This window comes from Podarcis muralis, chromosome 6 (assembly GCF_964188315.1).
Source record: "Podarcis muralis chromosome 6, rPodMur119.hap1.1, whole genome shotgun sequence".
In the NCBI taxonomy this organism is placed as follows: Eukaryota; Metazoa; Chordata; class Lepidosauria; order Squamata; family Lacertidae; genus Podarcis; species Podarcis muralis.
Genome location: NC_135660.1, coordinates 48,603,129 through 48,747,307, shown reverse-complemented (window position 1 = coordinate 48,747,307; position 144,179 = coordinate 48,603,129). Strand labels below are relative to the sequence as shown.

Genomic DNA, 144,179 nt, shown 5'->3' with positions numbered 1-144,179 from the left:
GCAAATTTCCATTTGAACAGTAAGCTAACTGAAACAGGCAGGTGATCTAAAATTAACAACTGAAGTATGGAAGTTTATCGAGTAATGCAGAAAAAAACATGAACTGACTGAAATTTCTAAATGAGGCTATAGGTCGATATGCTTTGGAAAACAGATTTAATTAGCAAGGTGTCCAACACAGGGCATTGTCTTGCTTTGACCAGATATCTCAGAGTGGTCCCATAGCTTATTTCTTCTGCAATGCCAGTAAGAAGGAGCAGAGTAGGCTGAAAAAGATTGTATTTGCTTTGCTGTATGGTGTCAAATCTGGATACCACACTTCCCAACATTCCTTTGCTTTAGATGAGAGAATTGAGACATGAGAATCTGGTGGCCTTCTATGGGATATGTCCTGAAGTTCCAAACATGTGCATTGTGATGCATTACTGTAAGAAAGGTAGCCTAAAGGTGAGTATTGTACATCAAAGTTTAGAACAATTATTACATTAAAGTAGATCATACTTAATTGCCCTAGAAAGGATTACTAAAGCAGTGTGTTGCCAAGTCATATATGCTATTTTTTGGCTCTCTTCAGTATTATATCTCTATCTATCTATCATCTATCTATCATCTATCTCTATCATCTCACAAGACAGCCAATGGAGGTGCCCTCCAGATATGCTCCTGATCAGTGGTAGCCAACATGGTTAATGTTCAGGAATAATGGGATGTGGTCCAGCACATCTGGAAGGCACATGGGGGGGGGAGGGGGGAGTCCTCTTGCAGAAGCGGCAATACTTGCTCTAATGGGATGCAGTAGTTGAATACCACCCCAGCTGAATGTGTGGTTTGCCCCATGAATGTCATGTGCACCTCAGTAATGTTTCCACAATACTTAAAGTTTTGCCTTTTCAGTCATTTCAAAGAGTTTTGTCTTCTTTCCATCAGTATAATAATAATAATAATAATAATAATAATAATAATAATAATAATAATTTTTTATTTATATCCCGCCCTCCCCAGCCGAAGCCGGGCTCAGGGCGGCTAACAACAATAAAATAATGCAACATTCTAAAAACATTTCATTATAAAAATTAATTAAAATCAAATTGATAGCAACCATTAAGCAAAATTTCTGTGCAGATTGACGAAGGAGGGAGTCAGGTATAAGCTAAGCATGGCTCCAGGCAGCTGATATATATTTATATGCCTACTTTGAGTGGAGTCAGGCAGCAAGTGCAATTGTATCTCAAAAGAAATATTTCTTCATGTTCATTTTCTAGGATGTTTTGATGCATTCTGATATCGAACTGGACTGGATATTCAAAATCTCCTTTGCCTATGACATAGTCAACGTAAGTATGGAGTAATGGAATTGCTGTCAGCTACTAGGACAGTCATAAAAAAATGCTGTTATTGTAGTGACTGACTGCTGAAAAGAAGCCAGAAAGATCCATATCCATCACAAGCATCTGTTGTTTTTGTAGCTAAAGCATTGGTGTTTATCAGAGAGAGAGAGAGTGTAAACTGCACGAAGTTTTGCAACCCAATTCTAAGAGCACTGGGATCTTCAGATGGTGCCGAAACATTATCTGATGAAGTGGATTGTTTGGAGCATATCACACCAGTGTTTCAATATCAGAAGCGGCACTTTGAAAAGTGTTGTTTTTAGTCTTTGCATGTTACATGATCTAATAGCCCACACTTTTGATTATTCCATTTCTGTACCATGTTTATACATCAGTGGCAAGTGAAGAGGCTTTTCCATGGTTAGCATCAGTTGTGGAATGAACTTCCCTTGTACCAGGGCTGCCAACTCGCCCTCAGTATTGTGGGTGCTTGCCACTGCAATGCAGATGTGTTAACACGCACACGCTCCTCCTCTCCAAAGCCAGTGAGGCACCATTTTCCATGTCCGAGTTCCCTCTGACTGATAAAGGGTGCCTTGCTCACTGACTGCAGAGGGTGGAACTGAACTGCTTCTCTCTCAGAGGCAGCACTGCTGCCTGCCAGCTTTTCTCATTGACTTTGTGGGTGCCTGGCCTCCCACAATTATATTATTGTGGGTTCCCAAGAAGCACAGCTCCCTGGAGTCGGCTCCTATGCCTTGTATACTCCCTCTGGACTTGCATTTTGTGCTAGGCTTTCAGTAGATGAAGTGTTCTGTTTTTCTTATTTTTATTTGGACGTATGTGTGTGTATATTTTTTAACCGTGACCTCTCCCAAAGTAGAACGTATAAGATGAGTTTATGACCTCCAGAAAAGGCACAGGTGGCAACAACTAGGAAACTCTGATCTAGAGACAAAAGCCTCAATCCAGAACATTGAAGTAAAAATTTAAAAGTGTTACCTATGCAACCTGCTAAAATAAATCTATGCAATGAATGAAATACAATCCAAAGCTAAAAAGTTCTTGTTTGTGGAAACTGCAGAATCCCAAGCTAACTTGCTTTGTTTGGTACATGTATTTCATGCCTTTGTCTACACTGTGCGTTTGAATTTTAGGGTATGGTGTTCATTCACAACAGCCCCCTGAATTCTCATGGAAACTTAAAGCCCACCAACTGCCTGGTAGACAGTCGCATGCAGGTGAAGCTGTGTGGCTTTGGGTTGTGGGAATTTAAATATGGAAGGAAATCTCAGGTAATGACAGAAGAAAGCAATTATGCAGGTAAGAACATTAAGTACTTTCCATTCCAAGAAAAAAAGCACCACCCACCAGAGCATTTTGCATGCAAATGTTTTAGTAGGGGTTTATCTTTATCTTTATTTATTAAATTTATATACCACCCTTTATCCAAAGATCACAGGGTGGTTGACAGAATAAAGATACAAAATGAAAACACAAAATACAAAAACAAACAAACCAATAACTCCCCCCCCCCCCACAAACACATTTAAAAGACCGTAGATTATTTAATCAGCCAAAAGCCTAGTGATAGAGGAATGCTTTTGCCTGGTGCCAAAAGATATGTAATGAAGGCACCAGGTGAATCTCCCTAGGGAAAGCATTCCACAAATGGGGAGCCACAGCAGAAAATGCCCGTTCTAGTGTTGCCACATTCAGACCTCTCATGGTGGAGCTATGTGAAGAAGGGCCTCAGATGATGATCACAGGGTTGGGTTCAGTTTGTATGGGTTCAGTTCGTAAATGGCTCTTGTGGTCCTGAGCCATTTAAGGCTTTATAGGTCAAAAACAGCACTTTGTAATGAGCCAAGAAACTGGCTGGCAGCCAGTGCAGTCAGGCCAGGATTGGTGTATGCTCAAACCTTCTTCTCCCAGTATGTAAACTGGATGCTGAATTCGGCACCAGCTGAGGTTTCCAAGCCATCTTCAGAGGCAGCCCCACGTAAAATGTGTTGCAGTAAGCTAATGTTTAACATTGCTTAAAGGCATGTTCATTGTGCTAAGGTCCTATCTTCGGGCTGAATGGTGGGTTGTACATTTAATACAAGGAGAAGGGGACGACAGAGGGCGAGATGGTTGGACAGTGTTCACGAAGCTACAAACATGAGTCTGAACAAACTGCGGGAGGCAGTGGAAGACAGAAGTGCCTGGCGTACTCTGGTCCATGGGGTCACGAAGAGTCGGACACGACTAAATGACTAAACAACAACAACAACATTTATTAAGAATACCCAGTCAGCAGATACCTGCATTTCACCTTGCAGAATACCGGAAAAACAAAATCTTGTCATTACATGGTTCTCTACCCAGCTGTTTAATGTATGTAATACAAGAGTCTCCACTCATGCTAGAAGGACTGGAAAACAGGAAAGAAAACAATTTGAAAATGCAACTGATTTGAATAGCGTTCAGATATTCTGAAATATCAGGGGGTGGGTGCAGAGAGAATATCTCTGAGAATGCTGAATGCTGTGATTGCGAAGTTATGACTTTCCCACAGCAAGGTTGTGTCTTTCCATGTTGCAATTACCGTATTTTTCAGTGTATACGACAAGGTTTTTTTTATTATAAAAAGTGTCAAAAATTGGGGGTCGTCTTATACACGGATAGTGCAGACGAGAGAAGGACAATTGGTGTCAGTCATGAGCAGGAGATTGTCAGCGACGATTTGGCGGGTGATTGGTGGCTGCTGGCGCCAAACAGATTGATGATTGGTGGCTTCGGTGAGGTGTGCGATTGTTAGCAGTGGTCAGGTGGGTGAGCAATTGTTGGTAATCCCCCCCCCCAAAAAAGCTCAGCAACTCTGGGCAACCTCCCACCCCAAAAGCTTACAACTGTGGGAAATTTTCCCCATTTCCTTAATTTGGTGTCCCAAAAAATAGGGGTCATCTCATACACACGGAGAGCCAGTGTGGTGTAGTGGTTAAGAGTAGTAGTCTCGTAATCTGGTGAACCGGGTTCGCGTCTCCGCTCCTCCACATGAAGCTGACTTTGGGCTAGTCACACTTCCTTGAGGTCTCTCAGCCTTACTCGCCTCACAGAGTGTTTGCTGTGGGGGAGGAAGGGAAAGGAGAATGTTAGCCGCTTTGAGACTCCTTAGGGTAGTGATAAAGCAGGATATCAAATTCAAACTCTTCTTCTTCTTTATGGGAGCGGGTTATACACAGAAAAATACGGTATGTCTCCAACTGGCAAAGTCTCCTGGCAAGAAAGCAAATTGGGCAGGATGTTAGTTAGTGAGGTTTTGAGGGGTGGTGTAGCAGTTGGTAACATAAACAGTCGTTATTAATTACAGATGGGTTATGAAATAATAATTAATTGTGGTTGTTTGCTGGTTCACAGAGCAAGATTCCATGGAAACCCCAGAGGGCAAAACTAGGATTGACAAATACAGAAACCTCCTGGTGCTTGTTTTCATACATTGCATCATGCACATGATAAAAGATGGCACCTTCACGCCTTGGTGCTGGCTCTGGGGAGTGGGTGCAGGGCAATTTCCTGTGTCCTCAAGTTGTTAGCAGTGCCCACAAGAAGCGGTCTGCATAATGGTGGGGTCAAGGCTGGCAACTACCTATTAGCAGGTGGGCAGGGCCTGGCCATCCCAAATTCTAATATACAGTCATACCTTGGTTCTTGAACGGCTTAGTTGTCAAACAAATCAGCTCCCGAACGCCACAAACCCAGAAGTAAGTGTTCCGCTTAGGGAATGTTTTTCAAAAGCCGAACGTCTGACGTGGCTTCTGCTTGAGTGCAGGAAGCTCCTCCAGCCAATCGGAAGCCGTGCTTTTGAGAACCAAGGTACCACTGTATACTATTACCAACAAAGCTGTGGTATTCATTGCTGCCAGCAACATACCTGGATGTGTCTGGGGCACAACTATCTACATGGACTTCCCTGTAATTTAGCATATGCTATGGCCTAAACGGAGGCGAATAAGCACCTGTAGAGAATGCAAAAAGGAAACAGGGATAGTTGAGGATTTCTGCCTTTGTGAATTTCTGTGTGAAATTATCTGTTCTGCACTTCTTGGAGTAAAGATTGTAGCGACACAGTTTGTTGGCATTTTGAATGAGTAAAGATTCATAATGAATAGCTATTTATTTATTTTTAAAATACAAATTAATGTGGAACAGAATGAAATGATAGGTTAATTTGTGCAAAAATGACACAGACCAGAAATGGATAGCTTTGTCCCCCTTTGGGAATGGGCAAAACTCATAATTACTCACCAATTACACCTGGGGTAAAACTACTTCATGGCAGCAATTTTAACAGACTGTTGAGCCTTTTAAATAAATAAATGTTTTATCATTCCAATATTTTCTCTCTTCTTGTTTTAGAGCTTTACTGGACAGCACCTGAATTGCTAAGAATGGCAGAATATCCATTCCATGGCACACAGAAGGGGGATGTGTACAGCTTTGCTATTATTATGAGAGAACTGATATACAATCATGAAGATGGTCCATTCCATGATCTAAGCCAGAATGCAGAAGGTTGTTTCTTTGAGATCTGACCTTGAGCTTTATTTTTTCTTCCAGATGTGTAGGAAAAGCAACAAAATCTTCTGTGTGTGTTTGTACATCTAACATGTCCTCCTCCTCAAAATTATGCAGTCCATTAACAGAGGAAACAATACAAACAATATATAATTATGGAGCAATTATAATTATAAAGGTAAAGGTACCCCTGCCCTTACGGGCCAGTCGTGTCCAACTCTAGGGTTGTGCGCTCATCTCACTTAGAGGCCGGGAGCCAGCGCTGTCCGGAGACACTTCCGGGTCACGTGGCCAGCGTGACGAAGCTACTCTGGCGAGCCGGCACCAGTGCAGCACACGGAAACGCCGTTTACCTTCCCACTATAAAGCGGTACCTATTTATCTACTTGCACCTAAGGGTGCTTTCGAACTGCTAGGTGGGCAGGAGCTGGGACTGAAAGACAGGAGCTCACCCCGCCGTGGGGATTCGAACTGCCGACCATGCGAGCCCTAGGCGCTGAGGTTTTACCCACAGCGCCACCCGCGTCCCTTTAATTATAATTATAGAGCAAGGGAAAGAAAGGAAGATGAGATCAAAACATATTAGGAAATTCTATGCCTGTGAATGTGGTTTGTTTCTTCAAACAGTAGTAACCCTGAAATTAAAACTGCTACTAAAGAAAACATATGCATTATGCAACTCCCTTTGAAAAGCAATTCATCTAATAAATGATTCTCAAACTCTTGTTAGTAGAAAGACTGGGCCTGATTCAGTTTTTTCCTTAACGAGTCACACATGTTTTCTATCAATAGCAAACTGTATTCCATAAAATTTCTAGATATTAGCAATTTTCATACAGTTGCTAATATGCTAGAGCCTTCCTTTCTCTCTTTTTCTATTTTTTTAAATTCCATTTTTAAATTGTTTCTCAAGAAATATCTCAAAGTCATTTCACAGTAAAAGCATCAACAATATGAACAATTAATGACAGGTAGTAATACTAATATTTTCATAGAAATTGCAAAGTTTAAAATAGTGCTCGTGATCAACAAGGTGTAAGTGTTCCAAAACAGGGTGCATATCTAAAAAGTTACTGAGCTTTGCTCAGAATACAAATTTAAATAACTATTTACTGCAAATACAGGATATGGAAATTCATCCTATATTTAGCAAGTTTCATAAGTTAATTGGCTAACTCAGGGTCCTAAATAATGTCTACAAGATTAAGTTGCACAGTCCCAAAACCAATATTCCCATACTTAATGCCTAGTAAACCAAATATACTCCATACTTATTCAAATAAATTACTGTATTATATTGCAGATCTATTTCCAACTGGTTATGGCTGCAAGCAATATGCATTTAGATTACTATGACATATCTCAGTCTAGCTCATGTTTGAAAGGAACTGGCTGAAAAGAACATATATTGCCATTTCTTTAACAACTACATGGTTTGCTGGCCCATTTCTGGGTAAAATTCGAAGCCCTACAGTGCTTGGGAAGTTGTCCGTGAAGTTGTCCACACACAAAGACTCCATGGGCCTTCTCCTCATCTCTGCTTTTGAGCAAGGTTGTGAAGTGACTTCCAGAGACAGGAAAAATGACTTTTGGGCTTTCCCCCCTTCTCTTGGGGAGAGTGGCTGTGCACACCAGGGGTTCCAAGAGTTATTTGAGGAATGGGGTTCACCACCTGTATTGTGACATTTAGGAAGCTGCTTTATACTGAGGCAGACCATGGTCCATTCCTACTGACCAGCAGCAGCTGCTCTCCAGGTTATCAGACAAGGTTCTCTCCCAACCCTTGCTGGAGAGGCCAGAGATTGAACCTCAGACATTCTGCATGCAAAGCAGATTCTCTACCACTGAATTATGGTTCTTCCTCAAATGTTGAAAGCATATAAAATTAAAGGAACTGAAAGCAAAAGAAAAAGAAAAGAAAAGAATTAATATTCTGAAATCTGACTCATACTGTTTGTTTGGTTTTTTGTTCCAGAGATAATAAAAAGAATCCAGGACCCTAATTCTCCTGTTCCACTGCGCCCTTCCATTTCAACACAGAAATGTAATGAAAGGATCGTTGCACTTTTGAAGGCATGTTGGGATGAATATCCAGAGAGGAGGCCAACATTCCTCAACATCAAGAGAGCACTGAAAGATGCCAGTCCAGAAGGGTGATTATTTTCCTACCCGTGAAACCAAGTATGTGTGGTTATTATTCAGGACGGAAAGCTAACCTTCATGTTGGTTTCTGTTCCTGAAGATTAAAAAAAATCAACCGCACCTCAATTGTGTGGTTCCCAAATCTCAGTATTCTCACCTCTTTACCTCCATTTGCTAAACCAGAAAACAGTGAATGGGATAGGAAGAATTTCTAGGTGAGGCCAAATGCAGCCCGCCCCCCGCCCCTCTATCTGAACCTTGGGACTCTTCCTAGGCCATGACTCTTCACTAGCTCTACTCTGCAACTCTGTCAAGTATTTTTGCCTATCTGGAATGTGTCCTTCAGCTGTGATCATGCCTCTTGCTTGTCTGGAAAGGTGTGTGTATAGAAACCTCTGTTTTTTGTATGGCTGGAATGTAGCCTCCTGGACCCAAGGTAAGGGTCACGTCCGTTGCTCTGCCTATTTATTTTTTTGCCTCTTACCGTGCTCACTGCTGGCATGTGGCCCCTGAAAGGTTGCCCATGCGGGAGTGTGAAAAGATTCTCTACACATGCATCAAAACAGTTCCAGAGACAATAATGCAGTATCTTACAAACAATGGAAAGAAATTTGGTAGAAACGGATACGCACCAGTTCCTTAAAATTTATTTATTTTATTTTATTTTTGGAACATTTCCAGAAGTCACTTCGGTATCTTGGACAACATGGTGAATAAACTGGAAAAATACGCAAATCATCTGGAGGAAGTGGTTGAGTCAAGGACAACTCAGCTGATGGCAGAGAAGAAGAAGACAGAAAAGCTTTTATCAGCTATGCTACCTGGGTAACAGAAACCCTTTACTGCTTCTAAGCCATTCTTCAGTAGAAGATGCCTTGAAACACTTTCACCTTTAGAACAAGTCCTGTCCAAGAATGAGTTGGCAGTTATGAGCATTAGGCCTTTGCTTGAACCCCAGTTTTCTTATATTTCATCTAGCTTAAAAAAGAAATAACAAGTCTCTACTGAACATAGTTATGGATATAGGTTTGGAAATATTAAAATATGATTACTTAAATTGAATTGGGCCACCACACACACACACACACACGCACACACACACACACACGAGGTGGGAAACCAAACAATATATACAAAAGATTCGTATATTAGTAGATATATGTATAACATGCAGTATATTAGAGGAGGTTGCTTCAAAAAATTGCTTCAGAAATGTGTACCGGTATATTTAAAAAATAAATAATTCCCAGATTGCTGCAGAAATGTGAACTGAATTTAAAACAGAAAAATGAGAAACCGAAACAAATGGATTCCTTCATCTCTGCCCTTTACCTGTATTCTTGTTCCAGTTTCATTGGAGAACAACTTGTTGCTGGGAAATCAGTGGAACCCGAGAGCTTTGATTCAGTCTCCATCTTCTTCTCAGACATTGTTGGCTTCACCAAGCTATGCTCTCTCAGCTCTCCATTGCAGGTTGTGAATCTCCTCAATGACCTGTACAGTCTGTTTGATAACATCATTAAAAACTACGATGTCTACAAGGTAGGCAGACAGCATTCCCTGGAATTGAGTGGGTTGATTGAAAGGGCATTCTGCTATTTTGATGTTAATCTCTGATTAGTTCTGGCCACATACACTTACAGTGGTGCCTCGCAAGACGAAATTAATTCGTTCCGCAAGTCTCTTCGTCTTGCGAGTTTTCCGTCTTGCGATGCACGGTTTCCCATAGGAATGCATTGAAAATCAATTAATGCGTTCCTAGGGAAACCGCCTTCAGCCAGGTCCGGGGACAGTCTGTCCCCCGACCTCTTCTGAAGGCTGGGGGGGGGGGAGACAAGGGCTTTTCTTCCCACCCCCAGCATTTTAAAAAACCCCGGGACAGCGGAGTACGTCTCCGCTGTCCGGGGCGATCTTAAAATGCTGACGAGCGGCATTTTAAAATCGCCCGGGACAGCGGAGGACTTCTCCACTGTCCGGGGCGATTTAAAAGCCCCTGGGAAGGCAGGCAGGGGGAACAAAGACTTTCGCCCCCGCCAGTCTTCAGAAGAGGTCCTGGACCTCTTCTGAAGGCTGGCGGGGGGCGAAAGTCTTTGCTCCCCCCACCTGCCTTCAAAAGCTGTCCGGCCCAGGCTTCGCGGACCTCTCCGCAAGCAGCAGCAGCGCTGCCGCTGCTTGCGGACAGGTGCCAGCATGCCGAAGCCTGCGCGCGCTGAGATCAGCGCGCCCAGGCTTCCCCCCCCCCGCCGCCCGGGATCGGGGCATCGTCCCTATGGCGGGCGGCGGGGGGAGGCGTTCCCGCCCCGCCGCCCGGGATCGGGGCATCGTCCCGATGGCGGGCAGCGGCGGAGGCGTTCCCCCCCCCGCCGCCCAGGATCGGGGCATCGTCCCGATGGCGGGCGGCGGGGGGAGGCGTTCCCGCCTCGCCGCCCGGCATCGGGGCATCGTTCCGAAGCCCGGCGGCGGCGGGAGGAGGTGTCCCCGCCCCGCCGCCAGGCTTCGGAGGAGGTCCAAGGACAGCGGGGAAGACGCGCTGCGCTTCCCCGCTGTCCCGGAGATTTCCCTATGGGCTGTCGTCTTGCGAGGCAAGCCCATAGGGAAATTCGTTTTGCGAAGCGCCTCCAAAACGGAAAACCCTTTCGTCTAGCGGGTTTTCCGTCTTGCGAGGCGTTCGTCTTGCGAGGTACCACTGTACTTGGCTCCCTTTTACCCAAAGGAAAAAACTACCCATTGGGAGGAAGCCAGGCTAGCATGGATACATCACTGTGAGATACTAAAAGTGGGATGAGCTCACTCCAAAACTTAAATTTTTAAAATAAAACAATGAAGTTCCCCTCAGGGAAGGGCATGCCAAGTCATTCCTCTTGGTACTAATGAGGGCACATCAGTAATGGACCATGTTTTGACACTTGTCATCAGTAGAGTACAGTAGTGCCCCGCAAGACGAATGCCTCGCAAGACGAAAAACTCGCTAGACGAAAGGGTTTTCCGTTTTTTGAGTCGTTCCGCAAGACGAATTTCCCTATGGGCTTGCTTTGCAAGATGAAACGTCTTGCGAGTTCTTGCGAGTTTGTTTCCTTTTTCTTAAAGCCGCTAAGCCGTTAATAGCCGCTAAGCCACTAAGCCGTTAATAGCCGCTAAGCCACTAATAGCCGCTAATAGCCGCTAAGCCGCTAAGCCGCTAATAGCCGTGCTTCGCAAGACGAAAAAACCGCAAGACGAAGAGACTCGCGGAACGGATTAATTTTGTCTTGCGAGGCACCACTGTATCTCTGAAGATAATAACGAGAAATGAATGAGGGGTTCCTTTCATCTACCGTATTTTCCGGCGTATTAGGTGACTGGGCCTATAAGACAACTCCCCAACTTTTGCTGTAAAATTATAGCGTTTGGCTGCCCGCCAAGTGCCGCCAGGGGCAGAGCACGCACCCCTCTGCTGCCTCTGCCATCACAGCAGCAGCAGCCCAAGGCGAGGCATTTGGTGGGTGAAACAAAACCAAAACCCGCCACCCGGAGGAAGGGAGGCCCAGCCCGGCTCCCTCCCTCCCTCTGGGAAAAGGCCGCGAGCGGCCGCCTCAGCCTCCACCGCCCTCACCTGTGGGGATGCCCAGCTCCTTGGAGCCCCGGCCAAAGCCGTGCACCACCTCGCCATGGCAGGCTCTTCATGGCACCCACAAGCCGAGTGAAGCCCCACATGGCCACGACGGAGGCCGGATCCGGCTCCCACGACGGCAGCAGCAGACAGGCGGGCAGGTGAGCGCCGCGCTCGGAAGGACTTCCCACAGTGAGGACAGAGCGGTGGCCAACAAACATGCACTGTGCCAGTATGGCAGAGGCGGGGCCTTGCGCTGTGTCACAGGAGGCTGTGTCGCCTTCCGTGGGGAGGGTGGAGGAGCGATGGCAGAAGGGGTGCCTTTGCTCACCGGCTCCCTCTCCTCCTTCCCAACAGGTGGCTCTGCGTATACCCGGCGTATAAGACGACCCACGACTTTTGGGGTGATTTTTTGGGGTTAAAAAGTCATTTTGTACGCCTGAACATACGGTAGCTATTTTTGTGTGTGTGTGTGTGTGTGTGTGTGTGTGTGTGTGTGTGTGTGTGTCATATGTGGGTTCTGAATTGGGCATAATGTTTCTAAGGAACTCTTAAGGCTTCCTTCATTTTCCCATTTCTCACTTTCAGTGGCGTAGCGTGGGTTGTCAGCACCCGGGGCAAGGCAAGTAATTTGCGCCCCCTAACCCGTGGATTTGCCCTAACCCCAGATGTTGCGCCCGGTGCGGCCGGCCCCCCCTGCACCCCCCACGCTACGCCACTGCTCACTTTTCAATTTAAAAAGCGCTAATGATTCCTTTGATTGCTTACAGGTTGAAACTATTGGAGACGCCTATATGGTTGCTAGCGGCCTCCCCATTCGCAACGGGAAGAAACATGTTGAGGAAATTGCTACCATGTCTTTGCACTTTCTCAATGCAATCATTTCCTTCAAGATTAGGCACATGCCGAAGGAGAAACTGAGCCTGCGTATTGGTATTCATACAGGTGAAAGGCAGTGGTTTGTTCTCAGCGTGATTTTAAAGCTTTTGCTACGTTGTTTGTTAAGTAAGGGTTCTGAGAGTTGCTGTGAGACCCCTGCCCCCCCTCAGAGAACTACAAGTCCCAGAGTTCCTTGGAAAGAGGAATTGATTGTTAAACCACTCTGGGAATTGCAGCAGTGTGAGAGAATAGGAATATTCTAACAAGTCTCCTCACCCTTAACAAACTGCGGGTCGCAGGATTCTTTGGGGGAAGCCACAACCAAGACGACTTTAAATGTATGGTTCAGTAGAATGCCACTCACAACTATGTTCCAGATTTTGACTGAGGGATAGTTAAAGGTAAAGGTACCCCTGCCCGTACGGGCCAGTCTTGACAGACTCTAGGGTTGTGCGCCCATCTCACTTAAGAGGCCGAGGGCCAGTGCTGTCCGGAGACACTTCCGGGTCATGTGGCCAGCGTGAAAAAGCTGCATCTGGCGAGCCAGCGCAGCACACGGAAACGCCGTTTACCTTCCCGCCAGTAAGTGGTCCCTATTTATCTACTTGCACCCAAGGGTGCTTTCGAACTGCTAGGTTGGCAGGCGCTGGGACCGAGCAACGGGAGCGCACCCCGCGGCGGGGATTCGAACCGCCGACCTTTTGATCGGCAAGCCCTAAGCGCTGAGGCTTTAACCCACAGCGCCACAATTGAGACTCGTAGCTGCAAGTAAGATTGCAGTGAAATTACAGGGTCAAATCCTGTGAGTGTGCCAATTAAATACTATAACGAAGGGACTATTCATATTCAACTTCAGTTTGTGTGCAGCTCTGTTCCAAGGACTTTGCTCTGTTCCAAGGACTTTGGGGGAGGTAGTGACACATTTTAAAAGCAAATACAAACACGTTGAGACATACGGTAAATCATCTTGTCACGTGATATTGCAAACACAAGTGTATATCTTTGATGCTGAAATATCAAGTATGGCTACAGATTGATGAACCAGAAAAATAGGGATGTGCTGAGATAGTTTCTATTATAGTCCTTTGCTCTAATACCAAGTTACAGCAATAAAGCAACATAATTTGTATCTCTCTCTCTCTCTCTCTCTCTCTCTCTGTGTGTGTGTGTGTGTGTGTGTGTGTGAGAGAGAGAGAGAGAGAGATCCATTAGGCTTCCTGGAAATGCCTTTAGTCTCGCCAAATGTGGAGATGTAGTAATAATAAGAATGTGGCTGATGGTTCCCTATCATGTGATGATGAAATATAGACAATATGTTCTGAGATATAATTAATTTAAAGGGAATCTGGCACAAGGAGTAAAATTTTCTCGGCATCATTTAAGATTTGATTCACAAGTGTATTTTTGAGGTGATTTAAGTCTGGTCACATTCTCATTTGTGTGTATCTATGTAGAAAATGGCTGCAGAAATGTCTGACGTTAGTACTTCAGGGTAACTCAGTCTACTTGACTACATAAAGGTAAAGGTAAAGGGACCCCTAACCATTAGGTTCAGTTGCAGACGACTCTGGGGTTGTGGCGCTCATCTCTCTTTATTGGCTGAGGGAGCCGGTGTACAGCTTCTGGGTCATGTGGCCAGCATGGCTAACCCACTTCTGGAGAACCAGAGCAGCGCACGGAAACACCGTTTACCTTCCTGCCGGAGCGGTTCCTATTTATCTACTTGCACTTTGACGTGCTTTCGAACTGCTAGGTTGGCAGGAGCAGGGACCGAGCAACGGGAGCTCACCCCGTTGCGGGGATTTGAACCGCCGACCTTCTGATTGGCAAGTCCTAGGTTCTGTGGTTTAACCCACAGCACCACCCGTGTCCCCACTTGACTACATATCCCCCCCAAAAAAACCCCAAAACATGACTGCTCTGTGGGAAGCAGTAAAGACAATTGGTAAATGGGATTGCTGTAAAATCCAAACATTAATTCATAACTCTCAAAAGCATCATTGCATATGAGATTCTGCCTTTCTTTTCTCTGTGGCTGATGCCTTTCCTGGTGTTTGTTCTTCTAGGCCCTGTTGTTGCAGGTGTGGTGGGGATCACAAGGCCACGTTACTGCTTGTTTGGAGACACAGTGAATGTGGCTTCAAGGATGGAAAGTACCAGCTTACGTACGTTGCATGTATTTGTTATGAAGGTATCAGAAAGGTTGGTGTAAACTCCAAAAGGCAAGTGAACATGTTGTGCTTCAAAAGCCAATGAATGAAAGCTTAGAGCAGGGAGAGAAGCAGAACTTTCAGCAATGTATAATCATGAAGGGATGTCCTCAGGCCAGTTGCTGGGAAGCAACAAGAGAATTACATAACTATTATGCCCTCCTTGTGTGCTTCCCCAAGGCAGGTGGTTGCTCACTATTGGCAATAGGTTAATGGACTATACAGACCTTTGTTCAGACTGAGTAGGAATTTTCTTCCTCTTTTTTTAGAGTATTACAAAGGGAAGAAAAATGAAAAGTTGGTGGTCACATTTCATGTCAAGAACTGTTATCATTCCCATACACCACACTTGTCTCTGAATTGGCAATTGAGACAGTGGTACTCAACACTGGGAGTTGGATTTAGCTTAGGATCTGCCCCCCCTGTTCTACTGCTTTTTAAGCACTATGTCCCCTATGTTCCATAGTGGGTGGTCCTTAACAACCAGCTTCAAACCGATGCTCAGCTGTAAGGCCACTTGAGTTGTTAGTTGAAATCAGCTGCCGTTTCCTTGTGCCCACCTATTTCTCTTACCTCATAGCCAGGTCCTAACACTGAAAGTGTTAGTTGGTACAAATATAAGCAACTGTCCATATTTGTTTTTACTAGAACATTTTTAGAGCTTTTCTTTCCAATATAGGCAATCAATATGCAATATGGTAAATTTCTCTCTCTCTCTCTCTCTCTTTTTTCCCCCCTCTAGCTCTCCAAATCCATGTCTCTATGATCACAGCAAATGTTCTCCAGATGATTGGAGGTTATGATTTGCAGGAAAGAGGGACCATAAGAATAAAGGTATAGTTCTCATGGAAATAGGGGTTCCTAGAGCTGGGAAGAACCCAGTGGTGATCTAATCCAAGCTTCTGCACAAACTTGAGGCCACCAGCTTCTAGCCATATGAATTTTAAAAATTCAAAGTCAGACAACAGTCCTCCACCGCAAGCGAGGAGCAGATGCACTGGAGAAAGGTATACCTTGTGAAGACATCTGCCCATAGCTTAATATCATGTGAAGTTGTACATGTGGAGTTTTCAGTGTCATGGGGCCTTGGCCTCAGAATTAGGTGATGGATTGTTAGGCACTTTGACTAGTAACAAATTTAGGTCAATCACTGAACTATTGGGGGGGTGTCATTTTAAGATGTTGGACAATACTATTTATTTTTAATATGTCCGTAAGCAGCCATTCCTGTGGGTTGGGTTCTAATATACATACAGTGTTCTGGGCCCAGAAAATCCTGTTGCACCCCATGGTTCTGAGTAAGTCTTGACAGCAAGAGCCAGAGCTCCCCAGTCAGTCTAAATATGCATCTATACATATATATTAAGAAATGGAAATCTATGTCATGGACCTGTGCCCTGAGTCTAAATACCTAGCAATCTCCCTGATGTGGATACTGGGAGAAAGGATGGAAAATTCCAAGAATCCATCTTCCCTGTTTTTTTCACACCACCTTTACCTTTTACCTTTTCACACCACCTTTACCTTTACCTTTTTCAAAGCACCAACTATTCCTAAGGTGTGTGCAATCATTTAGAGGATTGGTTTTGTTGTGCTTATGTGAGGCAACTTTGCTTTCATGTTATTTCTCTTGGCTGCCAGGGCAAAGGACAGCAAAGAACGTTTTGGCTGAAAGGAAAGGTTGGATTCCATCTGCCCCTACCAGAGTTTGGCAGTGATGTAGAAAGCCGCCCAAAGGGAAATGCTGAGGTAGCTATTAGACCTGGCAAGCAATAACATACATTGGACAATATTAGATAACTCATATGTGATAAGTGCATCGTTTGCATGGAGAAGGATTAGCGCTTGGGTGTGGGCTGAGCACACCCACCCCAAGGGGCACAAATGGGTGGTAGTTGAATTCATTACTGGTAAAGCACTCCACTGCAGAATCTCTCAGGGTACACTGCTCCCACTACATAGCTAGCTAGGCATTTACTCCCTAGCCTTGTGCCTTGAATGTTGGAGCAACAACATGACCATGTCTCTTCCTGAATGCAAATCCCCTCACTTGACAGGGCACGCGCAAGCAGCCTGCAACTTTCCCTGAACCTGGTGCTTTAAGCCCCTCTTTGTCCTTGGAGACAGAGGAGGAGGGGATGGAAGAGACCCTAACGACCCAAGTCTTCTAAGGACTGTCTCTTCCTCCCAATCCTTCCTGCAACTCCTCCTGCACCTAGGACAGCCCCATCGCTTCCTCTTCCCTCAGCCCCAACTCCTGCCTTGCAGGTAGCACAGAACCCCACAAGTCACTGGTCCCTTCTCTTAGATCCTCCTCCAGCTCCCTTGCCTCCTCCACACGCCTTTTGGAATCCTGCCAGCCACTGACATCTACCATTGGGGGAAATAGAGCCATACGAAAGACTGAAATTGCTTTGGTAATTTTTAATTGATTTAACAGCTGGGTATCTTCACAATTTATCCTGTCACAATAAGTCCTCTTCTTATCCTCATCTGCCAGTGGGTATGCAAGTATTCCATTGGTTCTGGCTTTGCCAGCCTGGTGCCCCCACACCCGATGATTTGGGCTACAACTCCCATTAGTCATGTTAACATGAGTGTTTTGGCTAGGGCCAATGAGAACTGTAGGCCCAAACTTTTGGAGTTTGCTAAATCTTCTTTAGTCTAACCATCCTTTAGCTCGGCTTTTCTGGGGCCTTATGCTCTGTGAGTTTAGCCTTAACTTTCATAGTTCCTCCTGCTCCTCCCCCCTCCCCTCCTCCCTGGTTCTGGAGATAGAAAAGGTGTGTGTGGGGGGAATCAAATCCCTTAAGCTAGGTTAGCCAATATTGTGTCCCATCAGCTCCAGGCAGCATGTCAAGAACAGATTGTGTGTTTGTGTGTGTGCAGGGGGTGCAGAGCAGGGAGGAGAGAGGGCAAGGCCTGTTGAGTAAGCAGAAATGCTTGTGCCAATGGGACCCTAACTGAGTGCTGAACCGGATACAACCCATATTCTCAGTTTGTGCAAGTACTTAGTTGTGTCAGTTATAGCACTGTAGTATTTTAGAAACTATTTCCAAATAGTTCCTCAGGATACCTAGCCCAAGGCCCAAATACAAATTAAGACTTATTTATGGTCATAGTCAACCATCAACAAGATCTTAATTCAGAGTAGTGTAGCGCAATGTCAGAGCTGTTACAATGACTAATGGACTGCCTTCTGCACTTTCAAATGGAGTGTGGGAGCTGACAAATGCATTTCAGTCCTGGGGACAAGTGTTTGTAAGAATATTGTTTCTCTACAGTGATAGCCACAGTGAGAATAACAAATGGGATTAATGAACAAACTCTCAAACAGCCCCCCTTTCAATATTATTTATTAAATTAAAATTCCCATTAATTATTTCCACTATACAGGGCTGCCTTCAATTGGCTCAGGAGTTGGATGACTCCATATCCTCCAACACTTCTCAGAGGAAAATAAGGATGTCCTAAGGAAAAGCAGGACATTCCGGTATCAAATCATAAACTGAGACAGCGGGACTGTCCCTGGAAAACAGGGACACTTGGAGGGTCTGCAAAGGTGTAGCTAGTTGGCTATTATGTTTCCCAAAGTTATCAGACACTTTGTTTTATGAACCTGGCCTAGATGTATAGCCTAGATCAACAACTTTGGGGTAAAATTGTAAAAAAAAGCTCAGCAACTTCAATCCTAAGACAACTGAGTAAAAATTAGTTAAAACAGTTGAATCAAAAAGTTTCAGCGTAACAGAGTTTAACTTCCCCCTATTCATTTTCTCCATATTCCATAAAAGTGTGTGTAGCGTGTATGTTCAAGGGAGAAAAATCAAGTTCTGAAGTGAAGAGGAACCTGTATTAAAACATATAATTACTTCTTCTACCATGTGCTTTCTCTCTCATGAACAATACTATCCAATAAAGACAGGCTGTGGTCCGACTATATCCGGGGTGCCTAATCTGTGGCCTTCCAGACATTACTGGACTCCAACTCCCATCAGCCCCAATCAGTATGGCTAATGGTCAGGGATGATGGGAGCTATAGCTCAACAAGATCTGGAGTGTCACAAGTTACCCACCTTTCTACTTCATCAGCCTGCTGGGAGCCTGAGGGTTCCTGCCTCTCTCCACCTGGCCCAGGGCGAGGCCTGACAGGCTTCATAAGAACTGCTGCTGCTCAGCAAGGACTGGGGTATTTGGGGGGAAGTTTTGTTGGGAGTTTTTGCTGTTATTGATATTATTTTTTTGTATATTTATTTGTATGTGGAAATGGTTCGGTTAGGTGATGTAGTTTTTGATGTGTTTTATTTATTTTTATGACTACTTTGCTATGTTTGTGATTATGTAAATCCTTTCATATTGTAAGCCGCCTTGAGCATTGTATTAACTGTGGAAAGGTGGCATACAAATTATGATGATGATGTTAGTCTAAGGGACATCTGTTACACAGTGAGAACAGGTGCCAAGGGATCCTCTGATGCTATGTCACAACACAGACGTCAGCTGTAATTCAAATACTTTCTTGGGTTGTGGCTCTCACAGGCTGACAACCTTTAGCCTTCAAGGACATACAGCCATAGCTTGGCATGCAACACCCCCCACACTCATTCACTAAACATGATGCATTCTGCGGCTGCTCCCAAACTGTATGCAATACAGGCATTCATCATGTGGGTGGATGTTGCGCTTATTCACCTGCAGCAATCTTTGCTAGCCATTGTGAGTTCCTTGATTCTGAAAAATAGATATCCAGTTCCAGTACATGGAATCAGAACCGCAGCTCACTTAAGCAGTAAGCAACAGCACACACAGTCTTCCCGCTAACAGATGCTGAGACCTAATTCACGTGACTTTCATTCAAGCAAATTCTCCATTGTTTATGCTTGATGTAACATATTCTTGTGCTAAGCCACCATATGGAAAACTGCATACTGGAATTGCTATGGTATCAAAGAAGTGCTCTAGGGAAAAGAACTGCCCATTGACCAAATAGTGCTGCATTGTTTTTGAGTTTGGTGGCGGTGGAATGCATGCCTGAGCTCCCTTCTAATTCCTGGATCCAGCACAGATTCAATTCCTGGAGTAGCCAGGCTAGCTTCTCAGTGAGGTAATGGCCCTCTAAGCATAGGCCATTAAGGTAACAAAGGAAGTGGCTCTGTGCCTGACGACAAATGGTTGGGAGTCCCTTAAGTTGCTGGTAGTTAGAAAGAGAAAGGCCAGAGATGAGAGTTGGTGTGTGAGGTAGAAGCTTGAAGCAAGGCTGCAGAGACAGAGCCATGCCTGATTATTTCTAGAATCCAAGCCTATGGCTATGGGCGAAACAAGACCCTCTTGGCGTGTTAATGCTGTGAGCCCCTCCTAGGCTCAAGTTGTATTTATGTGCAAATAAACCATATATCATAAAGACACCGCAGTCTCCACTGGCCTTTCTTCTGAAGGAAACCAAACTCTGAAACCCCTGGAATTCACACCACTCAGAGCCTGGGGTGGTGTGTAACAGTATTGTACTTTTTAAAAACGTCACCACCATGAGAGTGAAGCCAGCAGTCTTCCGCTAAGAGTGTTCCCAGAATCCCAAGAATGATTTAGCTCCTTAATGCAGACAGCCAGGAAGTGAGGACTGCCTTGTCTTTCGACTAACACTTTGAAGCAAACAGTGGACTTCCCTCTAGCGCTCTCAAACTTCGTTTGAGATACACTTATTTGAACAATGTGCACACAGCTGGTAAAAATCACCATTGGTATTCTCAGCTGCCACAGAAACCAAATGTAAGCCAGGTGAAATTTATTTGTCATGTAAAACAAGGCAGCAGGCAAAGCAAGCATCTCTTCGTAGCAGTAAAGCACCATGGGGGTGATCAGCAGCAGCTGATGTTGGGTTGAGTATTATAAAAGAACTGCGCGAATTCCAAGAAAGAGGAGTAAATGGCAAAGGATAGCTGCAAAGAAGAGAGAAATAGGAAGAATGTGAGTAATAATAATAATAATAATAATAATAATAATAATAATAATAATTTATTATTTGTACCCCGCCCATCTGGCTGCGTTTCCCTGGCCACTCTGGGCGGCTTCCATAGAAACCAAAAATACACTAAAATATCACACATTAAAAACTTCCCTGAACAGGGCTGCCTTAAGATGTCTTCTGAATGTCAGGTAGTTGTTTATCGCTTTGACATCTGATGGGAGGGCGTTCCACAGGGCGGGCGCTACTACCAAGAAGGCCCTCTGCCTGGTTCCCTGTAGCTTTGCTTCTCGCAATGAGGGAACCACCAGAAAGCCCTCGGCGCTGGACCTCAGCGTCTGGGCAGAACGATGGGGGAGGAGACGCTCCTTCAGATATACTGGACCAAGGCCGTTTAGGGCTTTAAAGGTCAGCACCAACACTTTGAATTGTGCTCGGAAACGTACTGGGAGCCAATGTAGGTCTTTCAAGACCGGTGTTATGTGGTCTCTGCGGCTGCTCCCAGTCACCAGTCTAGCTGCCGCGTTCTGGATTAGTTGTAGTTTCCGGGTCACCTTCAAAGGTAGCCCCACGTAGAGCGCATTGCAGTAATCCAAGCAGGAGATAACCAGAGCATGCACCACTGGTAAACAGCTGCCCTGGACACAGATTTGACCTGTGCCTCCATGGACAGCTGTGAGTCCAAAATGACTCCCAGGCTGCGCACCTGGTCCTTCAGGGGCACAGTTACCCCATTTAGGACCAGGGAATCCTCCACACCTGCCCGCCTCCTGTCCCCCAAAAACGGTACTTCTGTCTTGTCAGGATTCAACCTCAATCTGTTAGCCGCCATCCAACCTCCAACCGCCTCCAGGCACTCACACAGGACCTTCACTGCCTTCACTGGTTCTGATTTGAAAGAGAGGTAGAGCTGGGTATCATCCGCATACTGATGAACACCCAGCCCAAATCCCCTGATGATCTCTCCCAGCGGCTTCATGTAGATGTTGAAAAGCATGGGGGAGAGGACACAACCCTGAGGCACCCCACAAGTGAGAGCCCAGGGGTCTGAACACTCATCCCCCACCACTACTTTCTGAACACGGCCCAGGAGGAAGGAGCAGTACCACTGTATGACAGTGCCCCCAGCTCCCAGCCCCTCAAGACAGTCCAGAAGGATGTTATGGTTGATGGTATCAAACGCCGCTGAGAGATCCAGCAGAACTAGGAAACAGCTCTCACCTTTGTCCCTAGCCCGCCAGAGATCATCAACCAGTGCGACCAAGGCAGTTTCAGTCCCATGATGAGGCCTGAATCCCGACTGGAAGGGATCCAAATGGTCCGCTTCTTCCAGGCATGCCTGGAGTTGTTCAGCAACCACTCGCTCAATCAACTTGCCCAAGAATGGTAGTCTCTGTTACATTGAATTTCTGTTACATTGCCCTGTTTGAGATTTTATATAGCCACAGTTTTGACACCATTTAAAAAGGCCCAACCCATATTTATCATTTCATCTTTCCATGGGGATTAAGTTATATGCTGAGTTCAGTTTTATACAGAGCCTTGTGGTGGATATATGCATTGTGGTGGAACTGTTCCAGATGAGGAACATCCTGGAATCTGCCTGGGTTGGCCATCTGCCATGATCAGGAATGTTTTAGTTAGGATGCAGGCTGTGCTGTGCAGTTGTATAGCCCATTCCCCACACAATGCCGGTAAGACCACAAGTGGAGCTGGATGCCCATTAATTTCGATGGGTTTGCTGTGTGTAAAACTCAGTTGAATACCACCCTGTATGTATTAAGCCAAAAAGTTAGTGATTCTGGGTGAATTTGGAACTTTTATTACTTCATATTTTTCTTGCTGTCACCTTTTTTTACCTCAAGGGCCGCAGTCCCATGGGAGAGGGGAGGAGCACATTTCAGGGGCTTTGCGCCGGTGATGAGTGGAGCCAAAACCAAAAGCAGGCGGAGCAATGGATGTGATTCATTGTCTAGCAGGCTACATTCCAGTCATGCAAAAATTAGACACCTATCTCCATCCTCCAGACAGGCAAGCAAGAAAGAGGCATTATCCATACCCTCCAACATGTTGAGACTGAAAACTGGGGTGTGCATGTTCCCTGATATGCTTCTGTGTGAGTCTTGTGACATGTGTGAGAGCGCGGAGGCAAAAAACCTGAGAACTTTGGGGTTCCGTGCTTTCACGTGAGGTCCCAATCTCACATTTTTTGGGACTCTGTGATCTTGTGAGAGAGCATGGCACCCCAAAATGGGATGTCCCAATTAAATTGGGGCAGTTGAGAGGTATGCATTATCACAGTTCAAGGACACATTCCAGTTAGGGAAAAACACTTGCAAAGGATGTGCAGCAGGGCCAGGGGGTTGTGGCCTTCGGACAGTTTTAAGGGCCAGATAAGGCTGCGGGAGGCAGTGGAGGACAGGAGTTCCTGGCGTGCTCTGGTCCATGGGGTCACGAAGAGTCGGACACGACTAAACGACTAAACAACAACAAAGGCTGCCTAGTAGTGGCCCGTGAAATATGTGGCTTGGTGAGGGGAAAGGGCCTATGAAGAGTCCCAATTATCAAATAAGGGGCCGGGGGGGCTGCATTTGGCCCCCAGGCCTAAGGTCCCCCACCACTGTTGGAATTGATTGTTTTTATATTAGCTTTTTCTACATTTATGATGTTTACATTTATGGTGTTTATAAGCTACCTTGATTTATCTTTTTATAATTTTATTTCTGAATTTCAAAAGTTTAGAAATTGATACATACTTTCCCGATTCATATTCATTTCACATTCTACTTCCCCACCAGCCCTCTATGGTATCATAATTTCTGATATTGATTTACATTGATTTCCTTGTTTATCATAAACAAGAACATGGCAGCAAATTCTGTCCAGGAAAGCAATTAATCTAATACTATTATAGTTCTGACATCCTTCAACTATGATAAAGTTTATTATACGGCATTTTCATTAATGCTGATAAATTTCCATTGACTAACATGTTAGATAGTTAGATAGTTTAATATTTGTAATTTTTACCTGAAAAGTTGTAATTCCTGGTTAATCCTCTATCTGTGAGAAATAAGAAAAGTTAGAATGCTCACAGGAAATGACTTATAAGTAAAAAGATAAATCAATGAAATAATGTGATTGACATTACACTGCCACTAACTACATGCTAAAGTAATGATCCATTCAGCAAGGTGGAATAGCTTGATTTTATTACTTCCTTATGTCCTTTAAAACGTTTATATCTTGCATTATCCTTTAATCTACAGTGGTACCTCGGGTTAAGTACTTAATTCGTTCCGGAGGTCCGTTCTTAACCTAAAACTGTTCTTAACCTGAAGCAGCACTTTAGCTAATGGGGCCTCCTGCTGCCGCTGCGCCGCCAGAACACAAATTCTTTTCTCATCCTGAAGCAAAGTTCTTAACCTGAGGTACTATTTCTGGGTTGGTGGAGTCTGTAACCTGAAGCGTATGTAACCTGAAGCATATGTAACCTGAGGTACCACTGTATCGGTGTCTGAAAGTGGGCCCTCCAAACAGGCCCCTTATCTGAGGACGTGTTCTCCTATTTCTATGTTAAAATAATAAAGTGATCTGGAATAGGGTCTAAACTCAAGGCCATTTCAGCTCAACAAAACACTGGGCAATGCAAGACTATAAATAGAAAGTGTGCCCTGCAACATGTGTAGGTTCCCTCCAAACTTGGAGGCTACAAAGTCTTGAGGCACACCAGGAGTTACGGAAATCTCAGAGTTAGCCTCCACCCCTACTGTTGCTGAAAGGACCACAGCTCAGAGGTAAAGCATCTGTTTGGAATGCCGAAGGTCCCATGTCCAGTCCCCAGCATCTCCAAGTAGACCTGCTGTCAGTTACTGCAGACAGTTCTGAGTTAGATGGGCCAGTGCTCTGACACAGGTATAAGGCCAGTGCTCTGACACAGGTATAAGGCCAGTGCTCTGACACAGGTATAAGGAGCTACTGTACCTATATGTTCCGTGCACCTCATATGGCTGCTTTGGAACACCCTTCTTTGTAAATGAGTCTACTGAATTTCTTCTGGACTGATTAATGAGACAAAGAAAGCTACAAATCCCCAGTCATCCTTGGCCACAATTTCTCGCATAATCCCTGGTTGGTTTCTTGCATAATCCCTGGTTGGAAAGAACATACCAGAACATGCCCAGAAGTATCGTTTCCAACTAAGGATAAAACCTGCAAGGTATCGCCTGGTTTAGTAACACCTCTCCTCCTACTTTTGCAAGTTTAATACGGTGTCGGATTTAGGGTGGTTCAGGCAGCTCCCCCTTACAGGGCGCTGAGCTGAGAGGGCCCAAAATTGAGAAGATCCATCACTGAGAAGATTCATTTGGGGGCACCAGATTTTGGCCTTGTTCAGGGTGCCATTCTACCAAAGATTACCAAAGTCCGTCCCTGATTAATATATATTTACTTTTGCCTTGGCAAGGGAGTAATGTTTAGTGGAAGGGGACAAAATTCATTTAGAGCAGGACTCCTAAGAGTTCTGGGTCCAACCAGTGGCGTAGCAAAGTCAGATGGTACCCGGCGCGGAAAATGTCACACTCACACCCACATTGAAATCTAGTCGGACTCCCAAGAGACTGCGATCTACTCACAGTATAAAAAGACTGGCTGTGATCTACCCATTGTCATTGCCAGGAGTTGTTCGGCTTTTTTAAGGGAAGGATTGAGCAAAGTTGTCGAGCTTTTTCTAGGGGAGGATTGGCCAAAGTTGTTGAACATCTTTTGGGGAGGGTTGACAAAAGTTGTTGAGCTTTCTGTGGGGTTACAGGGTTTGGGTCCTGAGTTGAGGGAGCTTCTATCCTTCCCTCCAACCTCCGCTTGTTTGCTCCTTCCTATCCTCTCCCTGCCTGCCTGCCTGCCTCTTCCAACAGCCCAGGAGCGCAGGGCTCTCAAAACAGCAATGCGGTGCAGCTCTCCTTCCCCCGACAGCTCGCGGTAGGCGGGAGTCACGGGTGGGCAACGTGTAGAATGTCACCCCCCCTCAGTGATGACACCCGGGGCGAGGCGGACCGCCCCCACCTTGCTCCACCCCAGGTCCAACTTAAAAAGTGTTGATATTTCATCCCAATATTTGAAGAATTTCCCTAGTAATAGATATACCGTAATCAGAGATTAGGAGGATATTGGAAACCAGCCCACACCAGTTAATCTGAAACACCTGCATCAGAAATCAAACCCAGTAAGTTATTGCATTCTTTCCTACTGAAGAGGTTGATTAATTATCCTACCTTTTCATCAAAGGGCAGCATTAATCCTCCCCTTTGCAGGTAGAGAATAAACTGTTTCGCAATGTAGCACCCAAATTATAAATCAAAATATCCTTCTGCACTTACTGTTCACAGTGAGTTCGGCCATTAACACACCACCTGTTGGCTCCATTCGTTGTCTCCGATTTGTGCATAACTTAAAAGGAACAAAGAAAACGATTTGCTCGATCAATATTTATTTCTAAAATATTTCATTTATATCCTGCCTTTCATCAAATCGATCCTGGGGCATAAATAAAATAGTCATTGAAATCACAACCTCAAACTCAGTTAAAATATAAATTATAAAAATATAAAAATAAAATAAAATATAAAACCCACCATTACAAAATGCAACAGCAGACTACACCCAGATATGTTAGTCCCAAAGAATAAAAGGTAGACAATGTGTATGTCCATAGAACTGAACACATACTTAACAAAGGAACATTTTTTCTTCCTCTAAACCTAATAAACCTTATCAGTGTGTTAGCATCTTTATGACTCTCTAGGCATAGGGGAACGGTAACCCTAGGCTTATTTATTCAGAAGTAACAGAGCAATCCTAACTCCAGTGAGGCAGCAGTGGGGTGGGGTGGAGCAGCATGGCCAGGGCTGCATCCAAAGTCCTGCTGCCCATATCAGCAAGGCTGGAAAGTACAGAGAGTTGCAAAACCCAGCTCTGTGCTCCATGTTATGCAGCCTGAACCATGCCCAATGTCTTCAAATGAAGACATCAGGGGTGGCCTGGGGTCCAAGGGATCATGGGCCAGCTTATTTTCCACTCCCAAACCTATTTGCAGCTTTTTGTAGGCTATTGCCAATGGGAGTCCCACAGATGGTACTTCCACCTGCCTACACTTTCAGTAGATGGAACTGGGAGTTCCATGCCAGCAAGATGTCGGTATCATACCATGGGCTGAGGCCGGTAAAGCTGTTTTGGGCAGGATGGAGGAAGACCTCTCAACCAGCCTCTTGTTAATGCAGCAGATCAGGGGGTTGGAATTGCGGTCCAAGCCCCATGGTGTTCCATACAGCTCACTTCCAGGAAAATGTACAGAGGTTTTCAGCCTAAATCACAAGTTCTTGGAGACAGAAGCAAGAGTCACCACAGGGCTAAGGGTGGGATCTCCAGACCAGTAGTCTCATTTGCCTCATTTCATTTCAGTTTTGTCAAAAAAGATGAAAGGTAAGTGGTCAAAACAGGGTTTAAATGTGCAGCGCTGAAGGGGACATATGATTCAAGTTCAAGGTAAATAGTTCCTAAGAACAAAGCACTGCAGGGTACTTAATGGAACATCAGAGGATTTCTCCCTGCATGGTTTATTCAAATTCACTGTAATCAAATAAAATAGCATCCAATTATATTTTCTGGCCTGAGATAAACTGGTGATTTCTGGGCAATGTGTGGTGTTTTCATTCAGTTTCCACAGTGGTTTAACACTGAAGGCAGCCCTGTTTAGGGAAGTTTTTAATGTTTGATGTTTTATCACCCAGCCACATGGGCGGGGTATAAATAATAAGTTGTTATTATTATTACATGTTTCATGCTCTAAATTCTCCCAAAGATGTGCTGCAACATGATACCTCCATCCATCACTTTTCCAGCAGGTTAGCCAGCTGCCAGATGACAGCGATAGCAATCAGACAAGATTTGGATGTTCTGCTTTTGTGTCAAGTTGACCCAAAACCAAGAATCAAAGAAAACTGTTGGCAGTTACAGAAGTTTCTTTCAGCTACCCAAAATCAAAAAGGTGTGTGCTGATTATCTGCTATTTAGCTACATGTATCCATGGGTATATGGAGGAATGAAGTTGCATATGCAGATATCGTAATGGCCAGGTATCAGTGGTGCCCCCGCACAACACCAGTGTTTGCCACCTCCCGCCTTTTGCCTTCCACTCTACATCATAGTTGCAGTGCCCAGTGTTACTGAACTGGTCGTGCTCCCCTAAATCCACCTCTGAGAGGAGCCCTGGGTAGGTCTGGAATCTAGAAACAATTTATCCACAAACATTGTCCCGTGTGTTGCTCTAGCTCCTCCTAGTGAGAAGAACCATAGTTTTCTAATTTCCATTTATTGCAGTTGTCTTCCTCTAAAGGCAGAGGTATAGAACTTATGGACGTCCAGATATTGCTAGACTGTAATTCCCATAATCCCTGAGTACTGGCAATACTGGCTGGGGCCGACGGGAGCTGGATGACCATAGGGTTGGATTCAACGAAACTGATGTGCTAGCAGGACAATGAATCCTCTCTTTGGGAAGAACCCCAGAAGAGCATTGCACTGGGCAAACAAAAATGCTTGTGCTAATAGAATGATCATAGTAGTGCAATGTTGAATTCCTCCCAAAGGTGCTAAACCCCTGCCCTAAGGAGATCGGGGAAGCATGGTGACGTCTACTCTATATTACCTTTCCAAATAACACTGTGAAGTGGGCTAGGCTGAGAGACAGTGACTGTTTGGCCCAAGGACCTTTAAGGCAGAGCAGGGGTTGGAACCATGGGATTGCGCCAAAATTTGCAGTCTACCCAATCCAGCAAAGTCTTAAGTTGTTTCTTGTAACAAAATGAGAAATGTCTTCTTTTTCTTTTGCAAAAGGTTCAATCAAAATTCCTTATCACCACTTTAATAGGCCCCCGGGAACGTGCAGGTTTGTGTTTTTTGCAGGCTAGACTTCATTCTTAATTGCTATACACAAAAAACTTACCACAGGGCACGATAACTTCTCACTGTCACATACATGCGTCTCACAGTGCAGCCACACCTTGGAGAGTTTGGGAATATTCCGGAACCGAAATGCATTAAACTGGAAGGTCGCTCGGCTGTCTTTCCCATTTTCATGCACTATGATGGTGTCATCTGTGGGGCACCTGAGACACATGATAATAGGCACTCTTAGAATGAGAAGAACAATAAGGCACTCCTTTTCTTCTCTTATCTCTAATACTATCACTGTATTTATTGCGGCTATTGCAAGAACATAGCATGGTTTCTGTGACAAACTGAGTACCTCTGAATGTTAGATTCAGTTGTGTAAAAAGAAGCTGTGATTGGACAAAAATGAGAGAGTGAAATGTCTGTCCTATATATTTCTGGTCCATTGAAAACAGTAGTAATGTTGCAGAGAACAGGGTAGCCAAAATAGTGTCCTTGTCCTATAAATGTTGTGGGTCTGCAACTCCCATCATCTTTGAACAATGTCTGTGTTGGCTGGAGCTGATGGGAATGGTAGTCCAACATCTGGAGAGCATCAACTTGGCCACCACTTGGTGTAAAAAAATCACCACTACATTAAGTGAAACCTTGGATCAAAACCCCTAATGATTTGCTCAGACCACATCATATACTGATCACACTATATCACATCTACTATTATTTATTTATTACCTGCCCTTCACCCTAAGGTCCAAGGGTGGGTTACAACATTAAAGCACAATATTATTATTATTTTTAAAACAACCTACAATGATAACAATAAGGTGGGTCCTAAAAACATGCATCTCAAATGTCAAAAGTCAGAGGTATGTCTTCAGCATTCTCCAGAAACTGGATAATAAAGCTGCCAGCTGTGCCTCTGTGAGGAAGAAGTTCCACAACTTAGGGGCCACCACAGACAATGCCCTCTCCCGGGCTGCCATCCCCCAACCCTCTGAGGACAGAGAAACTACCAAGAGAACTTCTGATTTCAGCACCCAAGAGTGAAGGAGGCGGTCTTTCATATATTTGGGGCCTGAGTTGTATAATATTACTAGAAAAGTACTTCATTTGACATTAAAGGTAAAGGTAAAGGGACACCTGACCATTAGGTCCAGTCATGACCGATTTTGGGGTTGCAGCACTCATCTCACTTTATTGGCCGAGGGTTATGCCTAGCCTAAATTTTATTCTATTAACTTCAGGATGGCATTGGTTCATTGGTTTCTTAAGATATGCTTACCCACAACAGTTCCATTTCATGTGAGTAATGTTTATGTTGACCTTCTCACAAATTTACCTACCCCTTAGTTATCAGAGGCCACTGGACTGGAAAGAAATATTCTGATGAGGGGGTTGCCCAACAGTTAGTCAGAACTACTTTAAATCTGAGGAGACAAAGAGATGTGAGTACCAGACGAGTGAAAATTTCAATGACAATTTCACATTGTTGATTGATGAAAAGTTGCACCTGCTACTTAAGCCCTTTGCTTCTACGCCAGCAAATATGTCTGAACCAATTTCTGAAGTTTCAACTACGAAGGGGGCTTCCTTCTTGACTGTAAACTTGGCATTCTGAGAGGGAAAATGGAGGAATGGGTTAGTAATGCAAAGGAGGATCAGCAAAAGCTTAACAATTAGATATAATGTCAGCAAAGATGCTCTGTCACCAGCAATTTCCACTTCGTTTCCCCTTATGCCATTTTTGTATCTGTGTTTCATTTGTTTTTCTTAAAATTCGTATGATGTTTCCCCTAAATTTGCTCAACAACAGGATGCCTTGAAGTCGAGTGTGTAATGCTTCAATGAAAGCTCAAGAAATGTGGCTTAGAAGGAACTATTCCATGCAAATCACTGAACAGCCACATATAAAGGACAGCAACAAGCTTATCAGTATCAGAGGGGGGGGGAAACCATTTATAGGCAACATCCAACTACCAGTTTGCCATAGCCAGCCATGCAGTGCTGAATGAGGAAAGCCACACATTTCTCTGGTGAGCAAGGCACAAGATTAACTGTCCATGAAGCATCAAATCACACAACATTTTCTCAAATTCCAATGCTAAAACTGCTGGGTGAAATGACTCAAGTACAAAATTGATTCAGGGATATATATCACATAACACACACCCAACCTGGCTGGTGCATGCTATGCAAGACATTTGTGATGTGGAAAATTGTCAGAAAGAAAGATAGTGAAATGACTTTGCAACTGAATCCATCCCCCCTAGGCTTTCTCTCATGATGATTACATTGAATTAGGAATAGAAGAAGCTGCCTTATACCAAGTTGGACCATTTAGCTCAGTAGGGTGGGTGGTTTGCAGGCAAAGTATGTGTTCTGACCCTGAGCTACGTTAGTTATTTCAGTGCTCAAAAAGGCTCAATTGGTCAGTGTCAAACCACTTGTTGGATTCCAGCCTATTCTTAATAGTATAACAGAAGAGCAGTAAGAACTCGGGCACAACAAATTTTATTCTGAAAAAAGAAGTTGATAAATAACCAAGACACACAAGCTGGTGAAATATACATAAATACATAAGAAAACAAAGTAAACCTGGCTAATCAGGCTAATGGCCCATCTAGTCCAGCAGTGGCCAGGCACATGCCTGCAGGAAATACAACAGCATTCTCCTCTCCTCTTTAGCACAATTCATCCCCAAGCCACAGCTAGCTAAGTAACTGTTATAGACAATTTTCCAACAGTCTTTTATTCTAGGTGTGCTGAAACAAGGAATATAAACACCAACACAGTGCAGTTTCAGTGACATTCTATTACTTTAGGGTCATGGGAAAACGTCAGTCACCTGACCCCATGGAGAGAATCTCTGCTAGAGTATCTTGAGGTCTGGCCTCTTCAGTTATTCATGGCAAAATCTGGGCCACCCTCTGTCTGAAATTTGACAGAAAGAGATTTGGAGTTGATTTCTATTCAAGCACTGAGTGTGCTCACACATACTGTACCAAAATACTGAAAGGGGGTTAGAACTTTCAGTTAAAAGCCTTATAACCTGGAACAAACACGAGAAACCAAACACAAAGCGGAATAAAGATCCCAAGAGAACAATAAGCATCTTCTCGATTCAGAGGATAGCTAGGCAAATTTCAGAGGGAATGAAAGGAACTTCTATGCGTAGCGAGACCTAAAAGACAAGATAGTCATTGCCCTTTGTTTGTGGCTTTTGGGAGGGTTTAACGGCGTCAGTTACAGCACTAGTGCAGAATGCTGAGAGTACAGTGCTTGGACCGCAGTTTGGAACTGCAAATATATAAAGATGGTGTAGAAAGCAGTCTGCATAGTACATTGTTACATGATCAGTTCAATAAACAATCAGATCCTAAGGGCATGTTTGGTGTCATGTAGGGAAGAATCTCAATGCTGGGTTCATTTGCTACAAAATTTGAATTAACATAATTCAAGACCATAGAATACCAGACCAGCCTATAATACAGCAGATGTTTACATAAGTAATTAACTGTTCTGCTGCAACTGTTCTGCTCACCATGCCAGCCAAGGGGCCCATAAATTAAAAATCTTAAAATCTACATGGTTACAGTCAAATTGTGGCTCTGGCATCTGGTGCAAAAACTAAGTGAGTTAATACATGCATGCCCATTATCACACAGTGACTACAGCATCTAGTGATGATTTATATAAGTGAAACTTCTTGTCACACAATGAATAGTACAGATCCCACGCCACACTACTAGAAACACAATGCGGAGCTGCCATTCTGTGAATGGGAGAAATTCTTCCATTTGCAGAATGAGTTTGGATCTACGTGAAGCTCCAATGACTGGAAGTGGAGAAGAGGTGAGTTTCACCATTTCTCCCTACATCCCCCAGGCCATCTCTTACACATTCTAAAGGGACTCCAAACTGCCAAGGCCTGAAATCATGCCATTCCACAAGCAGAACTCCATTGAATTCTTGGTTTAACCCAAATATTTTTGAATGCAAGCTGTTTATAATATTGAATAAGAAATGCTTAAGTGATGACTGCACATGCACATATCTTATTATACAGACTAATAGGAAACCCTTATGCATACTAATAGTAAAATACATTTTTTGAATGCCACATAGCCGAAACAGCATTAACCACACACCAGTGAGAAGGTATCCACAGGCTTGGAGGAAGCACAAGAAATAATAATACAGTGGTGCCTCGCAAGACGAAATTAATCCGTTCTGTGAGTCTCTTCGTCTTGCGGTTTTTTCGTCTTGCGAAGCACGGCTATTAGCGGCTTAGCGGCTATTAACAGCTTAGCGGCTATTAACGGCTTAGCGACTTAGCGGCTATTAACGGCTTAGCGGCTTTAAGAAAAAGGAAACAAACTCGCAAGAACTTGCAAGACGTTTCATCTTGCGAAGCAAGCCCATAGGGAAATTCGTCTTGCGGAACGACTCAAAAAACGGAAAACCCTTTCGTCTAGCGAGTTTTTCATCTTGCGAGGCATTCGTCTTGCGGGGCACCACTGTAATGGTTTAGGGGGAAACTAAGGGATGGGAAGTCCAGTGAGGATGAGCATGTTTAAGGCCATGGAATGCTGGAGAGGGTAAAAAAAGGGGGGGATGTGGGAGGAAGGGGAATGGAATGGAAGAATGCATGGCTGGATTGATGGCAAAATTTTGCCGCAATCTCACTTGTTTGAAACCTAAAAACCACTGTTACGGCTTGCTAGTTTGTGTAGCCTATGGTACCCCCAAAGAGTAACAGAATGTCTACAATCAAATTTTTCATTTACATTTGGTAAAATGGGGGCAGTCTCCTATGCATTTGCATATTTTTGGCCTCTTCATTTCACCATTGCACCATCGAAAAATTTACAGTGGAAATCAGCAGACAGACACAGAGGGTACTTACAGTATAGAAGTTGAGGGACAGCTGGCTTTCAAATGAACCGGAGCTGCCATTCTTCACATGAATAGTTGCCACTCTAAAAGAGGCAGGAAATGTCACATGACTGAATCATACACTGTTGAATGCAGAGTGAGGCATATGCTAGAAGACGAAGGCCAATTGAATCGAGGCAGAGTTACCTTTGGTCAAAGGCAGCGTGGTTCACCAGATAGTTTGCATGGTATGTGCATGTAAATGAGTAGTTTACAGGCTGGCTCTTCACAATCACAGAGGTGTCATTGGAAACGATGGAGTTATAGAAATGATAGATGGGGCTTTTGAACTGCAACCATGAAAAGATCAAGAGGTAAACGGTGACACTGCATATGCCATTTTTGTTTTACACGGTCACGTCAAGAGTTCACTTCTACATTATCTCAAATTTCTGAAAGAGTAAACACACACGAGAGAACATGCAGGAAGCACACTGTGACTGATCTGGTGAAATAGACTTTTGCCAGCAAAAAGTCATGGCCTGTAAATAAGTTGGTTATTAAAGTCCGTGGGTTGTTGTTTTTTTTGCTCAAAACTTCATATTTTTAGATTACACCTCGGTAATCTAGAGTCCCTCAGCAACTGTGAAATAGATTTGCAGTGCTTTATTTTATTTCTTAAAATGTCTTGTAGTCATTAGATGGATTAGACATAAACATACACCCAAACCTCCATTCAGATCTTCCCCACATGTACAAGGGAATGTGTGAAGTAGGAGCTGATCTGCAGTGTTAGCCCTAGGTATACACATATTTAGTACAGGGTCTGCATAGGGTGTGTGGCATGGTACCCATGATTGCACATGTGCCGCAACTGTGAAAATCTCCCTAGTGCACAGAGCTGTACAGATGTCATTTTAAATGCCTGTACATTTGCATGGATAGGGCCAGCAGTGTGTGTTCCATCAGGGTGAAGCTATCAGGGATCAAATATAAATTTTAACAATGGATCTATATAAAACAATGTTGAAAAGGTATAAGAGATATTGTGAATCTATTGTTTTACAAATTATAAATAAAAAAGTTGTTGTAAAACTGGGAAAGGCATGAACAGCTTCAGACATTTATTGGACACAGTCACCATCCAACTTGGGAAAGGAAGCATTTATACTTTGGCTACTTACATCAGATTGAGTTCCACAGTATGACTTATTTTTGGGTGACAAATCTGGGATTGTAAACTGGTAATACCCCGACTCATGGACCCCATTGTAGCAAATTCCTCCAAGAGCCAGTTGATTAACTTCCCATCCATAAGGACATTCGGGGATTCTTGCAATTATGGTTTTAGGATAACAGTACACCAAAATGGCATCTAGAAGTAAAACAAAACAAGGGGGGGGGAGGAAAGCACTACTAGAGCATGGTTAAGTGATTGGGCGGCATATTAGTGTATTTTTGGTCTTTGTGGAAGCCACCCAGAGTGGCTGGGGAAACTCAGCCAGATGGGCAGGGTACAAATAATATATTATTATTATTATTATTATTATTATTATTATTATTATTACAAAATGCACCTCTATCATTATTTTGCAAATGCCAGTGAAAACACAAGTTCCAAGGCTTAGCTCTGGTAAGCCTGGACTCAGATCAAGTTTTCAGCTTGGCAACTAGTTGTTTCTCCAGACGTTCAAACTACATTCAATAAATGCACATGGTAGGAGGCAGCAGCCTACAACCCAATGTACACATGTTCATTAGGATGCCTGCAGGCTATGTCCATGCCGCATCATGTTAAGATGGATGAATCTGTCACTTTCAGTTTCTCATTTCCCGTCTTCAGTTTTCCACATTTACACATCAGTTTGCAATTAAAACAGTGCTTTTTTCTTCTTCTAAAAAGATGTTTAGGGGTACTGTCATTTCCCCACTCATATTGAAATACTGCCCCTCCATGAGGCCAAATGTTTAGGGGTATGCGTCCCCCTGTGTCCCCCCAGGGAAAAAAAAGCACTGAATTAAAGAGTGAGAAAATAATCAGCTGCTAACATTTCAGACTCCCTGGAGACTCCCTGGAGAAGACACTGATGCTGGGAAAGATGGAGGGCACAAGGAGAAGGGGGCGACAGAGGACGAGATGGTTGGATAGTGTTTTCGAGGTTACCAGCATGAGTTTGACCAAACTGCGGGAGGTAGTGGAGGACAGAGGTGCCTGGCGTGCTCTGGTCCATGGGGTCACAAAGAGTCGGACACGACTAAACGACTAAACAACAACAAACATTTCAGTTTAATTACAGGTACCCTGAACAGGGGTAGGGGCAGTGATTCAGATAAGTTCTTTCCTTTATCTAGACAAAGGTACTATTGCAGGTGCTATTATGTGTGTGTGACACACTCCAAAGAAGCCGGCAGAGATATCGGACTATTTCAGCTATTTCCCCGCAATCTCCGAATTACACTTCCAAAGCAAGAACAGGGATACTGTCTCACATTAATCCACCATTTATGAAAGCAACAGGCCCTTAATTTGTGTTCCAGTACTGAGTTTCAGTGATGAGGTGTCCAGTGCCGATGGAAAAGCCAAAGGATACATGGTCCAAACAATCTAATCACAATCTCGTGAGATCTCACAGACATTCTCGTCTTGCCTCAAGTGGTGAAACAAGGCTTACTGCCTCTGTGTTGTACCACCTGTTGCATGGCAATTTTTCACTAGGATCCTTGTGCTGGATTTCATACTGCACAACCAATATTATGCTAGTGCAACAGTCCTTGCACTGGCAGTCAGAGAACATTCAATCCAAGCCCATATATACATTGTCACAAACAGGTTGTAATGAATATCTGTGGATCTCTTGATAAATAAAACTAAGCAGTCTGAAGCGCATTTAATTGCAAGAGGTTAACATAGCTGGAATAGTATGCAGCTATTTTACCTGCTTTGTTTGGACTGCAACGTGCCACGATGCCTCGAGCCAAGATGACCCACAGGAGAAAAGCCACCATCATCATCTTTCCAAAGATATGTAAATACTAAGAAAACCAGGACTTGATTTTCTGAAATGCTGCTGGATGCCGAGAAGGATTCACATGTATCAAACTTCTTTGAATTTCCTATGAATTACCAGAAGTGAGAAATGTAAACTCTTCTATCCAAAATGAGTTAAGTGCAATTCCCAACACAAACTATTAAAATCTACTGGATTTTGAATCGTTCCCTTCCATGTTCTTACAGCACAACCTTATCCCTATCAACTCAATAGACAGATCATATTGAGACCAATGAGTTTGAGGCTATTGGATTGCAACCTTTATCTTCTATCTAAGATGAGATCTGTATCATAAGAAATTAATTACTAATGGCTTCTTTCATTTTATTTTTTTTAAACAAACGTTGTTTTTTTAAAAAAGAGGTAAAATGGCATCTGGAGGAGAAATACTAAATCTGACAGTGAATGGGATTGGAGAGAAAGTATACACTGGATAAAAGAAAAGATCTCATTAGAAGGCAAGAGAAAAGTCAAAGTAACAAAAATATTTTACACATTCATTGATTTGGCAGTTGTAATTTCTATTGCTAACTGGAAGATTTTGTATCCAAACATTCTTTCACATGAGTGTAGTTACTGCTATTCTACCTCACAAATTATAATTATAATCTAAAACAATGTATTCTGAAGCTTAATATTTCTGTGAGATCACCTGTTATAAAGCCACCCATAATACATTACTGTACTCATAATGCTATTTATTTCAAATTAAAAAAAAATAGGTCACTGATATTACACAAATCATACCCTGGACACTGAAAGCCATTTTAGCACTACTATTTTATATTTTAACATTGTAATCCGTCTAGGTATCTATCTGATGTTTTCAATCTCTCTCATAATTTATTTCAAAATATATTACACAATATTTTAAAACACACATTTTAGTATTAGTACTAGTATTACTTTTCTGTTTCAATCACCTAATTATGTCCAGGAAAATGTTTAGAGCATCATACGTACAGCATTGGAACAAGGTTGTAGATCAAGCTGTTCATTATCTCTGTTTAAAATGAAAGAGGGTAAATTTGCTTTTCCCAAGGTGTTCTTTCAAACAGCACCAGCTGGCATTATCTTTGCTTTATATAGGCCATCTTGTAAAAGGAGCCCCTGCGTATTCAGCCTTGATTAGCCCTTGTGGGGAAACAGGGTTGGATGGATAACAGGTTAGATCACTCTCTTTTCCAATACAAGCAGTCCAGGTTTTTCAGTATTCAGTATTTTACTGTCAAGTTGTGTCATATACAGGACTCTTTACCAAAAGTATGACTCATTTTTAAATGACTAAATAGAAATCTGATTATTGCAACTGACATGGTTTTACAAAAATGTGTATATTTTTTCAGGCAGTGTTTAAAGAAAATTGCAACTAGCACAGATCCAGTTTTATCAACTGAGCTATTAACATGTGTGTTTTATACTATAAGCACCTGGTTGGTCCAGACCTATAAAAGACTTTAAAACAATCTGAAAGTCTTCTGTAGTCATGTCCAACTAAGTCTTCAGAGTAAACCCACAGAAATCAAATTAAGTCAATTGGTTTAAATGGCTCTACTCTAAGTATCTTAGTTGGATATCGCCCCTAATGTTTGTGGTAAGTCTAAGTGTTTTTCTTTTTTAAGAGATGCCTGAAATCTCACCAAGAGATAATCTTGACAGAGCAGTTTTTAAATCAAAATGCACCACTTTCTTTGAGATAATAAACTACTTTGATTTTATAATTGTCAGAGGAAATAAAATTCCCAAAGTTTCATTACAAGTAAGTAGTTTTTAAGTACACAATCCCCTCTTAGGCAAAAGGCACTAACCAGAGCAATTTCTGCTACACTGAAGAGTTGTCTGTAGATGTTTTTATTTGCATAAGAAACAAGAACTGCACAAAACTTACTTAGGTGAAACAACATTTGATATCTGCACTGATAAAAGGTGAGGGCTCGGGGGAGGTTTGTATTTCTGTGAGTAGTTGCAAATAAAAAAAAGAGAGCATTCACTAAATAGCAAATTATACTGTGGATGCTAATTACCCGCCCCAAGAGCCCCCTTTAGATTAAGCAGATTGCAAAAACCTTAACTATTTGAGTATCTCTAGAATGATCTACAAAAAGCGAATAAATGGCTTCTTGTGATCTTCGCTTCAAAATTCTGTTTAAGAAATAGCTTTTCAATTTCTCTTTGTTGTCTCGGCTGTTACTTAGAAGGTTTGCTGTTCACCTGTTGTAAGGTGGAGACCTGTTCATGCAAAAAGTGGCACTTTGCGAGATAATATAATCAGTGTTTTACAACAAGAAAACGGCTCTTCTCACAGAAAACACACTCGTGTTGGAGCAACAAAGCAACAAAATATCTTACAGTGTTGTTCTAATGACTTTACACTATTTTTTCTAGTAATTTTGAAGCTCTGTTTATATTTTGCGGAAACCAAGATAGGGTTGCAGGTTGCTGAAGCAGTTAAATGGGCAATGGGTTGCAACGTGGATCTACCTATAATACTGTAGTCCCCATATGAACTGCAGTGTGCACATTGTTTCAAGCAGTTTCCACTAGGTGGCCGCATCATTGCTTATCTGTTTGTTTATTAATATGCACAGTTCTTTTCAGAGCAGAAGAGGACAGCGAATGGCTTATGTCACAGTGGTGTCGAAACTTTTTTTCAAAGAGGGCCAAATTTGATGAAGTGAAAATTGTTGAGCTTTCCTTAAGATTGAAGTTGTTGAGGTATTTTTTAGGATTTTACCCCAGGAAATTAACTGCCACAGGGGCCAGATTAAACTGACTGACGGGCCGATTTAGGCTCTCAAAACAAACTTTGGACATGCCTGGCTTATGATTACCACTTCACTAAATGGCGATCAGGTGAAAAAGGTTGTCTGATGTGGGTCAACAAATGAGTCTTTCCCACTTATCCCAGATGTACACGAAGGCTGGTTCTGGTTACTCACAGGTGAGGAGGAAATGTACTTTGTACTTTGCACATGCTCAGTGTCTCTTTCATCTTATATTTATTTCTTCTCATATCTCAGGGAAGAGATCTGATCTTCCAGGGTGATGCCATATTCCAATATTCCAGTTGTTGTTGTTGTCCCCCCCCCCCCCAAATCTACACAAACCAAGTGGCTGGCTCTTAGTATTTTCAGTTATGCTCTGTACTGTGGTCTTGTATTCTCAACATGGCACAGCATTTCTTTACTTAAAAGCCATGGAACAGAGACAATTTGGCTGGCTTTGAGTTGCCAGAATAAAGAGAGGCTGTTATGAAGCTGCTGCCATTGCCATATCTGTGGCAGCCTTCCAGTGCTACTGGGACCATGTCCAGCAACGAAATACACCCAGAACAATGGCTTTGATACAAGGGCTGACTGCCAATCTTAGGCAATCTGACAGACTAATGAATGGCACAAAGGACCCATTTTCCCTTCTTTTCTCCTTTACTAAAAAAAAGGAGGGGGGAATCTTTTTCACTGGTGGAAGAAAGAGAAAAATGCAGAGAAAGTATAGCAGGAATGAAACCGCTCATAAGTGTCTGAGCATTAAGATGGAGCTAGCTGGTGGCAAGGACGCGGGTGGTGCTGTGGTCTAAATCATTGAGCCTAGGACTTGCCGATCAGAAGGTCAGCGGTTCAAATCCCCATGACGGGGTGAGCTCCCGTTGTTTGGTCCCTGCTCCTGCCCACCTAGCAGTTTGAAAGCATGTCAAAGTGCAAGTAGATAAATAGGTACAGCTCTGGTGGGAAGGTAAACGGCGTTTCCTTGCGCTGCTCTGGTTCACCAGAAGCGGCTTAGTCATGCTGGCCACATGACCTGGAAGCTGTACGCCGGCTCCCTCGGCCAATAAAGTGAGATGAGCGCCACAACCCCAGAGTCTGCCACGACTGGACCTAACAGTCAGGGGTGCCTTTACCTTTACCTAGCTGGTGGCAATGTTTGGTATACCTGACAAATACCACTTCATGATACAGACATCTTGAGCCTGATGTCATCCTGTTTATTGTTGTTGTTGTTTAGTCATTTAGTCATGTCCGACTCTTTGTGACCCCATGGACCAGAGCATGCCAGGCACTTCTGTCTTCCACTGCCTCCCGCAGTTTGGTCAAACTCATGTTGGTAGCTTCAAGAACACTTTCCAACCATCTTGTCCTCTGTCGTCCCCTTCTCCTTGTGCCCTCCATCTTTCCCAGCATCAGGGTCTTTTCCAGGGAGTCTTCTCTTCTCATGAGGTGGCCAAAGTATTGGAGCCTCAGCTTCACAATCTGTCCTTCCAGTGAGGACTCAGGGCTGATTTCCTTCAGAATGGATAGGTTTGAGCTTCTTGCAGTCCATTGGACTCTCAAGAGTCTCTTCCAGCACCATAATTCAAAAGCATCAATTCCTTGGCAATCAGCCTTCTTTATGGTCCAGCTCTCACTTACATACATCACTACTGGGAAAACCATAGCTTTAATTATACAGACCTTTGTTGGCAAGGTGATGTATCTGCCTTTAAAGATGCTGTCTAGGATTGTCATTGCTTTTCTCCCAAGAAGCAGGCGTCTTTTAATTTTGTGACTGCTGTCACCATCTGCAGTGATCATGAAGCCCAAGAAAGTAAAATCTCTCACTGCCTCCATTTCTTCCCCCTATTTGCTAGGAGGTGATGGGACCAGTGGCCATTATCTTAGTTTTTTTTATGCCGAGCTTCAGGCCATATTTTGCACTCTCCTCTTTCACCCTCAATAAAAGGTTCTTTAATTGCTCCTCACTTTCTGCCATCAAGGTTATCCTGTTTAGGGCAGAACTATTTCAAGATGGTCACTTACTTCCCCACTAACAACAACAACAAAAACTTTTTTATTTACACCCTACCCATCTGGCTGGGTTTCCCCAGCCACTTTGGGCAGCTTCCAACAAAAGATTAACAATACATTAAAACACCAGTCATAAAAAACTTCCCTAAACAGGGCTGCCTTCAGATGTCTTCTAAACGTCAGATAGTTGTTTATTTCCTTGACATCTGGTGGGAGGGTGTTCCACAGGGTGGGTGCCACTACCGAGAAGGCCCTCTGCCTGGTTCCCTGTAACTTGGCTTCTCACAGTGAGGGAACCGCCAGAAGGCCCTTGGTGCTGGAACTTAGGGTTCGGGCAGAACGATGTGGGTAGAGACGCTCCTTCAGGTATACTGGGCCGAGTCCATTTAGGGCTTTAAAGGTCAGCACCAACACTTTGAATTTTGCTCGGAAACGTACTGGGAGCCAATGTAGGTCTTTCAAGACTGGTGTTTTGTGGTCTCGGCGGTCGCTCAAAGTCACCAGTCTAGCTGCCGCTAATACCCAGAAAGTCTTTGAATATACTGGGTAGCCCATGCTGGGAGTGCCATTCTGGGAAAAAGTCGTTTCTGATATATGGGATGATCAAGCGTATGTCAAGGGAACTGGAACAACCTTAAAAAAACAAAACAAAACTAACCCTAATCCATAATAGGAAAAGAAATGTTACCCCCCCCCCTCTGTGAGAATGGGCTCTAAATAGGCAAATCGGGATTATCTCAACATAATTAAAAGAGATTTTTCAGCTTTCCCAGGTCCCTTGGCTGCTCCTGTTACAATATAACTTTTATTAGAAACTTATAAGAGCAGCACATGTTAGGAGGTACGACAACCAATGTAGCTGGATATGCTTTGGACTCAGGAATAGATTAGAGGTCAGATTTATTAGGGAATCAGAACAGGACACAGTGCTATGTGCAAGGCAGGTCTCCTCCTCCTCCCCATCCGACAGCCGTAGTGCATCCAAACCACACCCAAGATTGATTAGCCTTTCCTGGAAAAGCAGGTTGTGCCAGCAAAATGGGCACAAATCCCAAGGAAGTTACTCTTTCACAAGGGCAGCCTAGTTGTCTTTATAAGGTCCTTCTGCTCAACACTGGGAGGCAGCAGCAGCTCAGGAGCTTGCTGAGGGAGAAGCAGTAAGAAGAACAAAGAGCTTAAGTTCATTAGAAGTCGGTAGCGTGTGGCTTCCCTTTTTCCATACTCTTCCTGGAGGTCAACAGTAATCTTTCAGGCAGGATTGAATCCCAGCCTGTAACCCCCCTGGACTAAGCTGAGCTGTTGACATAGGTACAGAACTGATGTAATCTAACAGCTCTCTCTTTCACTTAACTAACTCTAGAAGATGGGAGGAGACTTGGCTTGGTTTTTAGCAAATCAAAGAAAACAATCACATTTCTAGTTCGTTCTATGTCCAGGTAACAATCTACATATATGTGTATTTTGGTTTTCCCCCTTTTCTTGCTTTGAGATCTGTGGAATAGTGAGCAGCCTATACCTAGAGTGAAATAAATAAAACTCCAATTACAGATTTTTAAATAAAATAAAATAAAATGAACTTGAGGACTGGCAGAAGAATGATGGGGTTTGTGTGAAACTGTACTGAGAACACCACCAGCAGCAATTGAAGATAGTGCCATGGGGGGTGGGTTAGGTTCCCCTCTTCCCATCTTTATGGTGTATCTGCTGTACTTTTCCACACTGTGCTAGAGTGATACAGCGGCCCTTAAGGGGTGGAAAATACAGCTTGGAGTCTTCAAGTAACTTCCCAAAATTCCAAATATCAAGTGGATTTGTTCATGCTTACAAAGTGGAATTCAGAATAAAGAAGAATCCAGCAGACATTATAATGCTTCCCTCAGTCATTTTAAATATCATAGTTATTCAGTGCTTTGGAAATGACATTTCCTCTGCCTCCACAAACTTCCATCTTCTGTTAGTTTTTCTATGAAATATGAACATCAATATTCACACTCGTTCCAAGAATGGCTACAGATGAGAAAAAAGGTGTCTAGTTTTCCCAAGTCACAAAATTCTACTGAATATTTCTCTCTACTTTCATTGGCACACTAGAATCATGATCCTTCTCTTGCCCCAGGTTTTGTGTGTGTGCGTGCGTGTGTGTGTGTGTGATTTTCAGCTTGTTGATAACAGAATGGGACAGTTCCTCATTGTATGGTCGCCTTCTTTCATGAAATTACACAAAGTAGGGTTTGTTTTGTTTGCTTTTCACTTTTCCCTCCCTTTTTAGTAGCTCTTACCTTTCGAAAAGGGTATATTTTCATGTTGTTGTAGTTGTTTCTGAGAGAGGAAGCACTTAGACTGTGAACCTATACACCAAGGCTGGGAAACCCTTTTTTTTCCAGCTTGAAGACCACTTCTCATGAATAACTTGCCAGGGGCTTCCCTCCTGTGATGAGCAGAGCCAGAGGCGGAAGTGGGTGGAGCAACAGGTGTGATTCTTACCTTTGTACAGGAGGCTACATTCCAGCCACACAAAAGCCAGAGGTTTCCACATACAAATATCTTTCCATCCGCCATCCATCCAAGTAAACAAGAGGCATTACTACAGTTCAATGATACAATCCAGAAATGTAAAAGCACTCAAGGAGATAATGGAGCAGGGCCACTTAGTAGCAGCAACGTGCGGCCGAGGTTGGGGTAAGACCTGGGAAGAGTAGATGGAGAGGCTTGGCAGACTGTACTTGACCTCCAGGCCTGAGGATCTTGATTCTGCTATATATGCCTACCTGGGAACAAGTCCCATTGAAAGCAACACAGTTTTCTTTTGGGTAGACATGGAATGCATTAGTCAGAGTCTTTATTTCATGGGTTCTTCATTCTCAGACAGAACTTTAGATTTATTTAATAAATTACTGCTTATTTCAAACACGCTTTAAAAGAGATGTTACCAACCTAATTGTACCCTTTAGCTTTTTTCTAACAGACATGGCCATTTAAAATAAATTTATCCTTTTGAAATTCAAGTAAATTGACCTACACATATACCAAACGTATTTAATGATAGTCATGATTGGGAAAACCATAGATTTCAGATTGAATCGCAACATTTAATGATGTTATATCTGCCTTCTTTTTGTTATGAATTTGCTTTGAAGAATTATGCTTTCCATTAGAATTCCTATATGACACAAGATATAAAATGTTTTAGGGTTTGTTTCTGTAACTTGAAATGAAACACAAGTCATATTCTTGTAAACAAAGACTCAGAGTCATAATTTAACAGTATCTAAAATGAGAATCTGAATTTAAGGTTGAACTGGGATCCAGTCTAACAGGGTGAATGTGAAATGAACAGCATGGGGTAATGCAATTTAGTAAATTTGAAGGGATAGAAAAATGAATAGGTGGAGCTAATAATTAGATATCTACATTTGAGCTGCTTGTGCTGTTAAGATCCAAACAATGCCAAGATATTTTCTTTTTTCCCTTTGCTAAATTGAAATGACTGTAGTAATGTTTTCAAGAAGCTTAGCAGATTCAGAGGATTAATCAATTTGATTGTTCCCTCCAGTGTCATTTAAATCTGTGCCTGAACAAGCATTAAAAGCAATTAATTGAGTGCTATGAAATCAGTGCCAGAAGCATTCCAAGTGTCATGGAGATAATCACATGCATTCTGTTGCCTGGTTTAGAGAAGCACCATCAATGTTGTGTGTGACAGAAAAGCGAAAATATATAGAAAATAAAACTCAACTCAATATTGTCTGTGAAAACATTGGCTGTATAAGGTTATATCATGGATGTAGCAGTGGCAAGGGAAGGGTGTAAAAAGCAATTTTAGTTAGTTTAGGTGGTTACAAAGAATAGCAATATATATTATATGTGTATGCAGGGCGTTTTTCTGCTAGAACTCAGTTCTGGCACCTTTCAGGTGGGTACCATTGTCATTATAAGAGAACAAGGGAGGTGTTTATGTTGAGTTGCGGCAACTCTTTTTCTAGAACAATAGCACTGGGAAAAGGATAATATATTCTCAAAATAAAAATAATAAAATGAACATCTGTAACCATGTACATGTCTGGCAGACCAATCCACAAGTATAAAATGTGTTTTTGAAAAAAGGATCATAAGGATGCTGTAATAACCAATGCCCTGGGATGTGCATGCCAGCACAGGGGCTGATGCAGGGCCTGTTTGCCATGCTATATCCTCCCCCCTCCACAATTATCTGTTGTTCTCCAAATGGTCATCTAGGCAGCCCCTGGATTGTTGGGTCCTGGGCATCAGCCGCAAGGTCCAGCTCTCGCTGTACCACTGTGGTTACAAACCTGAGTATTTCCCTACATTACTGTTGCTTTTGCCTGCTTCCTCATTTATGTGCGCCTCTCATTTTCTACAGCAAGGTGGCAGCTGTGAGAAGCGCTGTTCAGGAAGACAAAGTTGGAAAGGCAGCCAACAGCAGATGCCCTCACTCAGATTTCCTAAGCGAACAGAAGTTCCGCAAGTGGCAATTCTGTGGCATGACATGGCAGACTGGCGGTGGTGGTTAGTTCCCTTCCCTCGATGCAATGGTCCCCATTCCCTGAATGGTGGCCTCTGTGTTGCCATTTTAACTTTTTTTAATTAAAAAGAGAAAAGCAATGACAAACCTAGACAGCATCTAAAAAAGTAGAGACATCACCTTGCCAACAAAGGTCCGTATAGTAAAAGCTATGGTTTTCCCAGTAGTGATGTATGGAAGTGAGAGCTGGACCATAAAGAAGGCTGATCGCCGAAGAATGGATGTTTTTGAATTATGGTGCTGGAGGAGACTCTTGAGAGTCCCATGGACTGCAAGAAGATCAAATGTATCCATTCTTAAGAAAATCAGCCCTGAGTGCTCACTGGAAGGACAGATCGTGAAGCTGAGGCTCCAACACTTTGGCCACCTCATGAGAAGAGAAGACTCCCTGGAAAAGAACCTGATGTTGGGAAAGATGGAGGGCACAAGGAGAAGGGGACGACAGAGGACGAGATGGTTGGATAGTGTTTTTGAAGTTACCAGCATGAGTTTGATCAAACTGCGGGAGGCAGTGAAGGACAGAAGTGCCTGGCGTGCTCTGGTCCATGGGGTCACGAAGAGTCGGACACGACTAAACGACTAAACAACAAATACATGAAGTGCATCAACACATTTCATATATCATCTATGCAAGAGACTGCAGGATTTGCTGATCATTACCAATCCAGATGAATGGCTGGTAGTGGCAGGACTTGTAGCCACTACTACTACTAATTTATTACTTGTACCACACCCATCTGACTGGGTTGCCCCAGCTACTCCAATGCTGCCATTTGTGCCAGCCAGGACAGAAGGTCGGGCAGGGAATAATGTCTCTTTACTGAGCTAGCTCCCATGCTGGCACAGCAAAGAGACCCAAATCAGGGTCTTTGCAATCACATCCTATCCGAGCCCAGCCCAGCCCTACCCTGAAGTGCCCTGTTTTGAGAGTTCCTGATAGCTGCTGGGGATGCTGCCACTGGTTGCTTCTGCCCATTTCCCATTTGGGTGGCTGTTTCTGGGTTGTCCCCATGATTACAGCTGGGCAGGGATAGGCAGAAGGCCTTACAGTATCTAGCCCATCCAAAACCCCTCCAACATCTAGTATCTAGAATGGAAAGCTTCATGAGTTTGACTGTAACCATAACAACCTCCAGTTCTGGCTCACTTTGGATTTAGCATTATCATGGCATTCTATCTCCTCTTGATGGACTTGTTTCCAACTTGGGTGTGGTGGCATGGATCACTGTACGATTTTGCCATTGAATGGTATGAGGTTCTGATGATTCACTATTCAATAGTGAGAGCCAGTGTGGTGTAGTGTTTAACAGTAGTGGCTCGTAATCTGGTGAACCAGGTTCGCTTCCTCGCTTCTCTACATGCAACTGCTGGGTGACCTTGGGCTAGTCACACTTCTCTGAAGTCTCTCAGCCTCACTCACCTCACAGAGTGTTTGTTGTGGGGGAGGAAGGGAAAGGAGAATGTTAGCCGCTTTGAGACTCCTTAGGGTAGTGATAAAGCGGGATATCAAATCCAAACTCCTCCTCCTCCTCCTCCTCTTCTTCTTCTTCTTCAATTGGGGTGGGGTGTCCTTCAGTAATGAGACCCACCATTTGCCCAATTTACCTGGAAAAGTAGCGTAGAAATATATTTTAAAAAAATTAAAACAAAGCTCTTGTCTCAGATAAGGCTTCAGTTTCTTTAGGGCTGTGTGTACTCTGATTCCAAATCCATGACTATGTCTTGGTCACAATCCAGAGCTGGGAAATTGCAGTCTTTGTATCATTGACTGGAGGCAGGAAGTAATTATAAGGTGTGTTTGATTACTTCCCTGTTGATTGGAATGAGCTCTCCACAATTCCAACTATCTAGGTAGGCTATGCCATGAAGTTTCATCTGTCGACAAAGCTGAGTTTGGATATGTGGAAATCCAAAATGCTTTGCATACTTCTGAGTTTGACTTGGAGTTAACGATGCATGGATCCCTTCTGGGCTTGTCTTGAAAAACATTTGGTGTTTTCCAAGTGTTTCTGTCAGTCAGAAAACATCATTTTTTAAAAAAAGGAAGATGAGGATACTGGAAAAACTCAAATGGGTGGTGCAGTCCCCATCTCCTGCCAATCCTGCTATATTCCAAGCAACCACCTCCCAGCAGTAACTATGGAGAAATCTGCAATCCTGGACTTTGTAAATGTGCTTTAGTAGTAATGAATTAACAGGCAGACAATGCTGTGATTGCAAGTTTGAATAGCTGATAAATCCAAAAACCCAGTAATATTGAATCCCTTTTGTGCTAATGCAAAATAAGAAACAAATAAAAGCATTTAGAACATAACTTGAATGAGCTCTCTGTTCCCATCATTATTGAGCTGAGATAATGTTTGGATTTCTTCCACCTCTAAACCATGACAAAATGAATATGGGCTTCATAAATGTTCTATTTCTTTTCAAGTAGAAAGGAAATAATTTATCTAAGGGGTTACAACAGACAGCTGAACAACTACTGTCATGAAGCCTTATCAGGCAATAGACTAGCTCTCTAAATCTGCAAATGTCCCTAATGTAATATATACAAAATGCAATAATATTGCTATTGGAGCTTTCTACTGCCAAATAGACCAGATTGTTTGTATTCTTGGGAGGGCAAACTTGGTCAAAGGAAACAAAAGATCCTTTGTGGATTTGACTCCTTCCTTCACTTGCCTTCTCTGTAGCGTTTTTGGTTTCTGAACAGTGTCTTAGCTTAAAAGTTTCTTTTAACTTTCATTTTTTAAAACAAACAAACAAACAAATGTACAGTATTCTTCTGTAAATTTGTCTTTGTTTTTTCTTGTGAAAGTAGTTATGTGGAAATTGCTAGAAACAGAGTAGGTGGCAGATATTAGGTGCAATCATTTACGGTATTTGCAAGAGACAGATCAGATGCAATTTTATGCTTACATTAGCTCTTATATATAGCCTGACACCACACAAACACATGGCCACCACATGACCACAGAAAAGATTGCAATTTTTCTACAAAACTCAAAATAAATGTATACCAACTGAACACTGAAAACATATTCAATTTAAAAGACAGGTGAAGGGGGAAATGACATTCTTTAAGATAGCTTCTACCAAGGCTAATGTCAAAAATCTAAATCACTAAATAAAAACAGAATACAGCTTTAAGTAGCATCAAAAGACTATGTTTTCTGATTCTTCTTTTTTAAAGAAATCATGCAGTCCTAGAAGCCAATGCCTTTAGGCACATTCTAAAACTATTCTCATTTCCTCAACTCCATAGCAACATTGCACGCACACACGCGCGTGCACACACACACGCTCTGAATACAAAATGGAGACCTTTTTACATACACGGAGGGATTTCTTGTCCAAAGCTTTTAATGGATTTCATCTTTTGTAAGTACACCATTGCTGGCAACCATTCACTTCAAAGGAAATTTATTTTCCCATGAATAAAGCTGCCAAAAAGGAAAACAATAACAACAAGAACACCATCGCCCCAGAGAGGAAAACATTAAAAATTAATTCATAGACTAGAACATTGCTGAATGTAGAATATTATACAGAAAAGAATATTTTTATATCCTTAACTGGCATTGTTATCAAAATCTGCTATCTAATCTAATCCTCCCAAATGAAAGCTACTGCCAGTTAAAATATAGTTGGTGGGTGTGTTCACATGTGCACACACAGGCACATCAGGGAAATAAAAACATCATTTTAAACTTACATTCATGATTCTTAACGATGGCAGGATAACTTATCATGTCCCCGCCTTTAATTATTTGTCACTTATATAGTGCCACCAATTTGCTTTACAGAGCAGAAAAGAGATCCTTGCTCCAAGTAGCTTACAATTTAATTTGAAATAGGGGACAGAAGAGCAGGCAGTGGTAAACAGGGAAAATATATTGTTGTTTCAGTTACAGAAAGAGTGGCTGCTTTAATACTGCCAAAGAGGATAAAAGAGGGTGCGGATTTGCCCAAAATGTTTGTGTGCAAATTTATATGCAGAGATGCAAATTTACAAGTAAATGTCAATAGACTGTGGCCAAGTGATCTATGTACAGTACTTTGCTATTGTCCAGGTGTTCACTGTTGATGGGCAACTTCAAAGTCACTGCTTGCCCTTCCTATGGTCCTTTATCTTTAAACCTGACTTCAGTCAAATCTAGGTCATCTTCTAATAGAATGCGATCCTTTGACACCTCTTCAAATGGATGACTGTCCTTACTTTTGTACAAATGTGGATTTGTCCTAAGCATGTATTACTGGATGATTTGGGTGCAGCATTAACCCAGGGTTTATGTAAACATGAAACCACAGCATGGTTTACTTGTCATTTGTGCATTGTTGTTGTTTAGTCGTTTAGTCGTGTCCGATTCTATGTGACCCCATGGACCAGAGCACACCAGGCACTCCTGTCTTCCACTGCCTCCTGCAGTTTGGTCAGACTCATGTTTGTAGCTTCGAGAACGCTGTCCTTCATGCCGTGGCGAAGGGGCTTGAATAACTCAGAGAAGCTATGAGCTATGCCGTGCAGGGCCACCCAAGATGGACAGGTCATAGTGGAGAGTTTTGAACAAACGTGATCCACCTGGAGCAGGAACCGGCAAGCCACTCCAGTATCCCTGCCAAGAAAACTCCATGGACAAAGACACCAGGCATTTGTCCATACAGTTCTATAAAAATTAAAATCCCCCCCCCCCCCAGGTCTGGGATACCCAGAGTTGGATCACCAGTACAGGTGCCATTGGGCAAAGTTTCATTTAGAAACTGATGAAAAACATAATTGAAATAGTATAGGCATTTGAATATATTGAGTTGAAATTTGCTCAGCCATTAAACTGTAATTATTCTGCCAGTAAAATGTAATTGTAGATATTATCATTATTTTCATATTGCATTTTAATAACTTTTAATGTGTTGTGTAAGATGATTTCTCAGAAGAAGGCAGATCTGGAAAAAAAAATATCCTGAGCATGCTTACTTAAATATTAAATACTCATATATTTAAGTACCGGTCCTATGATTTTTAGGCACACATATTATTTTTAGGATCACTTTGCTCCTGAGATTTTTTCCAAGGGCACATACAGTTTTATGTTGTTTGCTCAGTAACTTTGTTGATAAGAGTGTGAAAAAAAATGAAGGAAAAGAGAATGTTGCTAACTCAATGTGCTTTTGTGCTTGGGTAACTCCCCAGTAGAATTTGTTATAAGAAGCAACACTATCTCCACAAACACATATCCTCCGCAGTAACATTCCTCTGACACTCACAGTAAAGGCTATCTTGTATAGGATCATTTCCCTCTGGATACCATTGCTTTTATGTATGAAAAAAGCATGAAAAAATGTGTATGATGTCTCATGAGATGATGACCCATCTTGGGGATACCCCACACGGTGCCCTCCAGAAGTTGTTGGACTACAATTCCCATCAGTCCCGCCCATCATGCCCTATGGTCAGGGACGACGATGGGAGCTGTTGTCCAACAACATTGGCTAGCCATGGTCTGCATGTTGTTTTCCTGCATGGATATGCTAGACATGTAGAAAAGTGTGCCTTGAGTAAAGTAGGCTGACACTTAACACAATGACAAATCACTGTCAAGACAAATCAACCACTTACACAGGAATCCATGTTGTATCTGTGCTTTCCCCATTTTTCAGCTCACAGAAGACTCAGGGAAGCAGTTTAAGTCATGGAAATGGTTAGGGGCTAAGCTTTACCCATCCACAGTGACATGGCTCTAATCAAAACAGGGCATTCTATAGCTCCTTTTAGAAGAGATAAGAGATGCCGGGAGATTTGATCACAAAACTGCCAAGACACATGAAGTGGTTGTAATGCATGGAAATTATAGTGGTGGTGGCTAGTAGCTGGAAACAATGCTGGTAACCCAGACTGTTGTCCATGGGTAGGCAAACTAAGGCCCAGGGGCCGGATCAGACCCAATCGCCTTCCAAATCCGGCCCACTGACAGGTCTGGTATCCGTGTGTTTTTACATTAGTAGAATGTGTCGTTTTAGTTAAAATACATCTCTGGCTTATTTGTGGGGCCTGCCTGGTGTTTTTACATGAGCAGAATGTATGCTTTTATTTAAAATGCATCTCTGGGTTATTTGTGGGGTATAGGAATTCGTTCAAAATATAGTCCAGCCCCCCACAAGGTCTGAGGGACAGTGGACCGGCCCCCTGATGAAAAAGTTTGCTGACCCCTGCGGTTGTCAGTAGGCCATCAGAGCAGCTGCTGTCTCCACACAACTGCTTGGCATTTCTTTCTCTCAGCAGCAAGGGACTGAGCAACGTGATAGCTGTCCACAAGTTTCTATGTGAAACTTGCAAGTAGGACTTGTGGGCAAGAGCACTCTCCCGTTCTGTGGTTTCCAGATATTGGTATTCAGAAGCATTGCTGCCTCTGACTGTGGAGGCAGACAGGAGAGGACTTTGGTAACCTTTCGGAATATGGCACCCTGTGCACCCTCTAATGGATCTTCTCAGTTATGGATCATCTGGATTTTGTGTTCCTTTGGCTTGGCACCCTATGTGGAGGAACCACTCACACCACCCTAAATCTGGTGCTGAGGCGGAGCGTAGTTCCTGGCTCCTATTGCTCACACCCTCTCTCTGCCTGCTTGCCTTTCCTCGAGCTTTGGCTGATTCTGCAGGAAGCATTGGGGCGAACAGGCCTATCCAGAGTGAGGAAGCAAGCAAGGAGGGCATGCTGCTTCTTGAAGGCTTAGTCACTGCTTCTGCCTCTTCCTCCTCCGGAATTCCTACCACCTAGAGGGAGAGTGTAGATGACTGAATGCAGTCTAGCATGGGGCCATGTCATGACCCAGCAGGCTCTCCTTAGGTCCTTGTGCAAAGCAGACTCTGTGCTACACCCCATCTGTGATGCAGAGCTCAGAGGAGTGAGCCTGCAGAGGAAGCTGCAGACTTCAAAACTGCGCGCAGGGGGGGGGGGGGAGACTTGCCCCCATTTCACATCCCCATTTTTCTTGCACGGCAGGGGATGGGAGGAGGGATTGTTATTCCTCCATTGCAGGGGGTTGGACTAGATCAGCGTTTCCCAAAAGGGGGGGGGGGGAGCATATGGCTCCCTGCGGTGCCCCCAGGTGAAAATCGTGTAAATGGGGGAGGGGGGGGAATAACATGAGGCTAGGGGACCACAGAGAAAAATAAGAAGCGAAGGCGGAAAATCAACATTTTTTAAATTAAAAAAATCCTGATGGGCAGGCTATCTGTTTGACCAATCACAAGCGAGTAAGAGGGATGCCCACCAGCAGGCAAGATTTTTGTTAGGGGATAGGTTTTTGTTACAAGGGCAGAACCTCGGATATGTATTGATTTTTACGTATTTGGGGGGCAGCTGCTCCCCTGCCTACATCCATGGGGGGCACAGGAAGGAAACAAGGTCGGAAGGTTGGGAAGCACTGAATTAGATTAACCTTGGGATCCTTCCAACTCTACGACTCCCTCTTTCCTGCTCGATCTCCTCACCACCACCAGCTGCTGATCCCGCCCCCCCCCCCCTTCTAAAAATAGCAGGCCACGATTCCCCCCAAGCTTCCACGATCAGCCCGGCGCTTCTGCCGCCTCCCCGCGAGCCCGGCCCGAGAGAGGCGGGTCGGCGTGTCCCCGGCGCCATGGCAACGGGCGCTCCGGAAATTGCGTCAGCATCCCGCCCTCCCCTGCCGGGGCCGCTTTAGCGAGGCAGGCAGTCCAGCCGGGCAGTCCGCCAGAGCAAGTGCCGGCGAGCCTGCGCCAGCGGCCCGATTAGGCAGCCCTGGGTGCCCCCCGCAGACGGCGCGGCTGCCCAAGGTGCCCCGGTGGGCGGCGCTGAGCCTGGAAGCAGCGGGTTGAAGGCAACGTGTTGAAGGGGCGCTGCTGGTAAGGCGAGCCTGGCGCTGCGGGAGGAGGAGGAAGAGGGGAGGCGCGCGCGGGAGGCTTGGACCAACGCAGTGCTGCCTCGGCCGGGGATGCTGGGGGGCGAGGTCGCGGTTTTGGCGGCTTGCGGCTCGGGGCAGGAGAAGGGCAAGGGGGCAGCATCGCCTCCTGCCACTCTCTGTGCTGCGCGCCCCAAGGCTGTGACAGCACAGCAAGGAACGTAACGCATTGCATTGCTTATGAACTTGGAAGGAAAGGAGCCCTGCGTCCACGGAAGGGACAGTGCCTTGAAATAAGGGACAGGTGGCAAGGGTCAGAAGCAGAAGCAGCAACATGCATGCATGGACCCATGTGCGGATGAGCTGCGCCCGGTGATTCAGCACCGGGAGGAGGGGGTTGGAATATGGAGCTGGACCTCTTTCTGGCCAGCCTAAGAGCCGTGGGAGGAAGGAAGCAAGAGTACGAGAAGCGAGCATGCTAGTGCCATTGTAAAATGTGTCCTCTGTAGGTCATAGCTGAGCTCTTTAGGATGTTCAAAAGTTATGAGTTATGGGCTTCTAGCAAAAATATGTGTGTTGCTTTTGTTACTAGCAACGTGTGTGGTGTGGTGGGGAGAGTGGTTCTTGCAAAAGCCTGGCTGCTTGAGGCCCATTTGCGCCAATGCATCTCTGTGTTTTTATGTTGGTGCCTTTTGTACCAAACATAAAAGTGGACGGAAACAAAAAGTGGATGAAAGACGTTCTTTCAGCTGTGAGAACCAGCTTAGTGCATTTGGACTTGAGTTCAGAGTAGATGCTGGAAGGAAAGCCAATTTCCTTTTTAATATGGGCTGCTTCTCCTTCTCCCCTTTTCTTTTGACCCTGCAGTTGTCCGTCACTGATGTACTTAACTAACCCTGTGTGAAAGTCCTTTCAGCCATCTTGCCAACTTGGCTTAGATGGGTGCCGTTCCCCTGGTGATTACATAGCTTGAGTGAAATCCCTTGGCAGTAGCCTTCTGCTACTCAGAGATATTCAACACCTGATACTACCGTCTGGCAGTTGTGCTTTATTTATAGCAGAGCTTTTGACCCTGCTGTGTATCCTTACACGATGCTGCTTCAAATTAGGCTAAAGTACCTGGTTTTAACTGTCCATAATTTATAAGCTACTCAAAGAGCAGGGTCTGAAAGAGGAACCTTTTGTTTCTCTAGAGATCATGTGAATTTCCCCTTTTCCAATTAATGTGCACTCAGTCCCTATCCTTGTTTACTTGGGAATAAGTCCTAATGGGTTCAGTGTGACTTAGTTCCAGGTGTGCCTGGAAAAGGCCTTGGATCTCTTTTTCATGGGCCATGGAGCATCATGTTCCTAATGATGATGATAATTGCTGTTGGTGAGTTCTAGCATACCTTTTTCCATACTAATTAACAGGGTGCGGTAGCTGTGAAAAAGGCAAGTTCGATGCTAGGGATCATTAGGAAAGGAATTGGAATTAAACAGTTTGAAATTATACACCCTTGGATCATGGGAATCAACATGTTCACTAGTTTGCTTTTTGCAGAATAATATATTGCATTATGAATGTTTATGCAGTGTCAGTGTTGGCATACTAAAATGGCATGCTTCTTGAGTACTGAAGTCTTGAGATTTCCTCTTTGTATCCTAGTTTCTATGGCAATTGTTATTTAGTTTTATATCAACATTTATATACCACTTGTTTGTAATGAAACATCAAAGCAGTTTGAAAAAAAGAATGAAACAACAAAATAAGTAACCCCCTTGTTAAAAACATTAAAAATATTTATAATCAGCATTAAGCTGAAATCATGTTAACAACACATGACAGTTTGTCCATGTCTGGATAAAAAGTAAAGGACCCCTGGCTGTTAAGTCCAGTCACAGATGACTCTGGGGTTGTGGCGCTCATCTTGCTTTACAGGCCGAGGGATACAGCATTTGTCTGCAGACAGTTTTTCGGGGTCATGTGGCCAGCATGACTAAAGTGCTTCTGGCTGAACCAGAGCAGCGCACGGAAAGGCCGTTTACCTTCCCGCCAGAGTGGTACCTATTTATCTACTTGACTTTGACGTGCTTTCGAACTGTTAGGTTGGCAGGAGCTGGAACCAAACAACGGGAGCTCACCCCCATCGCGGGGTTTCGAACTGCCGACCTTTTGATCGGCAAGCCCTAGGCTCAGTGGTTTAGACCACAGCGCCGCCCGTGTCCCACGTATCTGGATAGACTTGCCTAAAGAAAAATGTTTTTAGCAAGTGACAAAAAGTGAAGGCGCTCACCTGATGCCAATAGGCAGGGGTTCCCAAAGTGTGGGATATGGCAGCAGGGATGCAGGTTAGAGAAGGGTGTGGGTTTTCAGTTCTGCTCACTCATGTTCACTTCCCTTGTAGTAATTTGCACTCCCCTCTTCATATGTGAATGGAGCAGATGTGAAGACCAAATGTGACTTCCAAAATGAGATTGGGCTGCTGAAAGGGAACAAGTTTATATTTTGACCACAAAGCCTCATGGTGAACATGTTTACTTGGAAGTGAATATCAGAGTGTGTACATGGAATTGTAGCTTCAGGGAACAAAGAGAAGAAGCAAGTGATCTTTGGAAAGAGGAACATACTATGTCACTTATAAGAAAGATTTCTCAGACATGCCGCATAGTTGTTTTCTTTAACACTGACTCTTTTCTTTTCTAGCTCATGATATTGAATATAAGTTCTGTGTCATGGATGACGCTGCTTTGTCACTTGGAGCAATAGATGTTTCCTATTCTTCTTCCTTGGCAGAATGCACTGTGACTAGATGTAAACACTCCAGTGAAGAATGGGTATGTAAGATATAGCTTTCAGTTTTTTCATAAGCACCTTGTTGCTTAAGTGTAGAACTATTCTCCCCATGTTAAGAAAATCCGCTTACACTTCTGCTTATTTCAGAAAATTAGGAATGCACCTCAGTACATTTATGAGGAAGGGTAGTAAGATTTTCTGCTGGTGATAATCTCTGCTGTGATGATAATCTCTGCTTGAAACATAAAAGATTCTCTATTTGTAACTGTTAAATATGAAATGCAAAAAAATCAAGAGTTTAAAATAATGCATAAAGAGATGGGTTTATACCATGACTAATGACTTTGTGGTCTAAAAAAGATGTACTGTAATAGATATGGGGGATTTCTGGGCGATCTAATGCAGATTTTAAAAAAATCTGAAAATGCACGCTCTGGACTTGAAATAGGCATGAGGAGTAGTGAATAGATATGTCTGGGTGGAGCATAAAGATACTCATGAAATGAAGGAGATGATGAGAATTGTAGGGTAGGAAAAATACCTATTATGTACTATTGATGGGTGAGGAGACGCTTGAACCTGAAACTCAGAGATTTGAAGAGGTGGTCAGAGCAATAAAAGAGAAGGCTGGAAAGATGAGATAAAAGTTTGTTTAGTGTTGCAAACTGTCCCTGGTGAAATCATAGTAAGAAAAGCTAAGAAACGACTAGGGTTGTTAGAGGCTCTTCACTTTGTTTATTTTAATAAATCTGGGTGAATATTAGTCAAATGCTACTAATGAAGGTGTGGAATGATTACTTTTTTCTGGTTAAGCTTTACCTTTTATTTGGCTTTCTGACTTTTGTGTCTGCTCTAACCTCTTCAATTTAGATCTAGTCTTTTTTGTGCCCCCCTATTACTTGTAATTCTTGCTGTATTTAGAGGCCGGCCCTGGGCACGTGTACTCAGAAATAAGCCCATGGGATTGTCATGGACTCCCAAGCAAGTGTACATAGGATTGCAGCACTTGTTTGTTTTTATGCATTTCCCCATCACACTGTATGTTTTTAAAAAATTACCATATGTGGTTACTTCTCCCCTGCAAATCCTACATGCGATCTTAACAAAAAAAACACCCAAGCAAGCATCAGGAAGATAAATTGATAGATATAGTAAATGGAATATTTAAGCACAAAATTAACAGCAATCTTCGATTTTTACAATTCACTTTTAATCTTATACTTTCCATTTTGTCAACATGCAATGCTGTGCAAATGGAGCTTATTTAATGTGCAATAGGGTTGTAACATGTTAGGACATTTGGCATTTTACAAGCGTATCTATACATCTTGCACAGTGGTTGGAATTTTGGGATTTTATAGGCATGGAAGTTTTGGCCTTGGATCACATCTTGTTATTAAAAGATTAACCTTTAGTCATGTAATTGGGTAATAAACTTTGGCTAGGTCAAGACTTAGAGTCTGATCTGTTTCAGCAAGAGGATTATGCTTGCACAGGAATCTGTGTTGAAGTCAGTGTATCTTTTAAAGGGTTCTGCGTTCTCTGTTTCATATATAGGAAAGAGTGTATGGACTTTAATGCGCTATCTTCACTTACTGTATTTTACTGTTTTCTAGGGAGAGTGCAATTCTAGGCCTACTGTCTTCCGATCAGCCACTCTGAAATGGAAAGAGACCCTACTCGGCCGGAATCGGCCCTTTGTGGGGCGCTGTTGCTACGTATGCACTCCTCAAAGCCGGGTAAATTAGATTATATTCGTAACTAATTGAAGCACACTTTCCATGTAATAACATTCACAGTAGCTGGCATCTAATTGTTTCAATTCAGTTTCTGCCTTGTCACAGTTGGTTTGTGTTACGTGTCCTTGTTTTAAAGAAAGGCACTATAATATATAAACTCTGCAGTCCTTATGAAGCCATGACTGGAAATGGAAGACATGTTTCTCTGTTAACTTTCAGGACAAGCTCTTTAATGCTAGTATCCCTTCTTTGGGCCTTCGAAATGTCATCTATATTAATGAAACACACACAAGGTAAGCCTTCTTCTTTTTGTATACTTAATGTTACTGTTCACAAAGCAATTGCCTAGTTTGCATGTGGCATTAAGCCATAGCATAAAACAAACTATGTTGGTTCATATGACTGTTCTTTCATATTAAGCCCAGGATGGAGAACCTCCTACTCATGGGCCAAATCACACCCATCAAGGGGCCTGAAATGGCTGGTGAGGCTGTTCTCTCCACTTCCCCAGTCATGCTCACGTGCTGCTTACCTGACATATTGCAATCGTACTTTCAATTGTTCCTTGGCAAGCACAGACTGCATTTGGTGCCTTTTAAATTGGCACTGAAGTTGAGCTGATCCCTGCAGAAAGTGGGTCTTATTAGTTGGCTCTAAATTCAAATTCCTGGCAGGCTGCAAGCCCTGCTTTCAGTGGGAATCCCTGCCTCAATCCAGATTTTTAAATGAAAAAATGTGCTTCCGATTCTGCATTTGAAGTTGAATTGCCTGACGTCACGTACCATCTGGTGACTGACGGGTGGGCAGTTCCGCCCACCTCTCAAAAGTGGATATGGTATGCAACTTGGATTCTGTTCCTCACACCTGAAGTACACCATAGGTTGTTTGAAACAGTAGTTAAATGTGATGTGTGAGCCAAGCCAATATGTATTGTATTATTGTTGGGGATAAGCAAGAAGAATGAAAACCAAGATGTGTTAATGTTGTTCTTTCACTGAATTAACTTCAGTGAATAGGCTACGTATTGGCTTGCAGCTCATACATACATACTTCAGAGTGACTTAGAGCAGAGCTTTCTGAACTGTGTGTCACGACACATTAGTGTGTCGACTGCAGTGTGTAGGTGTGTCGCACAAACGCTCCCCGCATGCTTCCCAGGGCTGGAAAGGAGTTAGTTTAACCTTCGGTTTGCTAATAAAGCTGAATTAGCACGTCACAAAATGATGCATGTCTAAAAAGTGTGTCACCAACATGAAGAATTTGGAAAGCTCTGGCTTGCAGTAATAAGAAACTATGAGTTCACGTGCAGTACTCATTGCGGAATCACAAATGTACAGGTTGAGCTTGCGCTACTAACATAAATAGATGTTGCTGTCAACTAAAAAGCAGAATACACAAAATGTAACTGGATTTTTTGTCAGCCAAATTTTCTACTAGCCAGTACTGCAACAATATTGGGTACAGTTTTTGTAACAGATACTGGTTTCATCAGACTTGATGAAAATGCGTATTAGTAAATCCGGATAGTAAATCTTATTCATTATGTGGCTTTTGACTTTTACCTACACATTTTAAATACTTTCATCTCTGAATATATGGTGATTATAAAAAAACAAGCAAACCTAAAATGCTGCACCAAAAATTGCATTTTTTTTGGTACAAAACCTGGAGTGTTGGAAAGAATAGATTTTGATCAGTAAGATGTATATCTCATTCTCTGACCAAGAAAACATGTAACAGAAGTGAGGAAAGAATTACAAGTTTTAGCAAGCACCAGGTTGGCAAAGGATGGCCTATAGCATTTTTCTTTCAAGCTAAATTACTGGAACTTGATCCCCCAAAGGACATAGTAAAGCTACTCGTGAGTTTCTTTCTAATCAAATCTTATGGTAAAACCAGATATCTGTTGAACTGTAAGAATATAGACATACTTTTGAATGAATAAATTGCTGAATACGTAATTTAAAATAGCTTTGAAAGTTCCAGACTTTTATTAAACAGCAGCAGCAGCAGCAAAATGCAGTGTTAGCACAACTTAGATTTTTCTTTTGTTCTCTTTAGTAGACAGTCATATCAGAAAAGGATTTATGTATTCGGGACTCTATTCACAGAGAGAGTCTGTTAAATAGTACATTTAAAAATAGTACATGCAAAATCAATACATTAATGGGCTGTAAAACATTTGTTGGTTGCAAATGCAATGGATTTGATCCTCAGAATTCCATCACATTTTAAGGTTTGCAAGCATCTACTTACCAATATTTTCTGGTACTAGGCAGCCATCAATATGATTTTCACATTGTAACAGCTTTGAAGGCCGTTTAGATTCGAAGACAGTGTCTTCATTTCATTCTTAAAGGAACCTTAACCATGCATTAAAGCAAGGGTGGCAGACATGTGACTCTCCAAATGTTAGTGGGCTCCAACTTTCAACACAGCCAAGGGTCAGGAATGATATGAGCGACATGTCAGGGGCCACAAGTGCCCCATTCCTGGATTAAAGGATAGAGGATTGGCTCTAGTGGTACCTATGGATGAGTGGAAAGGTACTTCTGGTCATGCAGTGCAGCTTCCCTACATTCCACCCTCTATCTTCATCATTGCCCACAATTCTGTAAGATTTCCTTATGCTCAAGCAGTTACTGGGATATGCTGCCGTCAGCAGGAGAAGTGGGTAAAATCCATTGCAGGAGCAGAACTTTGCTTGCATATCTCTGAATTAATTATATAATCTGGAAGAACTCCTAGACCTTTAAATGAAAAAGTCTGCTATCTGGAAAGTTCAAACCCCATAAGACTCGTTCATATTCATTTACATGTGTACATGATTTTTTATTGAAGTGCAATGATGTCCAAGGTGAGAATTTGTGTTTGCTTGGATTGGTTAATTGAATGTGTGGCTTTGGGGTCAATATGTAAAGGGCACAGTGACAAGTATCTGTGGATAATTTAACAGCTTAATAAACAAAAGCTTGAAGGGAAGATAGCTTTAATATTTTCTTTAACTCTTAGCCTCACCAATTTAAGATTTACCCTTTCTGATTGACCCCCTACTTATTTAATCAGTTTACCAATTAAAGTTAGTTCTGATAGGGACATGATTGACAATATTGAATGCAATATTTCTCATGGTTGTGTTTTGCTAAGTTACTGTGTATTGTTGTAGGCACAGAGGTTGGCTTGCCAGGCGACTCTGTTACGTTCTTTTCGTGCAAGAACGGGATGTTCATAAGGGTATGTTTGCAAATAATGTGACAGAAAATGTGCTGAAAAGCAACAGGTAAGAAATTAAAATACCATTGTTTTTTTGTAAAGTTCCATTGTCATGACAATTTGAAAAAGAACTGTCCTTTTTGAGAAATCCCATTTTAAAATCAATGAAGCCGAGTTTCTACTATTTATGCCCAGTGCCTGATATCTTAGATACTTGTTTCCACAATTTTGGAATCTGCAAGCAACCATTATGAAGGCATCTGTGTACAGTATAATGTGTCAAATTGTGTGACATAAAGTTAATTTGAGTTGTACGCCAGCTTTTCTATTGCAGCCTTCCCCAACCTTTTGCCGTCCAGAAGTTCTAGACTACAACTCCTATCAGCTCCAGTCAACATGGTCAGTGGTCAAAGATAATAGGAGTTATAGTTCAACAACATCTACAGGTATCAGGTTGAGGAAGGCTGTTTTTCAGTGCCTAGTTACTGCTCCCCAGATGTTGAAGACTTCTAAAATCTTTATAGGCTTTATACTGGCTTTACACTGAGATATTTTGCCTCGTGCATTTGAGGTATGTGTATATGTGTGTGCTTTTCTACTTGGAAGGTGCCATGTACTGGAACCTTAATTTTAAAAGTACTCATGAGTAAATATAATTGCACTACAAGTTCCCCTACATTCTGTAGCTATACGTTCTGTCTGTCTGTCTATGCATCTCAAAAACAGGTGAAATATCGAGCTTATTTTAAGAATCATCTTACTTTATTTGTAACACCTAGAGTGCAGAATGCTATTGCACAGGAAGCTTCAGAAATGTCTGCTGTGAGTGGCTCTGGTCAGCCAGACCCCAGAAACATCAACAAAGTCAAGAAGCAAGCTAGAAAAATTCTGCAGGAAATGGTAGCAAATGTCTCGCCTGCTTTGATCAGGTAATGAAACTAGATCATGGCTGCTGGTGTCAGGGGGTGCTGAAATACAACCTGTGTCCACATGGAGATAACTGTTTCTAGTTGCCTCAGATTTCTGCTTCTCTTATCTGTGGTGTAAGCTGAACTCAAAGCCCTGGTATTTGCCCTTGAAGAATATATAGTGTGTGTGTCTTGCGTCATAGACTAATACAGACTTTTCCATGAAACAAAATAACATTTTGTCATAAATGAATTTCATGTTATCATCATGAAGTTACTCTCTGCACTTTCAAACTGGATGTAAACTTCTTGCTACATTTACTAAGGCTGCAACAACTGTGGTCTGTTTTTGTTTTTTAAAAGAAACAACCTGTTTGTTTCATATAGAATTTTTGCAACTGTTGCACATTTTTCATGACTGCTGATTTGGTTGCTTGTGTTCTGTGTAGTGTAGTGTAGTGTAGTGTAGTGTAGTGTAGTGTAGTGTAGTGTAGTGTAGTAGTGTAGGTTTTAAAGGCAGCATGTTTCTGTGTGTATGCTTCTCTTATATTGTTTCATTCTGCTTGAAACAATAAATGTATATAAAACATGAATACTATTATATGGTGGCTCAACTTTTATTGCCCCTTTTTAGGTTAACAGGATGGGTGTTGCTGAAATTATTTAACAGCTTTTTTTGGAATATCCAGATTCACAAAGGCCAATTGGAGATGGTGAAAGCAGCAACAGAGGTAATAAAATACCTGAGGCAAAAAAAAAAAAAAAAAAAAAAATCCCTTCAGAGGAGAAATATGACATTGTTCCATTTCTAATATTGTTTGGGCCTTACAGGACCCTTTTAACAATTTGGCAAAATAAATCAATCTTAGCGCACTGGAATTCAATCTGAAAAGAGTTAATGTGGGCCAAATTCACCTAGATCTAATAACTGTGCTTATTTTGGAATGAAATCCATTTGTCAAGAGTTGTGAAATACATGTGTGCATTTATTATTTACTAAAACCAGCCATTCTGTAGCCATAGATAATATCCTTAAAAACACTTTTCTCAACTATGCAATGTTACGTAGTGTTTGCATACAACTGTATTCAGTGAAAATAAAAGCTTGCACATAATTAGAATTATTTGGGGGATACTTAAGAACTTTTTATAATACAAGTGCCTCCTGCTCCTCACCTCTACTCACCCTATGCTGGCAATTCAGATGTTTTGCATAAAGGGTAGAAAGTGTACCTACTTGGCCTGCATTACCTGTCACAAACACATTTTAACTTTTAAAAAATACAGTTTTAAAACCAGATTGTTTGGGTATGTATATAATTGCTTCTTTTCTTCTTCTTACAGCTGAATTTGCCGCTTATATTTCTACCTGTTCACAAATCTCATATTGACTACCTTCTTCTCACGTTCATTCTTTTCTGTCATAACATCAAAGCACCGTACATTGCTGCAGGGAATAATCTGAATATCCCCATTTTCAGGTAATGTTCTATTCATGTATACTTTCACTTTGTTCATTTCGGCCATGTGGATTACTGTATCAAAATCCTAGCTAAATGAACCTTCATATGCTGGCAAATAAATTTTGTGCTTACCTTGCAGTGCCCCAGTAACTGTCTTGATTGGTTTAACACTTGGCCTGCAATTGCTGGAATAATTTTATATTGGCAAAGGAATCCAATTAATATGCCAGTAGTGGTTATATTCTTGCATTCTAATGTCATTATTGTTGTTGTTTAGTTGTTTAGTCATGTCCGACTCTTCGTGACCCCATGGACCAGAGCACGCCAGGCACTCCTGTCTTCCACTGCCTCCCGCAGTTTGGTCAGACTCATTATTAGCATATAAAAAAACAGTGCACTCAAACCAGTGAAGGCTTTGGCCCCAATCCTTAGTTGTTCGTAACACTTGGTGGTGCCTGGTACATTTTCCCAAGGTCATCAGAATAAGCATTCAATTAATTTAGTGAGCTTCAAAGGTGTGTAATTCTTGACCGTTAATGGAGCAGAATGTTTTCAGCCATAGAAAGTGAGGCAAATGTAACTTCCTTGATAAAAGGTGTATCAGCAGATAGGCACACGTCATGTTTAGATATGCTGAAGTCTGCTTCATGTTCATATAACACAAGATAATGTATGTGTCACCTTCTAAATATGATTGCGAGTCCTGGCGGTGATATGATGTCTAATATTATGCATTCTTATTTGGAAATAAGTTTCAGTGAGTTGAGGGACCCAAGTAAGTGTTAATAGGATTTTAATCTCTGAAATGGTAGACGATATAGTCAGAACAATCTTCTATACTGTAGTTTTATTAATTCTATAGTAGCCTTTTATTCAGCGTTATATGCTGTTATTAGGTATAAATAACAGAGAGCCACAATTTTAAGTCACAAAATGTTAGGCCACAAATTTTTGGCTAGATGGGAGGCCCTTTATACAAATAGTTGGGTGACTTGATCACTTTCTTTCCCCCTTTTCATTGATATGACCAGAATAATTGGTTAGAGTTGCAAATACTGTAAGAATTTTATGTGAAAATTGTGAGCTGCTTTGCTAATTTTCTGTTATCCCAATGCATACCATACTGACATTTTTGTTTGTTACTTCCTTAAATTTTCACCTGTTTATATTCTAAGGCATAGGAGGGGCTTCAGGCTTCTTTTATTTCTATATATGTAATATTGCAATCTTCCCCAGGCCAAATAAATCTTGTCTGGTTGAACCAGTAAAGATCTCTAGTACAAGGCAATTTTAATAACAAAATTGTAGTGTTAAAATTTTTCATAATTTAGCCTTTAATAACAAGTGACATAGGAAATAATTAGTAAAATGTGTTCTGAAAGTAAAGCTGTTTAAAAACAGCTGGAGCCAAAATTATACCGCTTTGAAAAATGTATATATTGGTAGTCACCATAAAAGGATTTCTATGAAGCCTGTTGTCCCTAATTTCTGTGTACTGGAGAGCTTGTGCTCATATATGGACAACCGACATTTGTCTGCGGTACCACAGAACTTAATGTGTAGCTTTCTCATGCAGAGAGAACAATCATTGAGTTGTACAGTTATATCACACTGTGGACACAACAGCCTGTGCTAGTGTTAACATTCTTAGCCTTTTAATAAAAATGGGTATTTCTTTACCCATAGCACTTTGATCCACAAGCTTGGAGGGTTTTTTATACGGAGAAAATTGGATGAGAGGCCCGATGGCCGTAAAGATATTTTGTACAGAACCTTGCTGTATGTGGTATGTATCTTTTTCTTAATTCAAAGCTTATCTCTGCAAAGTATTTGAAGAGCCAGGCCACCATCTCAGGATTGATTGTGGGGTGTGCAGGTTTGCAACAAGGTTCAACAGTTAAATAGCAAAATAGAAGAGGTAGCATTTTAAACGTCTTAATGACTAGGAGTTAGTTGCATCTAAACATGTGTGGTGTAAGATACAGTTTAACAGGGATGGGGAGTCTCTGGCCTTCCATATGTTATTGGAGTCCAACACCTATCAAGGATGATGGAAGTTGTGGTCCAGAGGCATCTGTAAGAATGCAGGTTCCAATATTATCTGGAGGGTGTTCTTTATATCGGCAGTAGGTGGTGGGATATTCCCCTTTGAAGAAAAAGAATTGGGAATTGCTCTGTATATTGTTGTTTATTAATTGCCTTCCACATATATGTCTTAAGGCAATGTACAAAATATAATAAAACCAATAGAGTAGGAAATGACAGCAAATAACCTTTTTAAAAACAATACAGTGCTACCTTGGGTTACAGACGCTTCAGGTTACAGACTCTTCAGGTTACATACTCCACTAACCCAGAAATAGTACCTCAGGTTAAGAACTTTGCTGCAGAATGAGAACAGAAATCGCGCGGCGGCAGCGGGAGGCCCCATTAGCTAAAGTGGTACCTCAGGTTAAGAACAGTTTCAGCTTAAGAACGGACCTCCAGAACAAGTTAAGTTCTTAACCCGAGGTACCACTGTATAATACAAAGCAAACATGGTTTACACAAGTTTGTGATGCTGTCGTTAGTGTTGTTGAGTACTGTATGGAGCATCTACAGAAATGCCTGTACCTCAGATACCGAAGCAGTATCGCACATTTGAATACCCTTAATCGGTAGCCCTTTCAGCGGATGTCAAGGACACCTATGAACTTGCAGCACTCATTGTCCTTCTATGTTACTGTGTAATCCCAATAAAAGTAATGGGATCACTGTGCATGGACTAGAATTATATTGTGCAATGCTGGGCTTGGTGCCATCTACTTTGCTAGAAATCCTGTGTAGGTTCTCCAGTGTCTCAAGTCTCAGAAACTGGTTTAAAAGAGGGGTGTGTGTTTTATACTCTTTCTTCTGTTCCCTGGAAAAAAGTGACTTTCAAAGAAAATGAGGATTGAAAACCTGCTAGTGAGTTTGGATGCTCCTGTGAAAAAGCACTCACACCCCTTCCTTTAAGAAAGGAAGTGATTTCTAAATATTTGGGAGATTCTTTAGGCAGCAATATAATAGTTTGCAACTACGTACAAAACAACAGTATAGTTGTTTTACAAATACTTATTGGATTGGAGGATTAGTGGAATTCTGGTGGCCACTGAGCCACAGTACAGTGAGGGTGTCAGCAGGAAGAAATAATTAAAAGATGCAGCAAGGGAGGATATTATTACAGATATAAAAAAGGAACGCAAATAACTTGTGTCTGATTTTTTGGTTGTTGTTCATTCTTCATTTAGCATATCCAAGAGTTGCTTCGCCAGCAGCAGTTCTTAGAGATATTCCTGGAGGGCACCCGGTCCCGGAGTGGAAAGACATCCTGTGGAAGGGCAGGCCTTTTATCAGTAGTGGTGGACGCTCTGTATTCAAATGCTACTCCAGACATCCTAATCATACCCGTGGGAATATCCTATGATAGAATCATTGAAGGCCACTACAACAGTGAACAGCTGGTAAAAGTGTTTGGAATGCTGTTGTCCGCTCAGCAGATATTTAGATCACTGTCAGTTGTAACCATCTTGGTGATAAAAATGTGTCCCCTTTGGTCAGAAAACAGGGCCTTGGAAACATAAATTGCATGCTGATCTTCGCAAATACTTATTTGTAGCAAGTTGAGATACAAGGGAAAATGACATCTGAATAATGATTTTCATAAACAGCATTTGAAATATCCAAATAGACGTCTGGCTTAGAGGAAATGGCCCAAGTGACCACAATGCTTTTTACGATGCTTGAGCTGTTGCCCAGATTTATTTCTGAGCATACTTAGGTGGCTTGGATTTATGAACTTGTTTAAGTAGCTTTTAGATGCAATTGTTGAACTCCCTTGCTCTCCTGATGTTTCACAGGGGAAGCCCAAGAAGAACGAAAGCCTTTGGAGCGTGGCCAGAGGAGTCTTCCGAATGCTGCGGAAGAATTACGGCTGTGTTAGGGTAGATTTCGCTCAACCGTTTTCTCTGAAAGTAAGTTCATATAATATGAACATAATTTCTTATTGCAGGGTTACACCTATGGTGATAAAATAGTCTTAAGACTATATGTCACTAGGCAAGAAAGAAAAATTGGACTTCATGTGAACTTCCGTTTTGTCTTAGTCAGCCTGGCCCAGCAGCCTGTTCAGCTGTGGATCCATTCAGTGATACCTGTCCCGTTTTCTTGCATGCCTTGTTGGTTCCTTCTTCCAGAGCTACCTGTGGATGTATTTTCCCACATCACCCCTTTCTTATTCATACTGTTTCATTGTGCTTTGGTATCTGACCATAAAGTTGCTTCAATGGAGCAGTTTTACCGACCCACAGATTGAAGCTATCTCTCAATGTGGGGAAGAGAAATGATTGCTTGCCTCCTGATATCAGTCTTCTTACCTATGAGCACAGGAGAACTCATTTCTCTCCATCACTAGGACAGAATGGAAACTCGTGACCAGTCCAATTTTATACTTGAAAGTTTGTCAGGATATATAAAGGTAAAGGGACCCCTGACTATTAGGTCCAGTCGTGGCCGACTCTGGGGTTGTGGCGCTCATCTCGCTTTATTGGCTGAGGGAGTCGGCGTACAGCTTCCGGGTCATGTGGCCAGCATGACTAAGCCGCTTCTGGCGAACCAGAGCAGTGCACGGAAACACAGTTTACCTTCCCGCCGGAGCGGTACCTATTCATCTACTTGCACTTTGATGTGCTTTCGAACTGCTAGATTGGCAGGAGGTCAGGATATATAGCAGGCAGTTAAAAAAGAGGTTTGTAATTTCACAGAAAAAAATAATGCATGCATAGGATCTAAAACTGTTGAACTGTTTGGATTGGTTGTGTTTGTCACACCCCTACCACAAATTCCACCATACGTGTAACTTTTAGAAGTTTTTAATAGCAATAAAGCTGCTGAAGAATGCAGAGATAAATCTTTGATTCTACAGTTAAAATATAATTCACTTACAGCTGAAGGATAACAGCACTTAAGATGTACCAACTCTAATAGTACAGAAGAAGATGTGAAAAACGGGTGCTAATATTACCAGTTCTGCTCATCTCGTGTTGTAGTCTTTACACTAGTTTCCAAAAGAGAGATTCCACAGAAGCCTTGGTCTTACTTATCCGCTTCCAGCCATAAACCAATTTTTTGTGCGTTGTTGAATTGTACAAATATAATGGCGGATTGGATTTCCAGGGGGCTAATAATAAACAAATTAGAATTCTTAAGTAAAAGGAAATCAGTGGGATGCCAGTCAGGCCATCATGTACTTTTGCTGCCTGAGAAATGTTGGCTCACCAAGGAATGTGGTATGAGCTAAGAAAAAAGCTGCTTCTTGTCACTTTTTCAGCTGATGGAAATACGCAGGGCACTTCTAATTAAGTTTTATTGCAGCGGTGTTCCTGACAGGTAGCTTTGTATGCATAATTTAGCAAGCCAGTAGAACATAATCCCCTTCTGTGTTCAGAAATTCGAAATAAGTGCATATTGCTTTAATTCCAGTACCTCCTATCATTTACACAGGGATAGCTTCAGGATTTATTTCCTTAATGAGTTCATAAATAAGTCAATTTCACTGAGATAGCAAGGTCTCATATCCTATAATATTAATTACCAGTGGCATATATTTATTCTTCTCTATTCTTTATTCATATACAGGTGTTCTCATAACTTGTTCTGCACTTTAGAAAGCCTTAATTCTATCACAACTCCTACATGCCTAAAATTGGCTTTATCAGCACACCCAGCAAACTATACATATGTTTCAACCTGTGTGTAGTTGGATATAATGGCTGTTATCCAATGAAGTCCTTCCACTAGCACAAGGGTTTCTTCTTATGCAACAGAACTTCCCTTCCCTCTCCTCTGCCTGCGCATCCTTGTGCTCTCCCCAAATCTGTTCTGGAGGACTGGCTGAAACCCCAGAACAGATTCAGAGGGACACAGGGGGAGGAGAGGGAGGGGAAGTTCTGTTGCAAAGCCCAAAAGTCCTTGCACTAGCAAAACTACTTCATAATATACTGCCCAGTATCATATTATGTTTGAAAATACTTAGTTGTACAGGTGATAGGCTGTGTAACTATTACTTCACATCCATGTACACTTTTCTGGGATTTACTTGTCTTTTTGCAGTTTGCTTGCCTTTCAGTGTAACTAGTAAAATTTTATACGGTAGCCTCTTCTTATAGCTGTCCCAGGCCCAAAATCTTAAGACTCTTCCTTTGATCACTTCCAGATATGTTCCACTCCTAATTCTGTATCTCTGTTTTCATCCTTGGTGGGTTTAATATATTTTGCAGAAGGGTTCTGGCTAGTATGTCAGTCAATTGACTGACTTGTTAAATAATGTCAATTAACCAGTTAGCTTTCTGCCTGTTATTTGACTGTGGTCAGATTCTCCATGAAGCCAAAGGTGCCACAGTCTGGGTGGCTTCGCTACTTTTAATTGTACAGTGGTACCCCGCAAGACGAACGCCTCGCAAGACGGAAAACCCACTAGACGAAAGGGTTTTCCGTTTTGGAGACGCTTCGCAAAACTAATTTCCCTATGGGCTTGCTTCGCAAGACGAAAGCCCATAGGGAAATCTCTGGGACAGCGGGAAAGCGCAGCGCGTCTTCCCCACTGTCCTCGGACCTCCTCCCGCCGCCCGGCTTCGGAACGAAGCTCCGAAGCCGGGCGGCGGGGCGGGGACGCCACCTCCCGCCGCCCGGCATCGGAACGAAGCTCCAATGCCGGGCGGCGGGGCGGGAACACCTCCTCCCGCCGCCCGGCATCGGAACGAAGCTCCAATGCCGGGCGGCGGGGCGGGAACGCCTCCTCCCGCCGCCCGGCATCGGAACGAAGCTCCGAAGCCGGGCGGCGGGGCGGGAACGCCTTCTCCTGCCGCCCGGCATCGGATGGCTTTCCTGAAGACTTGGGGTGGGAGGAGGGATTTCCTTCCCACCGCCAACATTCAGAATGCTGTTCTGAATGTTGGCGGTGGGGAGGAAAAACCCTCCTCCCACGCAAGCCCCAGGAACAGAGGGAAAGCGCTGCGCGGCTTCCCCTCTGTTCCCGTACCTGTCCTGAAGGCTTGCGGTGGGGAGAAAAGCCCTTCTCCGCACCGCCAGCCTGGCAAGCGGTTTCCCTAGGAACGCATTAATTGATTTTCAATGCATTCCTATGGGAAACCGTGCTTCGCAAGACGAAAAACTCGCAAGAAGAAAAAACTTGCGGAACGAATTAATTTTGTCTTGCGAGGCACCACTGTAGTGTCATTTGTTTAGGAGGGACAGGACTGAGGGCAGTGTTCCCCCTTGTATTGCAGTGATTGGGGACAAAGATTTCCCAGCTAGCCACCAGCTGTAACTACAGGCTTCTCTGATCAGAAATGGGAACTTTAGCAGTCATTAGTGGCAAACCTCTTTGCCTTGGACTCACAACACAGCTTGCTGCAGGAACCAGGAAATGCCCCTTTGCCCTGTCAGCTCTGCAAAGATCCTGTGGCAGATTGGACTCGGATCTGGAAACTGTTTAACTTCTGAAACTGCTTAACGTCTTTAAAAGTTAATCATCATTGTGAAATTAAACTAGGATGTCTCTCAAAGCTGTTGATGTTTAAAGTGTGCAAACTTGCAATAAAGGTTAATGCTTTAGAAATATTTGACAGTGTTTTCACCAATACTTCAAATGCCCAAGACTTAGATGAAGCTATGGAGCCTTATCTGGAATAAGATTATCTTGTCTTGAATGTGTATCTTTATCGTGCAGTGCATGCAGTGTTGTGAGAACAAATCTAAATAAGCTATTTAGTAAAGGCAGCAATAATAGAGGCATTTTGGTTGTTAGAAACTGTGTTTACATACATAGTGAGAGAACCACTAATAGAGAACAGAATTGTAGTACTGTTACCACAGATGTGGGTCACCCTAGCATTTCTCTTCCATCTTTTCAAAGAAGTGTGGTTTTGATGTGTGCAGTGACTTAATACAAACATAACGATCATTTGGAGCACCTTCACTACTATCGTTCCAGTGGGTGTCCTTTTATTACCATGTTGTTGTTCTTCATCATATCACCATGTTGTTTCTCATCAACCTTTTAATCAGCACAATAATGCCTCAGGGCTACTCATACTGTTTAGAATATTCATGCAATATTATTTAAAGACCACTAATTTTAAATATATTTTTTAAAAAATAGGTTGCCTTTCTTATGGCTGTCATTTTAGCACCTTCCTCCTCCTCCTCCTCCTTTTAGCCACCTACAGATTTACTCTTAAACTTTACTTTAAGGAGTCTTTATTTTTTAAAAAAATCTCATAATTGTACTTAAATGTTTAGTGCTAATGACATTGATTTTTTAAAGATTTCTTTCCTCTCCAAAAAATTGTGTACTCAGGTGAACTGTCCCGTCAGTTACTTGTGCTTATTAATGTAGATAGAACATAGGGAAGCATGTACACCCCAAAATTGTTACATCCCTCAAAGTGTGTAAACGTCAATTTCACTTCTGCTTACTGCTTACAGCTGAATAGCATTGATTAGTTAATGCTAAGGACATCACAGAGGACCAAAGTATATTGCAGAAATGTTGCAGCTTCAGCATCAGTTTCCTTGAAATCTTAAATACGTTTTCTTTATCCTACTTTTCAAAGCTACTTTCAGTGGTGAGTAAGATGGCTGTTGGAATGCTACATTTTTTCCAGGAGAAATACATGAATAACATTGTGTATTTGCAGGAATATTTGGATGGCCAAAGCCAGAAGCCTATGCCTATGCCTATCCCTCTTTCTCTGGAGCAAACTCTCTTACCAGCTGTACTCCCTTCAAGGTAGGACTGAGCTGCGGAGTTTGAGCAGCACTGAACAAGTTTATATCAGCCAATGATTCTGAGTCTTTGAAATGTTCTCTTGTAAGCTTGGTTGAACTGTAGCAGGTTGAATTTAAACAAATATTATCACAAGATCATAGTGGCCTGGTTCACGTGTCGTGCTAAGCCTGGCTTAGCAAATGCTAAGGCTTACTGCAAACAAACCACGAGTTGTCCCACAGGCAATCAAACAATGGCTTGTTTCATTAAAGAAGTTTCTTCCCAGCCTACCCACTTTCTTGAGTGCCTCTGAACTAGTACTGTCATCAGTGCAGCCCTTTGCCATTGCCTGCTTGCACAAACAGAGCAGGAGATCTCAGAGCTCTTTGGTAAATCTCAGCAGCAGCTGAGCCATACCAGCTTCCCTTCCTTTCCCCTACTTAAAGGAATGCCAACTGTTGATGTTGTAAAGCTCCTTAATCATTTCTGCGCACTGTTCTGCTGAGAGAGGTGTCTTCTCCTCCTATACTCAACACTGAAGCTGGTGTAGTAATTTCCCTCCCTTAAGAGTCAATGGAAGGAATGTTTTTAAAGGGGAAAAGGCATAGAAAGCCTCCCATCATCACCTATGTTCAATCGGGCTTTTCCCCAGATAAGTGGGCATAGGATTGCAGGCTTGGGTTTTAGCCAGCAAAGTTGGCCCATTAGTGACTGGACTTCAGCTTGTGCAACTTGAGTTCCTGTCCCGCATGCTGCCCAAAATCTGTACCGGGGATTCCTCCAGTCCCCCGGAGCAGTTCGGGAAGCGTGGGAGGAAAGGGAGAAGTACCGTTGTACAAGAGGAAGCCTTTGCACTAATGAGATGATTTTGTTGGAAGCAATTCCAAGTCATTAATCTTCAGTAATTCATGCCTGTTAGGTACTGGATTATAATAGGCAAAGTTGATGGACTGAAAGCTTCTTTCTTGTTTTTTTGCAGCACTTGTTGCAAAAATACACTCGTGTATTAAAAGACGACAAGCTTGTGCAGACTTGCTGATATGAGAGAAAAGATGTGTATAAATAAATTTTGGTGCGTAGCTGTCACCCCACCCTTAATGTTGCATCATGATGCCTTTGAGTTGTGATACAATCTTGGAGCTGCTGTAAGAGTCTAGAATGTCTCTAGGCTAACATGCAACGGCTTGAAGATGCGAGTAGTTGTAGAAAGATTCACCTGTATGTGTGTGAGAGAACTGGGAGAGCACTAGTGTCAGACAGTAGTGGACATATCCTGTGGTTTATTTTTACATATTGATGCTTCTTGGAGCCTAAAGCAGCTTTCAGGTAGTTTTACAGGTGCCTCCCTTCTAAGCATCTTACAAACATGATCTTAAGCGGTCAAATAGTATGAGGAATTGTAGCCTACACTCAAATACACAAGACGTCATTACTGAAATATTTTTGTGCTTTGAGCCTACGAGATGTAATAATTTATCTTAGAACTGTAAGCCTAAATCATCTTTGTATGTTTACTTTCTTTAGACCTAATTATGTGGTAGAAGAAGGTACAGGAGCTGCACTTCCTGATTCCAGGGATTTATCCTGTGAACCATTGAGAAGACAGTTAATCGCTAACTTGGCAGAGCACGTAATGTTCAGTAAGTAGCTGTTAAAGTTCAGATACGACTCTCTGCTTCCATTATGCTTTTATATATGGCAGGGCATTCCTCTTTCAGAACCCTGTGCCCTTGTCATCATAATTTAATTTTTTTTTTTACATTTTATCTTTTTCTCCGTTTTGAAGGGTCATATTTTGAATGGGCCTCTTAGTAAGGTTTTTATTTCATCTGCTAGTCCTGAGGCAAGTAGTGACTTCCTTTTGCTATGGTGGTTTACTTTCGTCTTTTGCACCTGCAATACTTTAATATAGGAAGCAACCCAGATGTTGTGGGAACACCACACCTGAATTACTTGTGAATGGGTAATGTGTAAATAGAGTAACCCTGAAGATAATTATCTACTTCAGATACATTAAAAAAGAAAATAAATTGAGTGCACGCATGCATTGCAACCCTTTACAGGTATACTCAGATCCATTCAGTTAAGTGGGGCTCCCTGCCAGGTAAGTGGGCATGGGATTGTAGCCTAGGTAACCAGAGTTGTTAAAAAAACAAACACCTTAGTTCTGCCTGATGTCTATCAGTGCTGGAAAAAGAAAATTATACAAATGTCCACAGTGAAGTTTATACCACTGTGGAAAGGAGCTGTCAATAGAGCCAATTGTATATATCAGGGTTGGGGAGCCTGTGACATAGCCCTTTGCCTAATTTCACTTGGTAAGAAGGGAAAAAATGGAGTGTGGTTGAAAAAAGAACTGGAGGAAGAGGAATTGAGAAAAGCCCTCTGCAAGTGATTGGTTAAGGCCTGGCAAGAGCAATAGGTCCCTTTTCTGGCACCCCACCAGAAGGGTGGGGGGCATAGAGTATGAGAGAGAGGGGGTGGGGTGGTCCCAGCTCGTCTGGCCCTGCCCACCTCCAGCAGATTAGCTTTGAGGGAATGCAGCCCAAAGAAAATGCTGCCTGCTCCTAGCTTTGAAACATTTAAGTCACAGTTGAAGTTCAGTTGGCTTTCTTTCTGACCAGTCTCGTGCACTGTGCTGTTGAATATGTGAAGTCGTTTGGTATAAAATCACAAAAGATTGCTGTTTGTGGTTCATTGACGGCTATCGTTTTTGTTCCAAGTTGCCTTCTACGCACTTCAGTTGCATGACAAAAGTGCCTGCATAGCTTTATTTTGTTTTGTTTGCTTTTAGCTGCTAACAAGTCATGTGCTGTGATGTCAACACACATTGTTGCCTGTTTGCTGCTCTACCGACACAGGCAGGTAAGGCTGCTGTGCTTCTGCATCTCTGAACATCTCTCTTGACGACAGCTTTTAAATGTCAGGGATGCTTAGCACATCCTGTATCCTTGTAATCCACGTTGTATCCTGCTCACCTCTAGGGTTGGAGCTGTCAAAACATTCGCCCGAGTCCCATGCAAACTGGCCAGCTAGTTAGGCTGTGGATCCCATTCTGTTGTTGTTGTTGTTTGAATGTTCTGAATTGGTCATAGTCATCTCATGAAGATCAAACTTGTTAGTAGTTACTGGAGGCCAGCATTATGTCAGCAGCACTAGGTGCACAGTTTCCTTTCTAGATCCTTGTGCATTTAGTGCAAAGGTCTGCAGGGGTTTCTAAACCTGAAGTTTCTAAATCTTCCACAGAATTTGTTTAGAACTCCCCCTGTAGATCTTTTCAAGAAACATGCAATGACAGAGGGGCTTTCAAGTGCATCCCCACCCAATCCACAACTTTAACCCTCAGAGCTTAAATATCCTGTAAATAGATAAAGGTAAAGGACCCCTGACAGTTAAGTCCAGTTGCGAATGACTCTGGGGTTGCAGTGCTCATCTCGCTTTACTGGCCGAGGGAGCTGGCGTTTGTCCACAGACAGTTTTTTTCCAGGTCATGTGGCCAGCATGACTAAGCCGCTTCTGGCAAAACCGGAGCAGCAGAGAGAAACGCCATTTACCTTCCTGCCGGAACAGTACCTATTAATCTACTTGCACTTTGATATGCTTTCGAACTGCTAGGTTGGCAGGAGCAGGGACTGAGCCACAGGAGCTCACCCCGTTGCGGGGATTCGAACTGCTGACCTTCCAATCGGCAAGCCCTAGGCTCAGTGGTTTAGACCACAGCGCCACCCTACTGTTAAATTTTGTACTACTCTAATTTGTTTAACTTCTTATTCTGTCTTCATAGTATAACATGAAATCTGCTCATCCTACCTTTCCCTTAGACATTGTGAGGGAGAATGCAATGCATATTCAGAGGCAATAACTGTGTGTTTAGGAGACCCAGTGGAAAGGAGCAATTCTCGTAGGAGAAAATGCTATTTGAATAGCTTAAGATTACGCAAAAGGTCAGCTTGCTGGCATTTGTAACAATGGCTCAGATATTTAAGGCTAACAAGTGAATGTTACTTCTGTGGAGGCTGTTACAAAAATGACGAGTTGCTCATGACCAGGGTAGAACACACCATATTGGTTCAGGGCAGTGGTTCAGAAGGTGTATTCATTGGTGCTGTGGAAACTGTCTGTAACTTCTTCATTAAGCATTGTTGCTGCAGTGTTTCTTGGAAATTACTTTAAGCGAGGTGTGAAGAACTTTGGCCTTCCAGATGTTGCTGCGCTACAGCTCCAATCATCACTAGGCCGAATGTTCCCCACTCCTGCTCTATGCAGCCTTAAATGTTTCTTTAACCTGGTGACACAGACTGGGTGTGACAGACTGGGTGTGACTGTAAGACTCAGTTTCTTGTAGTAAAGATGTGACCAAAAATTAAAATAAAAAATGCTGACATGAAGTATATGCTAGAATTGAGTCCAGTTCATACATAACGTTGAGCTGAAAACTATTTTGACCTTTTATTTATATTTATGATAAGCATATGATAGTAGAATAGACTAGCCCAGCCTAAATTAGCTGAAAAGGGTTTGGAAACATCTCAAAGTGCCTAGACCAGGGCTCACTGATACCTTGTCACTCATAAAGGCTGTCACTGGTGTCTCTGGACAGATGTGCCAGACTCTAGCCCTCCCTGAAAGAAAGTTGTAGAGTGGGTGTCTCCTTAGAGATTTCTGTAAAATGAGAGTGTGGTGTTGCCACTTTGTGTATATTTTTCCTGGCACTGAGGAATGCTCCCTGCTGCTATTACACAGCAAAAGTGTGTGTGTGTGTGTGTGTGTGTGTGTGTGTGTGTGTGCATGCACAAAATCATTATTGTGTGATCTCCACAATCGGGAGCAGGAGTACACAGCTGACTTCCGATTGTAAGCATAGGATTCTTTGGGAAGATTGTGTTTCTAACTATGTGTTACACCTGCCCTTCTATTCGAAGCATTTTTTGTGGTGCCACAACCTCCCACTAGCAACTATTTTGTGACTGGATCCCCCAGCACACTCTCAAAATTTGAAATGTGCTCCCAAGTCCATAAAGGTTGGGGGCACTTAGTCCTGGAAGGTTGGAGACAATTAGTAATTCAAATACACAGATTTTGAAAACTGGAGGTATAGATAATGGAGTTTTCCGTATTCTTAAAAGGTATTTTATAAAAAAGATGTACTGTCTTGGATCTTTTGGTTGATTTTCTGCAGGGGATTGATCTTTCCAAGCTGGTGGAAGATTTTTTTTCCATGAAGGAGGAGGTTCTGGCTCGGGACTATGACTTGGGATTTTCCGGGAATTCCGAAGATGTTGTCATGCATGCCATCCATTTGTTGGGGAACTGTATAACTATCACAAACACCAGCCGAAACAACGAGTTCTTCATCACACCCAGCACATCCATTCCTACTGTCTTTGAACTCAACTTCTACAGCAACGGGGTACTGCATGTCTTCTTCAAAGAGGCCATTGTTGGTATGTTCCAAAGCCGAACTAAGAAATTATGAGTTCTGCACTTGATAGAGCAATGCCAACATTTCATATACTGTAGTGATTTCTGCTGTAAGGATTATTGATCTATCATTTGAAAGGCAGTGTAGTGTCTTCTCAAGGCAGTGAATAATTTTAAAGTTGTGAATAGCACATTTTCTTCCTAGTTTCCTTCCCTCTTCTGCACATTGTCCTAATTTCAAAATCTATTGTATTTTGATCTTACTTTGCAAGAATTGTGTGATTTTTTTATTGAAAAACTACCATTTTACTAATTGTTTGAAGCCAATTTTGAGTTGTTGATTTGTTTTTAAAGGTAACCGTTTATGTGTGTTTTTTCTTTTCACTTCAGCTTGTAGTCTCCATGCTATACAGAATAAAAGGCATAGAAATGGCATCAACGGAATCCCACCAAACATGATCAGTCAGGAACAACTGGTCCGAAAAGCTGCCAGCTTGTGTTACTTGCTTTCCAATGAAGGCACTATTGCACTGGTAGGTTTGGGGTGTAGGAGTGTGTGTGTGTGAGAGAGAAACCAAGTGCTTTGCTGCTACTGCCACATATCGTTTATACTGTGTTAAGGTGTTCAACAGCAATTAGAGGTACAATGGTACCTTGGGTTAAGTACTTAATTCGTTCCAGAGGTCCGTTCTTAACCTGAAACTGTTCTTAACCTGAAGCATCACTTTAGCTAATGGGGCCTCCTGCTGCGGCCACACCGCCGGAGCCCGATTTCTGTTCTCATCCTGAAGCAAAGTTCTTAACCTGAGGCACTATTTCGGGGTTAGCGGAGTCTGTAACCTGAAGCGTATGTAACCTGAAGCGTATGTAACCCGAGGTATCACTGTATATCTGAATTCTTAAAACTCTTTGAAAACCTGAAAGGGAAAATGAAAGCAGGAAAAATGTAAGGCTCCTGGTAGTAAACGAAGATAGTTTGACAGGTGTTGCACAAGGAGGCAAGCAGAATTATGAAAACAGCTGCATATGGTGGAATATATACATGGCTTTTTTTCTAGAAAGCTGGGGGCCGGTACTCACCATGAAGTGCCACACTTTTTAACAACAACTTAAAGAGGTGCTGATGCTGTGTGCCCTTGAGTACCTCCTACCCTCTGAAAAAAAGCCCTGAGTATATACAGTATGTGAAATGTTAAGCTGAATGCATAGGATGGAAGAAACTGGGAAGTGCAGTATGGAAAAAAACAGGAGATTGCATTAACAGTGAACTCGTGTATTTGTTGAATGATATACTTGTTTGGGGGTAAAAAGTGGCAGGGAATGAGGACTTGAGAATAAAGACTGTGTTTGGGTTAGAATGGATATCATAGCAGCATATTATTGTTGTCGTGGCTTTGATTCCATGAAATAGGAAAATGCCAGAGAAAATATAAAAGCAAGACAGTCCTTGTAAAAATATGCACAACTCCCGCCCCCCCCCCCCCGGCCCCCTCACCTCTTAATTATTTGGGGTACTGGGAGAGCTTGGGGTAAAAAGAGGGAGAGAGAACTCTTCTAGAAATAGAAGGGTCACCCAGGGGCAAGTCCTGCTTTCCACAGGCAAGCAAGTGACGATTTGGAACAGGGCAGTTAATGCCAGGGGCAGGGAGGGGGAAGATAGGATGGGTGAGCTTCTGTGAATGATTAACCTGACTTGTTCTCCTTAGCCCTGCCAGCTGTTATGCCAAGTGTGTCATGAAGCAATTGAACAGTTCATACAGTATGGCATTCTTTTGGTAGCGGAGGTAAGTTGCTAATGGTTCGCTTTATTCCAATAGTTAATATCCTGCCTCTTGTCTCTGAGGACTGATAACACAGAAGGAGGCAGCCTAGTGTTCCTGCACACCTACTTTTAGCATCCTAAGCAGCTTGCTGGACCAAGGCCACTGTTAAACAGATCCTAATGTCACATCTTCCTGAGTATTTATTGATTTTTCAACTTGGAATACAAAAAGGGGGGAGGTTTTGCACACTCACAGAGTGCTTTTTAACTTAAATTTATTTTTAGTTCAGGTCCCAGGTAGCCATTAATTGAACCTAATGGGGAAGTCAAGTGAATTTTCCAATCCTTCAGTGGGGTGGGTGAATCTTCAATTTCAGATTTTAATCAGGATTTGAGGGGGCGGGAAATAAGCTTTTTAACCAATATAATACAGTGCAAACGTGTAACATCATCACCATCATTTATTACAATTTATATCCCGCCTCCCTCCATCTCAGTTTAGAACTCTTTTGGGGAAGTAGTTCTATAAAAGTACTAGTAAAGGTTCTCACTATTTTTTAAAAGCAAAAGTCAGAATCATTAATCCTAATATTAGAATGTGTTCTTCTCAACCTTGACATATGTCAGCAATGAAATTAGGCTGCAGTTCTTGCTCCCTGAGAGTAAGCCTCATTGTATGTAATGGGACCTCTTTCTGAGCAGATATGCATAGGATCACATTGTTAGTGGGTCGTCGTCCCCCTCCCAAGAAAATTGTTAAATGTGTCTTGTTACCTTTCGGTTTGGGTCAGAATCCTATCAAATCATTTGCCTGATTCACTTCATTTAAGTTTCACACTGATTCTTTTCCTCTTATTGTGTGGCATTGCCTTATTATAGAATGTTCTTATTTTTTCATTATGGTAGCTTTGTTAATTTTCATTGCAAATGTTTTCATCAATGTCTTGTAATCTAACATTTGGCCCTCTAGAAGGCACTGTTCCCTTTGGTATTGGTTCATAGTTTTTCCCTTTCTGTTTTACTATCTACATTTGTATGTCTGTATCTGTGTGTGGGAAATCTTTAGAAAAATGGGGGAAGTGTTATAATAAATTTTGTTCTGTTATTTGTTATGATTAGTGGGGAAAAATATATTCCCTTTTGTTGTGATTAGTGAACTTGTTATACTACGAGATATTTACTTTTGGGCTTTTAAAAGTGCTATAAGATCATTGAATTCTGCTATGTATACTGTTTCTAACACCAAACAATGTACCTTAATGTGCTACAGCATATCTTAAAGCTTACCAAAGATAGCATATGGGGAAGTGGCTGACTAGATTTTGAAGAGGCGATTGCATTTTGCTCCATTAAAAAAGAGGCTGATTTTAATCATCACAATCCAGTGTTGTATGAATGGAACAGACTTCCAATTGCACAACAGAATTATACCTTCCCGGTGTCTTGACTTCTCAAATATGAGGGCAACTTGTTCATTTTATAAATGCGTTCAATTGTCTTTTCTTTTCTTTAATAAATCAGACAAATGAAGGGGAAAAAGGGGATTATACTTTCCTTTGCCTCATGTACACCCCTAAAATCTGCTCCAGAGATTACCCCCAATCCTCTGCAGTGAATTCTGAGTGTGTGCAAGAGAGGGGAAGATTAAATCACATGGTGCAAGCTGAACTCTGTTCCACTGGCATACAGAAAGTACAGTGGTGCCTTGGTTTTTGAGTGTCTCAGAAGCCAAACATTTCGGTTTTCGAATGCCGAAAACCCAGAAGTAATTGTTTCCATTTTCAAATGCTTTTCGAATGTTGAACGGTCTTCCGGAACGGATTACATTCGACAACTGAGGTACCATTGTATTGAATACAACTCACGCTTGCGTGTGTTTCTCCTATGTGGGAATGGCCATTTCATTGTGATAGACTTTTATTTATTTTGCCAGCGTAAACAATAGAAAATGAACTCAGAGATCAACTTACTGGTAGATTCATTTAGGTGTTGTTTTTTGTGTGCTACAAGTCTAAACATACATTCATGAAAATGACAATTTAGCTAAAACCAGTAGAAGCAACAAGAGGAGAGATATCTCTTCTATACTCTGAGGGCTCCTAAATGCCCTTTGAAGCAGCACTCCCTTTGCTTGTTGCAGGGAAACGAGAATGCTTCCTCCCCCAGGCAATATTATGAACGTCATTGCTCGTAGTATTTTAGTGCTTACTCAGTGGTTAAATTCTCCAGAGTTCCTTTGGGTCTGATACAGAAGTCTCTGGGAGCTGTAATATTCAAAGTTGTGTGGACTTGCTTTTGTGAAAACGATTGTTAAGGGAATTAATTTGAAGACTGTCGCCTTGGGCATCTTTTTTGGAAATTGAGATTGCTTTATAGGGGAAATAAAGGCTTGCCTTCCCTTTGCTCCTTTGCCACTGTATGGGCTCTAAAAATCCACACAGTAGCTGCTCCAGGGCCACCAAAGCAAAAAAATGGTTAAAATGCAGTAGTTTTGGTGGGTGCCTGATGCTTACTGCTTTGCATTCCTCTATTAAGCAGGATGAGCAGGAGGATATTAGTCCTAGCCTTGCAGAGCAGCACTGGGAAAAGAAACTCCCAGAGCCATTATCTTGGAGGAGTGACGGGGAGGATGAAGACAGTGACTTTGGCGAAGAACAACGAGATTGCTACTTGAAGGTACTGCATAGGCCGTAAGAGCACATACTGTTCTGAAGTGCTTCATATTCATAGCTGTGCTGCACAGAATGAATGAGGGAGTTTGAAACTCAGGCTTTGAAAATGACCTAGCGGATTTATGATGCCATCTGTTTCTGTGGTCTACAGTCCCATCATTGGGTTGTTCTGGAGCGCGTTGAGCTTTTTGGCCTCCTGGGATTTTTCCTACTTTGGGTTCCTCTAACCATCCCTCCGTCTTGTTTCTCAGTGCTTTATTGTTGTTACATAGCCATCATAATTAAGCAACTCAGTTCACTAATATGTATATAGATCAGGCATCCCCAAACTCAGCCCTCCAGATGTTTTGGGACTACAAATCCCATCATCCCTGACTACTGGTCCTATTAGCTAGGGATGGTGGGAGTTGTATTCCCAAAACATCTGGAGGGCCGAGTTTGGGGATGCCTGATATAGATAATGTGCACCACTTGCTATATTAGTTATGGAATGGGAAATAGATCCATTACAACTTTGCTGCAATATTGCATAATGCTTCAGTTCTAATGTTGTCAGAACTGGGCATAGCAGTCCAAACCTATGACCTGCCCTGCTGTGGAGGGGGTCTGGATGAAGTGAAGGTGTCCCTCCTCCCAGCTCTATTGGCAAGGAAGCCCCACCTACAAGAAATGCCCCAGTGCAGGCAGTAGCTACCACTGGAAAACCCAGAAACAGAGCAGGGCTGGCAAAGACCTGCTGGCTCTTGAGCAGGCTCTGCTGTTATCGCAGGCCTGATCCAGGCCTCTTGGCTGCAGCAAAAAGCCGTTGCTTCTCTTGCCGCCTCCTGCCTGGGCTGGTGCGAGAGACGGGACTGGATGTTGGTAGCTTGAGTGACAGTTATTTTTCCTTTCCTTTCTTACCTCGCACAGGTGAGCCAGTCTCAGGAGCACCAGCAGTATATCACCTTCCTTCAGAAGCTACTGGGACCATTACTGGAGGCGTACAGTTCTGCTGCCATCTTCATACATAACTTCAGCGGTCCTGTCAGGGAATCGGAATATCTTCAAAAATTACACAGATACTTAATAACACGAACAGAAAAGAATGTTGCAGTATATGGTATGTCAAACAGCTGCTTTCTGTGGAGCAGCCTTCCCTGTCTTTCAATATATTCTTATCAAAGTTTCCTGTATTCAGCCTGATATGTGTTTATCTGCCTGCCTTTCCATGTTTACAGCTGAGAGTGCCACCTATTGCCTTGCAAAAAACGCAGTGAAAGTCTTTAAGGACATGGGGGTAAGTGTTATGTTAGCTTCAGGCGCCTTACAGCGCAACTAAACTTACGTATTCCTGTTAATGAGACTTCCTTCAATATGTGTATCGAGGGTTGTAATCTTAGTCCTTAAAAATGGATAATGTGATGTGATATCGTAATTTAACCTTTATTTAGGCTACAGGGCTGCACTAAGGCTCAAGAGATTAGCCCATTATATCCAAATTGTATTATCCCAATGTTCCTGTGGTATAAGCAAGGTGCATGATGTTAAACATAACTGAACATGAACAGTAGTACTAACTTCCTTGCTTGAGGAAAGTCTGTGCCCTATGCAAAAGGGTATGTGTAAAAAGAAAACCCCTGTAATATTTTATTTTTTCATTAAATATTTTATTTTTTAAATATACACAACTGAGTCCTACAACAATTAAACTACACATCTCTGCAGATGTGCACACCCCCATTGTACACCTTTCAGACATTGAATTTCTTCTTCCTTTACCATATCAATAATGCTTTTGAAGTGCTACCCTTTTACTCATTTAGAAAAATGCTGCTATGGACCTATTTGAAAATGAAAGTTTGACCTTCACGGCCTCTTCCTGCATTTCCCACTTGTTGCTAGTACCCAAATACCATAACATCCTCCAGTGATATTCTGTCTAGATGCCGGGTGATAGCCACTGTCTCTGCCTCAAGAAGAGTACTCTTGCCTGCTACACACCTTGCTACATTAATATAAAAACTGAGCATCTACTTTCTAATATCATCAGCACAAGAGTAAAGCATCTCATTTGAGGATGTAATTATTGCAGTCCTGCATAAATGCATCCCCTGCAATCCTCTCTCCAACCCACAAAAAGTATGTGTGGGTCGTGGTGGGGAGATGGCAAGAATGTGTCATGTTCTAGATTGGTGTCCACACGTGTCCCAGGTCAGTGTGACATGCATTGTTAGAGACATGTGCCAGCCTGCTACCCACCTATGAAGGGGTTCTGAGAAGGATATGAATCAGTCCTGAAAATCTTAATGACTGGGCCACTCTGGATTTAAGAAAGCACGAAGACATGTTCTGAGTTCCTTTGGACGTTGTTGGTTTTCAGCATGGTTGCGTAGACTAGTGTGCTGTTCTGGAGTCTCTAATATATAGAACGCTCAAACAAAAAGCAGTTTTGATGCCACATTTTGTTCCAGACAAATCACAAAAATCACAGTCATATGGCTTGTCCTTTTTTCTCTCCCCATATGGACACTCAGCATATTCCTTCTTTCAATGATGTTAACCTATCTACCCATTCTATAAATTCGTTTGTAGTATTGGTATTTATGGCAGGGGTGCAGCCAGCATTACCGGTGGTCAGTGTTGATGGGATCTGCAGTCAGTTAACAGTTGGAAGGTCATAGGTTTTCCACCCTGCCATAAATATCCAATACGCCGCAACATTTGATGTTGAATTACTCATGTCTAAGAGCATGACTAACAGAGCTTGCATACAGTACTAGTTTTAAAGATGTGTTGAAGATGGGCTAGATTCAGACGAAGCTCATTCACACATTTTCGTTGTGAGTGCTTTTTCATTTGCAAGAATCAGTTGCAAGGGCTGTTACAAATGGTGAGGTATGTTTATAGCCTTGCCGATCAGGAAAGTTGTTGCAGCTGTTACTGCTACACTGTTACTGCACCAGTGGATTACTTTTCTGAATGGGAAAAGCAGCCCAAGATAACATGGCTGTAGGAGAAACAATTTTGCTGAACAGCTTTGGTGTGAACTTTGCAAATATGTGGCGCTGCTGGAAGGTGCTAGTGATGAAACACACTTTTACATTTCCCTTTTAGGTATTTAAGGAGACAAAGCAGAAGAGAGATTCTATTTTGGAGCTGAGCAGCACTTTTCTACCTCATTGTAATCGGCAAAAACTACTAGAATTCATTCTGGGATTTGTTGTACTGTAGAACATTTCGGGTTGACTTTGTCTGCCAGCAAGAAGTTGGTAGACTTGGAGAATGTGACCCAAAGCTTCGGGGCTTTTGCTGCTTCCATAATGTGTATAGTGCCATTTGTGGGTAAGGCTTTATCTGACCCAAACCACTGGAAGACAAGTGCCTTCATACATATGCATGTCTGGAACTACAAGATTTGGTAACCAAGTCAAACACAACATCTTGGATGCAAGAGAAGAGCCATTAATGGGAAAAACACGCAAACACACACACACACAGACACACACTAGTTTTTACATGTATCCAGTGTTACATTTGTTTCAAGACTAATGACTGTGACAAATGCACAAACATATATACCAGCAATCTGTCATTTTAATACATCAGTTCTGAATGTCATTTAAACTCCATGTAATGTGGGAACTTTGCAAAAGCCTTGTCAACAAGACCTACCCATTGGTCTCATTATTTCAAACTGTGAGAATTTTAGGAGAATTGAATGCAGGTTGTCTTTTTTCTGTTGGTGGTGGGGGGGGGGAGGTGTTTGATGTGTGTTGTTGATTACTATGGCAACACGCTAAATAAAATAAGACTAACTGCCAGTATCTTATTAAGGATCAGTTGACTAACTACCAGTGACACAGTGGCAGAATGAACAAGTATTATTAAGATATATTAATGGAGAAGTTACACATTAGAATATTAAATATCTGAATCACTAGCATTTTGCACCCAAATTGCAAAAAACACTTGACTTTTACTTTGAACCAGAAGGTTTGCATCATTTCGCTACTTGCTAGCATATTGATCTCTAAAATGATTATAGTCTGAGCTCTCTAAATTTCAAAAATAGCACTAAAGTTGTTTCATAAGTTAACTAGCTCATTCCAGTCTTGACTAATTTTGAGTGGGAGAATGAGTCTAGAACATAAAAATCTTGCAAGCATAGGCTATTCAAGTAGATGCATAACATGGGCATGGAGGTCTAAGTTATGATAGATTCATATTGCAATCCTCTTGGGTAATAGTATAGAAGGCAATGATGTTTCACAGAGTGGATTATCACCAAATTCACTCCTTTGATAAGCAATAAGCATGGCATTTTTATTAAGAGAAATTGGGTATCTCCCCCATTTCTCCTTGTATTACTAACAACACAACAATCCTTTCCTTTTCTCCTTTTCTGTTTAAAGTTGGGAGCTTGATCATGAAAATACCTTTTAGCTGCCAGCTTTTTAAAATATCTTTTTTTAAAAGCATGCCGAAGTAATAACAGCACTGCATATTAACTCCAGCACAGAACTTCTGTGCCGTTTTAGACTGCGTGTTTACTCCACGTTTGTTAAAAGTAATGTTTTCTATAACTCTGTTTATGGATTAAAACAATTAATGGATCACAATATTTTTGTCAGTATTCCCATGCAATTTCCTGTGAGAGGAACTGCTATGCATGTTTCCCAACACTAAATAGGTGCTTTGAATTTTTTAAAAGATGAATTTCTGAACCAAAGTTGCATCATATCAGTGACAGCAGCGGGCAGCAAGTGTGAATAAAGTAGTTTGTTCTTTTACCATTTCCAGTAGAATAGCAGCTGAAATGAAATCCATTTGTTCTAATAAAGCCAACTAGCTACTTAGAGCAATTACATCTCATCCTTGCTAATGTGCACTATTTGTTTAAAACTGAATGTATTCTCCGAGTAGCAATTTTTAAAGATTGTTGATGGCTTCCATTTTAAGGTCAGATAAGTAGGTGCTTGTAAATAAATAACTTTCCCTTGTTTTACCATGCTTCAGTGAACATTTTGGTGTATGCTAGAATGAAGATTGTGTATTTAAATAAATACAACCAAGCAATATATTGCAGATGATGCTTGGCTAATTTTAACGAGAATGTTCTGCCTAATTTTAAAGCAATGAGGGGCTGGGAATTAGTTTGAACACTAGAAAGTAAAATAGCTTGTTGTCACTAACGATAATAACTTACTACATTATTAAAATGTTTCTGGGGTACAGCAGTGTGCATTTGAGTTGTGTTGGTATGTGCAGTACATTGTAATGGCTGGATGTGAGAGGGTGTTTTTCAGCGTAGGCTTCATCAGCAGAGAGACTTTGCATGTGCGGAAATGTCAAGCTGTGAATATTATGCTGGGAGGGGGACGTGGCTGTGCACCTACTTGCATGTGGGCTGGTTTTGCTTTTCCGCAAAGGTAAAGCACAAAGCTCTTTTACAATAATGCTACTAAATAAAATTCTGCCTTTCTGGGGTTTAATCCTACAATCTTTCTTGCTGATAGGTATAAGGCAAGGTTTTTACTTACGTTTTTAAAAGTAAGATAATCTGATTCTGGATCTATAATAAAGCTAGTTACATTTTATCGCAAGTACAATTGCAACTTGTACTTAGGGGAGTGTAGCTGTAGAAGTTAGTATAAAGACCAACATTCCAACTTACATCACTGGACTCTTGCTTGTTGGCTAATATGTAGAATTTGTTCTCCCTAGGGAAAGGGTAACATTACCTTTTATAATCCCATATGAATGATTTCTTAAGGATATACAGCTTTCCTGCCACAGTAACTATTGCATTCTAATGCTTTACATTCTGAAGTGCAACACTTTGGTTTTTTTAATCTATTGCCTTGCCTGTACAGATTTTGTTTTTTTTAAAAAAAGTATTTGCATGACATTTTCAGCCATAGAAGGCTTGAGGAGAAGAGTAAAATACTGTAGCTGCTCTATAATTTTGCTTTGTGAAGCCAGGCACTGTCTTGAAGAATGTTAACACATTTCTTTTTCTGTTTAACATTTCCTTCTGTACCTCTTGTAAGAAGCACAGAGCTGCAAAGTAATTTTATTTTAATAAACAGTTTGAAATTGTGTTGTTGTGATATCACTTAAGAGATTACAAAGAGCACTCCTTGTTCAATCTCTGAAGGTTCTCTCTAAAGCATAGGTTTGCATAATCTCACACCAGTTGTGTCTATGGGGGGGGGGGTGAAATCAGTCTCTGTTCAGTGGCTTGTAGACCACTCATTGCTACTCTGCTGTAAAGAATTGACTTAATCTATACTCATCTAAACACACTATTTTCTTTACTTCAACAGAGGACAGTTGTATTTTTCCAACAATGAAAGCTTGATCTGATTTGTCTTGTGTAGGAACTAAAATCCTACATACTTGAGGGTAGGTTAAGGTTGCAGCTCGTAACAGGGCTTTTGTAAGAGACCCGATGCTTCACAGTGAGGTGCTGGTTTCAGCTCACCACATGAGAAAAACTTCTTAAAAGGGGGAAATTTGTCACCTGTGCACAGGGCTTTGCAAATGCTGCACAGCAGCTGATAATTGAGGTCTGCAAACCCCTTTTGGCCTTGCCATGCCTTTACCTGATGTCAGGAGGAGGAGAGGTGGGTGTGGCTTGGCCGGAACGGCCTTGTGGATCAAATGGGGACACTTGGTGGGCATAATTAGACCCATGGGCTAGAGAGAAATTGGTCACGAATGACTCATGATTTTCTTGTTCTTTATCAACTGGTTTTGCTTTGGAAGGCTTTGGCTATGCCTGCACCCATCCACTATCCATCACAATAATTCTCGAATGAAAGCTTGGGTACAGAATGAAGATTCTATTATTGCCAATGGCTTACGTAAACCCTCCCCCTTTCAATTGACAGTGAGTGCACATTCTCTTCTATGTCAACATCTTGCACTTTCTAAATCTGCTTGCCTGCAAGATGTCAGATGAAGGAACTTCTAATCTTTCAGTCTTCGTGTAATTCAGTTTTGTTCTCAGTGGTATTTTATTCAACAGGTTTGAGATCAGTCAGAAGAAGGTGCCGTTCTTGGGTACCGTTGTTGGTATGATGCTTATTCTGGGAAGCGTGATGAATGGTATGGTACTGAGCCTTCTATCAAAGACTGCAGTGATGTGATTATAGTGACTGTCATGTAGCATGCTGTTGGAATTTTCATAGATAAGGAGATTTAAAGCACTTATTAAAAGCATTATTATGAGGCAGAATTTAAAAACATTTCTGTTTACGAAGCAATTCAGGGCTGGAAGACACCCTGAAATCACTGATTGAGAGACTGTTTTTAGCTTTAAAATAAATAAATAATAATGATACTTGTATCACTGCCTACTGAAATGTGCTAGAGCCATTTCTTCACCTGTGTTGTAGAGTCATGGTTCTCAAAGTGTGAGATGGGTCTTCCGAAGGAAACTATAGTCACTGCAGCAGGGAACAATAAATGGTGCTGATTCTTGGTGCGCTAATAGCATCTGGGCTCTTCTTAGAGCAGGGGTCAGCAACCTTTTTCAGCCGTGGGCTGGTCCACCATCCCTCAGACCATGTGGTGGGCTGGACTATATTTTTGTTTTGGTGGGGGGGGGGGAATGAACGAATTCCTATGCCCCACAAATAACCCAGGGATGCATTTTAAATAAAAGCACACATTCTACTCATGTAAAAACACCAGGCAGGCCTCACAAATAACCCAGAGATGCATTTTAAATACAAGGACACATTCTACTCATGTAAAAACACACTGATTCCCAGACCGTCCGTGGTCCAGATTGAGAAGGCGATTGGGCCGCATCCGGCCCACAGGCCTTAGGTTGCCTACCCCTGTCTTAGAGCAAACAAGACAGGTGAGATGAAAGACACAGAAGCTTTTCCAGGCAGAGCAATCCTGTGGGGTTTGGGAGGAGGTGGAGAGTCCATGGCAGAGAAATCAATGCTCTGCTGAGCTCACAGTAGCCTGAGCAGAGAAGGCTGTCTTTACCCTTTCCCTCTCTTTCTGTACTTGGTCTTTCATCTTCTCTTCCTCTGCTTTTTATTGAAGGCTTTAGATGCTCTGTCTCCACAGCTTCTATGTGCTGATGGTGCCCTTTCCCACCCAATAATATCTGGTTTTATCCCAGGCATAGGCGCCGACTCCATGGGGCCTGAGGGGGCCCGAGCCCCCTCAAAAATTCGTTTGGGGGGGCTCCGCCCCCCAATAATTTAAGAAAATTATTAGTTATAGGGGGTGGGGTTGCGGGCTCTCGACCCATCAACAATCTCGAAGCGGGGATTCCCCCTAGCTCATTAATATTCACCGCCCACGGCGGCAGCCAATCGGCTGCCGCAAAGGGCGGGCCCTCACAGGTTCACCCCGGTATGGGCCCCCCCAATATTTTTTATAAGTCGGCGCCCTTGATCCCAGGCATCCCCAAACACAGCCCTCCAGATGTTTTAGGACTACAATTCCCATCATCCCTGACCACTGGTCCTGTTAGCTAGGGATGATGGGAGTTGTAGTCCCAAAACATCTGGAGGGCCGGGTTTGGGGGTGCTTGTTTTATCCCCTACCACTGGGGTGGGAATGGTGGCAGAGAAGCTTTTCGCTACAACAGGGAGACCTCCAGCAGCAGCAGCAGAGAGGAATTTGCAACATCCACCAGCTCAGCCCACCTTTTCAAGTCTAGTACATTGAAAAATAAAGTTACACATAAGCACATAAAAGAATACGCCCAGCAACTGACATCAGTAAATGCTTTTAAAGGTGTATCTATGCAGAAGGCAGGGTAGTTTTGCTGAAACAGGCCAATGGTATTTGCTGCCTTGCTGTATGAATGAGGCCACCAAATGAACACAGAATGTTGTGGAACATATGGAAGGGCAATGGCTGAGATTTTTCAAAGCCATTTGGAAAGGATTTAATTCTGCGCTTCTCATTAAGCTTAATGGCAACTGTGTCTGTTTAAAGGATCTGCACAATTATCTTTTCCCTAAGGGACCTTCGATAGAAGGGATAGAAGGGAACAAGACAAGGGAGTGGGTAGCGGGCAGTGGGGAAGAGGAGAAACAACATTGTAGGCATGTGCAAGTTGTTAGACGAGATCTGATATTGGAGGGAGTGGGTCAGTTGTGGGTTCTATAAAATAAGCAATGAGGGGAAAAGTGGGTGGATTGGAGAGCTGCCCTTGGTGCAAGACTGAGCATGTGAACCTGAAAGGGCGATCAATCTTAAGCTTACCTACTGAGAAGCAAACCACATTCCATTCAATGGAGTTGACTTCCAGGAAAATTTGTATAGCATGGATGGGGAACCTGCGGCTCCCTAGATGATACTGGGGTACAGTTTCCATCACAATTGCCCACTAGCCATGCCTGCTGAGGCTGATGAGAGTTGGAATTTGACAACATCTGAAGAGCAGCTGATTCCACATTAACACATGCTAATTTAGTTGGCTATTTAATTGTGCTCCCTTGCATTATTATTATTATTTGGGTTATATGCGGCACAAGACTTTGGTATTTTAAGCAGAAAGTAGCAGTTGAATAAATCCTGAACTGACCTTTCAAATACATAGAATATTTGAGAACTGATTTGTTTCAAAACTATAAAGATATTGTTACATAACCTTTTTTTGACTTCGCCTTTGGTTTTTACTTATCCATGGCATTTGTGAGTGGGTGGGATGTTTTATTTTAGTTTTTAAAAATAGAATTGTCTTTTTTATTTTTTTAAAAAGCTGATTTTAATGTTGTTTGTGTTTGTTTGAGAGCCAGTGTGGTATAGTGGTTAAGAGCAATAGACTCGTAATCTGGGGAACCGGGTTCGTGTCTCCGCTCCTCCACATGCAGCTGCTGGGTGACCTTGGGCTAGTTACACTTCTCTGAAGTCTCTCAGCCTCACTCACCTCACAGAGTGTTTGTTGTGGGGGAGGAAGGGAAAGGAGAATGTTAGCCACTTTGAGACTCCCTAGGGTAGTGATAAAGCGGGATATCAAATCCAAACTCTTCTACTTCTTCTTCTTCTTGTTTGTTTGTTTAACATGCTTTGAATTGCTTTGTGGCAAAAAAAGAGCCCCTAATACATTTAATACATAATAATAATAAACAGCTGTAAAATATAAACAGTCCATTTTTTTCTAATTTGGGACAGGCAGGAGTGATTTGCATGGGTGGCAGCGGGGGAGGGGAACAGTTGGAGGGCAAGCAGAGCTGTTGTTTGTTTGCTTTTACAATTTATATGCCACCCTTCACCAAAAGACCACAGGGGAGTTTACAGCATAGAACATAATAAACAATATATGCTCATACATAATGCAATGCCCATACAATACAAAAAGTTAATAACAGTTATATAAATACAATGCATAATAATAAGCAATGCATAGTAATAAATAATAAGAGTACATAATACATAAGGAACACATAATGAACATATTTTAAGCAGCAACGTCAAATTGTACACACCATCACCCCAGCAATAAACTCCACAACCCCTCATAATGTAAGATAAGTTATTACCTACTTATCCTGAGTGCAAGAATAAAACATAATACATATTTAATAACAGCAACCTCCTGAAAAACATGGGAGGGGAGAATGAGAATCAGAATATCTAAAGTGCAGAAACAGTGTAAAAGAGCATATCCTTATCTCTGAACAAAACTACATCTTAATTCCCCCTCCATCCCCACAGAGAATGATAGTTCAATCCTTGCGTTTGATACAGAACCATCCCAGGGGCAATTTGAGGGGCGAAGCCATGGGAAAAAGCAAAATCAGGGGCATGTTCATGTGAGCAGCTTAAACCGCAGTGAGGCCATCTCCCTCCGCTGTGTTTCAAGCTGGTGTTCACATCAGAGAGGGGACAGAGATGACTTCACCTGAGGCACATGACCTTTTGGGTTTCCCCATCCCTGAAATCTCCCACCCTCCAGAACTCCTATTCATGGAGGTGTTAACTTCACACCCAGTTTACTAGTGGGAAGAATGTGTCCGACTACAGATAAATATGGATTACAGCCAATTGGATAAATATGGATTACAGAACTGGGTTTCAAAAACTAGCAGTGCGGCCACAATGGATGTGGGGTAACCAGCAATGCAAAGATACACTAAGTAACCCCTCCCCCGGCTGCTGACTCCCTCATGCAAAGGATTCAAATGTCTTGAAAAATGCTATCAATTTGAAAGTGCCAATTTCAGCACAAATTAAATGGTGCTCACTTTTGAAAACATCTCGTGACTTTTTGAAAATAAAGTTCCTAGGGTACTTATGTGGTGTGCATTTACATTGTTTAGTCATTTGACAAGAAGGTAGGTAAAGGTAAAGGACCCCTGGATGGTTAAGTCCCATCAAAAGCGACTATGGGGTTGCGGTGCCTATCTTGCTTTCAGGCCAAGGGAGCTGGCGCTTGTCCACAGACAACTTTCCGGGTCATGTGGCAAGCTTGACTAAAGCGGTTCCGGCACAAAGGAACACCATGACAGAAACCAGAGTGCATGGAAATGCTGTTTACCTTCCGCCGCAGCGATACCTATTTATCTACTCTCACTGGCATGCTTTTGAACTGCTAGGTTGGCAGGAGCTGGGACAGAGCAACGGGAGCCCACTCCATCATGTGGATTCGAACCGCCAACCTTCTGATCGGCAAGCCCAAGAAGCTCAGTGGTTTAGACCACAGCGCCACCCGCAAGTACAATGGGAGGGGAGGGATACCCTCAGGTAGCTTGAGCAGCTTGACCACCTCTCCCCAGAAAAATGCAATAGAAAGGTGCAGTTCAGGGCTTTATAAAAGCAAGCATGAAAGCTCCATGGTTTTCCTACCTCATATGAAATATTACGTTGTGACAGCAGCACAGATCTATGTGCCAATTTAAACATTGAGGCTGCATGGTTGTAATTTAAAAATCGCTTCTGTGTGGTCTGTGTTCCATGGAGGCAAAGTAACTTTTGAACTGGATTTTGATGTGAGGTGGTTGAATTGTTTGATAAGTATCCAAAGCAGCTCTGGACCTTCTTCAAGGCCGTTGTTGTCATGACAACATTTCTATCCTCCCTTTGGGGCTAAGTGGAGAACTGGGTCCAGGTTTCCCCAGTCCTAGTGTGATACTGCCCTATCCAAAGCATATTTGATGTGGCTTCCCCCAAAGAATTCTGGCAGCTGTAGTTTGTAAAGGGTGCTGGGAACCAGACCTCTGTGAGGGGTAAACTACAGTTCCCAGGATTCTTTGGGAGAAGCCGTGTATGTTAAAGGTCTGGTGTAGATGTCACCATTGCTGGTCATTTACTGCACAAATCCAGTTAACTTAAGTGAGAAGCTAATGCAAGAGACATCACCCTACCCATACAGAGTTCTAACCATGTTAAGTGGATGTGATCAATAGTGGACGTGATAAAGCCTCAGTTGGTCCTGTGTAGGTGGAGCTGAAGTGGTGAATTAGGCACAAGGTGGCCATGATAGACTCATGGAGAGAACAAGCCCCCCTGTCCCCAGGGGTGAGAGAAGGACATCCTTTAAGTGGTGGTAGCAATGTGAGGTTGACTATCCTCATTGCCAAGGCAGAGATACAACCAGGGGACAGGGAAAGTGATTTGTGATCTTTTCGTATAGTGGCTCAGGTAGTTCATCTGCTATAGTAACTGAATTAAACACAAACTGGCCATTAATATTTCAGAGCAAAAGATAAATGCTAGCGGAGGAGTTAAGAGTAATTTGTCCATCACTTTTAGTGATTTAAAGATTAGTCGCAGCAATGCACTGCAAGATCCCCTGCTCTTTTATTAACACCTCCTTGCTTTGCTTTATTAAGAAATCTGATTGAAATTCCGCCGTTGATTTCATCATTAAGTTCCAACCTCGAAGGGTGAGAGCTACTGAAAATTCCTGCTAAGCCAGAAAATGACTCACTCTGATACATTCGAATTGTCTAATGGTTCCCAAGAGGTCATTTCTGGCTCTCACTTTTTTAATGGTTAGAGGATACAGAAACATTTTATGCATTTTATGCAAAAGACAACAGACTTTAACTGGACAACTGGGCATGCCCTGCTGTGTTTTACTGTTTTGTTCTTGTCACCGTCAACAGCATTGCACAAAGCATATAAAAAGAAAATGTATTGTTCAGGTTGTCAAACATGTAACCGTACCATGCCAATGCTCACTGGATCGGATCACATTGCTAGGTTAAGTACATCAAAGATTGTGTTCAGGGAAATGGTCCATTAGGAGGCAGCAGCAAATGCTTTGCTCGGTTGAATTCTCCTGCAGGTCTGCTCCCAAAACCTCATGTCAGTACATTGATATGGAGTCTCTCCATGTCGGAGGCTGCAAGCGATGCCTAAGCCATCAAGCTTTTCTCCTGTTCCATCTCCTAGTCTACTTTGGGTTTACCTTGAGTAAAAGTTAGTCAAATGCAACCCTTTGTAAGTAATGTAGAATTTATCAAGAAGATGGTTCAGCACACATCCCAAAGGCCACATGTAACACTGGTCCTGAAAGACCTATGTTGTCTCTCGGTACGTTTCCGAGCAAAATTCAAAGGGTTGGTGCTGACCTTTAAAGCCCTAAACAGCCTTGGCCCAGTATACATGAAGGAGCGTCTCCACCCCCATTGCTCTGCCCAGACACTGAGGTCCAGCGCCGAGGGCCTTCTGGCAGTTCCCTCACTGTGAGAACTAAGGTTACAGGGAACCAGGCAGAGGGCCTTCTTGGTAGTGGCACTCACCCTGTGGAATGCCCTCCAGTCAGTTGTCAAGGAAATAAACAACTATCTGACTTTTAGAAGACATCTGAAGGCAGCCCTGTTTAGGGAAGTTTTTAATGTTTGATGTGTTATCGTGTTTCTAATATTCTGTTGGGAGCTGCCCAGAGCGGCTGGGGAAACCCAGCCAGATGGATGGGGTATAAATAATAAATTATTATTATCTTATTTTTTGACCCTCAATGCCTTTTTTGGGTGGCCCTCAGCAACATCCCACCCACCCCCGCCGCCCTTTCAGAGCCAGGTAGGTGGAGTGCTGGGCTTTGGAAAGGAGGTGTGAGAGTTAGCCTGGTTAGCGCTTTCTCAGCTTTGGGAAGGAGGTGGGAAGGCTCTAGAACCTGCCAGAACCTCATGGCTCCTTCCCAAAGCCCAGTGACACATTTAGCTGGCAGCTTGAGGGCTGTGCGGGGCCATGGGAAAGCCTTGGGTACCAGGGGAAGTGCAAAAAAAGAGGGGGAAAGGAGGAAGCATGAGTATGGGGTGAAGGTGACAAGGGGGAAGGGCAAAGCAGGGCTACAGAACAGAAGAGAGAAGTGGCTTCGGAAATAGGGTTGTGAAGGTGAAAAGTGGGAAGATTAAGGATTCTATGATTCTGTGATTTGATTTATTATATTTCCATGCTGTTTTTCATTCAAATAAACCTCAAAGCGGCTTGCAAACAGGAAGCAACAATAACATGGCAGAATATCAAAAACACAGCATAAATCATATGGAACAATGTAAAAATCATCAGTGAACCAAGTACAGTCTATAAAAACTGTTAACAAAGCAGCTACTGAAAAATAAGCTAAGCAACACCATTCAGATGGGATAACATGGGAGTGGTGGAGGGATGGGGATAGAAATGTGCTGCGGAGAAGCTCCTGGTGTCACAAGTAACCTGTTAGTTGTTTCAGATGCCACAAGATAGTGGTTTTGTGTGCGTACGTGTATTCATTAATACACAATATTGAGACAACATTGGCTTAATTTTAATTGTGTCCACTAGGTGGCATTGCAAGAACATACACAACCAGTCTCTCATTTATAAAGGCAGTATGAGCACATGACGAGATAAAGGCAGTATGATTGCCTCCATCCCAGCCCTTGGTTATCTCACAGGTGATACTTTTGCTTTATTCTGTATTTTCTTTTTTCCTGTCTGTTATTGTCTTTATTGATCTTGGCAATACCGCAATCAGGCATCCAATCAGAGACCCCTGACGCCTTCTCAAATTCTTAAAAGTCTGACACTCCCCTCCCTGCGAACCACTGCAAAACCCACAATATAAATCAACGTGTTGATTTTTTGCTGGCAATCACATTCAGAGCAGGTCAGAACACGCATGGAAAGGGTCCACCGAGATTTTCTTTGCCTGCCCCATTGAGTAGCTGTCCTTTGGCAAATGCCGAAGGGGCTCACTGAAGGCAAGGCAGAGAGAAGAAAAGGTTGGGCCCCATAGATCGGGTAGAAGATACAAGGGGGGGGGGAATGGGGTTTTGTGTGTGTATGGAATAAAATAATTGAAGACCACAATTTGGGGAGCTTAAGAGTTGAGGTTCAAATTCTATCTCTGCCTTGTACAGTCGTACCTTGGAAGTTGAACGGAATCCGTTCCGGAAGTCTGTTTGACTTCCAAAACGTTCAGAAACCAAAGTGCGGCTTCTGATTGGCTGCAGGAAGACCATGCTCACCCATGGTCTCCTTCTGCATGTACTCCAGCAGCAAATTAGAATAATGGTAGAATTGGAAGGGAACCCAAAGAGTCATCTAGTCCCTGCAATTGTGGGAGCAGGAGTGGGCTTGGGGACTCCTATGCCTTGGCACACAAGGGCACAATACACACGATGTGACTCAGGAGATCCATCTCTTTCAAAAGAAACCTATAAAACAACCTCCCTACTCCAACAAACAAATATGTGCCCATTGCTACTAGCCTTGTTGGAGAAGTAAAATTCATATAATAGAGGTATACAATACCTAACTCTCCCTACTATTTGGAGCCTGTTGGTGCTCAAGTCAACACATCACTCCCAGAAGAGATGCGTGGCTCAGGTGCACTGCAAGCCCCGCGGTGAGTGCCACCCGGCATTTGTCACCCCCCCCAGGTGACACCTGGGGGGGGGGCTTGCCCTCACCCCTTCCTCCGCCCCTGAAGCAGTCAGGAGGAGCTTTGGGTGGGTAGAACCAAGGGCTGAAAAGCTTAGCAAGGTGTCCTGGTGGCACCTCAGCTGTTTGGAGGTGTCAGAGTGTTGGTGGGATCCTAGTTACTGGGACATTGGGTGGCTCCTGATTGGACAACAGGTGCCCCTCATGTCTTTTTTTGGAAACACCAGCTTCCACCACTGTGGCTCTAGCAGTGTGTACTTGTGGACTCCTGAGAAGGTGAAAGTAGAACAATCAACTTTTATAAGCATCAATGGCATTCTGAAATTTGTGGTTAGAATTGCTAACCTGTAGGTTATTGGCGTTCTGTAACAATGAATGCAAAAGAGTTTCCAGGAAGCAGCAAGTATTTCTCACTACCAGACATATATTATTGGTTTGGTGGCAGCAGTTAGAAACCTTTTGCTATTGATTTGGTTTGGGAGATGGAAAAATGAGGTGTCAGTCGGCAGAAACTGAGCCTTGATGCCAAACATCATTTTAAAACGTTGTTTACTGTTTGGGTAGAGCCAAAGTTCAGAGTTCTCTTCAGCTGCCAGTTTTACAAAATGGCCACTGCCCCCTTGAGAATATCAGTCTATTTCAGAATAAAAAACAACAACAGCAACCGATGTTCTGGCTGCTTTTTTCTCCCCCTTCAGCCTGTGTAGGCAGGTAAAATTGACAACTTGTGCTCTTGGCCAATGAGTCAGACATTAGAAGGGAGTTGCCATGGCCTCAAGAAACAAGGTGACCATGAAACATATTGTTGTGGTGTCAATCAATCCCCATTCTAAGTGACAGAATCAAGATGGGAACATTTGTAGTGGGCAGTAGCTGGTTCTTGAAAATCATGTGTATCTAAGAATATTATAAGGGCTGCCGTCCTGCAGGGGTAGCCTGATTTCATTTCATTGGTATGGTTCTTACTTCTGCTCTGGCAAGGCATGCAGTGAAAAGATTGTTTTAAATTAGATTGTTTTAGAAGAAGATTGGACGAATTCACAATATTACCTCTTGGTTCAGAGGCTATATGGCTCCGAACATCAGTTGCTGGGGAACAACAATATGGAGAGGACTATTGGCCTTATGTCCCGAGTTTCTAGCGATATCTGATTGGCCACTGCGTAACAAGATGTTGTGGTCTGATCCATTATGGCTATTTTATGTTCTTATGTTCATGTTGCTTTTCTGTTTTTGTTTTGCTTTTAAACCTTGGTGATGGTTCTGTGAGCTAATAAGAGGCTTTAAAGAGAAGTGCCAGAACTGCATTTCCAAATGCAGCATCTGCTTTTACCAGAAAGCCTGGCGGGGAGCAGGCTGAAGTATCAAGAGCAGTTGCTAGGTAGTATTGACTGTGGCCAACTGAGAAATCTGCCCTGAATAATTAACAGGCTCAGTGACGTAAATGGAAGCTGAGTCAATTAGGGCTGGGCAAGCAGGCGACACCTTTGAAATTCATTATCTGGGCCTCTGGGAAGCAATACAGGTTACGTAAGGCAGGGAAACGATGGACCGTAGAGAGCAGCCAGCATGCTCAAACCTACCAGCATCCAGTTTCATGAGGAAGGAAGCATGGATCAGCTCGAGCTGTAGTAGCCCATTTTATAGAAAAGAAAGGATAATATAATATTGTAAGTCTGTAGCAGACCGAAGGCATTCACATTCACAGCCAAGTGTGTCCTTGTTCCCTTTCTCAATGGGAGTTACTTGGGCTGCACCCTAACAGGAGTTTCTTCCAAGGGCAAGGATAGAGAAACTTTGGTCTGCCTCAATCACTGAGGAGCGATCTTCACCCTGTATCCTGAGTTATGTCTTTGCTGTCTAATGGCTTCTCTCTCATATCAAAAATCTTGTGCTGAAATGGGATTCCTAAGTTTTGGTTCCACAGCCAGCTTGTCTTCCTCTTGAGCTAGGGCTCCTCTCTTTTCCCAGAGCAAGACGAGGAGGAGGAGGATCCCAGTGAGGGGTGTAGCTGGGACTGGGAAACACCAGGGCAAGCAGGGGATGGGGAAAGAGAGGTTGGTGTAGGAAGTACTCACAGGGTGATGGAGGATGAGGAGGGGATGGGGTCAGTACACAGGAGCAGCAGGATTCGTCAACAGAGCCAGAGGAGCCCCTGTCACCACAAACACAGTGGGCTCTGAGGCGTAGGGAGCAGCGGGAGGGGTGCTATTGGAGGCTGAGGCAGGCAAAAGCCCACAGCACAGCTCCCTGGCTGGCCAGGTGGGGCTCGCTAGCTCTGAGAGGAGGGGTGTGATTCCTCAGTTGGAGGAGGCTTGGAACAGGTGAGAGTCACCTGCCTCGTCAAGCTCAGATGCTGCAATCAGCTGCACACAAGGGAAGTAGAGCTGAGGTGCTGTGTCTGCTCAACTGCCCATGTTGATGGACCTTGGCTTGGTTGCTCCTGGACCTCTGTGGGGTTGATTCTGGACTGTATCCTGACTGCTGTACTTCAGACTTGATTTTGTCAATTAACTGTGTTTCCTGACCTTTGGACTTTGCACACTGACTTGCTGCCAGGTAGGCCAGGGGCTCCGGACAGGTGCCCCTTCTGCTGATAGCTTTCCTTTTGGATCTAGGCTGCTTTACTAGTTTTGGCATGTGTGTTTGCTTTTGGGAACCCATTGTAGTTCCAGGCTTCTCTTTTTTAAAGAAAACCAGCCTCTGGATGGTTATAGCTGGGTTTCGCAGTGGGGACTTGTAGAGGGGACTTGTATTTATACCAGAAGATAGCAGCCCCAGTTTCTGCTTTCTACAGATGTTAAACTGAGGCTTATGGAGTGTTTATGTTTTGTGAGTTCAAAACTGAGGTATAATTTGTACAAGGAAGCTAGTGCTTTTATCCACTAAGATGTGCTTGTTGCCATTAATTCTTCGTTACTTGAGCGTGAAATGTCATGTCAGATTAACTTTTTGCCTAGATCTAGCAATGTTTACTAGACTTAGCCCACCATGGTAGAAGGGATTACATTGGAGCTGCGTATAATCCAGAGCACTGGCACTGTCTTCGGATTGTGCTGTTCGTTGGGAGTCTGGTTACAGCTAAACTCAGCCATCTGCATATTGCTTATCTGACAAGAACTCTGGCAGCAAATGAGCGGCAATCATGATCATATCTGTGGGAAGCATGGCAAAGAGGAAATTGGATTTGGCAAGACCAAGCGAGAGACTGAATGCTTTCCCTTAAAGCCTAATGGCAACAATGTACAAAACAATGTTCTAAGGGGTGGCAGGGAAAGAAGAGGGGAGCATCTTTGCTTCCATTTTGAAGTATGGCTGGAGATCAGGAGTGTGCGAGAAATAATTGGGTTTGGACTTGCTTCCCCACCACAAATGTGAAGCAGTTGTTGCGTTTGCAGGAGTTTTGTGGGAATGAAGTGACACTATAGCAACAGAGGTTGTTTGTAACTTTCCCTCCCACGCAGAGATATAACTGTCACCCTCCTCCTCCAGCTCCCTTAAAGCTCTTTCGCTTCTCGGCATCTTCCTCCAGCTACTTGGTTTGGCAAGCATCCCTAAAGGACTTGCTCATTCACAGATGCCTGTCAGCAGCTGCTCAGTGGTGCCATGTGGGGTGCCATATTATATCTCTCAAAGATATGTGTATCTCTCAAATTCTGCTGTAGGAGGGACTCTGTTTTAGCACCACTAAAGCTCAAAGTTTCTGTGGCAGAATTCACCAGTTTTCCATAGCCATGACCCTTATTTAGATTAGAGAGTTAGACTTTGACTGTTTGGAGGCAGTTTCTAAGGATAGTGTGGCTTCAGGAGAAGATTTGTATTATGTTCAGGCATGGTGTGAGATACATAAGGATTGCAGCATCTTTTGGATTAGGTTCAATCTACATATAATTGCCACTACTCCAAGGGTAGCCAATGTGGTTCCATCCAGCTGTTATTGGACTGCAACATCCACCAGTCATGGTCAATGGCCAGAGAAGACAGGAGTGGCAGTTCAACAACAGCTGCAGAGCACCAAATGGATTTCTCCCGCACTATGTGGAGGACACCTGAAACAACTTCCATCATGGGAGTAGTAGCTCTATGTAGCAGCCATATGGGCAGAACAGCTTGCCGCTTGGATCACCCACATCACCTGGAGAGCCATGCATAATTGCTTTTGCCATTGTATTCCTAGACAACTGAGCCTTCATAACAATGGTCCTCCACTAATATGTGTGTTTCCCCATTACTATTACATTCCCTGCCACAAATTTCTGCGTCCACTGCCTGTGGTCAGGGCATGCATTTTCTGGCAAGGCCTGCAGGTATGACTAATGACCCACAAAGTGGAAAACAAACGATGGGCAACAAAACAGCATACCTGTCACCTGTGCAGTTACCATTTGCATTCTGTTCTGTCTGCTATCGTACCTGCAATACTGCACCCAAAGACTACTAGGTCCAATAAGACTGATCTTACCCTTAAAAAACATGTTTTATTTTCCAAAATATGACTTCAGGCTGCTGGACATGTGTTTGTCACTCCCAGGCAGCAACTCCTTGGACAAAACAGGCTATTCTGTTAGCAAAAGGGTGGGATCTAGACTTCAAAAACAGGCCTCAAGACCTGGTGGGTCCTGGTTTGTTTAGCATTCATTTTAGCCTTAAAACCTTATCTTAAGCCTGTCAAAGTGAGGATACTTCCATGCAGTGACTCTCCATGCCTTGGCTAAATCGAGTACAGATGGTCATGTGGATCCACTCAATCACATGGAAATACTTAAGCCAGGGAGTTTCTAGAGCAACCTGTCATTATGGGAGACTCTCTGTTTTGGAGGACCCTTGTGCCAGGTGCTCCAGTTAAGGGCATATGAAGTTGCCCAGCTCTGGGGATTTCAGCGTGAAGGTAGCTAAGAAACCAGGCTGAACTGTCAACAACACTTTGCCCACCAAAGGGCATTGTCTTTTCACACAGCCGTCTGCCTCAAGCCCTTTGGTGTACAAAGAAAGGGAGAGAGTGGCAAGCTACACTGTTAAAGGCAGCTGTCTTCACACCCTCCACTCTGCTCATTACAGCTGCTCAGCAGGAGGCCGGCTGCTTTGGAAAGCCTGGCCTCACACTTGACAAACCTGCCTCAGAGAATATTAGGGAGATGTGACACAGAGGCATTATCATCCATCTTGTGCTTGGAGGTTGCCTCAGGCTGATGGTTGAATTATACCGTATGCTTTTATATCATCTGCATTAGTCATAGCTGTGATCTGGATTGTTTCCTCTCTTCCTCAGCATGCCATATCCCTCTTTCCCTGTTTCTTCTACAGAACAGATTTAAAGAGGCTAACAAGCCAGTGCCGCTGCGTGAAATTATTATACACATATCCGTGCAGTCAGGTTTCGACATGAGGGAACCTTGAAACTTTCCACGAGACAATTGCAGCTTAAATAGCTGCAGACCGACGTTGTGACGATGGAGGAGAAACATCCTACCGACTTGTTTATTCACACACACACACACATATATATACTGATAGGAGGTTATTGAAATGGTTTAGGTACTTCTAAGATTACAAGAGACAAAATGAAACAGAAATTCGGTACGTCTGACACACCTGGATTACTAGCAAGATATGAAAGGATGGCATTTCAAAGCTGTCCCTCAAAACTAAGGAGATGAAAGATGCTTCATAACAGCTGCCAGCACCCTTATTATAAAACAAACCAAAGTACAGTCCAGCAAACATTGGACCATTTCAGCAAATGGGACACTACTCCATTGACATCAATATGTCTCCATCCAGCCCCAACCTGCTTGCCTTCTTTCAAAAACTATATTTACTAGTATATCTCTTACTATAGTTAAGGAGAGTCAGAGAGTCAGGAAGTGATAGCAAACTTCGGTGTTGCCTCCATATTTAGGGGTAGTGGTGGTGTCCTGCTTATTGGTTCAGCAGGTCCAAATGCTAGAAATTTGAATCTCTAACCATAGCTTCCTGCTGTTCCTCTACCACTGGTACAAAAAGTGATCCATTGCTGTCAAGTGGTAGGGCAAAGAGTCCATTTTTGTTTTAAATTTTTATGTATGCAATTCTTTTAACTTTTTATGTAATTGCTTTATATGTTCTTATTGTACTGCAAATTGCTTTCAGATGCTCAAAGGAAGTGACTCATAAATGTAATACAAAATAGTAATAATGTCAAGTTTATTAGTTCATTGCAAGCAAGATCCAAAACGAAGCCCACATCCTGCAAATTCATGGCAAGTGCAGTCAATTAGGCAGATTTTATAATCAAGTTAATGAAGTTTGATTTAAACTGCAGTGTGCACTGCTAAAGCTCTAAAAAGATGTATACACAGTTTTGTTTGATTGTGAGAAGCCTTCTTTTCATTTGTAAATCCAGCTGTAAATAATGCCATTTCATTACTTTAAGAGATGACTTTGCAGCATATGAGATAAGGCAAGATGCTAATGTGGCATTGATTGTATTTATCTTTTTTTTCTGGAATGAACCCGGACAACCATCCAATCAGTAAGTCTTGCTCCTGTAAACCTCCTCCATGGGCCAATCCAAGGTTGATTTTATGATGTTTGTAGTATTTTAAGTATTTCAGTTGTTCTTCCATTTTGTTTGAAGAGAAGCTTCATGCCATTGCAACAAGGAACTGTTCAGTATATGAAAGGATGGATCAGTCTGTCTCTGCTCTGCGTCAATTTCACAGGTGTTCATTCCTAAATCCATTCCTATATCATCCCTTTGACCTATGGCCGCAAGAATCTGTTAATTTTTTTCTTTTAAAAAGTACAACATTCAGATTTAAATATATATATTTTATCTCAGGGTATGCACATCTAAACACAGAATCATAGAATTGGAAAGGACCACAAGGGTCTTCTAGCAACCCCTCTGCGATGCAGGAATCTTTTGCCCAACATGGGACACAAACCCACAACCCTGAGATTAAGGGTCTCAGGCTCTGCCAAGTGAGCTAAAACTTTCTTGTGTCATACACATTTTTAATGCAGATTTAAATGGTGTGTTTTTGTTTGTTTGTTTGTTTTTTAAAAGCAGAAAACTATCACACAATTCAGAGAAGTGAAAATTCTGGAGGATAATTACATGACGGTCCCTGAATTAGTCTGGGAGATGTGAATTGGGTTGGTTCACTAAAAAATGTGGGCTGACTAAAAGTGCCCTCCATTCATAGTTCAGTAGGGGTCTCCTTAAATTGACTCCTTATCTTGACAGGAATAGTCCAATCATGCTCACCTCATGCCCCAATCTCTCATTCTAGTGCATTACAAAACCCACTTTTAACCATCTATTTTCCAGGCTCATGCATGACGCAGTAGGCAAAGACATAAAAGGTTGTTTCCGTAATAAAGCCTGTATTTCTCTCTCCCGACATTACAGCTTTGCCTTATAGCAGGGCACTTTTGAAACTGAGTGAACTGACAATCTTTCCTGTCTGCTGTGCGATGCATAATTGAACTCAATTAGATGTCAAAACTACCCAGGGATGCATTAGAATTCTCTCTCTGTCTCTCCTGGACTTGCTCTTTCTCTGTGTGGCAGAAGATTGCTCTTCAGAGTGTCTCATCTCTTCTGCGGCAGTAACAGCAGAAACGTACTTGAATTAAACTCTGAATGGAATAATTTGAGCGCCACCCCTTGCCATTAACGCAGTGGGGCTGTCAGCCCTCCTTCCTAGCTTGCCTGCTTAACATTGTGCAGTGTTCATAACAGGCTGACAAGAGAAAGGAAGGGCTGATCATAGCAGCGTGATGGTGGGAGAGACGGGGATGGTCCTGGCAGTGGAAAGCACAAAGCCACAGGAGGAATACAAAGAAGGATATTAACTAAGTCACAATCACTCACGATCAGTTTGCTTCACTTTATTCCATGGCTCCCAAGGGACACCTGAGAAGTGAAACATGATTGTAGTTTGTACTGCAAACAGAAATGTGTATGGTTCAACGGTGAGCTGCATCTCAATCGGCAAACCCTTGAATTTCACTTTGCCTTGGCATCGTCACTTCTTCAATCACTGCCGGAAAATTAGTGTATAGAACTGAATGCAGAACAGCTGGCTGCACTGATATGGGCGATGTTGCACTGAGAGAACAAGCTGGTTCCAGACGCTGTGGCAATGCTATGGTAGCAGTAGCTGCCACCCTTCTGACAGTGTCACAGGAGCAAAGCACCATGCAACTGCTATACTGCCCAAAAATAAGCAGTGTGAGAAGGCATAGTGGCAGAACCAGAGAAGACTCATTTGCCATTCTAACAGTGCAATCCTATAATGGCCAGTCAGTTTATTTCAGTGGGGTTTACTCAGTGCTTTTTTCTGGGGGGGGGGGGACACAGGGGTACGCATACCCCTAAACATTTTGTGATTCTAATTTGGCCTCATTGGGGGGCAGTATTTTAATATGAGTAGGAAAATGAGAGTACCCCTAAGCATTTTTTTTTTTTTTTTTTAAGTACTGGGCTTACTTCAAGGTAACTGTTAAAGGATCGCAGTCTTAAGGACTTTTAGCCTTTGTTGGATGTGCTGCATTGGCACCATCCTATATATCAGATTCATTGTAGGAAAAATATACCGTAATGGGATTGGAACTGCCAGTGTTGCAAGCTGCACGAACCCTCCTTTCCTCACAGACAAGGTGATTTACAATCTTTGGTCTAAGTTTCTCTGCATGGAACTCTCTGCGCACTGATAATGGATGGCACCAAAGAGTAACCAAGTAAGGAACAAGTAACCACTGGCAAATTGCATTTCAGTGAAACTTTTTTTTATTATTTAGAAAAATCTTCCTGAATTAAATAGGTTATGAAAGGTTGTTTTTTTTTAAGAGATCATTTCAGTATTAAGAGATAGAGAGAAATGTAAATAGTTATTGCCCGTGCTTTCACACCCCCCCCCCAAATGTTTAGGGGTACTCTATTTTGACTGCTCCCCTCCCAATCCCTGGATGAGGGACTCAAGGCGGCAGTGGCACTGAGAGCACAGGAAGGGCGACGGCAGGGTCAGGATGAGTGAGGAGGGGCGAGCACTCGCCGGCTGGCTATACCCCGGCAGGAGGAGGAGGATGCTTCACAGAGGACAGTTTTGCCTCGTGAAAATAACTTCCTTGTGGGCAAAAATGCATATACACCACCATGTGTGATGAACTTATATGTGTGTTTTCCACCATGTTTATATGTGTTAGATACAAAGGTTTCACCCAAAACGGTTCAATGGGAATACAGTGGACCCTCTGGATATGAACTTAATTCGTTCCGGGGGTTCGTACGTACCCTGAAAAGTCCACATCTAGAGGTGCTGCTAGTATACACTTCCGGGTTTGCCGCATTCGCAACCCAAAAGTTACGTTACCCAAAGGTAACATAACCCAAGGGCCCACTATAGTAAATATGTACCTGTAATCCCATGGGAAGGAATTGCAGTGAAAAATAGGGGTAGCCAACATGGTGCCCTCCCCCAATATTGTTATATAATTTGAGTCAGATTATGTCCAAAACAGAATGCTTAAAACACCAAGTTATAAAACATTGTAGGGTATGTGCTGAGCCTGTGTAGAAGATGGAGATTTTGATGCCCACAATTTAATTTCCACAAAAGCTGCCTGTTGGAGATCTCATTATATCAGACATGCTCCAACAGTTGTGGGTCGTTGGCACTAATTCAATGAGTAACGAGGGAAGTAAGAGCTTGAGGGAGTTAATACTTTGTGTTCATGTGGCTGTCAGTCATGAACAGTTTAGTCCTTGTGACAACCATGTCGGCAATCCGTCTTGGCCCAATTGCTCTTTGAGGGATGAGTGACCATGTAACAAAAACCGCTGTCATAATTGCTGCCAATTGACCTTTCTTTGCTGGTGATGATTTCCGAGTCTGACAGAGAGCTGCAAGTGGAAACAATGCCCACAGGTCAAAGCACGGCTTAGAAATAAAAGTAAAAAATGAGGAACATCAATTTGGCAGCCGAATGGAACTCTTTGATAACATGGAGGAAATAAAATCCACTGCTGTGTAGCTGAAAGTAAAACTCAAGTATACAGATACTTTTCTTTCTCTTGTGGCTGATTTATTCACTCTCCTGATAGACCTCTGTTCATGTTCTCAGCAAGTGAGACAGATGTTCTGCCACACTACATAGCATACAATCTAGGTTTAGCTTTGACACCTTAATTTGCTCTGGGCAGGTGATAAAACATAGAAGAAAATTGCATCATTGATCTATGCAATCTACTTCCTGCAAGCAAAGACCTTGAAAGAACTAAGCACATTTGGATCCTGTGTAGCAAAAAATGGTGTTGGTAGGATCTGGTATATAGAGGAATGTTAGCCCTCTCATCTTTCATCTTTCTGCTTTGGAACATAATTGCAGATTGTGGGTTTTTTTTGTTTCCTTTAAAAAACAACAACACTTCAGTAGAAAGCATAAAGGAGCGGATATGCTCATAAAATACATAAAGTGGGACATGAAAAGTGAGCCACTGATAACCCAGGGAAGAATGTGATTCAAGTCTTCCTTCAGCTGTTGAATGCAAAAATGGGGCTGTGGTCTGTCATGATTCCTGAATCTAGCAGTGATCTGATCATCCTATCATCTCCAGATGGGGAGCCAGGCCAGGTTTAGGGCTCAGAGTTGATTGCTGAAGATAGAGAGACCATAGCACCTGAGCTTGTTGCATAGGAGCCCCCAGAGGAACCTCTCAGGCCACTGTGGCCTATAGGGCCAGAGCCTAGACCCTCACAGGCCCTTTCCACTGAGCCTGAAAAACCAGCTGCCCCCCACTTCACATCACCAGTCCGGTAGTGCAGGGAGCACACTAGGAGGGAGACTACGTATGGGACAGAGGAGCAGTTCCCATCTTCAGGCCAGGTGGTTGAACCTTTAAAGCTCTGAAGTGCTCTACAAAGTGGCAGAGCCTGAAGCAAGTAGTCTGAAGTCAGAAGCTTACATGGCCTCAGCTTGCTCTCAACCCTTGTTGAAGCAAGCTGCTCACTGGGAGCTATCCGTGATCCAGAGACCTTCAGCCACCCTTGCTTCTTCATGATATCTAGCATTGGACCAGACCATGACATATTCATGAGATTGGGTTGTCAACATAGTTCCCATGAGCCCCAGTGTGCTGGTCAGATGCATCCACAAAAATGTCTCAGTAAATATCCCTTCAAAAATCCACAATTCATGAGAGACAGTTCCTCCTGTTGAGTTTTATGTTTGTACGGATGTGGTGTCTCCTCCACCAAACATAACTACTTAAACATGCTTACATTTCACTGGATGCCAGGATTGGAAACTCAATTTCCCTTCTCTTGTGAACAGAGAGAAAATGTGAAGGATTTCTCTCTGTGACTAAACACTGGTGTGCCTTTCTCACTGGTGGGCATGCTTGCCTCTTTCTGCTCTTTTCAGTGTGGCGCCATTTTTATTTATGAGGAACCCCCATGGCAACAATTTTCTGACAGACACCCATAGCACTTTCTCAGTATGTCACTTACCTGAAAAGTTTGGCCTGAGGCATTGCTTGGAGGGATAAAGGCAGAATGGAAAATAGAAACAGCTTGTAGCCTATGTGGGATGAATGAGCTGTATCATAGGAAATATATTTTTAGTCTTTTTCAGCTGCTGATCACCACTGACCCAATGGCAAGTATAGATCAGGGATTGCAGAGATTCACCAAACCAAAAGCTTCTGGGAATAGCAGACAGTGCTTTATCAAAAGCAAAATTTGAATACACACAGTTCAAATCATGCTCAAGGTGGCTTATAATATGAAAAAATAAATAGCAAAAGTAATAATAAACTATAAATAAAACATTAGAAAATACACAACCAAACTAAACAATTTACACGTACATCACAAGATCTAAAATAAAGATTAAAAAACAGCATACACAATACCAACAACCCTCCCCAAACCCTCATACAACCTGTTAACCCAAGAGTCTTTCGTAGCTGGAATCGGGCACCCTCCTAGACCAGGTGGAAAAGGCCTGCAATGAAGGGAGCTGGTCAATAATCCATTTTCCACCATTCCAATTGGGGGTATCAATCCTAGCATCACCCCTAGGAGAGTTAACAGTGTAATCTTAAAACTTGCATCCTTGCAGTCCAGTGATGCCACATAGTCTATGCTAGTTCTGCTCTGTTTTTGCTGGTAGCTTACTAGGCAATGAAATGTCTTAGAATCATTCAGCTGCTACCAAGGCAGGGGGGAGCTTGGGTTCAATACATGCATGAGTCATTGGTCTCATGCAGAGGATAACCAGCCTTGGAAACTGGATGAGTGGGAGGTGTATTTCTTTGGACTAATCTAAATAACCTTTATTTGATAATGGAGGTTCTCTAGCACAATTAGGACTTGCCATGAAGCAACTTACCCTAGTGACACTCACCTGAATTCACAAATAGGTAGCCGTGTTGGTCTGCCATAGTCAAAACAAAAAAAATTCCTTCCAGTAGCACCTTAAAGACCAACTACTGGTAAGTTAGTTCTTGGTATGAGCTTTCGTGTGCATGCACACTTCTTCAGATACACTGAAACAGAAGTTGCCAGATCCTTCTATATAGTGAGAAGGTGGGGAGGGGTGCATGCACATGAAAGCTCATACCAAGAACTAACTTAGTTGGTCTTTAAGGTGCTACTGGAAGGAATTTTTTTTGTTCTGAATTCACAAGACATGTTAGATAAAGCTATGGCAGCAATGGAACAATTAGAAGCCAGTGCACTCTTGCCATTTAAATTTAAATTTGGGTTGTTATCAGGGTCATATTGGGTGCTCTGATAATCAGCATGGCTTGCATGTGGTGCAACTTCAATTTGTTGCCCAAGGCAAGCCATGCTGCCAGGATCAGATCCACTTGGTAACTTGGTGGAGCTTCCAAGTGGATCGATATCATGGCTGCCATTTGACAGAAATGTCAAGAGTGCTCCAAGTGCGACTTGCATTGTGCTCTTTTTAAGTTTGGCACTGAATGAAAGCCACACTACTTTGCTCAGGGGTCAGAGCCACTGACGTCATATAGTATTGGGTGACGGATAGATGTCACCCAGTTGCATCTGGCCTGCTGGCGGAAGGAGGTTCCCCATTTCTCCTCAGAATGAAAATGAGCAGGAAATTTGAACATTCCTGCAGATAGATTGCAATTCTATTAAAATGTTCCTTTAACCCCTTTTTATCTGAACTCCTGGTTTTCTAACAAAACTGCGCAGATAAAAAAGTTTATATCCCCTTAAAGGATTTATGGAAGTCATATTGTGGTTGCTTGGAAAGATTTTGTAACTGGAACCAACACGATTCTCACTCTCAACTTTGTAATTTTTCATTGTGATATGTGTGGAATACATCGTGGAGTGTGATGCTGGGTTTATGGTCAAAAGTGCTTTAAAGAGAACCATCCTGGATCTCATATAATACCATTTCAGCTATAGATATGTGCTGAGCCTTTTCGACCCAGTAATGTTTTCCTGTTAAGCTTTTGTATAGCAGAGACATCATCTGCTTCTGGGTTAAGGGAGGATTGGGAGTCTTTTCTTAAAAACCAAGTTCTAAAGCTAGAGATATGATGTTCTTCTACCTTTAAATCAGGTTCACCCAAACAATCAGTCAAAGCCAAGGGATGTATATTACATTACTCTTAGAAAACTGTATCAGTTCACTCTGAATTGCACAATTCAGATTGCTTTCCAGGAGGGCAAGAAGGGTGCTGAGAGGCAGCACAGTCATGGCTATAGCTTTGTGGGGAACAATGAAACAAAGCTGCCAATTCATGGGACTATCCATTGCAACGAATGATTACCCATTCAAAAAAATGCATTAGATTTAGGGCGAACTAGACATGACTTTTACCTAGTATTTTTGTGATGTGTGGCTATGTGTGTTTTTTCTGTAGAAGGTAAAGGTAAAGGACCCCTGGACAGTTAAGTCCAGTCAAAGGCAGCTATGGGGTTGTGGCGCTCATCTCGCTTTCAGGCCAAGGGAACCGGCATTTGTCCACAGACAGCTTTCTGGGTCATGTGGCCAGCATGACTAAACTGCTTCTGGCGCAACGGAACACTGTGATGGAAACCAGAGTGCATGGAAATGCCATTTACCTTCACACTGCAGCAGTACCTATCTATCTATTTGCATTGGTGTACTTTTGAACTGCTAGGTTGGCAGGAGCTGGGACAGAGTAATGGGAGCTCACCCCATCGTGGGGATTTGAACCGCTAACCTTCTGATCAGCAAGCCCAAGAGGCTCAGTGGTTTAGACCACAGCGCCACTTGCACCCCTTTGTTTTCTGTAGAGTTGTGGTCTAGGAAAAGGAGGAATTTCCCAAGAGTTTCTCAGAGGCAGGGCTCGCCATTAATAGTGGTAGCAACACAGCTTCTTTGTTTTTCCCGAAAATCAAGTGACTATGGGTGGTGCAGTGTAAATGCACCAGCACACACGCCAATTTGGTGTGTGGGGTAAATTTGTACTGCACTGAACTTGCCGCTGCCTTAACCCCAGCAGCAGTGACACAGCTACTGGGAGACAGGTTAAATGCTTCCACCCCACTACCCACTACTGAATATAACTCAGTGGTAAAGCATATGCTTTCCATGCAAAAGGTTCCGGATTTAATCCCTGGTATCTGTAAGAAGAGTTAGTAACAGCCCCTGTTGGAGGTCATGAAGAACAGCTGCCAGTCAGGGTAGACAATATACTGAGCTACACAGGTCAGTGGTCTGATGGTATAAGACTGATTCATTTGTTCAAAATGGCTCCACTATACTCCACTCCTGCTCCACTTATCCATAAATGACACCTTTTCTAATCATAATAATTTATATTAATTTATGAAACAATTCAGTGTGTTCAGATATTCACATGCATTATTTCATTGTCCGTTGCACCAATCCTGTGCTGTCCCCCAGAATTGAAAATGTGGGGCTAACATGGCAAGACATTGGCTTTTACTAGCATTACATGCTGAAGTTTTAATTGGGGTATTTGTTTGGGGTTGTTTTTGAACCGCACTTTACTTCTTACCACTTCACTGCACTAGCTCTCAGATGTCTGATTGATTTTCAGTTTGGTCAAGTTTCAAAATTTACGGTTTGATTTACAAACTCCAGAAAATCTGGTACATAATTAGTGAAAACAGCAATATAAGACAACATGTAAACAGCCTGTGCAAAGATTGCCAATTTGGAAATATAAATTGGCTGTTGTAAACAAAATGTAAGTACAACGCTTTCAATGCTGACCTTTCAGGCCTGGGGGAGGAAAAAAATCCAAATATTCTATCAGATGGGAGTTAAAATGTAATCAACATTCATACCGCAATCCTCCCTCCGGCAGCATAATAATTTCAGATTATTGGCCTCTTCACCTTCTTTTCTTCATATGGTAGTGCATGAACATTAACTACAATTATCCGATGAAAAGTTTCTCTCTGTAAAGATATATTATTATGCATTTCAGAGCACAACAGAATGACTGTATCAGCATAACAATGCTTATAATGGCTCTGTTGCATTTTTAAAGTCTTGAGGCCTGATATATAGCCAGGAAGATATGTGCATGAAAACAAGGCTGAGAAACAGCATGGCACTTCCATCTGTTTTTCTTCCTGTCTTTCCCTCAGTGAGCTTGAATTTCAGATACTTCTGAGAGAGGCTAGATTTGGGTTGACTATACAACTAGCTCATTCGTAGCAGTTTTTTTTAAAAAAAATTCCCAATACAGAATTGTTCATGCTCGTAGTCAACATTCTGCTTTCAATCTAGATTGGTTGTAGATCCTGCCAGTCATAGGAATGGGTGTTGTTACTTGATACATGTTTTTAAATCCCTCCCCTTTAATTAGCTTATCTACACCTTTTCCCTCCCTGCACTTGCGCCGGGGAAATGAAGAAGGAAGTGGTGATTGCAATCTTAGTATATGTTCACCCACAATGTCATTGGTCAGGTGTGGATACATGGCTTCCTCCAATGTTGAAACCACCTATGTCTTGTTTCAAATGGACTCACTGTGGGATCATGCAGAATTTATCTGCAACAGGATTTTGTTTTTGGAATGAAACCAGTTTCTCAAGAAGTTCTTTTCATAGCCAAAAGGTAGGCAGTAAAGCAAGAGTCTGTGTGGACTACATAAATAAGTATTTAGTCTCAGTTGATTCTACAATAAAATGTTACAGCTTTTGGTTCACATAGCCTTAACTTTAGAGCTGTACTTTCCCCATTTTTCCTCTGTAAGGAAGATAATGTTCAAGGATATTATGCTCTTAAGACCTCCCCTGAGTCCCCTCTTCTTTTTAAATAGGAATTTGTGCTATATAGAAGGAACAGAGGCATCTGGGAAGCGAACCCAGGATGAAGCATACATGATTCAGTAGGAACCCATGTTGGAATGGGCCCTGTGCCCTACTTGGTAGAAAACAACCCACAACTTGCAAGACGGTCAGGAGACACACCTCTGAGTCTTCTGTATTTGAGGGCTGTTAAGTCCTAGTTTTAAAATAAAGAAGTGTGTTTTTTAAAAAGAAAAGGAACAATAACATGAGAGAAGGTGGGGCCTGGAAATTGCCCATCAGCAAAGTGTTGTATACACACTCAGGCAACTCAGGATGTGTGAACACCTTAGTGACAGCAGATGGAACAGGCAGACATCTGGTCATAATCTCCCCCACTATAGGGGGTGTATTCCTATTTAATTTTTCTAAATTTGCATCTATCAATATAAATAAGCACGTGAAGATTTTATACAAATCTGTGTCGTCTTTTACCGTGTGTGTGTGTTGTACTAATTCTTCTTTAGTGATGCATAATTTCTATTCCCTTTAAAGACTCTCATGCAAGATCAATCAGTAAGTTATAGCATTTTTTGAGTTATTTAAACAAGTTCACAAGAACGTAAACTTCATGTGAAGTTTCCTCTTTTCCCCTTTGGCAGAAATTGCTTGATTGACATTACATATTATCTTTTCTATCTTAATAATACTGATTGCTTTGCTTCCTCTTCAGTATCCCAACTTCAATACCTTTGTAGCACTCTGAGAGGGTGGAAAATAGTCATTGAATGACCGTCTCATTCTTATGAGCCTTAGAGTTTTATTTATTGTGTGTGTGTGTGTGTGTGTGTGTAAGAAAGATTTGGTATTCTAAGCAAAGATCAATAATATCTACTTTTCGCATATCTTCCCAGAAAATTTAGTATGTATATTAAACTAAATGTGGCCCAGCTATATAACCATCTAATACCTGGAGAAAAAGATTTGATCATTCATGCAAATTATTTCAAATACTTAACAATTACGCTGTAAGATCCAATCCATTAAGATGCCTTTGTGAACAATAATTCAGTCAAATGGAGAACTAATTGCCCATTCACAGAGAGCACTGAAGGCTCCCTACTTACACAAGCTATAATTATTACCTGTGCCTCAATATACTCCTCAAATCCTTGTCCTATGGCTAGTTTTACAAAACAAAGCAAAAAAGTAATTGTCTCACCACAAGCATTTCTCTATATTTTAATTTCATTGGAAGGCTGCTGTTTATTGGCACTGTTTAACTGGGTTTCATTTCTCCTTTATATGGGATTTAAAGACTAAAACTGTCCTACTGATAACCTATGCATGAACCATTCTGCATACTGTTTTCCTAATCCTATTGCAGCCAACGGGACTGTGCTGAAGTAAGTGGGCAGTAGATTACAAACACCGTAGAAGATTATGCTCACTGGAGAGTGTATTACACTGTTCTTTAAAGCTGGACCAGGTAAAGAATAATAGCGAAAACAGGAGGAGAGTAATGAATAACTCCAGAAGTGCCAGCAAATGCATACTTCACGCAACATAAAAACGAGGAGCTGTTGATGAAAATCTGCTCACTCACACATCTTAATGCAACATGGTGTCCAAGGATGTGGCAACCCTTTCAGAAAATCATAGCTTCTTTGTGATCTTCTTGTTACATCACACAACCAGGGCCTTTCACACATTTTTGCAGTCCCCTTGCCATATTGCGTAGTAGTCAGTGTCTCTCAACTCTGTACATTTCTCATTACATATTTTGTGTGTGTAAATAATGTTTATATCCCATCTGTTCTCAGAAGGTCCTGTGAGATAAATAAACAAATGGAGAAGCTGATAATAAGCTCATGACACATGCGACCCCTGCCCTCCCTTAGTCCAGCATTAATGTTTTGCCTGGTAGATTATAGCAGCTCTCAACAGCTTCATTCCAGGCAGCTGGTTATGTTGATTTAAACCAGGGTTTTGTTGACTCCAGGCTTTTTTTCAGCTGGAAATTGCTGGAACTCAGTTCGGGCACCTTTCAGGTGGGAGCTGCTGCCATTATAAGAGAGCAAGGGAGGAGTTTGTGATGAGTTCCAGTACCTCTTTTTCTAGAAAAATAGCACTGCTACCCATTTTCTAACAAAAGTATTCACCAGTTCAGGCTCAACATAAAAATGTGTTGCATAATCAATAGTTGATCAATGGGGGGGGGGGGGGAGATGACTAACTGGTTCTTGAGTAGAGGCATTTAGTCCACTTTTTATGACTGACTGGCTACACTCAGTCACGAGGACAGTGCTGTTTTGTGGAGCACCAAACCAGTCTATGCTCCATGGCAACTTTACATTGGTCTGCTATCATATGTGCAAGAAAATAAGCCTATGCAAATATCTGGTTTAAGAATGATGCAGTACAGTAGAGCAATGGTCTGGTTTGGTTTCATACCTTGCATGGCGAGGGCCCTGGATCCCTCCAAAATAAATACACAAACACAAGTATCTTGGGTTAATAGGATAAAAAAGGCCACAACTTTTTATTGGTTACAGATATGAGAGGCTTGGCTTAGGCAATTGGGTGAAGCAAGCTTATAACCTGACACCTGCCCGACTTCAGGAAGTCTCTTTAAGGGTCAACCACCAGCAGGGGGGAGCCCTATGATGTACATCAATTGAGACCTCTTCCCAGGGTCACCGTTGGGGTCGTGGCATGGCCCTAGCCCACGCCTGGGCTTCGAACAGGAACCACACCCCCAGATCCCTTTAACGGGATACCTTTACCATGGAGGGGGCAGGTGGAGGCAACAACCTTCCCCTCCCGAAGCAAAAGGAGGCTGCCTCCCCGACCACACCACAATTTAAACCGACACTGCCACGCCCCCAGACAAACCCAATTGGCTGGTTGGGGGCATGACACAGCCGGGGATGCCGCTGACGTGGGCAGCGTTCCTCCGCCCACTGCCAGGTCGCTGTGGGCTCTGGATTCCTGCCTGCAAAGCAGCCCTCCGAAAAGGGAGAGCTGACTTATGAAACAATCCAGTTTCCATGGCTATGCCAGCATTCCACCAGGACTTTTTGTGTGAAAGGGAAACTTGCCTCTCCAAATGTGCAGAAGCTATGTAGCGGAGACCTGTGGCCAGTTATTAGATCCCAGCACATGCTCATCCTGAGTGTTCCCAGGCATCTGGAGAGACACATCTTCTTCACCCACGGCACCAAACATCTGTATAATGCTGTTGTGAGCTGCAGAAAACACAGTTGCTGTGGAAAGTGTAGCAGCTCTGGGATACTTAGCTTAATAGTCCAGAAGTACTAGTTAAATAAGAAAAAAGAACGACCCAAAGAACATATTACTGAAGAATAACAATAATAGTTTACAAGGAAATAACGTGGTTAATGAGTCACATAAAACACCAAACGAACGGTTCAGGCAAATTAGTTTCAAATTTAATTACACTGAATTTAATGCCAGCAGAACCAGTTTCAATTAATGCAAACTATACCAATGCAAAGGACAGCTCTGGCCCCATTTCGTAACAAATTACTCCTTCCTTCCTTTAATCCTTTCACTCAACCTCCAACATTTATTCTCCTTGCTTCATTTGCAATGAAGTGTGAAATATCCCCCCCCCCCCAACAAACCAATTAGTACCCTGTGAGGGGAGGAGGGATTAACAGAGGTCTTGGGTGAAGCAATTTACACCTCAAATTCATATTCTGCCAAGAAAACATATTCTGCCAAGAAAACAGTGAGTTGTAGGGTTATTTACAAAGCTGCCCACTCTTTGCATCATAATGCATTTCGTTCAACTGCTCACTACGGCTGCAGCAGGAGTGCGAACTTTGCATTAGCTGTGAAGCGTTTGGTCACATGGATGCATCTCCTGTAATTAAATGAAAAGGCAGAGACTTATTTTTGGGGTTTAGGAGAAGCATGAAAGAACAACTGTATATTAGGATTAGAAGAATGAAGTTTAAATTGTAATGGCTTCAGTGATTCTCTACAGGACAGAAAGCAGACTGATAGGGCTGGCTCTACCATTAGGCAAAGTGAGGCAATCTCCTCAAGTTGCATCAAGATGACTGGATACTGAGAACTCACAGCAGGGAGAATTCACTGATATGCCAATGGGGGATGGAGGGAGGGTGTCAGTGTAGGGTAGTCATGTCTCCTGCTTAACAGAGGACAATCATCTGTTGATGGGGTGTCAGAGAACAGTGCTCTGTCAGAAGGTGTTCTGTATTGGAGAGCAGTCCAATCCAAGTCTAATTTAAAGATAAGAAACCCATCATCTCCAGGTAGGATTCAGAATTCTGTCTCAAACCCTGGGCTGTTGCTACCATTCAGAGTGGAAAGTACTGAACTAGATAGACCAAAGGTCTGACTGCCTATAAGTCAGCTTCCTAGATTCCCAATGTGTAAGCAGCAACGTTTAAATTAAATACAGTACTCTGTAGCTCTAAGGAAAGCTTTTATTTTTAAAAAATGGCAAGTTTACTCTCAACTATTCATGTTCCGATTTACTGAGAACAAATAAAAGCCCATTGTAATTAATGTACCCATTATAAAGCTCTGATCATTATTTTCATTTGTAAAATGTCAATTTCCTGTAAACAGCAACATACATCTCATCCAATGCTTTTATGAATGCTGTTTAGTGCATGTTGCTCAGTAATGGTTTGTGTTTTTTAATATAAAAAAGTCAGATTCTGCTCAAACCACCCTGATATCTGCAGGTGTAGGGCTGTATATCAATTCAAACAACAACAACAGCAACAACAAATAGAAGAAAAGGAATTCATGAAAAGGGTCAGGCATAAATCTGACAAGAAAATGAATGGAATGCTGCAAATGAATTATAGTATGGTGTAATGAAATATATGCCTTATAATAATAAACTTGCTGCAAGTTTGACCTAAAAAAATTGATTTCTTCTTTGTGAAAGAGCTGGTCGAGGAAACAAAAGCATGTTCTGGCTAGTCACAAACAGTTAAGATAGCCAGAAAGGGTTCTGGAGTCATTGGACGTGTAAATTACAGTTGCCATGTACAGCCAAGTGGTTGCCCTGACTGATCTGAGCACCTTGTCCACATCCTCTAGGCTTACCAAATGAAACTCATCCAAACCAAAGGACTAGATCAGGCATGTCCAATAGGTAGATCGTAAAAAAAAAAGCTCAACAACTTTGACCTGAACCCCCCAAAAATCTCTTGGGAGTTGGCCACCCCTGGACTAGATCATGCGCTGGAAGCCCATTGAAATTCATATGCTACAACAGGGGAGTAGAGTCAGGATCCCGGTGGATGCTTATAAGGAGCAGTCTACTCAAGCATATCAATTTCATCCTGTTCTGCTTTGGTTTCTGGCAGCTGAAAGCTGATGGAGTCTGTATATTTAGGCACCTGCATGCCCTTAGAGTCAAGGGCGACAGCTTCACAACATTTCTGTGAAGTAGCTATCCATTTATTGAGGAATAAAGGTATCTCAACACTGTGATGGTTGGCTTAGGGATCTCCAGGTCATCCTATGAAGAAGATTTCTCCAGAAGGCACATCGGGGATTTTGAGAAAGTGCTGTGGGTGTCAGTCACAAAATGGTTGACATAAGGGGTGCATAGCTGTCAATGTTTCCTTTTTTTAAAGGGAAATTCCCTTATTCTGAATAGGATTCCTCGCAAGAAAAGATAAAAGTTGACAGCTATGAAGGGGTGTGGCATAAAACTAAATGGCTGCCACATCTAAAAGAGCAGAAAAAGAAACAGGTTCAGATAGTGTGAGCCTTCCCCCACCCCCAGTTTGCATTTCTTAGTACAGAAAGTATTGATCTGATGTGTAGAGACCTTTCCTATTCTACTTAGTTCAAGAGGGTTCTGGAAGGTTTCTTTCTGTGTGAAAGAAACAGGTAGAAGGTTTCTGATGTTTGGGTTATTCCTTCTGGGAAGCTGAGTACAGCTGGTTTAAACTGGTTCTGTTATCCTTTCTGTCAAGGTCAGGCTGACTATAATAGTCAGGCCAGGAGGAGCCTGAGTTTCACACTCTATCTATCTATCTATCTATCTATCTATCTATCTATCTATCTATTTCTTGTGGTGTGGTGTTCTGTTCTGGTGTTAGGGTCTAGTCTTATTATAAGTTATTGTTAAGTTTAAGTCTGCTGCAACTGGATTTCTTATGGACTGAGCTAATCCTGGATGTATTATGATTTGTGACTATTATGCTCATTTGCCTTCAGTAGCAGTAAAGCTCTGCTGGATAAAATACAATTGCCTCTGGTCTAAATTTTTTGGGAATCCTGCAACGTGTAGCTACTGCTACACTCCCTGATCTGTACCTCTTGTCTGTTCAAAGCAAAAGGGAGGGTGGGTATCCAGTTCTGTCATCCAATGAAATGTGAACATATCTAAGGGTGCATGTTCAATGTAGGAGAGGCCATGCCACTGCAAACAGGAATTGGATGGGAACTGCAAGCACTCCCTTATGCATTGTGGATTTTAAGGGAATGTTGACTGGTGGGCACACTAATGGGTACCATGTTGACAACTTCTGTCCTATTTCATTTGTCCTATGACATTTGGTTCTGTGATGTATAATCCTGAAGCTTAATTTCCACATGAATTCAGTAAAAAAGAAGTCCCTAGAAAACCATCATCCTATGAGAGCAAACAATATTTATTCCTCCCAGATGTGGATTCCATTGGTTTCTTGGCCTGCAGATCCAATCATTTGTGACCAGCCTCCCAAACACAATGTCAGCAGAGCAATATTCTTTAAATATTAATAAAACAAACTCTTTACGCATCTTATTGCTAGTCCTCACAGTTTTCGGCAAATATGCCATTAAACTATAATTGCAGTTAAAACTTTCTTTCAGATTGCCCATCATTTAGCAAGATGAACCAGTGTTAATTGCTGGGAATATATTTCAGCTTCTATCACAGCAATGATCTTAAGCATATGCAATGTTGCTTTTTTAAAAAAATGAATGGGGGATATCAGCATACATCAAAGAAGCCAAATTACTGGCTTTAAATGACTTAATTAAAAATTGTGTTAGTGGAAAAGTAATTTTAAAAAGTTTAACAGCTGTGCATCATTATTACCTTAGTCAGAATAGAATGAGAATTTCGATAAAACATGGTAGTGTCTTTGTGTTCTAGCACCCAATAATTTGCACAGGAAGTTATGTGACAACTAGCTAGAATTATAAAACTCAACTAGAATTTAATTACTCAGTTCAAGCAGGCTGACAAAGAAAAAAGTAAAGGAAAAAACAAAATGTGTGTGTGATTTTCATTTGTGTATATTGTTATGAAGGTTGCGTGTCACCTCCAATATCTGCTGAGCAGGCGCTCGCCCAGGGCTGTGTTTCCACTGGGGAAATCGAGGCGCAATGGAGGCTAGTATCTTAAAGTAATATGGAACAAGCTTGTTTTCTCCTGCTCTGAAGGCTAGGACCCAAACCAATTGATTCAAGTTACAAGAAATGTGATTCCCACTAATCATCAGGAAGAACTTACTGGCAGTAAGAGCTGTTTAACACTGGAACAGACTCCCTTGGGAAGTGGTGGACTCACCTGCTTTGGAAGTTTTTAAGCAGAGGTTGGGTGGCCCTCTGCCATGGATGCGATATCCCTGAACTGCAGGGAGTTAGATTATGTGATGCTTGGAGTCCCTTCCAATGCTACAATTCTATAATTCTAAGGCTTTTGCTTAAGAGATCCTTGCTCTCCCTTGAGTGGAAAGGCAGTCTTCAATACTTAGGAGGTTCTTACGTGACAGCACTGTTCAAAACTAAGGGTGGTATTCAACTAGATTATACCCAGATTAAGTCCACTCAAATTAATGAACATGAGTGAGGGCCACTAATTTCAATAGGCCTGCTCTAAATAAATTTTGTTGAGCCACCCTAAAGGAACAACCCTAGTAAAAGTCAACATAAAGGTAAAGGTAAAGGGACTCCTGACCATTAAAGGTAAAGGTAAAGGGACCCCTGACCCTGACTCTGGGGTTGCGGCACTCGTTTGTTTTACTGGCCGAGGGAGCCGGCGTACAGCTTCCGGGTCATGTGGACAGCATGACTAAGCCGCTTCTGGTGAACCAGAGCAGTGCACGGAAACGGCGTTTACCTTCCCGCTGGAGCGGTATCTATTAATCTACTTGCACTTTGATGTGCTTTTGAACTGCTAGGTTGGCAGGAGCAGGGACCAAGCAACGGGGGCTCACCCCATCACGGGGATTCGAACCACCAACCTTCTGATCGGCAAGTCTTAGGCTGTGCTCTGTTATTCAGCATATGGCTTATTTGTCCACGCTGAGCTAACCATACCATCTCAGTCCTGAACGTGCACTAAATGGTTAACACAACCTGTTAAACGTAATGAGACTCACACAGAGTTTTTTGCATGCACAATTAGCAAACCACATCACTGCAAACTTTAACAGATGTAGCCTTAATTAGTCTGGGGCTCTTGGGAAACGAAGTGATTATTTTCCTCCAAAACAGAGAAATGACAGAGATACCCAGATCTGGCGTCATTACAGATGATCAGATCTTTTCTTAACACTTTCTTCCTGTGAATTAATATGGGGGTGGGGTCCTTTGGCCCCCCATAAGTTTTTGGACTTTAGGTTGCCATCAGCCCCAAGTCATATGCAATTGTAGTCTTAGCAATTGCCCCCCCCCTTATATAAAAAAGGTTACTTTACTTTTCAGCTTCCGTAACCCCCAAATAAAAACTGATCAGCACAAAAAAAAATCTTATCTGAAAACAATTCATCATAGAGCTGGATAAAAATCAACAACTGAGTGTTTAAACAATAATAATCAGACCCCCGTTAGCGGGCTAATAGGGATGAAGGGGGTTGTAATTTAGCAGTATCTGGAGGGCTATAGGCTCCCCATTCTTATGTTATGGCAATACATTTGTCTTTCAGATCAAACTACGCAGAAAAGGAAGTCTGGGATGTTTCAGAAAATGTATTCATATGCTGCAATGAGCACATGGAGGTGGGGTTGATGGGATCGGTGAAGTGTCTCTGCATATGAAATTCTTCAGTTCAGTCAAGCATCTGCACAGATCCTACAGGTATACAATTATCTGTGAGCAGGAGGATCTTTGCAGAATGGAAATCCTAGATCAGAATTCCTGTATGTAAAAGCTTAGAGCAGGTATTAAGCATAATGAATACAGGTCAGCAGTGCATGTAACCCGCACTCCACACACCATTCATTGTAATACATGAATAGGGGTAGATTTTAACTCCTTGGTAGCAGCCTTGATAGAAAGATCTTTGGGAAAAAATGGAACAGCTCCAGCCCTATCACATCATATTAAGATGAACATATTAGAAAAATGATAATGGATGCAAATGAATGTCCCTGCAACATTGTAGGGCTAAAAGATGTATTTGCCAGAGTTCTCCCTCCCGTGAAATCTTAATTAAGAATAGTGAAGCTTTCTTAGGACTGTGCAACTCTGGTATTTCTTGTGCCTAATTTTGCTCAGCTATTGAAGATGCAGGCCCATTCTGAATTTCTTTTGAAGCATTTCCACATTTTCTTCTGTGCATCACATTTTAAATTATAATTCAACCCAACACCTCGAGCACTTCTGAGAGAATTATTTCAGAGACCATTACTCTGGTGAGTTGAATGGGGTAATTAACACAAATGAGATAACATCCACTCAGCAAACCTGCTGAGATCTAGAGCAACATAAAGGCATCTAATTAACACCTACTTGTTCAATATACTAATAAATCAAGCTTTTCATGACAACTTCACTTGAGTAAATCCTCAGGACAGCTCATCTTTCTCCTTAGCATTTCCTTCTAGATGGAATAATACTAATTATAATCAATGTATGTTTGTATTCAGGCCTTATATCTCTTTATATGCTTTTTTAAAAAACTTTTTTATTTGTAAAAAAAAGTTGAATATTTTTCACCCCCCCAACCCCCCCCCCACAACCATACCATAAATAGCAACAAGGGAACAAGCCAGAATTCAGATGAACTGAAGATGCACTTTTTACAGAAATAGATTAATTAGAGAGGCAACCTGTGTTTGAACCAGCAGTTGTTTGGTTAAAGCTATGGAGAGAAGGATGGTGACAAGGAAAGATGGGAAATTGGAGGAGATGGAGCAGTGTGCAAATGGTACAAAAGGGCTAAGGAGGAAAGTCCTAGGGCCAATGAGGAGAATGATAGGAGCCATATATCTTGTACTGTATATGAAGGGAGATAAAGTGTGTGTGAGAGATCAGGAAGTAAATAGCATTTTGCTGTTTACCCAGGGAGCCTGGGTGACTTGCCCGGATGGTTAGACATCTGACGTATGTGACCAATGCCATCTTGTCACAGGAGAGCAGTCAAAAACAAAAGAGCAGCCATTATAAACAGGGTTGCTATACACAACTGTTCTAAGAGATGCTTCGGGCAGGAGAATGGTACTTGGGTGTAGCTGGGACCTTAGGCAGCAAAACACTTATTTTCAGGAGCTCACAGATGGAAAATTGTGTACAGCTGATACAGAAAAAAATGTGGTACCGCACCAAAGTGCCAGTTTCTCCCAAATGTGTCTTTTGGGTCTTTTTTTCTTAAGCCTTTGTTTCAAACTAAATGTGAAAAATAGGTTTAGTATGGTACCACACACCTCTAAAATGAGAACAAAGAATCTCTCTCTTCATCTGGGTGGGATATAAGACAAAATGTTCTCTTGGTACAATTGTTAGATGAGTAATTATCATTTAATAAGTGTGGCCTGCAACAAAAAGTTGTAGTATGTAGTGCTTCTGCATACCCTCCATCATGTCTAGTCCAAATACCGGGTTGCGTGTTTTCAGAGCTGCACTGCTGGGCGACTCAAATGATCCATGTGAGATTTCGGCCCTGAAAAAGTGCCTTTTGGGGTGCTGTGCAAGATCATGGCCCCTTCTCAGCATGGGCAGAGTTGGCCTTGCTAAAATTACAAGATTCACCTCCATTAAATGGAAGCAAAGTTTTTACTGTGAAATGGAGTTCTGGCAGTCAGCCAGTCAGCTGGCCAAGTAAAGTCGGTGATACAGATGGTGGAGCAGGAAAACAGAGCTCTGTACAAAAATCTGGGCTGCCAGCCAAAACACTGACATGGAGCAAAAGCCTCAGGTGCCTCAAAGATTAAAGATCATCCGTCCACCTAATGATGCTTTCTACTTTTACATCACAAATGTGGTCCTGTATGGGTTCACCTCATGGCATGCTAGAACCAGTTATGTGATATGTTCATTAATTAAGGGAAGTAATTGGGCATCAGGTGGATGATTATGGCTTGTTATGGATTTGTTTATTTGGACTTTTGGTCTTGCCTATCACAAGTGGATTACATATAGTCTGTTGCCTTTGCCACTCAATCCCACCTTCTCTCCGGCCACAAAAAACAAGGCTGAATAAGAACATCTGTGGTAAGTACTTTGCTATCGCCAAGTCATCTACTCTCCTCAAATGTGTTGAGAAATCTGCACTGGACCTTTGTGTTAGGAGAGCGGAAAGACACAGCTAGGGCCACTTTATTAACTATAGGTTAACAACAACAGAACTCAAGAACTTCTAAACTTCTAAGGTGAATAAGGGTAGAGAGGCCATATTGAATTTTTCAACTTTCCAATTCCAAAAATGAGGGGTGCCAAAAAGTTGAAACATGACTAGGGAATTCAATGCTTGTAAAATTAACACACACCCCTTCAGCAAGCCAAAGTCATTGCCACTCAATTGCAAAACCAACAGATGTGGTTGTTCTTTGACCTCACCCTGTTGAAAGAAAAGGAGCAGAAAGCTATCCCATGCCAAGTCCTGTCCTCTCAGAAAAAGTCCATCTATGAAGGCCTAACTGAATGCTCAGTTCTGGGCACCTTGCTGGCTGGGTGACCTGAAAAAGCAATTTGTGGCCTATGATAAGGACTCATATTTTGGCACTTCCATCAAGTGCAACCAAAAAGAAAACGTTATGTTCTGCTACATGCCATCGAGGAACATACCCAAATGTGCAGCAGAGGAGACAGCCACAATTCTGAAAGTTGAGTGTGCATAAGATAGACATAAATAAATAGATAAATAAATACAGTGGTACCTCGGGTTAAATACGCTTCAGGTTACATACGCTTCAGGTTACAGACTCCACTAACCCAGAAATAGTACCTCGGGTTAAGAACTTTGCTTCAGGACGAGAACAGAAATTGGGCAGCAGCGGCATGGCAGCAGCGGGAGGCCCCATTAGCTAGAGTGGTGCTTCAGGTTAAGAACAGTTACAGATTAAGAATGGATCTCCGGAATGAATTAAGTACGTAACCAGAGGTGCCACTGTAAATGGGTTATTACAGTTCTAGGTCAACTTACTATCGCTTTGGATTAAATATGTTACTTTGGGGAGTAGAAATTATTAATGCAGAAATGGGGAACCTGTGGTCCTGCAAATGATGCTGGATAACAACTCTCATTTCTAAACATTGGCCATGCTTTCCGTTCCTGTCTTAATCAATCATGAATAAATTAGATGCACCCTGGATACTTGTAATTTAAAATGTGATAAATACTATTCATTAGTTTATTATTTTTTAAAATAAGAGCTGGTCTTATAATTGGACAGATTCTAGTGGTTTTCCGCATACCCTCCCCCCAATTAATTTGAACAGAAAATGAAAATGTTTTGAGGAAATTCCTGCAAATAATGGATGTGGGAATGTTTGTGCCTGTCTTGTCTTCAAGCAATGAAGACAACTTCTATAGCTGACAACCCTTCATATTCACTTTATCTGTATTAATCATGCAAAAAACAAACAAACCACACAAGCCATCAGCATAAAACAGATGGCAAAACCATCAATGTCATAGATGCGTTGATCTAGCAGGAATAAGGAAACTACAGAACCTTCCCCCCTCATAGGACTAGCAAGGATGTCAGCTGAATATGAATAAACATGTCAAAAATCTGATAAATGACCAAGGTGAGGTAAGTTGGGCAGAACTCAATGTATGTAAGTTTGAGGATGGTTTAGGCTGAAGTTGGGATAGAAAGGGTAAGATATGACTCATTTTGAATGAGTTAAACATTTGAGAGATTCTGTCATTTTAACTCGTGTTGTGTTTGGGCTAAGGGCATTTTTCCAGAAGACGTGCACTGGATCTTTTGAGGAACAGTGTGTTGTGCTAGTTTAAGGAGAATATCCAGTTATGTGCTTTTGTCTAACAGCAGTGTAACATGCTTGTAAAGGTAAAGGTAAAGGGACCCCTGACCATTAGGTCCAGTCGCGGACGACTCTGGTGTTGCGGTGCTCATCTTGCTTTATTGGCCGAGGGAGCCGGCGTTTGTCTGCAGACAGCTTCCAGGTCATGTGGCCAGCATGACTAAGCCGCTTCTGGCGAACCAGAGCAGCGCACGGAAACGCCGTTTACCTTCCTGCTGGAGTGGTACCTATTTATCTACTTGCACTTTGACGTGCTTTTGAACTGCTAGGTGGGCAGGAGCCGGGACCAAACAATGGGAGCTTACCCCGTCACGGGGATTCGAACAGCTGACCTTCTGATCGGCAAGCCCTAGGCTCTGTGGTGACCACAGCGCCACCTGTGTCCCATGCTTGTAGTTTTTATTTAAAAGGCATTTTTGTGTTGTTGACGTTAATAAAAAAGATTTTGCAGGCTCCCATATACACACATGCTCAGTATGAAGCTGTTGTGAGAGGTGGTTAATTGGAGGGTGGATGCTGAATGGAAGTAAACCTCATTCAGTAAAGGTACATTAAGACACCGGGGTTACTGCATTAGTTTTCCTGATGCTAACACTCCTTTTACACTGCATTACCTGTTGCATTATGCAGAGCTGCGGCTATGGGGGTGGGGCTAGCCAGGTTTTGTGCTCTGGGTGAAGCCTCCAGAGGGGAACCATTAAGGCTCCCAGCTTGTGGGTACGTGTGTGCAAATGCACATGGGTGTGCCAAACTGGGTCTTTGATCCGAGTGAAAAAAAGCCTAGTTTCACCCCTGCATTATGGAACTGTAGTTTTTTTTTTATTAATGTATCACCTCATAGCAACAAGATAAGTGGATTGGGGAGGAAAGTGGTAGGGAGGCGTTAGGGAGTTATTCTTTAGCTCAGATTAAAATCTAAGCAAGTGAAGAAACTCAGACGGGCAATGCTTACCCTCTTGCTGAAAGTGAACAGTAGGAATTCGTATTCCGAGTCTCAACTTGGTAGCATCTCCACTAGTTTGCTACAATCATGTGTGCAATCATCCTTTCATCAAGGCAGGCAATTTCAATGGAGGACCATTGAGCTTGCTGCCACAGCTCTATTTAATGATGGTATATCTCTTCTTTTTTGTGACTGTACTTTTTCTTTCATGTGTCAGAACTTTTTCCTGTGTCCTCTTTACAGAAAAAATAGCTGTTATTTTTTAAAAACTAACACTATGCAGTTGTGTTTCATTTCTAGTTTCTGGATCTGGAAGAATAGTTATTGCAAGAAGCCAGAAGAATTCTTAAGGTATCCGTATTTGAGAAAACCAGTTGATGCAATGCGACTTGTCTGCCATGCAAAATCTACAAAAAAAAAAAAAAAAAAAAGTTTAAAAATTTACAAGGAAGGATTAGGAAATATCCATATATCTATTTATTTTTCTAAATTTGTTAAAAAGAAACCCTGGCAGTACAAAATTGTTGGATGCAAAAAAGAGCAGCATGCGGTTTCAGACACTGGTGCCTGCTGCAGAAATTTGTTTCCATCCATTTTCTTTGCAATCAGAAACATTTAGAGATGGGTATGAGATCTGAATAAAAATGGTACCAACTGTGTCAAGCAATTATTTTTAATCTTATTATTGTCTTTCCCGGCCTATAATGGTGCTAATGATCCTAAGCAGAGAGTGCTTCCAGGCCATTTATAACCATCAGTTTGGTTTGAATGGTGCTTTCTAGTCATTAAATCCACAGAAAGCCTTTCACCTTCAAGACCCTTACCCAAGGGAAAAGGCAGGATGAATATATTCACCACCAGCTGTTCCACCACAAAGTTTTAACTCTAGTTTTCAAGGATACTTGAAGCATGGCTACAGGAGAGTTGCTGCCACAGCCCAGTTCAGCTGTTCAATACCAAACAATAATGTAAGGAAAAATCTTTAGAAAAATGCACCAGTATAAAAAGGGCTTTATTTATTGATTGATTGGATTGGATTGGATTGGATTGGATTGGATTGGATTGGATTGGATTTGGTTTGGTTTGGTTTCATAAACACACTTCATCAGACAGTCCCAGGACAGGTTACACACACACACACACACACACACACACACACACACATATATATATATATATATATATATATATATATATATATATATAGATCTACATCAGAAGAAGAGTGTGGGTCTTTTCAGCATGCTCCCTGCACAGCAAGACAAACAGTTTGTTAATTTTAATTAAATGTCTTCGGATGGCTTTGCCCAGCAAAAATCAACTGTGTATTCTGTTGAGCCCCTGGGGGTAGGGGTGAGAAGCCACAACATTCTTTTTGAAAGGGGAGATTTCAAGGCCATTCAGGGCAACAGTCGACTCAGCGACATGAAGCGGGTGTTTATGCTGCAAGGCAAGCTGATATATAATTTTTTGTTTAGTTCTCAGTTCATGTGTTCTTTGTTCACATTCCCATGGCTATAAAAAAAATTGGGAACAAAGTCTGATCAGACATTCAACCCTAACAGGAATCACAGAGAAGTGAACAAAAGGTTGCGGGTGAGTCTGAGAGTTATCATACAATGGCCAAAGGATCAGATTGTGGAAGCACTAAATATTACCTAGGAAAATTGAAACTAAATTGTAAAAATGACAATGACTCATGGTATTACCTAGAACATTTAGGGCACCACCCTGTCCTCAAGTTCTGAGGACATAAGACACACTATGCTAGAAGGAGTTGATATATGTTTCCAGGAGAAAATATATCTGGTGAAACTTTATAGTATGACTGGCATGGATGTGGTCGTTTCAGTACCAGGTGAAGAGTTATTTATTTGTCCATGCATTTAAAGTTTTATAAGTGGATTAGTGTTTGGTGTATTTAAGTATGCATTGTTGTTTAATGATGAGGTTTATGTACACACAAACACACACATGATATCTGCATTGATGCCCCGTTTCAGTCGTGAAGATGCACTGGCAGAATGACCAAACAGGGTGAGTTAAGTGTGGGACATAGGAAGAACATACTTAGGTCATATCTTAAACTCCTCCAGATCCCCACATGCAGGTAAGGTCTCTTTTGGCAGAGATCAGACATTCCACTCCAGCCACTGCAACTGCGAAGGCAAGTTCAAAGGTGAGTGAGGGAAACTTTGACCTTGCAGTTCAATCAGTTACTTCACTTCAGTTGGACTTGACTGAATCTGTATCAGTTCAGGCAAGATAATTTTGTGGTGATAAACCAGTGTTGCAAACATCTTGATTTGCTGATTTGAAGCAAACCCAGTTATGGTTAGTGTCAAACAAAAAATTGGTCCTGATGGATTACTGGTCTGGCCAATTATGGAAACCCATGTTTTCAAGAGCAGAGGCATTTCAAATGTTACTTCCGAACAAAGTATTCCTTCAGGATGTGTGTTATGATTTCAGTGCTTACATAGATTTGCAATTTTAAAACAGTCAAATGTCTCTGCTTGTTAGCTTGCCCAGACGTCAGAGAACAAAAATTTGTCACAAATTATAACCTGAAAACCAGATTACTAGAACTTAGAAATGCATTTTTACTTAGTGCTTTTGGCTATTTATATTCCTGGTACACATTCACAAGTATGGAGATTTTTTATGCTAATAAATGCATGGTTTTAAAGCAATTGGGTTTTTTGTTAACACATCTCTGTTTTCCTAGTTCTGCATATGAGGGTTTATTTTAAGGACACAGGAAATTGTGGAAGTGGTACTTGACACTCAAACTTGCATGATAAAAAATTACATAGAGATGTGGGCTGCAAATTGAAACTGAGTAGGTTTATTTCATGGGGCAGCAAAGCAGAAGACTCAACATTTTCCATTAGCACCATTCTATTAGATTAGAAACACAGATTGGCATTGACCTTGAAAAGATGATTTAGAATATGATGGGGTTTCATTCATTATTCAAAATCTGTTGTTCTTCCCTTTTAATGAAGGGCCATTTATTGGTAATTCATTTGCAAGTGTTTTCCCATGCAAGATAATTATTATCAAGGTATACAGAGAATATTATTTGTTCCAGGGAAAGCATGGTGCCCAGAAACAGCTGAGATACAAATAAAGTGCTGATAATAAAGTGGAGATTAGGAATCACCATCAGGTATTATCTTCAAATGCCTGTTTAAGCCGATGGTGTTGACACTGGGGATAGAAGAATCTATCCGTTTTGGTTCTTTCAGTTTCTCAAATTTTCAGTCTTAAATTCAGTTCTCCACATTTCTGCAGCAATCTGAATTTTTAAAAAAAAATCTCATGAAAAGTCACCAGCATTTTACTGTGAATTTCTCCTAATAAATTCATTGTCGTGTGAATTAGTCAAAACCGCATACATTTCACAAGCAATCCCCCCTAATCGAATGCATTTTTGTATGTCATTTTTGCTAATGTACATGTCCACACTTTCTCTTAATTGACTGGGGAATTGGTTGGGAAATCTTATTGCAAATCAGTGAAGTGCAAATTTTGAAGGATGGCTCATTGTTCTGAAATGTGCAACTGTGATAGATTCACCTTTAAATGTGAACAGAATCAAATTTCTCCTCCATTCCTAGTTGACACACATCTTCATTACTTGGTGACTAACCTCGAGTCTGGAAGGCATGACTGAGCCATGAGATATAGCGCAGTAGATTGAGTTTTATTCCACCTCTAATCACCTTTGCCAGTGCTTTCCATGGGTGTCAGTTCAGACATGAACTTGCTGCTCTTCAGGTTTACACTAATAACATATAGAGGTATCCAATTATGCATTGGCTTGTCTGTGCTAAGATGGCAAAATGGAAGAGGTGACTCTGTGTCTGGAGATATCCTTGTCTGGTCTACCAAGGATCCCTTAATGGAGTGAAGATTAAAATCCCTAAAGACTGAACGGATGCACTCCCCTAAATTCTTTTATGGCTGGCATCTAGGCTTCTATACTTTGCTGTTTGTTTGTTCAGGATTTTCACGATGTATCAAGATACACTTAACATGGATTTATTTATTGGCCCCAAACTGACTGTTTGGATCATCATACTAGTGGGTGGCATATTTGACCTCTACAGCTCTAAGTGTCCCTTTGCCCCCATTTTCTTCCTCAGTACATAGTGGGAGCTTGCTTGACTTGGAAGGTTTATTGACCCGCACTTGTGCACATACTTTTATGTGATTACTTATACCAGCAATCTGTCACGTAAAGAGGCAGGTGCTGGGACTGAAGTACAGATTCCATGTGACCTCTTGCCCCTTTCTCATTAGATCTGACCCCACTGACTCCATTCATGGATGCTGCAGGCTTTTCGACCAGCTGCTTGCCGTTTCAGCTCATCTGCCACTCTTTGCTTGTATTAAGCAAAGACACGGCAGAAACTTTGCCAGAAAACATTTGTTGATGGAAAGTGAACCATATTCCACTCACTAATGATGCATTTTGATAATGTCGTCTTGTTAGAAATGGCCTTGTGTCTAAAAGGGTCACTGAGTGGAAATGTCTAGAACCATATGTTTTGCTCTGGCACATTCAAGGAAGTGACATGCTACTGTGACCTAAAAATACTGCATATTTTGTTGCTTGTTTGGCGCCATTGGTGGGAAGGCAAAACATATTTGACAGAGAGAGCAGTTGGGGCTTAAAGACCCAAGACCATGTTTCTTGTTGGATGTATAATCTGATAAATTGCTTAATACACCACTGGAGTTAGAGTGTAGTGCTGATAATACCAAGGATGCAGGTTCGATTCCCACATAGGACAGCTACATATTCCTGCATCGCAGGGAGTTGGATTAGATGATCCTCAGGGTCCCTTTCAACTCTACAATTCTATGATCTCCAAAGATTGAAATCAGTATGTTTGGGCTAGGAAGCACTTTTGCAATCATGTCACACTGAGAAAGAGCACAAGGCTGTGACATCCCATGAACAGCTCATACAATTTCACCCTTACTATGTCCACAGAAGATTTATTCTGTGAACTGAAACAGCTGAACAAATTAATTTGATTAGTTAGCGGATGAGCAGAGATAATGCAATGGAAGGTGGCAATTGTTTCTTGACACTTTGGGGATCTATCCAAACTTAAGGGAGTTTCTCTAGGACCATTTCTGACCAATCCATTAATTTGAAACTAAAGAAGCAGAACAAAGAGACACCTTAGCTTCAGAAAAAAAGGATCTCATCACTTTCTTGACTATATTTCTTCCAGTAAGCTTTCCACCTTTCTTTAAGTTTCCTAAACAGAGTTATTGGCAATTAAAGCCTATCTAGGAGCTAGGTTTTCTAAGTCAAAGCAAAATATTTCACTTAGGCCCTCTCAAAACACATTGCAATACAGTCAGGGCCTGGATAATCTAATTAGCTCTTCCAATCAGACTGGCTTATTGTCCTTTTTCCATTATTTATAACTTATTTATAAAACTATTTCTGTGCCACCATCTCATTAAACATCAGGGTGGTATATAACAATACAAACACAATATAGATAATCATTCAGGTAACTGACTAATCAAAAATTAAACAGCTGTAAAGTCCTGTTGGCATAAAGAAATCTTCAACTGATGCCTGAAAGTCAGAAATGAGGATACCTGCCAAATCTCTGCTGGGAGAGTGTTCCACACCATGGGACCAGCAACATTAAATAACCAACTTCTGTAACATGGCGGACATGTAAAACCAGCCCTTTCTGATGGCACAACCACTCTAAACATCCCATTGGTGCTCTTAAACTGTTCTTGTCTGCCCTCTTGAACCCTGCTCCATTCTCAGTTAGTCTTACTAAGTTAGGCATAATTCCTAACAACTTCTTTCAGAATTTCGTTTGCTAAACTTTCCCTGATAATATCATGCTTCTGATAATATCATGTGAGACCTCCCATGAACCTTGAATGCTTCAGTGGCAAGTGCCTTGAGCCCTGGGATATGTAATTCCCCCCAGGGTACCTGAGCCCTTAGTAGCTGTGTTACTCTGGAAATGACATGTCCCAAGGTTCTTTGCACCTGAGATGCTACTAAGTCCTGGCACCCAAGACACTGCCTTTGCTCCTGACAAAATGGACTCTACTCCATGAAAGCTCATGCCATAATAAAATTTGTTTGCCTTTAGTGTGCCGTATCCACATAAGCACATCTCGCTCACAAAAGAAAGAAGCAGTCACCATCGTGTGAGCAAAACCAATAGTAGAGACCAAATAAGAAAGAGAAAAAACAAGCAGAAATTACTTTGAGAATTTAATCAAGCTGCTCAGCAGTCCCCAACTATTTCATTATCATCTAGGGGTGGGCAACATGCCACCTGCCTGACATTTAGTTTGCCTTTGCTAGGGGACAGGAGGGAGAGGATTGTGATAGGATCTTCGTAATCAAAGATTTATAAGGAAAAATAAAATATTCGTTCTTCTAGTAGTTGAATGGAGTAGACAAACTTCAGAAGCAATAATTAAAACAGAAGCTAAAGGAAAGGAACAAGCTGAGATTGTTGTCGTAGCTTTTAAAACTGAACCCAGCAGTTATTGCTGCTAAGAGGTTTCCTGAATTAATTTTATGACTATTGTTCTTACTCTACACAACTATATGCTAGTATCCCCCATATCCATGTTGGTGAAACTAAATGTAGCTATTGTTGCATGTCTTGCTGGATAAGGTCAAGGCCCATCAGCTCCACCATCTTGTTTTCACAGTGACCAACCAGAGGGCCAGAGGTTTCCCACACCTGAGTAAGACTGAAAGAGAAATGAATTTGAAAATGCCACCCTATGACTGAAGTTGGATTTCCATGTCTAGTCTCAGTGCTTGATCCACAGAACTGGTACTGGTACTTGACACAGGCTCCATCCTAGAGCAAATACAGCACTTCCACTCAGTACCATCCCTGCTTCTGGTAAGTACTGACTGTGCCACTGGAAGCCCATGGAAGAATAGATGGCTGAGTACTTTGATGCAGGCTATGATAGGCCTCACCATGAAGGGAACTGCCTGTTTTCTACATACGTTGTGTCCAACGTTCCACACTTTATTTTCACCATGCAGAGAAAGTGGAATTGGACCCTTCATTACCTCTTCTGGGGTCAATAACTGCAATTAACTACTGTTGTAGAAAGATGATGCATGAATTGAAATAGGAAAATAAAAGAAGAATACTTAAAAAAAACCTTAAAAAAACCAACCTCGTAAACTGGATTGTTATTATTTTTTTGATCCTGCTTTTCAAAAGTGCTGGTGACTAGGAGATGGGTCAAACACCATTTATGGGTATGATTCTACATCACTGAACTTGTATGCCACATTGACAGCCTCGTGCTATTAAATGATTTATAGAACAGTTAAATAAATAAATAAATAAATAAATAAATAAATAGTGATAGTGCAAGAAGTTTGAGTGTTGACATTGTTGCCCAAGCAGTAGTGCAACTGATAGTGCAAGCAGTAACACACAAAGCTTAACGGTCACATAGTATAATAATAGCAGTTGTCCTAGGATTGGCACAGCATGTGCTAGTGGAATTGCTTTTGTGCAAGTGGGTTGCCACAATTAGGTATCACCCTATGCTTGGAAACTAAACTTATTCCCCACCTCAAACTAGAAAGAAAATTTGCTTTCCCCCCACGTTAATCTTTAGCGATGCTATACGAGATAGTGTTAAATATGATGATGTTAAATATTTACTTTCTATGCTTGTCAATTCTTTTGTTCTATTCTGTGAAATTACCTCCCCAAGTGGTTATGCTAGACCATGAACTTTAACTACCGTCCTCAGTTTCTGCTGAATTATGTATGCCCATTCTTTCACATACCTACAGCCCATAATAAATTTCTTTCTCCCTTTCCTCAACTCTCACAGGGCTCACAAAACTATATAACAAAATTGCAGAGTCGCTTGAATTGGACAGCTCCAGGCTATTCTTCTTCACTCTGTGAGGAAGGGGGAGTTTGGATCCTACTATAACAACTCAAATCATTTGGTAGATTTGACTCTTGAGCAACGTTTATAACACTGCTTTCCTGGTGGCCTTGGTAAAACCAGGAACACAAATACGTAACTTAACTATATTAAGGGGATGAGAAGCAAAAATGAATAAACAAATGGGGAAAAAAACCCTCTTCCATTTTGATATAAGTAAAACCATAGGTCTGAAAGGGAAATCTCTTCCAACTCCCTGGTTCTCTCTCACACTTCAGTTATTTGAAGGAAGCACTAGGGAAGAAGTTTCATTCAAAAGTGGAATGTCTTGCGTACTTACTTTGCCATACCTTTATTAGGTATTACAAATGTAGGCCATGATAAAATAGCATTATATAAAATTTTAAAATATTACATGTAAAATATGTAATAATGCGGATTTTCATTGAAGTGTCTTCCTGCTAAATAGTGCCATTCACCACTCTTAAGAGGTACTATTAAAAAAAACTCATCCACCCTTGAAGTTACTTCCAGGTTAATGTCAGACAGATAGAATCTGATATTTTCATTGTCGTGATGTTAGACTACCCAAAAAACGGGGATAGCACACATTTGCGTAGCTGGTTGTACAATGGACAGTAGAAAAGAATACGTTCTACAGTGTCCGGCACATTCAAAGTAAAAAGGTAAAGGTACCCCTGCCCGTACGGGCCAGTCGTGTCCAACTCTGCGGTTGCGTGCTCATCTCACTTAAGAGGCCGGGAGCCAGCGCTGTCCGAGGACACTTCCGGGTCACGTGGCCAGCGTGACGAAGCTGCTCGGGCGAGCCAGCACCAGCGCAGCACACGGAAACGCCATTTACCTTCCCGCTAGAAAGCGGTACCTATTTATCTACTTGCACTTAAGGGTGCTTTCGAACTGCTAGGTGGGCAGGAGCTGGGACCGAAAGACGGGAGCTCACCCCGCCGCGGGGATTCGAACCGCCGACCATACGATTGGCAAGTCCTAGGCACTGAGGTTTTACCCCCAGCGCCACCCGCGTCCCTTACATTCAAAGTACATCCACAATATTTATCATTTCTGGGGATGTTTAAATATCTGCCTTTGACAAAAGCTGAGGTGAAAACGTTCAGTCGGGCTAACATAAAGACTGGAATTGGACTGGAATTATTAATTTTGAAATATAAGTGACCCCTGTTAAACCATAGAACTTGGGAGAGCAAATTTTATTTACAGCTGACTCAATGTTTTGTTTTTCAATCTCCCTTAATATGGTTTGAATATTGCGATAAATACATTGCTCACTTGAGTTATACAAGAGTTCCAAGTCGATACCAATAGATCTAATTTTGCTATGTAAGAGTTGGAACCATTTGGATTTATTTGTTGTTGTTTAGTCGTTTAGTCGTGTCCAACTCTTGACCCCATGGACCAGAGCACGCCAGGCACTCCTGTCTTCTACTGTTTGGATTTATAAGAGTCCTTAAGTAAGTCAGAAAGCAGACTCAAAGGTTGGCAACGAAAATGGCAGCGCAACCCGTATTTTATAGTCCTAGCTCATACCCAATATTCCATTGTGTGTATACCTAGTTCTGCACACATTGTCTCATATTTGATTGAACTTGGGAGCCCCAGGGTACGTCTCAAGAAACTTGAGTGTATCTTATCTAAATCACTATTATATGCCTGTATACATTTTGGTATCTCAAAAAGTAGCTGGCACGACACTTTAGCTTGAAAAATCTGAATAGCAGCTGGTATTGAAGTGAAGGCCCAAGACAGGTGTTGATCATCATGTGAGCTGCGCACAGGTGGGCTGAAGCGAGCTGCTGCCATTCCTGTGGAGCCTCCTTTTATTGAGACAAATGTGCAAGCTAGGCAGATACATTTTGGGCTGTGACCTTTACACATCTTCCGTCCCGAGATCGTGGGGTGGTACAAAGCTATTTTGGCACTTGTTTCCACAGCGTCATTTCCCCCTTGCACAGTGTATGACGAAGGAGACAAAAGGTCTCAGGGACAAAAGGTTACAGACAGGACACGCTGACTGCTGAGACCGCAAAAGGTCAGACATAGGGAACGATGTTCCAGACAGCTGTGGCTTGTCTGAGGGGGAGTTTGCTTTGCACCCCAGGGTCACGCGTGCAGGCAGACTGTGGCTGCCTGCTGGTGGAGAGTGTCTCCCTCCGGACCTCACTGTCCACTCCGCGATATCCCTACAGGTATAAATTAGTTACCATGCCAGGCAACTGAAAATAGGACCTGGAGAAAATTCATGTCCAGGTAGAAGAGTATATGGGTGGGAAGAAGGATTACTTGCTGCTTTGGCACAAAAAAAAAAACTTAACACCCACTTTTGGAGGTAGGTGCATCTCCCTTATATTTCTTCACTCTTATATTTCTTGTGATGAAATCCAATGCTTGAACATAAGAAAATAATCTTTTGAAGGGTTGGGGCAAACGCTGGTCAAACATAAATTAAATATATCAAAAAATACTTTTTGCGTGGGCAAGAGAGTGGAGGAGATCATTGCTTAGGCTTAGTTATTTCACTTATGAATCACTTCCCATAAAATATCCCAAAGCTATCAACCAATCTTTTTTTAAAAAAATGGCAGTAAAATCATATATAAAAACAGGTTCAAGTCCAATACAAATACAGATTGGGATAACACCCCCCCCCCCACTTAAATGACATGTTGAAAAAGGAAGGTCTTCATTAGGCACTAAAAAGATAATGGTACGTAACAGAAGTTACAAAGGGTAGGTGCCACCACACTAAAGGCCCAGTTCTTGTACAATAACTTGCTTGAGTGTATACAGGGTGAGATGATAATGATGATGATGATGGTGATGATATTAATTAATTAATTAATTAATTAATTAATTAATTATACCCCGTCCATCTGGCTGGGTTTCCCCAGCCACTCTGGGTGGCTTCCAACAATACAGCATCAGACATTAAAAACTTCCCTAGGAAGGGCTGCCTTCAGTTGTCTTTTAAAAGTAAAATAGTTGTTTATTGCCTTGACATCTGCTGGCAGAGTGTTCCACAGGGCAGCCGCCACTACCGAGAAGACCCTCTGCCTGGTTCCCTGTAACCACACTTCTTGCAGAGAGGGAACCGCCAGAAGGCCCTTGGAGCTGGACCTCAGTGTCCGGGCTGGATGATGGGGGTGGAGACGCTCCTTCAGGTATACTGGACCGAGGCCGTTTAGGGCTTTAAAGGTCAGCACCAACACTTTGAATTGTGCTCGGAAACGTACTGGGAACCAATGAAGATCTTTCAGGACCGGTGTTATATGGTCTTGGCGGCCACTCCCAGTCACCAGTCTAGCTGCCATATTCTAGTTAACCTGGTCCCAAGCTGTATAGTGCTTCGTATGCCAGCATCAGCACATTGAACCTAGCCCAGCTGCCAGCAGGAGCATATGATGTCAACAGCAGGAGCATATGGTGTCAAAATTATTTGCCAGTGATCAGTCAAGGCACTCATTTTGCGCTAGCAGAAACTTTCAGATCTCACTCAAGAGCACATGGCAATAATCTAATCTGGAGGTTACCAGCACATGGACAACAGTACATGAGTAGTGTGTATTTCAATTCTTCTCTTCTATAAGTGTCCTAGACCAATCTATGAATGGTTAAATTTGTCATTTTCCTTACAATAAGATGGGATAAGGGATACAAATCCAAAGTTCCAGAAAAACATCATACCCCTGTGTTCGCTGCTTGATCAAGAAAGGAAATAATGAAGCATGGCTGGCTGTCACAATTATTGTTAGTACATCAAAAGAGTAAAATATACTGGATGAACAATATATGCAGCCAAATTGTTTTTGCCACAAAGAACACAAGGGCTTGCAATGCAAATGAACCCAGTGTAGTAGAGAGAGAGAGAGAAAGAAATAACAGCCTTTATTAGTTTTACTATTGTGATTTTTCAGAAGGCTGGGCTAGAGGATGTTCTTAGCAGGTTATAGGTTATATTCTTTGGTTTGTTTGTCCTTTGCTTCAGATTGTAGCTCAAGTTTTGGTAGGTGGCTAGATGGGCATATAGTCTTCCAAAAGTACAGCTATAGAATTCTTGTGAAATCATTTTGCTTCACTCCTGTATCCTAGTTTAAAAATACAAGGTATGTATACAAGACAAACAAAGACTACAACATTATTGGACAACTGTTCTGCAAGCTAAGACCTTAGTTAACTGTCCCGCATACCGAATTACCAATTTGCATTAATCACCTCTTAGGTGACAATTTGGGAAACTATTGTTCCTTGTTGCCTTCCTGATTTGGGTGATACCACCCAGTCCTATACCCAATCCTATACAAGTGCGCCTTTGGAGGTGATGTCAAGCTGTTGGAAGGTTGCAGACTTGCTGTGGCTGTAGAGCAGTGTTTCCCAACCTTTTTTGGGCAAAGGCACACTTGTTTCATGAAAAAAATCTCGAGGCACACCACCATTAGAAAATGTTTAAAAAATTAACTCTGTGCCTATATTGACTACCGTATTTTTCGCCCTATAGGACGCACCGGCCCATAGGACGCACCTAGATTTTGGGGGGGAAATAAAGGGAAAAAAATTATTCCCCCCCCCAGACGCGGGGCTGGGGCGGGAGAAGCCCGAGCTTCCCCCGACCCCAGCCCCCAGAATGGGAGCCAGAGTGGCTCCCGGAGCTTGCGGGACTGGGGGTGGGGGAAGCCCGAGCTTCCCCCGCCCCCAGCCCCCAGAAAGGGTCCGAGAGCGATGGCAAAGGTGAGCGCACCTTCGCCATCACTCCCAGAGCTTGCGGGGCTGGAGGTGGGGGAAGCCAGAGCTTCCCCCACCCCCAGCCCCCAGAAAGGGTCCGAGAGCGATGGTGAAGGTGAGCGCAAATTTGCCATTGCTCCCGGTGCTTGCAGGAGCTGGGGGTGGTGGAAGCCCGAGCTTCCCCCGCCCCCAGCCGCCAGAGCAGGTCAGAGAGCGATGGCGAAGGTGTGCGCACCTTCGGCATCGCTCTGGGACCTTGCGCGGGCTGGGGGCGGGGGAAGCCGGAGCTTCTCCCGTCCCCAGCCCCCAGAGCGGGTCGGAGAGCGATGGCGAAGGTGCGCGCACCTTCGCCATCGCTCTGGGACCTTGCACGGGCTGGGGGGGGGGAGCCGGAGCTTCTCCCGTCCCCAGCCCCCAGAGCAGGTCGGAGAGCGATGGCGAAGGTGCTCGCAGCTTTGGCATCGCTCTGGGAGCTTGCGCGGCTGGGGGGATAGCTTCCTTAAGCCTGGAGAGCAAGAGGGGTCGGTGCGCACCGACCCCTCTCGCTCTCCAGGCTTCAGCGAAAGCCTGCATTCGCGGCGATGGGATGTGGGAGGGAGCTCGCTCGCCGCCCCGCGTGTGCTCACCGCCGCCGCCCCGCCTCTCGCCGCCCGACTCGCCCGCCTCCCTCCCACGGCACACTAGGCAACGTCTCACGGCACACTAGTGTGCCGCGGAACACCGGTTGGGAAACACTGCTGTAGAGACTGATGTGGGAGAGACATGTTTTGTTGCAGCTGGGGGAGATGAAGGTGTCCAGTTGTGCTGCTGCAGATGCACCATGGCTTTTCTTCTCTCTGCACTCCTTCCTGGGGATAACTTGAATTGGACTTAATAGATACATATTAAGATTGTACTTACACTGCAAGGGGCTAGGGACTAAGGGTTTATTCATGGAAAAGGTTGCTTCTGTGGAAGGATTTGAAGGAACAGAAAGAGTTGGCATCATGCAGTTCCGCTAGACATTAGGAACAGTGAGGAACAATGGGTTTAGGCATTTCTCCTTTGACTACCACACGTACCTGGAATTTTGCTTGGTAGGACTTTTCCTTAGCCCCACCTGAGCCATATGCCTGATATATAGAACTATGATGAAAACTTGTTGACATTTTGGGGGACTGCTTAAAACTGACTGAAAATGCAAGCACTTCTTGACAATAACTCAAGTGAGCAAAACTAAAACAGGGTGTTTCATCTCAACTCCATTATTTCGGTCAATTGTCTTGACTATTTCTTGCAAACATGTGGCTACTGTCCTCCCATGTAGATTGAAAACCTTCTCCTATTCCCTGTTGTGTTGTGCTTTTTTGAGGGGAAAGTGGTGGCTGGATTTCCAACTGTATCTCAGGAGGGACGATATAATAAAGTATTATCAAGGAACATGCACGAGCTTTGTGAGCCAGAAGAGGAAACAGATGAGCTTTTTCAAAATGCTTGCCAAGAAATATACCAAGCTGATTCTGACAAGCTGGAGGGAATTTGTTCATCACTAAAAACAGACCATCTTTTAATTAACTTTGTATAGCATCTTGTATAGTGAGGTACTTTGTCCCTAGATGCTACTTCTGTGCAAACAGTACAAAGCATCAAAAATCTGGGAGAGTCACTAGATAAATTTCTTTTTAGATAATGCTTATTTTTCCTGTACATACATTCTGACTGCAAATCTTTGGAGTTTTTACTATTGACAAATGAAAACTCCCCCGCTAGAATAAAACTGAGAGCCTACAGTGAGTGGTTTGCACCTGGTATATTAGTACAGCAATATGGTAGCTTATTGTGGAATCATTGTGTATTGGGGTATTTGGGGAAGAGCAAGATGGATTGCTCACATTACTTCTATGGCTCCCCATAGTACAATTGGCATCAACTGTTCTTGAAAGTTGCTAAGGAAAGTGTTTTTTCATTTGTAGCTTGTTCTAACAGTAGAACAACAAAAAGTGACCAAGAGTACATCTGAATTATAAACTATATTGAGAAATGCATTTAAAGGAGGCGGGTGAAAAACAGAAGGAAACTTTGAATAGTATTTGTGAACTTGTCAAACAACAACTACTAACAACTCTGAAATTTGGCTGAAGCAGTAGCAACAACAAAATCAGCAGCTATTATCCAGAGCAGCTGTTGATCATCCCATCTGTCCCTTATCTCGAGAGATTCTACTCATCAAAAGATGAAATCAAGTTTGTAAACTACAGGGCTACTACTGAATATGGATCCACACAATTTTTCTCTTCATTAATATGGTATCCATAATCGGGTTACCAGAACTGACTCCTATAAACGTGTAGTCTTGTAAGTGCCACTGTGTTGTGTCTTTGGTAAACGTTCCTTGAATATCTTCTCTAGTTGGGGAGCCCATTTTTCAGTCATTGGACATCACCATCATGTCAGGTGAAGTGTTTCTCTTTGCAGATTGTCTTGAATTCAATGCAAATTGCTCCCCAGGACAAATTAGGTCTACTGGTAGGTCTAATTTGGCTTACGGGTCAACAGTTGACCACCATTGCTCTAAAGTAAAAGAAAAACCTCTTATTATTTCATTGATAAACTAAAGCTATTCTCATATGTGTTGCAATCTTTACCCTCTTTGCAATATGTCATGACTAATTTTGTTGAGATGCATGTTGCAAAAATCATTCCATTTCAGTTGGGCCATGCTTTATAATGTAAACCCATGCAATGGCAAAGTATGCCAAA

General features: G+C 42.5%; 4 protein-coding genes across 8 annotated transcripts; 3 read left to right on the top strand and 1 right to left on the bottom strand.

The window, feature by feature from the left end:
* Positions 1 to 83: 83 nt before the first annotated feature.
* On the top strand, positions 84 to 8,045 carry LOC144328095 (guanylate cyclase 2G-like). Its single transcript, XM_077930868.1, has 5 exons — positions 84 to 447; positions 1,263 to 1,334; positions 2,486 to 2,651; positions 5,730 to 5,885; positions 7,864 to 8,045. The coding sequence occupies exons 1-5, from the start codon at positions 343 to 345 to the stop codon at positions 8,043 to 8,045; spliced, it is 681 nt and encodes a 226-aa protein (XP_077786994.1). The 5' UTR covers positions 84 to 342.
* A 508-nt stretch (positions 8,046 to 8,553) lies between these two features.
* LOC144328094 (guanylate cyclase 2G-like) lies at positions 8,554 to 16,484 on the top strand. The gene is made up of 7 exons (XM_077930867.1): positions 8,554 to 8,615; positions 8,712 to 8,855; positions 9,380 to 9,572; positions 12,390 to 12,564; positions 14,565 to 14,663; positions 15,451 to 15,542; positions 16,350 to 16,484. The coding sequence occupies exons 1-7, from the start codon at positions 8,554 to 8,556 to the stop codon at positions 16,482 to 16,484; spliced, it is 900 nt and encodes a 299-aa protein (XP_077786993.1).
* A 4,107-nt stretch (positions 16,485 to 20,591) lies between these two features.
* On the bottom strand, positions 20,592 to 36,504 carry TECTB (tectorin beta). Its single transcript, XM_028728558.2, has 10 exons — positions 36,429 to 36,504; positions 34,677 to 34,867; positions 33,700 to 33,842; positions 33,524 to 33,596; positions 30,128 to 30,231; positions 29,961 to 30,044; positions 28,670 to 28,832; positions 26,046 to 26,115; positions 23,701 to 23,733; positions 20,592 to 20,644 (listed from the first exon to the last, which is right to left on the bottom strand). Exons 1-10 carry the CDS (start codon positions 36,502 to 36,504, stop codon positions 20,592 to 20,594), a joined length of 990 nt encoding a protein of 329 aa, XP_028584391.2.
* A 17,050-nt stretch (positions 36,505 to 53,554) lies between these two features.
* On the top strand, positions 53,555 to 103,791 carry GPAM (glycerol-3-phosphate acyltransferase, mitochondrial). Of its 5 annotated transcripts, none has more exons than XM_077930235.1 (21): positions 53,555 to 53,748; positions 56,431 to 56,561; positions 58,137 to 58,259; positions 58,479 to 58,552; positions 61,426 to 61,539; positions 62,252 to 62,401; positions 63,015 to 63,111; positions 63,725 to 63,861; positions 65,530 to 65,629; positions 67,113 to 67,325; positions 67,722 to 67,835; positions 72,561 to 72,652; positions 74,156 to 74,271; positions 75,426 to 75,496; positions 77,811 to 78,075; positions 78,443 to 78,585; positions 79,759 to 79,836; positions 82,350 to 82,490; positions 83,396 to 83,585; positions 83,704 to 83,762; positions 103,622 to 103,791. In XM_077930235.1, exons 2-21 carry the CDS (start codon positions 56,460 to 56,462, stop codon positions 103,712 to 103,714), a joined length of 2,472 nt encoding a protein of 823 aa, XP_077786361.1. In that variant the 5' UTR covers positions 53,555 to 53,748; positions 56,431 to 56,459; the 3' UTR covers positions 103,715 to 103,791. The 5 variants fall into 5 exon arrangements, with proteins under 5 accessions (XP_077786361.1, XP_028586120.1, XP_028586122.1 ...); XM_028730287.2 differs by lacking the exon at positions 103,622 to 103,791 and adding an exon at positions 85,580 to 88,564 and having other exon boundaries at positions 82,353 to 82,490; XM_028730285.2 differs by lacking the exon at positions 103,622 to 103,791 and adding an exon at positions 85,580 to 88,564 and having other exon boundaries at positions 53,556 to 53,748.
* The last annotated feature ends 40,388 nt before the right edge of the window (positions 103,792 to 144,179 follow it).

Excerpts from the sequence above, each read along its gene's own strand:
- LOC144328095 (XM_077930868.1), top strand. The coding sequence starts at position 343 with ATGAGAGAATTGAGACATGAGAATCTGGTGGCCTTCTATGGGATATGT. Across the intron at positions 1,335-2,485 it reads TTGCCTATGACATAGTCAAC|GGTATGGTGTTCATTCACAA; the intron begins GTAAGTATGGAG and ends TTTGAATTTTAG. Across the intron at positions 2,652-5,729 it reads AGAAGAAAGCAATTATGCAG|AGCTTTACTGGACAGCACCT; the intron begins GTAAGAACATTA and ends TTCTTGTTTTAG.
- LOC144328094 (XM_077930867.1), top strand. The coding sequence starts at position 8,554 with ATGCGGGAGTGTGAAAAGATTCTCTACACATGCATCAAAACAGTTCCA. Across the intron at positions 9,573-12,389 it reads AAAACTACGATGTCTACAAG|GTTGAAACTATTGGAGACGC; the intron begins GTAGGCAGACAG and ends GATTGCTTACAG. Across the intron at positions 14,664-15,450 it reads GATGGAAAGTACCAGCTTAC|CTCTCCAAATCCATGTCTCT; the intron begins GTACGTTGCATG and ends TCCCCCCTCTAG.
- TECTB (XM_028728558.2), bottom strand. The coding sequence starts at position 36,504 with ATGATGATGGTGGCTTTTCTCCTGTGGGTCATCTTGGCTCGAGGCATC. Across the intron at positions 33,597-33,699 it reads CACGCTGCCTTTGACCAAAG|AGTGGCAACTATTCATGTGA; the intron begins GTAACTCTGCCT and ends TGCCTCTTTTAG. Across the intron at positions 30,232-33,523 it reads TGTCCCTCAACTTCTATACT|AATGCCAAGTTTACAGTCAA; the intron begins GTAAGTACCCTC and ends TTTCCCTCTCAG.
- GPAM (XM_028730285.2), top strand. The coding sequence starts at position 56,460 with ATGGATGACGCTGCTTTGTCACTTGGAGCAATAGATGTTTCCTATTCT. Across the intron at positions 61,540-62,251 it reads AATGTGCTGAAAAGCAACAG|AGTGCAGAATGCTATTGCAC; the intron begins GTAAGAAATTAA and ends TGTAACACCTAG. Across the intron at positions 72,653-74,155 it reads CCAGCTGTACTCCCTTCAAG|ACCTAATTATGTGGTAGAAG; the intron begins GTAGGACTGAGC and ends TACTTTCTTTAG.